This window comes from Ranitomeya imitator, chromosome 2 (assembly GCF_032444005.1).
Source record: "Ranitomeya imitator isolate aRanImi1 chromosome 2, aRanImi1.pri, whole genome shotgun sequence".
NCBI lineage: Eukaryota > Metazoa > Chordata > Amphibia > Anura > Dendrobatidae > Ranitomeya > Ranitomeya imitator.
This window is the reverse complement of record NC_091283.1, coordinates 586,740,465-586,884,643: the sequence shown is the minus strand read 5'-3', so window position 1 is coordinate 586,884,643 and position 144,179 is coordinate 586,740,465. Positions and strand designations below refer to the sequence as shown.

Sequence of the window (144,179 nt, the reverse complement as noted above, 5' to 3'; positions counted from 1 at the left end):
GCCCCTTCAGACCTTCTGACACTCTATGTCGGTTTGCTCTCTTCTGTGTCTCTCACTTTCTGAACTGAAACTGAAACTGAATTCCTTCCCTCCAGATCAGGATGTATTTATAGGGGAGTTCACCCTAAACTAGGCTTAGAGCTCCCCCTTCTGGTCTGGAGTGTGAACATGTTGTATGCATTGTGCTTACCTGATAAAAGATATTCCTTCATCGCCGGCAAGTGGGTAGAACCAGGGTGCACCTTGAGGGTGCCAACTATGTACAAATACAGTTTTTGGGTAATTCACTGTCCATTACCTTATTGTCCATTTTAAACCTGTAACAAATGGAAGCAAGCAATTTAAACAGGTAACAGCAATTATTGACAGTTTGAATCCCTGTAACGAGCTGGGATTTGACCTTTAGTACTGGGAGTATACCTGCGTAGTTCCTGATCTAACATGTCTGCTGTTACTGTAGTGGACCCACTAGTGTGTGTACTACTTGTAGGCCTGCATTGTATTGGCAAACTGGGCAAGCGTCTGCATCTTCTTAGATTCACCATAGGTCTGACAAATTCGCCAATAGTAGCGGGTGGATTCTCTGGTTCCACTGCTGGGATGACATTGGCTGCTTGAACCTCTTGGTGCGAAGTCTCTTCTGGTTCAGGATGGTTTGGAATCACATTTTGTTCTGGTATTTCCAGCTGGGGGAAAGTCAAGACAGGTATCACTATGGCCTGATGCACTTGAGTCCAAGACTGGGGAAAATCTCCAAAAACAGTGCAAATTTTCTTCTCTTCTTCCATGGGTGGAGATATTCCTAGGTCTATTTCTTTGTTCCTCAGTTTATCAGGGCATACTTTGAGATGGTCTCTGGATACTGCAGTTGAAGTTTCTCCTCCATCTTTACTCATAAGGCAGACTTTCATGTTGTCGAAGTTTGAAGGTAGGATAGTATACGGTTCTGCTTCCCACTGGTCGTCAAGTTTGTGCAATCTTTTTTTACGTTTTAGCACTTGTTCACCTGGTGACAAGGGAATTGCAGGGGCACGTTGGTTATAGTCTCTTTCTTGCTTTTGTCTCGCTTGTGATAGACTTCTTTCAACGCACTCTTGTACTTGGCGGTACCTTTGTTATCTCTCAGTATCCCAATCTGCATCAGATGAGGTATTTTCTGGGATTAGGACTCCCATGTCTAGATCAACAGGTAGTTTGCTGGATCTTCCTCTCATCAGGTATTTGGGCTTTAACAGATGGCATTTGGATTGTTTTACTCTTAGGCCAAAGTTGGACAGAGCTACGAACACCTCGGCTAGGTGCTTCAGGTGGTCCTCATAAGTCTTGGAGAAGACAATGACATCGTCCAGGTACAGCAAGACGGTCTCGAAGTTCTTGTGCCCGAGACAGCACTCCATCATTCTCTGAAACGTTCCTGGGGCGTTGCACAGTCCGAACGGCATGTAGTTGAATTTGCAGAGACCCATCGGTGTGGTGAAGGCTGTCTTTTTCTTATCCGCTTCTGCTACGGGAACCTGCCAGTACCCACTGGTGAGATCCAAGGTGGAAAAGTAGTTAGCAGATTTTAAAGCCTTCTATCTTAGGCAATGGGTTTGCATCTTTGTGTGTAATGCGGTTTATCTGCCTATAATCTACACACATTCTCATAGTGCCGTCCTTTTTCCTGACGAGGACTAATGGAGCTGCCCAGGGGCTACAACCTTCTCTGATTACCCCATCAGGTATGCTGGAGTACAGTTGGTGGAATTCACTGGAATGTGGTTGCACAAGTCTATTAAGTCTGGTTTACTTTTCTGGCCATAAGTTTCTTTCATGTAAAGGCAAGGTCTTCAGTAAGTCAATCACTACTTGGTTCATCTTTTCACAGATACCGTTGGTTTGTGGGTGGTACGGTGTGCTTCTGATCTTTTTACATCCGTAAAGGTTGCAGAATTCTTGAAACACTTCCGCTTCGAAGTCTGGTCCTTGATCAGTAAGTACCTTCTCAGGATATCCATGTGGTCTACAGAAGTGCTGTTCAAAGGCTCTGGCTGCCGTCTTTGCTGTCTGGTCCTTGACAGGTACGACTACCAGGAATCTGGAGTAGTGATCCACAATAGTCAAAGCATAGACATAGCCTGACCGGCTTGGAGTTAGCTTCACGTGGTCTAAGGCAACCAGTTCAAGTGGTTGTTTGGTGACTATGGGCTGTAGGGAAGCCCTCTGGCTGTCATGATCCTTTCTGCACAAGCTACATGGGCCACACTCTCGGCACCACTTTACGATGGTTTTCCTCATGCCAATCCAGTAGAACCTCCCACGAAGTAGGGTCTCTAACTTCTTCCATCCGAAGTGTCCTACTCCATCGTGGTACGCTTCCAGAACCATTGGCGCATCTTGTCTTGGGACCACTATCTGCCAGACCAGCTCGTGAGTGCGTAGGTCAATACTTCTCCGACACAGCTTACCATCAAATTGCGCATCCTGGACAAGGCATCGGCATTTGCATTCTTGTGCCCCACACGGTACTTGATGGTGAACTCGTAATTGGACAACGAGCCATCCATTTCTGCTCCAAAGCACCTATTTTTGCTGTCTCCAGGGGTGTCAGCGAATTGTTGTCCGTGAAGATGGTGAACCTTGCTGAGGCCAGATAGTGTTTGAACCTCTGTCACTGCCCAGACGATAGCGAGGAACTACAGCTTAAAGGAACTGTAGTTCTCGGGGTTCCTATCGGTGGAGTGAAGTTTCCTGCTGGCGTAGGTGATTACCCTTTCTTTGCCTTTCTGTACCTGGGACAACACGGCTCCCAGTCCCATGTTGCTGGCGTCCGTGTACAGCACAATCGGTTGGTCATATTCAGGGTAAGCCAGTGCTTCATCTCCTGTGAGAGCCAAATTCAATCGAGTGAAAGATCTCTCCAGCCCGTCGTCCCAGTCAAATGGGGTATTCTTACCCTTGGTCTTCTTGGATTGGCCCACTAACATGTCTTATAGTGGTGCAGCTATCTTGGTGAAGTCTTTGATAAATCTTCTGTAGTAGCCTACCAACCCGAGGAACTGCCGGACTTCATGGAGGTTGCTGTGCTTTGGCCAGTCTCTGATCACAGTGACCTTGTCAGGGTCTGGTGTCATTCATTCGGCGCTCACCACATGGCCCAGGTACTGCAGTTTGGGCTTTAACAGATGGCATTTGGATGGTTTTACCTTTAGGCCAAAGTTGGACAGAGCTACGAACACCTCGGCTAGGTGCTTCAGGTGGTCCTCATAAGTCTTGAAGAAGACAATGACATCATCCAGGTACAGCAAGCCGGTCTCGAAGTTCTTGTGCCCGAGACAGCACTCCATCATTCTCTGAAACGTTCCTGGGGCGTTGCACAGTCCAAACGGCATGTAGTTGAATTCGCAGAGACCCATCGGTGTGGTTAAGGCTGTCTTTTTCTTATCCGCTTCTGTTACGGGAACTTGCCAGTACCCACTGGTGAGATCCAAGGTGGAAAAGTAGTTAGCAGATTTTAAAGCCTTCTATCCTAGGCAATGGGTTTGCATATTTGTGTGAAATGCGGTTTATCTGCCTATAATCTACACACATTCTCATAGTGCCGTCCTTTTTCCTGACAAGGACTAATGGAGCTGCCCAGGGGCTACAACCTTCTCTGATTACCCCAGCCTCCTTCATCTCTCGTAACATGTCTTTGGCACACTGATAATAAGCTGGAGGTACAGGCCGGTATCTCTCCTTAATGGACAGATGATCTCCGGTGGGGATATGATGTTGAATCCCTTTCACCTAGTGGGTGTTTGCTGAATATTCGCTCATACTCATACTCAATATTCGCTCATACTCATGGACCACTCGGTAAGCCCCTTGTTTTTGGTGTGATGGTGTAGAGTCAGTGCCCCCGTGTAATTTCTGACACCAATCCTCCATTTGTCCTGCAGAGCCATTGTCCTTTGCCTGGTTAGACGGGACCAAGGGTTCTGTTGCCTGTGTTACATTATTATCAACAGTAAACAGTTTGGCAAGTGTGGCATATCTGGTTAGGTGGACCTCTTTCTCTCCACAGTTAAGGACACGTACTGGTACCCTCTCCTTGCGCACTTCAACCACCCCTCTGGCTGTCAGGATTGTGGGTCTACTATCTGAATACACAGGTTCTACCAGGACCTGGTAGTCTTTACCTCTGAGGCCTATTGCTGCCCGACACCATATTAACATTTCACTCCTGGGGGGTGTTGCGATGGGGATCGAATCACTCACTGTGGCACGCCCAATTTTTCACCGGATAGTTCTACCTGCTGTCTCTGCACCAGAGCTCTGATTTCTTTCTGCAGGACTCATTGTTCACTGGAACCAGCAGTTTTGGCCACCTGTTGTAATAGGACAATAACCTCTGCAAGACAATTTTCTATGACATTAGTACCAATGGTCATTATGGGGTTACGTTCACGTCGGTCAATATCAACAATCACCATTCCTTGGTTCTTCAATTCTACCTGCCCCACCTTAATGGTGACCTCTTTGTACCCCACCTGTGGCAATGGCTGACCGTTACTGGCTACTATTGTCAAATCATCACCTGGGCCACGATTAATGTCTGTGTCAGCCCAATAACGCTTATAAAGAATGTAAGGCATTTGTCACCTGAGAACCGGTGTCCAATAAAGCGTTCATTGGGACGCCGTCGATCACTATGGGAAGGACCGGTCATCCGTGACGTACTTTGCTCACCAGTTTTGTGGGCCTGGTTGTCCTATTCCTGGGGTTTGGCCCTCTGCCCCAGGGGTTGCTCATTTAAATGACAGTACCTTGCGATGTGTCCTGCCTGGTCGCAGTGGGGACAGATGGGTCGTCCATCCTGATGATAGCGATCGTCATCTCTTCCTCTGGTCAGCGGGATCCTCTTCTGTCGTCGCCAGGGGATGTCCTCCGATCTTGAAGCCAGCTTGATCTTTTCTTTCGGTGACTCCTGCAGGGACTGTACGGTTTTAGCTAGTGCAGCTACGCTTTTAGTCAGTTCCTGGACCTGGAGGCGTGGTCCTGTGGGAGAATCCTCATCCAGAATCTGTGCATCGGCCTCAACTGGGACCTGATGATATGATGCCACCTCCTGGTGGTACGTGAGAGCTGGACGCCTATGGGGCACAGTGCGGCTGGGCTGAGGTTCATGCAGCACCCAGATGGCTCTGTCCTTAAATTGCACAAAGTCCAGGTCAGGGTTTTGCAAGGCCAGAATGGGTAGCTGTGTCCTGTGGTTGCTGGACAGGAGACCCTCAATGAACTGTTCCTTTAAGTGTTTGTCTCCATCTTGCACGCTGTTAGGGTCAACCTGTCTGACAGCCCACAGTGCCTCCTGGAGATTAAGGGCATAGTCCCGTATGCTATCCTGTGCTCTCTGCTTGCACCCGAAGAACTTCATTTTGATTTCTGCAGCGGTGTGGGTGTCAAAGGTGGTTTTCAGTTTAGCAAATATCTGCTGCACAGTTCCCTTTTCCATATTTGGCCAGGATTTCACTTCTCTTAGGGCTGCGTCTGTCAATTGTTCAATTAAGATACTGACCTTTTGATGCTCGGTCAGGGGATATACCTCAAATAGGCTGCAGTATTCCCCGGAATACTGCGGAAGCCAGGCCGCTCCAGGAATATAGGGCATGGACAGCGGCATGATGGGCACTGTAGCTGTAGCAGGGTCTGGCCTGTTGGAAGAAGCTGTGGGGCCTGGGGGTGCAAGGAGTTCGGCGGCTGCGTCCACCCCGAGGTTTGGGGCATCACAGGGGCTGCGGCTGCATCCGCCGCCATTTCTTCCCCCTGATCTGACATAGCTTCTCCCACTTGCTAACCTTATAGGGGCCGGCGTGTCTCCTCCGGAGTTTATAGCGGCTCCTCCGATGCGTCGCTCGGCACTTTACAGCATCCTCACTTCTGGCTCTGCTGTATGGCATCTTTACTTCCAGCGTTCCTCTCGCAGTTAGGCACCCGTTTCCTTCTCCGCGCTCTTTCTGGCTGGCTCCACCCATGAAGGTATGGCTCCTCCTCCTCGCGGTCCACGCGGCACGGCAATGGCGGCAGTTTTGGCGGCAATTTACAATGCACATTCTCTCAATAAATCACAGTTTAGGCACTGTCTCTTAGGCGCACATGACTCGATTCTCAGGGTCGGTCCATTCTGTTCGTGACGCCAAGATGAGTTGCCCTGCCAGGGCCGTGAGGTACTCGGTACCGGGTCCTGTGTTCACAGGGGGATGTCACGGTGGCAACCCGATCCGTGGCCCTGGGTGCACATGTAAAAGGGAAAGGTCTTTAAAGGGAATAAAGTTTATGTTCATGACGCCACGTGTGGTATTTGGTCAGTGGGGACCGACGCTGCTTTAAGGGGTCCTCTGGGGTGATGTTATGGCAGCTAGATGGTATAACTTCCCACAGGTGAAGTGTGTCCCCAGGGCTCCCGGTGTGTAGATGGAAGATGGTGAATGACGCAGTAAAGAATAAAGGCACAGGTTTGCAGTCTATTTACCTCGTTTACTGAAGACTTCAGGCAGCCACAGTCCAGGGCACCAGATCACAGGGCAGGTAGGGTCTGGCCGGCTTGGAAGCGAATCCAGAGTCCCTTTTACCAAGTGGAGTTAAAAGCCTTCCTCTAGCACAGTGGTGTTGTAGTCCCTAACTGCCTATGGCTTCAGATAAGGTCCTCACAGATAACATAGTAACATAGTTATTAAAGTTGAAGGAAGACTTTAAGTCCATCTAGTTCAACCAATAGCCTAACCTAACATGCCCTAACATGTTGATCCAGAGGAAGGCAAAAAAAAACCATGTGGCAAAGAGTAAGCTCCACATTGGGGAAAAAAATTATTTCCCGACTCCACATATGGCAATCAGACTAGTTCCCTGGATCAACGCCCTATCACGGAATCTAGTATATATAACCTGTAATATTATACTTTTCAAGAAAGGCTTCCAGACCCCTCTTAAATTTAAGCAATGAATCACTCATTACAACATCATACGGCAGAGAGTTCCATAGTCTCGCTGCTCTAACAGTAAAGAATCCGCATCTGTTATTGCTCAAACCTTCTTTCCTCCAGACATAGATAATAACCTATCTTGGTATTGCAGACCCCCCAGTACTCTAATAACCTTGGTCGCTCTTCTCTGCACCCGCTCTAGTTCAGCTATGTCTTTCTTATACACCGGAGACCAGAAATGTAAACAGTATTCTAAGTGTGGTCACACAAGTGAATTGTATAGAGGTAAAATTATGTTCTCCTCATGAGCATCTATGCCTCTTTTAATGCATCCCATTATTTTATTTGCCTTTGTAGCAGCTGCCTGACACTGGCCACTAAATGAGTTTGTCACCCACCCATACTCCCAGGTCTTTTTCATTGATGGTTTTGCCCAGAGTTTTAGAATTAAGCACATAGTTATACAGTCTTATTACATCTATCCAAGTGCATGACCGTACATTTATCCCCATTAAAGCTCATTTGCCATTTATCAGCCCAAGCTTCTAGTTTAGATAAATCATCCTGTAATATAAAATTGTCTTCCTCTGTATTGATTACCCTGCAGAGTTTAGTGTTGTCTGCAAATATTGAAATTCTACTCTGTATGCCCCTACAAGGTCATTAATAAATATGTTAAAAAGAAGAGGGCCCAAGACAGACCCCTGTGGTACCCCACTGCCCACCACGACCCAGTTTGACTGTGCTCCATTAATAACCACCCTTTGTTTCCTATCCCTGAGCCAGCTCTTAATCCATTTACACATATTTTACCCTATCCCATTATTCTAATTTTATGTATCAACCTTTTGTGTGGCACCGTATCAAAAGTTTTTTAAAAGTCCATATACACTACGTCCACTGGATTCCCTTGGTCCAGTCCGGAACTCACCTCTTCATAGAAACTGATCACATTAGTAAACCCATGCTGACATTGGGTCATGAGGTTATTCCTCTTCAGATACTCCAGCACAGCACCTCTTATAATACCCTCCAGGATTTTACCCACAGTAGAGGTTAAGCTTACTGGTCTATAATTTCCAAGTTCAGTTTTTGTCCCCTTTTTGAATATTGGCACCACATTTGCTATACGCCAGTCCTGTGGTACAGACCCTGTTATTATGGAGTCTTTAAAGATTAAAAATAATGGTCTATCAATGACTGTACTTAATTCCTGCAGTACTTGGGGGTGTATCCCATCCGGGCCCGGAGATTTGTCAATTTTAGTGATTTCTAGACGCCGCCGCACTTCCTGCTGGGTTAAGCAGGTGACATTTAATGGGGAAATTTTGTTATCACTGATCATATTGTCTGCCATGGAATTTTCTTGTGTAAATACTGATAAAAAAAAAGGCATTTAGCATATTGGCTTTTTCCTCATCCTCATCCACCATTTCACCCAGACAATTTTTAAGGGGGCCAACACTATCATTTTTTAGTTTCTTACTATTTAGATGTTCTCTCTCTGTCCCCACGTATAGGATAGGACAATAACCCGTATGACTGGTGACTTGAGTCTATTTATAAGGACTCTAGCACGCCCCGGGCTCTATGGGTGTCACCGTGCCTTCAGATGTGTGTGGGGACAGATAACTTGCAATTCAGCTGTCCTGCCAGTTTTTGCTGTAAGTCATAGAGTCCTTACAACCTCGGTGGTCCGGCTACTAGGGTTGAGCGAAACGGATCGTTCATTTTGAAAAGTCGCCGACTTTTGGCACAGTCGGGTTTCACGAAACCCGACCCGATCCCTGTGTGGGGTCGGCCATGCGGTACGCGACTTTCGCGCCAAAGTCGCGTTTCAATGACGCAAAAAGCGCCATTTCTCAGCCAATGAAGGTGGACGCAGAGTGTGGGCAGCGTGATGACATAGGTCCTGGTCCCCACCATCTTAGAGAAGGGCATTGCAGTGATTGGCTTGCTGTCTGCGGCGTCACAGGGGCTATAAAGAGGCGTTCCCGCCGACCGCCATCTTACTGCTGCTGATCTGAGCATAGGGAGAGGTTGCTGCCGCTTCGTCAGAAGCAGGGATAGCGTTAGGCAGGGTCCATTAACCACCAAACCGCTTGTGCTGTAGCGATTTCCACTGTCCAACACCACCTTTTGTTTGCAGGGACAGTGGAAGCTACATTTTTTTCCCTCAGCGCTGTAGCTCATTGGGCTGCCCTAGAAGGCTCCCTGATAGCTGCATTGCTGTGTGTACGCCGCTGTGCAAACCAACTGCTTTTTCCAAAGCACAAATCCTGTTGTTCCTTCCTTTCTGCACAGCTATCTTTTTTGTTTGTCCACACATTTGATTTAATTTGTGCAGCAGTCCACTCCTTCTTATTGCTGCCTGCCATACCTGGCTGAGATTACTGCAGGGAGATAGTAATTGTAGGACAGTCCCTTTTTTTTTTTTTTTTTTTTTTTAATTCTCCCTAAAAAAATAAGTTGTGGGAGATTAAGATTGGCATTTCTGCTAGAGTGCCAGTCCTGTGCGTGCCATCTCTCTTAAATAGTGGGCCATAGAAAGCCTTTTATTTATTTATTTTTTTAATTTGGTATCTACATTCTCCCTGAAAAAATTAAAAAAGTGGGAGATTAATATTTGCCTTTCTGCTTGTCTGCCAGTCCTGAGTGTGCCATCTCTCTTAAATATGAAGACACAAAAGAGAATAGTAAAACCAAAAACACTCAGTTTGAAAAAATGTTGCAGTAATCCGCAAGTGCTAGTAAAAAATGTAAAAAACAGGGTATTTGGTTGATACGTTTTTTGCAAAAAATGTATACTAAGCTGCTCTACCAATCTTCACGGTATACCCTTATCAGAGCAGTCCTAACTAATGTATGCAATCCCTATCTGATGTATTTAAAAACCTGATCATCTGTATATAACCTGTGTGAACAGGGTTCAGAGAGGAAAAATCCATGTGTGCATACAGGGTAGAACAGCTTTTGTGCAGATAGCCCAAGAGGAGTGGTGGAACTCCCCAGTCTTGTAGACACAAGAGAACAATTATGGAAACAGGAACACATGGGCTACTTGCACAGTGAACAAGTCTGTATGATCATGTTCACACACCACCAAGAAACCTGAAGACACAAAAGAGAGTAGTAAAACCAAAAACACTCAGTTTGAAAAAATGTTGCAGTAATCTGCAAGTGCTAGTAAAAGATGTAAAAAACAGGGTATTTGGTTGATACGTTTTTTGCAAAAAATGTATACTAAGCTGCTCTACCAATCTTCACGGTATACCCTTATCAGAGCAGTCCTAACTAATGTATGCAATCCCTATCTGATGTATTTAAAAACCTGATCATCTGTATATAACCTGTGTGAACAGGGTTCAGAGAGGAAAAATCCATTTGTGCATACAGGGTAGAACAGCTTTTGTGCAGATAGCCCAAGAGGAGTGGTGGAACTCCCCAGTCTTGTAGACACAAGAGAACAATTATGGAAACAGGAACACATGGGCTACTTGCACAGTGAACAAGTCTGTATGATCATGTTCACACACCACCAAGAAACCTGAAGACACAAAAGAGAATAGTAAAACCAAAAACACTCAGTTTGAAAAAATGTTGCAGTAATCCGCAAGTGCTAGTAAAAAATGTAAAAAACAGGGTATTTGGTTGATACGTTTTTTGCAAAAAATGTATACTAAGCTGCTCTACCAATCTTCACGGTATACCCTTATCAGAGCAGTCCTAACTAATGTATGCAATCCCTATCTGATGTATTTAAAAACCTGATCATCTGTATATAACCTGTGTGAACAGGGTTCAGAGAGGAAAAATCCATGTGTGCATACAGGGTAGAACAGCTTTTGTGCAGATAGCCCAAGAGGAGTGGTGGAACTCCCCAGTCTTGTAGACACAAGAGAACAATTATGGAAACAGGAACACATGGGCTACTTGCACAGTGAACAAGTCTGTATGATCATGTTCACACACCACCAAGAAACCTGAAGACACAAAAGAGAGTAGTAAAACCAAAAACTCTCAGTTTGAAAAAATGTTGCAGTAATCCGCAAGTGCTAGTAAAAGATGTAAAAAACAGGGTATTTGGTTGATACGTTTTTTGCAAAAAATGTATACTAAGCTGCTCTACCAATCTTCACGGTATACCCTTATCAGAGCAGTCCTAACTAATGTATGCAATCCCTATCTGATGTATTTAAAAACCTGATCATCTGTATATAACCTGTGTGAACAGGGTTCAGAGAGGAAAAATCCATGTGTGCATACAGGGTAGAACAGCTTTTGTGCAGATAGCCCAAGAGGAGTGGTGGAACTCCCCAGTCTTGTAGACACAAGAGAACAATTATGGAAACAGGAACACATGGGCTACTTGCACAGTGAACAAGTCTGTATGATCATGTTCACACACCACCAAGAAACCTGAAGACACAAAAGAGAGTAGTAAAACCAAAAACACTCAGTTTGAAAAAATGTTGCAGTAATCCGCAAGTGCTAGTAAAAGATGTAAAAAACAGGGTATTTGGTTGATACGTTTTTTGCAAAAAATGTATACTAAGCTGCTCTACCAATCTTCACGGTATACCCTTATCAGAGCAGTCCTAACTAATGTATGCAATCCCTATCTGATGTATTTAAAAACCTGATCATCTGTATATAACCTGTGTGAACAGGGTTCAGAGAGGAAAAATCCATGTGTGCATACAGGGTAGAACAGCTTTTGTGCAGATAGCCCAAGAGGAGTGGTGGAACTCCCCAGTCTTGTAGACACAAGAGAACAATTATGGAAACAGGAACACATGGGCTACTTGCACAGTGAACAAGTCTGTATGATCATGTTCACACACCACCAAGAAACCTGAAGACACAAAAGAGAATAGTAAAACCAAAAACACTCAGTTTGAAAAAATGTTGCAGTAATCCGCAAGTGCTAGTAAAAAATGTAAAAAACAGGGTATTTGGTTGATACGTTTTTTGCAAAAAATGTATACTAAGCTGCTCTACCAATCTTCACGGTATACCCTTATCAGAGCAGTCCTAACTAATGTATGCAATCCCTATCTGATGTATTTAAAAACCTGATCATCTGTATATAACCTGTGTGAACAGGGTTCAGAGAGGAAAAATCCATGTGTGCATACAGGGTAGAACAGCTTTTGTGCAGATAGCCCAAGAGGAGTGGTGGAACTCCCCAGTCTTGTAGACACAAGAGAACAATTATGGAAACTGGAACACATGGGCTACTTGCACAGTGAACAAGTCTGTATGATCATGTTCACACACCACCAAGAAACCTGAAGACACAAAAGAGAATAGTAAAACCAAAAACACTCAGTTTGAAAAAATGTTGCAGTAATCCGCAAGTGCTAGTAAAAAATGTAAAAAACAGGGTATTTGGTTGATACGTTTTTTGCAAAAAATGTATACTAAGCTGCTCTACCAATCTTCACGGTATACCCTTATCAGAGCAGTCCTAACTAATGTATGCAATCCCTATCTGATGTATTTAAAAACCTGATCATCTGTATATAACCTGTGTGAACAGGGTTCAGAGAGGAAAAATCCATGTGTGCATACAGGGTAGAACAGCTTTTGTGCAGATAGCCCAAGAGGAGTGGTGGAACTCCCCAGTCTTGTAGACACAAGAGAACAATTATGGAAACAGGAACACATGGGCTACTTGCACAGTGAACAAGTCTGTATGATCATGTTCACACACCACCAAGAAACCTGAAGACACAAAAGACAATAGTAAAACCAAAAACACTCAGTTTGAAAAAATGTTGCAGTAATCCGCAAGTGCTAGTAAAAAATGTAAAAAACAGGGTATTTGGTTGATACGTTTTTTGCAAAAATGTATACTAAGCTGCTCTACCAATCTTCACGGTATACCCTTATCAGAGCAGTCCTAACTAATGTATGCAATCCCTATCTGATGTATTTAAAAACCTGATCATCTGTATATAACCTGTGTGAACAGGGTTCAGAGAGGAAAAATCCATGTGTGCATACAGGGTAGAACAGCTTTTGTGCAGATAGCCCAAGAGGAGTGGTGGAACTCCCCAGTCTTGTAGACACAAGAGAACAATTATGGAAACAGGAACACATGGGCTACTTGCACAGTGAACAAGTCTGTATGATCATGTTCACACACACCACCAAGAAACCTGAAGACACAAAAGAGAATAGTAAAACCAAAAACACTCAGTTTGAAAAAATGTTGCAGTAATCCGCAAGTGCTAGTAAAAAATGTAAAAAACAGGGTATTTGGTTGATACGTTTTTTGCAAAAAATGTATACTAAGCTGCTCTACCAATCTTCACGGTATACCCTTATCAGAGCAGTCCTAACTAATGTATGCAATCCCTATCTGATGTATTTAAAAACCTGATCATCTGTATATAACCTGTGTGAACAGGGTTCAGAGAGGAACATGATCATACAGACTTGTTCACTGTGCAAGTAGCCCATGTGTTCCTGTTTCCTATCTCTCTTAAATAGTGGGCCATAGAAAGCCTAGTTTTTTTTTTTTTTTTTAATTTGGTATCTAAATTCTCCCTGAAAAAAAAAAACAGTGGGAGATTAATATTGGCCTTTCTGCTTGTCTGTCAGTCCTGATTGTGCCATCTCTCTTAAATACTGGGCCATAGAAAGCCTAGTTTTTTTTTTTTTTTTTTAAATTTGGTATCTAAATTCTCCCTGAAAAAATAAAAAAAAACCTGTGGGAGATTAATATTGGCCTTTCTGCTTGTCTGCCAGTCCTGATTGTGCCATCTCTCTTAAATAGTGGGCCATAGAAAGCCTAGTTGTTTTTTTTTAATTTGGTATCTAAATTCTCCCTGAAAAAATAAAAAAAAACCTGTGGGAGATTAATATTGGCCTTTCTGCTTGTCTGCTGTTGTGAATTCTGTTGTCAAGCTCCCTCCTGTGGTCATGAATGGTACTTCGGCTGGTTCTGTCCATGGGCTTCCTCTGGTGGTTGTGAGTGGGGCTGCGGCTTCTGAGTTTCCTTCCACGGGTGACGAGGTTAATTCGTTAGCTGGCTGCTCTATTTAACTCCACTTAGATCATTGCTCCATGCCACCTGTCAATGTTCCAGTATTGGTCTAGTTCGCTCCTGGATCGTTCTTCTGACCTGTCTTCCCAGCAGAAGCTAAGTTCCTGCTTGTTTTTCTCTGGTTTGCTATTTTTCTGTCCAGCTTGCTATTTTGATTTTTTGTTTTGCTTGCTGGAAGATCTGGGACGCAGAGGGAGCACCTCCGCACCGTGAGTCGGTGCGGAGGGTCTTTTTGCGCCCTCTGCGTGGTCTTTTTGTAGTTTTTGTGCTGACTGCAAAGTTACCTTTCCTATCCTCTGTCTGTTCAGTAAGTCGGGCCTCACTTTGCTAAATCTATTTCATCTCTGTGTTTGTAATTTTCATCTTTACTCACAGTCATTATATGTGGGGGGCTGCCTTTTCCTTTGGGGAATTTTCTCTGAAGGGAGGTAGGCTTTATTTTTCTATCTTTAGGGCTAGCTAGTTCTTTAGGCTGTGATGAGTTGCATAGGGAGCGTTAGGAGCAATCCACGGCTATTTCTAGTGTGTGTGATAGGATTAGGGATTGCGGTCAGCAGAGTTCCCACGTCTCAGAGCTTGTTCTGTATTATTAGTAACTATCAGGTCATTCTGTGTGCTCTTAACCACCAGGTCCATTATTGTCCTAACCACCAGGTCATAACAGTACAGGTGGCCCAAAGTATTAATGCATCTCAATAGAGGGATAAGAGAAGTTCTGAGACCATTTTTTTTTCTTTGCAGTGTGTTTTGTCTCTCTTTTCCCCTTTACCTCTGGGTGGTTCAGGATACAGGTGTAGATATGGACATTCAAGGTCTTTCCTCTTGTATGAATAATCTCACTGCAAGGGTACAAAACATTCAAGATTTTGTGGTTCAGAATCCGATGTTAGAGCCTAGGATTTCAATTCCTGATTTGTTTTTTGGGGATAGATCTAAGTTTCTGAATTTCAAAAACAATTGTAAATTGTTTCTTGCTTTGAAACCTCGCTCCTCAGGTGACCCTGTTCAACAAGTGAAAATCATTATTTCTTTGTTACGTGGCGACCCTCAAGACTGGGCATTTTCCCTTGCGCCAGGAGATCCGGCATTGCGTGATGTTGATGCGTTTTCTCTGGCGCTTGGATTGCTTTATGATGAACCAAATTCAGTGGAACAGGCAGAGAAAATCTTGCTGGCTCTGTGTCAGGGTCAGGATGAGGTAGAGATATATTGTCAGAAGTTTAGGAAGTGGTCTGTACTCACTCAGTGGAATGAATGTGCCTTTGCAGCAATTTTCAGAAAGGGTCTCTCTGAAGCCCTTAAGGATGTCATGGTGGGATTTCCCATGCCTGCTGGTCTGAATGAGTCTATGTCTTTGGCCATTCAGATCGATCGACGCTTGCGAGAGCGTAAAGCTGTGCACCATTTGGCGGTATTATCTGAGCATAGACCTGAGCCTATGCAATGTGATAGGACTTTGACCAGAGCTGAACGGCAAGAACACAGACGTCGGAATGGGCTGTGTTTTTACTGTGGTGATTCCACTCATGCTATCTCCGATTGTCCTAAGCGCACTAAGCGTTAGAAAGCTTAGTGTTTTTTTTTTTAAATTTGGTATCTAAATTCTCCCTGAAAAAAAAAAAAACCTGTGGGAGATTAATATTGGCCTTTCTGCTTGTCTGCCAGTCCTGATTGTGCCATCTCTCTTAAATAGTGGGCCATAGAAAGCCTAGTTTTTTTTTTTTTTAATTTGGTATCTAAATTCTCCCTGAAAAAAAAAAAAAAACCTGTGGGAGATTAATATTGGCCTTTCTGCTTGTCTGCCAGTCCTGAGTGTGCCATCTCTCTTAAATAGTGGGCCATAGAAAGCCTAGTTTATTTGTTAAAAAAAATTTGGTATCTAAATTCTCCCTGAAAAAAAAAAAACAGTGGGAGATTAATATTGGCCTTTGTGCTTGAGTGACAGTCCTGCGTGTGTGGCATCTCTCTCATTTGGTGCCACAGAAAACAGTGTGTAACATCGTGCCTGATTTTCCTTGCGGTCTCACCCACCTATAAAGGGATATCTAAATCATACAGAAGTTAGAGTTCACCTTGTAAGTTGTTTGACAGTAACAAATACCGTTAGTTTGGTGACGTTTTTAAAACAATGAGGAAGTCTGGTGGAAGAGGTCGTGGTCGTGGGCGTTCATTGCCAGCTGGTAATGATGGTAGTGGTAGTGGAGCATCGGGTGGTCGTGGGAAAAACAATATAGCACCTAAGTCTCGAGCTGTGGAGCCAGTGTTATAAACTTAGTGCTAAGTGCAGTGGAGATCAGTATCACGGGTCAGAAAAGAGGCCGAGAGACAACAGGTAAGAGTTCAATAATATTTATGATGGTATGCAGGTAAACGGCTATGACACAGCAAGTTAGTAGCAGACAGAGCTGGATAAGCAGTAAGCACGTGTACAGACCGTGGAAGTCCACGTATGTCAGATCCAGAGACCTGGAGACCAGGCCAGGCCTCCTAGCAGGGAACAGTCCAGCAGCAGAGATCAGTGCAGAGCAGATCCAGGGAAACAAGTCTTACGATGAAGAGATGTAGATCCGGAGACAGATGGGGTATCCCAAGGTAACGAAGAAACCAGCAAGATAGCAGTTCTTCCAGCTTGATCACAAGTCCAGGAACAAGATACTCAAGCAATGAGTAATATACAGAGCTCCCTTATATACACCACAGACAGGAACAAGGAAAGTCTGACAGGAAGCAAGATGGCCCCCGTGAGGCCAGTGACTCCATCTTAGGTAAGGGCAAAAGTAACCGAACTGAGGGCAACAGCAGACAGGAACAGATGTACAGTCCAAATCCTTACAGCCAGGTTCGTCGTCTGGCTACACAAGGCCTCGAACGCTCCCTTTTCTGGGAGTAGGAAAACCGCTTTTAAAGCCGGAGCAGCAAGAGCAAGTTTTGGCTTACCTTGCTGACTCAGCCTCTAGCTCTTTTGCCTCCTCTTCTGAAACTGGTAAATGTAAAAGCAGCGCGTCGTTAGTGGATGTTCACGGTCAGGGACAAGTCGCTTCCTTGTCCTCTTCAGCAAAAACAGCAACAGAGAAGGATGCAGCAGGCGACACAACGGGTTACTCCATGGAGCCCTTTACACATACCGTCCCTGGCTTAGAAAGTGAAACAGTTAACAGGCCATGCCCATTACAAGTTGAATCTGACATGGAGTGCACTGATGCACAGCCACAGACAGACTACTATGCTGGTCCTTTGACTCAGACCACAACATTGCCCTCGCAGGGTACTGATCCAGAATCAGACCCTGATGAGACTATGTTGCCCCGTCACGAACGCTATACCACCGACTTACACGGTGACACAGACGAAGTTGCACAAGAGCTAGAAGAGGAGGTTATAGATGACCCAGTTGTTGACCCCGATTGGCAGCCATTGGGGGAACAGGGTGCAGGCGGCAGTAGTTCTGAAGTGGAGGAGGAGGGGCCGCAGCAGGCATCAACATCGCAACAGGTTCCATCTGCCAGGCCCGTAGATGGCACAAAACGCGTGGCAAAGCCAAAACCTGTTGGAGGACAGCGTGGCCATCCAGTTAAAGCTCAGTCTGCAATGCCTGAAAAGGGATCCGATGCTAGAAAGAGTGCAGTCTGGCATTTTTTAAAACAACATCCAATTGATCAGCGCAAAGTCATCTGTCAAAAATGTTCAACTATCTTAAGAAGAGGTCAGAATCTGAAAAGTCTAAATACAAGTTGCATGCATAGACATTTAACCACCATGCATTTGCAAGCCTGGACTAACTACCGAACGTCCCTTAAGGTTGTAGCACCCTCGGCCAATGAAGCTAGTCAGCATTGCTACATCCCTTCCGTCAGTGTAAGGCCACCATTTTCCGCACCACCTGCAGCATCTGTGCAGGTTTCTTTGCCAGGCCAAAGCAGTCAGGGTCAGGGAATCACCAGTTTCGTAGTAGGAAACACTGCATCTAGGGCACCGGCGGCAACAATACCGTCTCCAACCGTCTCTCAGTCTGCCATGTCCACCGGCACCCCCGCTAGTTCCACGATCTCCAGCTCTCCAGTCCAGCTCACCCTACATGAGACTCTGGTTAGAAAAAGGAAGTACGTAGCCTCGCATCCGCGTACACAGGGTTTGAACGCCCACATAGCTAGACTAATCTCGTTAGAGATTATGCCCTACCGGTTAGTTGAAAGCGAAGCTTTCAAAGCCCTGATGGACTACGCTGTACCACGCTACGAGCTACCCAGTCGACACTTCTTTTCGCGAAAAGCCATCCCAGCCCTCCACCAGCATGTTAAAGAGCGCATCGTCCATGCACTCAGGCAATCTGTGAGTACAAAGGTGCACCTGACAACAGATGCATGGACCAGTAGGCATGGCCAGGGACGTTACGTGTCCATCACGGCACACTGGGTGAATGTGGTGGATGCAGGGTCCACAGGGGACAGCAATTTTGGGACAGTTCTGCCTAGCCCACGGTCTAGGAAACAGTTGGCTGTAGGCGTTCGCACCCCCTCCTCCTCCTCCTCGTCCTCCTGCAGAAGCGAGAGCTCATCCACAGACCGCAGTCGCCCAACCACTCCATCCGCAGCTGCCACAGTTGCACACCAGTTGTCCCATTATGGGGCAGCTACTGGCAAGCGTCAGCAGGCTGTATTGGCTATGAAGTGTTTGGGCGACAACAGACACACCGCGGAAGTTCTGTCCGAGTTCTTGCAGAAAGAAACGCAGTCGTGGCTGGGCACTGTAGATCTTGAGGCAGGCAAGGTAGTGAGTGATAACGGAAGGAATTTCATGGCTGCCATCTCCCTTTCCCAACTGAAACACATTCCTTGCCTGGCTCACACCTTAAACCTGGTGGTGCAGTGCTTCCTGAAAAGTTATCCGGGGTTATCCGACCTGCTCCTCAAAGTGCGCGGACTTTGCTCGCATATCCGCCGTTCGCCCGTACACTCCAGCCGTATGCAGACCTATCAGCGTTCTTTGAACCTTCCCCAGCATCGCCTAATCATAGACGTTGCAACAAGGTGGAACTCAACACTGCACATGCTTCAGAGACTGCGCGAAAAGAGGCGTGCTGTTATGTATTTGTGGGAGGATACACATACACGGGCAGGCAGTAGGATGGCAGACATGGAGTTGTCAGGTGTGCAGTGGTCGAAGATACAAGACATGTGTCAAGTCCTTCAGTGTTTTGAGGAATGCACACGGCTGGTTAGTGCAGACAACGCCATGATAAGCATGAGCATCCCCCTAATGCGTCTGCTGATGCAAAGTTTGACGCACATAAAGGAGCAGGCGTCTGCAGCAGAGGAAGAGGAAAGCCTTGATGACAGTCAGCCATTGTCTGGTCAGGGCAGTGTACAGGACGAGGTAGCGGGCGAACAGGAGGAGGAGGACGAGGAGGATGATGGGGATGAGTATTTTTTTAATGAGGAAGCTTTTCCGGGGCCACGGGAAATTGGTGGCGTGGCAAGGCCGGGTTCTGGTTTTTTGAGGGACACAAGTGACGTAGATTTGCCTGAAACAGCCCCTCAACCCAGCACAACCGCAGATTTGACAACTGGAACTTTGGCCCACATGGCGGATTATGCCTTACGTATCCTCAAAAGGAACACACGCATTACTAAAATGATGAACGATGACGATTACTGGTTGGCCTGCCTCCTTGATCCTCGCTATAAAGGCAAATTGCAAAATATTATGCCACATGAGAACTTGGAACTAATATTAGCAACCAAACAATCAACTCTTGTTGACCGTTTGCTTCAGGCATTCCCAGCACACAGCGCCCGTGATCGTTCTCACACGAGCTGCAGGGGCCAGCAGACCAGAGGTGTTAGAGGTGCAGAAATCAGAAGTGGCGTTGGACAGAAGGGTTTTCTGACCAGGTTGTGGAGTGATTTTGCTATGACCGCAGACAGGACAGGTACTGCAGCATCAATTCAAAGTGACAGGAGACAACATTTGTCCAGTATGGTTACTAACTATTTTTCATCCCTTATCGATGTTCTCCCTCAACCGTCATTCCCATTTGATTACTGGGCATCCAAATTAGACACCTGGCCAGAATTGGCAGAATATGCATTGCAGGAGCTTGCTTGCCCGGCAGCTTGTGTCCTATCAGAAAGAGTATTCAGTGCTGCAGGTTCAATATTAACCGAAAAAAGGACTCGTCTGGCTACCCAAAATGTAGATGATCTAACCTTCATTAAAATGAACCACAACTGGATTTCGAATTCTTTTGCCCCACCTTGCCCGGCTGACACCTAGCTTTCCTATGAAAAGGTCTTGATTGTGGACTACTCTGACTGACTTTTCCAATCGCGTAATTTGCAGCAGCTGATTGTCCAGCATACGACATGTTTACACCTCCCTAAATGGCCAAAATCCCCCCCACGGGGCCGTGGTCTCGCCACTTGGCACAAGCACCCGTGAGAGTGCCGTTTGTCTGAAGAGGTGGGTGTGCCCGCTTTTGGTCGACGGCACTGCCACTGGGTCCCTCATAGTACAATAAAGTGTCTCTGGCGGTGGTGGTGCGCACCCAACGTCAGACACACTGTTGTAACATGAGGGGCCCTGGGTCTGTACCGCCGGCCACAAGAGAGTTCCCCCCCAGCTCAAACATTGCTCTACCACTTGCACAATTATCTCTCACAGTTCCACCGATGTTTAGGCTATGCGCTGACATCATTCAATGCCTGGCACTGACAATACCAATGTGTTGACATGTATGATGGTACTTAACATAGTCAGGGGCAGTGTCCTATATTTACACCAGTAAATAATTAGCGCCAAATTACTAGGTCTAAAACTCAGTAGAGGAGCCCACCCCTGTACCTAAGTATTCCACCCTTTTGTGTTTTGGTTTTGTTGTAATGCGAGACATTAACATCTATTTATTTTTTTGGAGTACTAACTGGCAGACACTCATTACAATCGGCCTCCGCTGACAACACCAATGCTGCCTGCGTACCCCTGCAAGTGAATTGCAAGTGCCTACAGCCAAATTTTGTTATGTTAGGCCTACTACGCCTGTCTGCGGTCCCTCCTGCCACTAGTCCTCAAGTGACCTGTCTACTGCTGCCCGTGTACCCCTGGAACCTATTTTAAATTGCATAGAGCATCCTTTTTTTAATAGTAGGCATACAAACTCTGTCTGTGGCCCATAATTGAAATTGTCCTCCACTGAACAGACCAATGCTGCCTGTGTACCCCTGTAACCTTTTTTAAACTGCATTGAGCCAAATGTTGTGTTTAAGGCCTACTACCTGTGTCTGTCTGCGCCCACTCAATACAGCTGTCCTCCTTTTAAAAAAGCTGAGCGTCAATAGTCTTGTTTTCAGCCTATAGGAATTTGAAAACTGCATTGGGGCTACTACTACTACTTCGGTAGGGCCTACTAACGGTGTCTGCCGCTCCAAGGTGTTCCCCAGGTTTCCTCTCCATAGCTTAGAGCTTCTAGCTCTCGTTTAGTAGTTGTTGAAAACAACACTGCATTCGGCCTACAAGTTGGGTCTGGGGTGTAGAGACGGTGTCTTCCGCTCCAAGGTGTTCCCCAGGTTGCCTCTCCATTGCTTCAATCTTAAAGCTCTTGTTTAGTAGTTGTTGAAAACAACACTGCATTCGGCCTACAAGTTGGGTCTGGGTTGGAGAGACGGTGTCTTCCGCTCCAAGGTGTTCTCCAGGTTTCCTCTCCATTGCTTCAATCTTAAAGCTCTTGTTTAGTAGTTGTTGAAAACAACACTGCATTCGGCCTACAAGTTGGGTCTGGGGTGTAGAGACGGTGTCTTCCGCTCCAAGGTGTTCCCCAGGTTGCCTCTCCATTGCTTCAATCTTAAAGCTCTTGTTTAGTAGTTGTTGAAAACAACACTGCATTCGGCCTACAAGTTGGGTCTGGGTTGTAGAGACGGTGTCTTCCGCTCCAAGGTGTTCTCCAGGTTTCTTCTCCATTGCTTCAATCTTAAAGCTCTTCTTAAGTAGTTGTTGAAAACAACACTGCATTCGGCCTACAAGTTGGGTCTGGGGTGTAGAGACGGTGTGTTCCACTCCAAGGTGTTCCCAGGTTGCCTCTCCATTGCTTCGATCTTCTGGCTCTTCTTAAGTAGTTGTTGAAAACAACACTGCATTTGGCCTACAAGTTGGGTCTGGGGTGTAGAGACGATGTCTTCCGCTCCAAGGTGTTCCCCAGGTTGCCTCTCCATTGCTTCAATCTTCTGGCTCTCGTTTAGTAGTTGTTGAAAACAACACTGCATTCGGCCTACAAGTTGGGTCTGGGGTGTAGAGACGGTGTCTTCCACTCCAAGGTGTTCCCCAGGTTTCCTCTCCATTGCTTCGATCTTCTGGCTCTCGTTTAGTAGTTGTTGAAAACAACACTGCATTAGGCCTACTAGTTGGGTTGGGGCCTTCTATCTGTGTTTGCCGCTCCTTGCTGTTCTCCTACAGTGAACAAAGCTGTGCCGCCGGTTTACTACTGTTGCCAATTTTGAACTGCATTTAGAATACTTACTGATTTGGGCCTACTCTCTGTGTCAGCCTCTCATTCCAGTTGTCCTCCACTGAACAAAACAATGCCCCCTGGTTAGTCCTGTTACCAATTTTGAACTGCATTTAGCCCACTTTATTCTTTGGGCCCATATCTGTTTCCCCCTCATCCTTCCCATTGCCCAGCCAGTGATAGATGAGTCTGCTGGTACATTGACCCATAATGCAACATTCCCCGTGCACACTACACTGCAAGATTGTGACCCTGCTGAAAGTCAGGTCCCCCTTCCCGCATACCATACCACCTTACACGGGGACAAAGAGGAAGGTGCAGATGAAGGTGCAGGTTCCTTCATCAGGTGGGGGGAGGAATACTCGTTGGCGACGTCACTGGCACAGGGCCCCTCATAGTACACAAAAGTGTTGCTGCCAGTGGGAGGCGCCCCCGCCGTGCAAACACACCGCTGTACTTTGAGGGGCCCTGTGCCAGTGCCAATGCCAACGAGTGGGCCCCCCCTGCTTGCTCAGGATCACAGCACTTGCAAAGTTGAAATACTTACCTCTCCCTGCTCCACTGCCGTGACGTGGTCCAGATTTACTGGGCACACTAATTACTTGAACCAGCCCTACCCCCAACAACTTTAGCCAAATGACCCCCAATTTCAAATGCCTTACAATTATTATAAGCTAAATTAAGATTGACAAGCTTCAGTAACAAGAATGGATGTTTTTGCCATTAACATGGGCTCTGTACATGTTTTCCTGGCCTCTACTCACTGCCGACTATGCTCCCCCATTGACTTGCATTGGGTTTCGTGTTTCGGTCGATCCCCGACTTTTCGCGATAATCGGCCGATTCCACTCGACTCGACTTTTGAGATAGTCGGGTTTCGCGAAACCCGACTCGACTCTAAAAAGGTCACTCAACCCTACCGGCTACCGGTTATCTGCGCTTCAGAGGGAGGCAGCCTGATCTTAGCTGGTTTCCCCTGATGTTATTCTCCTGTGCTTCGCTTTCCTGCACACTCACTGAACAATGTTTGGATTTCTGTCTGTCTCTTCCTCCAGGGGCTGCAGTACTTCAGACTACAGGCCCCTTCAGACCTTCTGACACTCTATGTCGGTTTGCTCTCCTCTGTGTCTCTCACTTTCTGAATTGAAACTGAGCTCCTTCCCTCCAGAACAGGATGTATTTATAGGGAGTTCACCCTAAACTAGGCTTAGAGCTCCCCCTTCTGGTCTGGAGTGTGAACATGTTGTATGCATTGTGGTTACCTGATAAAAGATATTCCTTCATCGCTTCCAAACGTAACATCACTCTCCCCATGAGGAAAGCAATGCTACTGTGACGACCAGGACCCTAGGGTGCCTCAGGAGCACTAAAAGTGCCTAGGGCAGCAGAAACTCTAAATATGGCACTGGGAAAATGGTCTGATCATACCACATCTCCTGGGCAGGGGAGGAAGCAAAAGGCTATACAGACAGGACAGCATGGGATCGCAGATGATTCTTTCTGTGAGGTGAAACATTTCCCTGCCTGTTTTTAAAATCACTGATAGCAGCATTTCAAAGTGCACAGCTTCCTTCAACCCTCTGCAGCACTATGGGGTCACCATGGCAAAAAGAAGCCCAGCCATAGGACCCTCAACAATGCAATACAGTGATACTGCAGAATATATAAACAAGTTATCAAAGGTTTACAGGTTGAAGTCACCAAAGCGGCCTAAAATTAAGTAGAACATCTGTGTATTTTCACATACTGTAAGATGCTCAAGCTTGATGCTGAATAAATCAAGATGTTTTTTAAAATCTTGTTTTTATTTTTTCATTATTTGCATATCATTGACATGTCTATCCAGCCTGTGATATCTGGAATTCCACAATGTTTTTTCCTCGGTGTTGCAATTTCATTGTTGAGGACTGTATATAATAAGGATCAACAACAAGTTATTTTAAATATATTTTATTTAAACCAGATTAAATTTAAAGGTCTTGTCCACAATTCTAAGTTAACTTTAATGTACCTGGGGAAGTGTAAGAAATAAAAAAAAACTATATTCACCCAACTGAGCTCCTCCACATTCAGTACAGGAAAAAAAATCTTAATTTCTTTTTCTGTTGGACATTATGTGAAGGCTGCAGGTGATGTGTGGTCGCTGATTGGCTGCAGTGGTCACATGATGACCCCTTCAAAGCCGGATATTGATGCCAGGAAGTGTGGAGGTGTTGCACTGTTCCAGCAGGTGAGTATACAACTGTTATTTCTTACACCACCCTAAACCCACTAAGGTTCATTTTTAAAGTAGGGGACAACCCCTCTAAGTACTGTATTTTTCATTTGAAGCAAATGTTTAGCTAAATTTTATGATAATGCAAAGTATAAGTATATCATCATCATTAAAAGATAAATCATCTTTCCTTATTTCCTGCTGTTCTACTTGATTTTGGGGTCTAACCATTCCTCTTCTATAAGGGATGTATCAGTATGCAAAGAGATTTTCTGATATGCTGTGTGTTATTAGCGTCTTCTAATCGGAAGTGCTTTAGTCATGACATTTAGTAGAAGTAATGACTACATTTAAAGAAATGCTCATCGCAAAGCTCCATTTTTGAGTTGGGTAGAGATGCTTTCTTGACTGGCTCCTGCAGACCTATTATGACCCTATGGAGCCATTCTCTTCTTCATGTCGTCGGACTAAGGCCCTCATTTTTAGTTCTTCAGGGCACACTGTTCATATGTTGCCTCCTACAGTTCCCTATTACATACAAAAAGTCACGTGATCACTTATTGCAATTGGGCTTCTGAAAAAGGTAAGGAGAGGGAGGATGTGTGGAGCGACACTACTCTTTTTTTTAGACAGCAATTCCATTAGAGGTTTAAGCATACCACCCAACTTTTGAAGAACAGAAAGAGGGACAGATCATGCGGCGCACATAGCTCACCTTGTCAAATTTTGGTCATGCTCACCTTGTCAAATTTTGGTCATACCCCTGGCTAGACCCCAATCCACACCCATTTACCATTTCTTTATACCTGGCAGGAGGAGATGTCAGAGGGGCGGTGGTAGTGAGGGAAATCCAGCAGATGCCCAAAATTGCATGGCACAGACACAAATCCGGGACTGTCCACTCTATTTGGGACTAGAGATGAGCAGATGGATTCACGGGACTCTGGTCCAGCATCCAGGTCAGTGGTACCTGGCAGCTTGACAGGAGGTTGTGAATCTCTAACTTTCCGGTGTCCCCTGGCAGCTTTTGACTAGTCCGGGCAACGTCATCTGTGTGTCCTGCTCATCCCTAGTTGGGACCTGTGGATTTAATTTTCGTTCCTTCACTCACAGTCAAAGCCGCCAGACCATTCTCATCTTTATGCAGCTTCATTATATGACATCTGTCTTATTTGTGTCTGTAAGGCCGTGTTTACACGTTGCAGAAATACTGTGTGTTTTGTTTTCTGCAGATGTCCACAGCAAACTACAGAATAACAATCTTCTCTCTCTTATTTGATGCATTTTTGGTACAGATGTGAAATCATGTTTTTAATGTGTTTTTTTTTTTTTTATGCTACAGAAATTCTATGATTCTGCACTTAATAAAATAACTGCAGTTTTTTACATGTGTTTTCTTTAGGCTCCACATAGAAGCATCTAGGAGAAAATAAAGCACCAAACTCATGCAGTTAAGCAGCGTTCTTGGGCGCACAGGGGGTACAGTATTCATGAAATCACATCCATTTTTCTTGGACAGTTGAATACAGCAGAATTTTTGTGCAAAAAATCAGCAAAAAATATGCAGCATTTACGCTACATGTGAACAAGGTTTACATTTTTAAGCAAAGTAGACGTGATTCTATGAAATCTCCGCCCTCGGTGTGACTAAAGACGCATTTAAAAAAAAATGCTGTTGCATTTCTAAGCGCAGAATCAAAGCTTTTCTGTTCTATTAAAAAAGAATTAAAACCTCGACTTCACTGTCTCTGATGCTATCAATCTTCTACTTGAAAAATGAGGCAAAGTCTTCGGCCAAGATGAGTGGAGAGGGAGGGGGTACTGGGGGATGGAGGAGAGAATTGAAAGTGTTGAATAACTGTTTAGGGTTGTGAGACAGGGAGGATATGAGAGATGAGAAGTATGTTTATTTTGCTGCAGTGAGTGTGGCCTTAAAACTAGGGAGGGACTGTTTGAATGCGAGCAAGTGCTCGTTGGAATGGGATCTTTTACATCTCCACTTAGTAACCCTGGTAGCCCATCTCAGTTCTTTGGTCAGGCTGGTGTGCCAGGGCTGTCTGTTGATTTTGCGAGCTTTGGTATGTATGAAAGGGGCAACCGATTCAAGAGCTACAACTATTGTGGCGATATAAAAAGCAGCAGTGGCATCCGCATTGTGTAGGGAACTTATGTCTGTAAGAGAGAGGAGGGATTCAGAGAGTGAGTATAGTTCAAGATGTTTAAGATTTCTGCGAGGGTGTGCAAGTTTGTGGAGTGGGGATTGTGGACAAGGAGTGGAGAGGGAAGAGAATGTGAGTAGGTTGTGGTCAGAAAGAGGGAGAGGTGAGTTAGATAGGGAGCAGAGGCGGGTGAAGATGAGGTCCAATGTGTGGCCATCTTTGTGAGTGGCTGCAGAAGACCAATGAGCGCGGCCGAAGGAGGAAGTGAGAGATAGAAGTTTAGCGGAAGCTGAGAGGGAAGTGTCAATAGGGATGTTGAAGTCACCCATGATGATAGTGGGGATGTCCACGGAAAGGAAATGAAGTAGCCAGGTGGTGAAGTGGTCAAAGAAGGTGGTGGCTGACCCTGGGGGGTGGTAAATAACAACCAGTTGGAGGTTGGAGGTAGATTAGACCTCAAAGGAAGGGAGGGTAACAGAAGGTGGTAGTGGGATTGGGGTGAAGGAGCAGTTATCTGACAGGAGAAAACCAACTCCTCCACCATGCTTGCTGCTGGGGCGGGGGGCTGGGCAAATGGGTATAAGGTTAGAGAGGTTACGGAAAGTTGTGATAGAGCATGGATGGGAGGCAGAAATGGCTGTGGAATGTGGTGAGGAGGACCAGGATTTGGAGCAATATCACAGCAGTGAGGAGAAGCAGAGAAAGTGTTAGCAGGTGGGAGCAGGAGAGAGCATGAGGAGATTGTCTATGTTTGGAGACAGAGGATTGTATGTTGAGGAACAGTTCAAAGGAGGACGTGAGATGGATGGGGAGGATTGAAGAAGAGATGACCAGTTCCTTACTAGGCGTAGGGATTAGGGGGGTTAATAGAAAGTGAAGAATTATAGGGGTGAGAGTGAAAACAAACAGAAACATTGTTTACAGTGACTGTATCCAGTTACCTTCTGTTCCTTTCTAGTTCAATTCTGTAATTAATTCTGGGCATCACACTTCTATGATACACTTATGTGATACACTGGGCAGACTGACGTCTTGGCAGACTTATACTATACAGTATATGTGCAACAAAGTGCATTCAGGTGTGAAATAGAGGGGAGTGGTCTGTGCTCATCTTGGTCAGATAATTAAGAGAGACAGATGTATGTGATCAAGGCAGAGTAAACAAAGTCATAAATAACATTGGGGGTATTGCATGGGTCAGTTGAAAAGCATACCAAGTTTTGCTAAAGGCTACTCAATTGAATATAGAGATTTCTGCTGTGATCTTACATTGATGGTCGGATCATAGTGACAATCACACGTAAACCCTGCTTAAGTTTGTGATTTTAGCAAACCCTTGAATTTATCAAGTATATCATTAGCCTCTGAATAGGGTCTTTGTGATAGCGTAGATTTATGGTGCATATTTGTGTCTGTAGCTACCAGGGTAACTGCACTACTCTGAGTTTTACTAGTTTACTAATCCATGGGTAAAATTCCAAAGATGTAAGTAATGACATTCCAGACAGATTTTTTTCTTTGCCTCTGTTAGCTGTCCTTCTGGCATCCATATCATTTCACCATCAGACATTACTAATTTGTACTTCCTAATAATAAATGTTTATTTCTCATAATAGCAGTAGTCTTTCCATGGGGAAGTGACACTTATATACTTCCCCTTCATTCACAGGGACTTTTCCAGCAGAGTTTTTAATTTTGGGAAAAATAATATAAGCAGACATTGTTTAATGACTTCCTCAGCAACTAGATTCCGGTAGTATCTAACTACCTCTTCGCTGTCAGAAAAAAACTTATAGGTAGGGTGTGATCAAAAACTATCGAAATGCAACTAGAAAAATGTGTATATTTTATGCATCAGCTATTGACCTTAAGGCCACGTTCCCAGGATGAGCTTTTATGGAGGTTTTTTTTATGTAAATTAGGTTACTTGCATTTTTGTCTGCATCTAATGCAAGTCTATGGGGAAAATCTGCACAGGAAACTGAGTGTAAACTAAGAAAATCTCTGAGTTGCTGTTTTTTGTTTATTCTGCCTCCCAAAAATCGGATTAGAAAGTGAACAAAAAATATTATGTGCCCAAAAATGGTACCAATAAAAACGTTAACTCATCCCGCAAAAAATAAGCCCTCACATGACTCTGTCGGCAGAAATATAGAAACATGTTAGTTCTAAAAATATGGCTATGAGAAACTTGTTTTTGCAAAAAAAAGGTTTGTTTAGTGTGTGATAGTAGCCAAACATAAAAACTCGATATAAATCTGGTATCGCTGTAATCACACTGACTCAAAGAATAAAGTAATCTAATCACTTATACTGCACTGTGAACAGCGTAAGAAATAAATAAAAGTAATTCTTCACATGCTGTTGATTTGTTCATTCTGCCTCCCAAAGATCGCAGTAAGGCTTGGCTCACATTTATCATGCGCTCTGCGCTAAGCGCTTACACCAGGGTTTCTATGAAAATCTCTGAAATATGTGATTCAGACAGAACCCCGGCGGAAGATTCCCTATAATGAGGCAGATGGAAATACTGTGGACTCTGGCCTATAATCTGGTGGTGTCCGTCTTTTTTAGCATGCGTAAAATGTGGAGTTTAGTGTTTGCTGTATGTTTTTTTTTTGCCTTCCTCTGGATCAACATGTTAGGGCATGTGCGGTCAGGATATGGGTTGAACTAGATGGACTTAAAGTCTTCTTTCAACCTGAAAAACTATGTTATGTTACTATAAAAGTGCAGTCGGCCACAGTTTTGTGCACCTCTTAAAAGCCGGACCCCGCCAAACAGAAGCCACACAGATTCCAGAGTATCTCTGCTGACTCATTAGTGAATGGATCACTTGGGGGTTTTATAGGAATCATGTATTTTGTAGATTTAGATAGAAACTCTGATGTCAGTGCTCACTGTTGAGTATAGGATAAAAGTGAACTGATCCAAAATGTTCTGCACTCCAAAATTCCAACAATAAAAGCTTCTAAACAACCCACAAAAAAAAATAAGTCCACACTTAGGTATGTCATCTGTTATCAGAAATATATGGAACTTCCATATTACTAGTAGCACATTGGCTCGGGAAAAGTGACATGGCTCTCACCAAAAGAAATCCAGCGAAGTCTGCGCACCCAAATACAAATGCCCGCTTGTCTTGAGCCCCACAGTGTGCCTAAGCCACAATTAGCCTCCACATGTTTGGCATTTCTGTAGCAAGGAGAGCCGAAATAATTTACGGAAGCTTGAGCTGGGAACAATGTATGGGCACTACAACGTACTGGGTACTACAGTTCTATAAATGCATTTTCACTTAGCAACATCCATTGTTGCTCGTTTCTGGAGTTAAAATCATCACTATATCTGTAGATAAATTCCCAGAGGGGTGTAATCTCCAAACTGGGTTCAATTGAGGGAGGTTACTGCTTTTCTGGCACTTCGGGACTCTGTAAATAGAGTTCTAAACTATTCTACGAAAATGTATTCTCCAAGAGTCAATTAGTATTGATGAGCGAACATGCTCGGATAAGGTGCTATCTGAGCATACTCGTGTGCTAACCGAGTGCCTTCGGCATGCTCGAAAGACAGTGACAACCAAAAGGGTAGCAACAAGGTTTTGAACTTTTGACTTTCAGGCTCCATATCTCACCAGACACTACTGCTTCCAATGTGAGACTTACCATCATTTTATAGACAATCATCTTGGCTATCTCATACATAAATTTGACTTCCAACTACCGTATATACTTGAGTATAAGCTGACCCGAGTATAAGCCGACCCCCCTAATTTTGCCACAAAAAACTGGGAAAACTTATTGACTCGAGTATAAGCCTAGGGTGGAAATGCAGCATTTACCGGTGAATTTCAAAAATAAAAATAGATCATTTTTGCCCCTTAGCTGTGCCATATAGTGCTCTGCACCGTTCATTATTGTCCCATAGCTGTGCCATATAGTGCTCTGCACCGTTCATATTTCCCCATAGCTGTGCCATATAGTGCTCTGCACTGTTCATATTTCCCCATAGCTATGCCATATAGTGCTGTGCACCGTTCATATTTCCCCATAGCTGTGCCATATAGTGCTCTGCACCATTCATATTGCCCCATAGCTGTGCCATATAGTGCTCTGCACCGTTCATATTTCCCCATAGCTGTGCCATATAGTGCTCTGCACCGTTCATATTGCCCCATAGCTCTGCCATATAGGGCTCTGCACCGTTCATATTTCCCCATAGCTGTGCCATATAGTGCTCTGCACCGTTCATATTTCCCCATAGCTGCCATATAGTGCTCTGCACTGTTCATATTTCCCCATAGCTGTGCCCCATATAGTGCTCTGCACCGTTCATATTTCCCCATAGCTGTGCCATATAGTGCTCTGCACCGTTCATATTTCCCCATAGCTGCCATATAGTGCTCTGCACTGTTCATATTTCCCCATAGCTGTGCCATATAGTGCTCTGCACCGTTCATATTTCCCCATAGCTGCCATATAGTGCTCTGCACCGTTCATATTTCCCCATAGCTGTGCCATATAGTGCTCTGCACCTTCATATTTCCCCATAGCTGTGCCATATAGTGCTCTGCACCGTTCATATTTCCCCATAGCTGTGCCATATAGTGCTCTGCACCGTTCATATTTCCCCATAGCTGTGCTACACAGTGCTCTGCACCGTTCATATTGCCCCATAGCTCTGCCATATAGTGCTCTGCACCGTTCATATTTCCCCATAGCTGTGCCATATAGTGCTCTGCACCGTTCATATTTCCCCATAGATGCTCCACATATATCTGTGCCATTGCTGCTGCTGCAATAAAAAAAAAAAAGACATACTCACCTCTCTTGCTTGTGTGACGCCCAAGAGACCGGGATACCCAGCACCGGACCAATGGGGTCTGTCTCTTGAGGGGGATGTCACGGGTGGCTTGACCCGGTGCTGTGGCCTCAGGCAATGCACAGTGTAAGGGGTATCATGAGGGGACAGGCACTTACTTGATCAGCAGCAGGTTCTCCCAGCGGTGACGATCCCGATCCTGGATAGATGGCTATTGTCCAAATGAAAGACTGAGGCACTGAAATGTTTAACCAGTTTACTTTAACATAAAAGGATTTACAACCAGTTCTGTCACCGGAGTCTGTATGGGAACTCTGAGTTACTTTGACCCTGCCGGGGTCTTCGCCTCTTATTGTACGCAATTTCTGTGTGGCCCTGCTGCTGTATGTGAACTGGCTGCCGGCCCAATCTGTCCCCTCCGGGTCCTGGTTCGACGGGCAACCCGAGTCCTTTTATCGGCTTACCCCCTCCAGGAGTACCGCTGAACTCTGTGTCTGTTGCTGCGTCCGACCCTAGTGAAGCTGATATCACCTCACGTTTTTCCGGTTGCTGTATTATATATAATGAATACAGCCACGGATCCGGTATCCGTCTTTGCGCCTGTTCTGGGTAGTGATTAATGCTACCCGGTTCTCACAATGTCCTTTTTCTCTATCCCTCTTCTCCTCAGGCCGGTGATTTAGGCCTGGTAACAGTCACAGGGCTGTTAGATATTCAACTGTATGACCTCTCACTTTCAGCTCCTTGGCCCAACTGCCATTTCTTCTCTCAGACCAGAATGGATCAAGGGGAGTCTCTGGAGCTCCCCCTTCTGGCCGGAGGTGGTAGTGCAGTCTTGCTATTTTAGTATTTGTATTTACTGTCAGTAACTATTTTTGTGGCAAATACCCCTAGGGGTGCCACATTCCCCCTTAGTTAAGAACAGTACTCCGGGACTGTGGGACGATAACATTTTGAAATAACAATTAATAGGTACAGAGTCTTAAAAATGAAAAGTTACAAAAACCACTCAAGGAAACAAAAATAGAGTTCTGTAAAAAGTCACTTCAAATAGCGTCCATTAATACAGTTCTATCCTTGAAGGTATTAGGAAAGGCACTGTACTTAGTGTCCAGGAATTTAGTTCCATTTTTCCAACGGAGTTATCAATATAAAGTCTAAAGAAAGTTCAAAAAGAGCAAAAAGCAAAGTTCAAAAAGCAGTCTTTCCGGAGCTTTGATTTAGTGCCTCCGGGCTGATAAAAAGTTCAAGAATATGCAAGAAGTTCATACAGACAAGTCTCTGTAGGCACTGGGCTTAAACGTTGCAGACTGATAACAATGACTATACTACATTTTCTGTTTAACTATATACGGCATAACATATATACAATTCACATTATGAGCTTTATAGTTGGTAATCTGCATACCTGGCCGGTAATTGACCCTGGGTACTACGCTGTGATCTACGTAATAGCGGTGTCTCTTCATGTGGTGTACTACTGTCTACTGCGGCTGTAGTATCTGCCCGCTCTGCTAAAGATAATTCCACGACTATGGAGTTGGCAAGTCCACCGTGAATGGGATTACTCTGACAAGGAATCTGTTCTTCCTGGCCTGGAACCTCCTGTAGTACGGGGTCAGCCTCTTCCTGTCTGGGGACTTCTGGTATTGGGTTCGGTGTTGGGTAAAAGGCCACCATGGGAACCACTACTGCACCATGGTATGTTAGTAGGGTTTTGGGAAAGTCTCCTATACAGGTGTGATACACTTCCTCTTCTTTTTCCTTTACTGGTTGAACCTGTATGGGTTGAATAACTTCTGGTTCTGGCTGGACAACATCTGGCTCTTTCAATGCTTCCAGACATAATTTAAGATTGTCTCTTGACACTAGTACAGATGTTAAGCCTCCGTTTTTGCTAATGAGACACATTTTAGGATTATCCACTCTTGTTGGTAAAACTGTGTAGGGTACGGCTTCCCACAGATTGTCCAGTTTATTGGTTCGACGATTTCTCTTGAGCACTTGGTCACCCGGTCTTAATGGGGTCGCTAGAGCATTCTGGTTGAAAGTTCGCTCTTGTCTTTCTCTAGTTTGCTGAAGGCTTCTTTCCACACTCTCTTGCACTTGGCGATACTGCTTTTGCCGTATGATATCCCAATTGGAGTCTTGAACTTCTGCGTCTGGTTTCAGAATTCCCATTTCTAGATCGATTGGTAATTGGCTGGGTCTTGCACGCATAAGGTAAGCTGGGGTGCAGTTGGTGGAGCTCACCGGGACATGATTATACAGATCCACCAAGTCAGGCAATTTCTCTGGCCATTGATTCCTTTCTGTCTCAGGTAAAGTCTTTATTAGGTCTATTACAATATGGTTCATCTTCTCGCATAAGCCGTTTGTTTGTGGATGATAGGCCGTCGTCCGGATCTTTTTGCAACCATACATATTACAGAATTCTCTGAAGATCTCTGATTCAAAGGCTGTACCTTGGTCGGTGAGAACCTGTTCCGGATATCCATGGGGTCTACAAAAGTACGTTTGGAACGCTTTGGCTGCTGTTTTTGCTGTCAGATCTTTTACGGGTACTACTACCAAGAAGCGTGAATAATGGTCCACGATGGTCAAGGCATAGACATAGCCGGACCGGCTTGGTATTAACTTCACGTGGTCTATGGCTACAAGTTCAAGTGGTTGTTTGGTGATTATGGGCTGCAGTGGTGCTCTTTGGTTCTTTTGATCGTTTCTTCTGAGGTTGCACGGGCCACAGTTTCTGCACCACTGTTCGATTGATTTTCTCATCCCGACCCAATAAAATCTTTCTCTTAGAAGTACTTCTAACTTTTTCCAACCGAAGTGACCAGCACCATTATGGTAAGCTTCGAGGACCATCTTGACATCTTGTTTAGGCACGATAATCTGCCAAACCAATTCATGTGTTTTCGGATTGGTGTACCTTCTACAGAGCTTCTCTTGATACAGGAACATTTTGCCTCTCTCTTTCCAGAGTTGATGCGTCTCTTCTGGGGCATCCTCATCGGGATATGCACTTTGGTCAGTTAACAGTTCCTTCACCAACTTCACAGCCGGATTGCTGTCTTGGGTGTCAGCCCATCTATGGTGTGCTAACGGATTAAAATTCACCTCTTGTTGTTTCTGATAGGTACTTGACTGATGATGTTTTGCCTTGGGATGATGGAAGGCTGGTAGTTCAATTTCTTCAAGCTCCCCCGTTTCTTCTTCTACATCTCTCAAGTGTGGCATCCGGGATAGGGCATCAGCATTTCCATTCTTGCGACCTGCTCGATACTTGATCTTGAAGTTGTAATTAGATAACCGGGCTATCCATCGCTGTTCTAACGCACCTAATTTGGCTGTGTCCAGGTGGGTCAACGGATTGTTGTCAGTATAGACAATAAATTCTGCAGCGGCCAGATAGTGTTTGAAACGTTCAGTCACAGCCCAAACTACTGCCAGTAGTTCCAATTTGAAGGAGCTATAATTTTCTGGATTTCTTTCAGTAGGCCGGAGCTTTCTACTTGCAAAGGCGATGACTTTCTCCCGACCTTCTTGCTTTTGTGACAGCACCGCTTCTAGTCCCACATTACTGGCATCGGTGTAGAGGATGAAAGGTTGATGGTAATCTGGGTATGCCAGAACCTCTTCTCCGGTTAGTGCCTTCTTTAGTTGTTCAAAGGAGTCTTCCCTTTCGTCGTTCCACTGGAAAGGAGGGTTTCGGTTTGAAGGTTTCTTCGTCTGCCCTACCAAGGCGTCTTGCAAGGGTGCTGCCAACTTGGTAAATCCTTTTATAAATCTGCGATAGTAACCCACCAATCCCAGGAATTGCCTCACTTCTTTTGCGCTGGTAGGTCTCGGCCAATCCCTTATGGCGGTTATTTTCTCGGGATCCGGTGCTACTCCCTCCGAACTCACGATGTGTCCCAGGTACTGTACCTTTGGCTTGAGAAGGTGACATTTGGATGGCTTGATTTTCATGCCATACCTGGATAAGGCTTCGAACACTTCTGCCAAGTCTTTTAAGTGTTGTTCGTAAGTCTTTGAGTAGATGATCACATCATCTAGGTACAGGAGGACGGTCTCGAAGTTCTTGTGTCCGAGGCAGCATTCCATCAGCCGCTGGAAGATACCGGATGCATTGCAGAGTCCGAACGGCATGCGATTAAATTCACTTAGACCCATTGGTGTGGTGAATGCCGTCTTTTCCTTATCTCTCTCAGCCACAGGGACTTGCCAATACCCGCTTGTTAAGTCTAAGGTGGAAAAATAATTAGCAGATTTCAAAGCAGTCAAGGACTCTTCTATCCTAGGCAAGGGGTAGGCGTCTTTATGGGTGATGTTATTAATCTGCCGGTAGTCTACGCACATTCTCATGGTTCCGTCTTTTTTTTTGACAATCACTAGAGGGGCCGCCCAGGGGCTACAGCTGTCTCTTGTTACCCCGGCCTGTTTCATCTCCCTCAGCATATCTTTTGCACATTGATAGTGAGCGGGCGGTATGGGTCTATATCTTTCTTTTATTGGGGGATGGTCACCGGTGGGGATTGTGTGTTCTACCCCTTCTATCCGTCCGAAGTCCAATGGGTGTTTACTGAAGACTTGTTCATATTCCATCACTAGCCTATACACCCCTTGTTTTTGATGGGTAGGTGTTGAATTTATGCCCACGTGTAGCTGTTGGCACCAATCCTCCATTTCTCCATCTGAGCCATTGCCTTCCACCTGACAGGTTGGTTCTAAGGGCTCAATGGTTGTGATGGCATTGTCGTCAACAGTATATAGCTTTGCCATTGTAGCATACCTTGGCAAAGTGACCTCTTCCTCTCCACAGTTCAAAAGTCGTACCGGCACTCGTCCCCGGTGTACCTCGACTATCCCTCGTGCTGTGAGTATAGTGGGCCTGCTGTCGGTGTACACTGGTTCTATTAAGGCTTGATAATCTTGTCCCTTAGTACCAATGGCTTCTCTACACCATACCAGCATTTCTGTTTTTGGTGGGATTACAATAGACGTTGGATCACTTACCCTCACACTGCCGATTTCTCCACCTGCAACTTCTACCTGTTGCCTTAACATCAATACTTTTATTTCCCTCCGGAGAACTCTCTGCTGGCAGGATTGGGCAGTTTCAGCAATTTGCTGTAAGACAGAAATGACTTCGGAAAAGCAGTTCTCTAACACATTCATTCCTATCAATACAGTTGGTTCACAGTTCCGCCGGTCAACATCAACAACAATTATACCCTGTTTCTTCAATTCTACTTTACCAATCTTTATGGTCATCTCCCTGAATCCTAGTTTCGGTACCAACTTACCATTACTGGCCCATATATCTAGTTCAACATCAGAGGGCCCTTTATCAATATCTGCATCAGCCCAGTACCTCTTATAAAGGATATATAGTATAGATGAAATCTGGGAACCTGTGTCCAGCAAAGCGTTGAGGGGCATTCCGTCCAGCACGATAGGGATAATGGGTCGTCCTCCGATGTACCTGTCGTGCCAGGGTGTTGGGCCTTGAAAGTTCATTCCTGTGAAGCGGCCCGCATTCCCAGGGGATTCCCGTTTAAATCACAATCTCGTGCAAAGTGGCCTGGCTGCTGGCAACGGCGGCAAATGGGCTGTCCATCTGGTTGGTAGCGGTCGCGGGGTCGTCCTCTCCATGTCGGGTATCTCCGGGGTCTCATCCATGGAACACCTTCTCTACGGTTTGACAACTCCATCTTGGGTCCTCTCATCTCCTGCATGGTTTTAGTCATTGAAGCAACAACATCAGTTAAAAAGTCAAGCTTTTGTTGAAGAGCCTCATTAGTACTGGGCCCCAGGGGCTTAGCAATGGCCCCGGACATAGCTGATGTCACTGGTACTCCATGTTGTTGAGGAGCCTCTGCCATGAGTTGCGCAGGCTCCTGATCCCGAGGTGCCTCTGCTAGCTGGAGACGTATAACGCTCTCCTTTAATTGGGCAAATGTCAATTCAGGGTTCTTAAAAACAAGCATGCTCACATGCCCCCGGTGAGAAGGGGTGTAGAGTCCCTCAATAAATTGATCTCTTAGCAGTTTATCCGCTCCGGTGTTAAAAATGGGTTCAGCCAGTGTAAGTGATTTAAGGGCTTCCTGCAGGTTTAAGGCAAAGTCTCTCATGCCCTCATTAACTTTTTGTTTGCAATTAAAGAATCGTACTTTAGCTTTGCTGCTGGCAGTGGTTTCAAATGTAGCTTTTAATCCAGCAAATATGCGTTCAACAGTGCCTTTTAGATCAGCTGCCCATGCTGTGACTTCTCGCTTAGCATGGCCACTTAACTGCATCATCAGGAGACTAACACGCTGAACTTCACCCATGGGGAACATGTCAAAATGGGCCAGCATCTTTTCTCTGAAATCGTCAAGGGTATTAGGCTCACCTTCATACATTGGAAGCCATGGGCCACCCGGGGTATATGGCATCAGCACCGGCATGATGGGCGCCACTCCTTGCACCGCTGCGCTACCGGACTCTCTATCGACACTCTGTCTTTCAGCTGCATTAGCGTCGCCGGGTGCTGCGGCGTCTCCGTGCTGCGACATACTGTGCCCCCTTAGTTAATCCGGACCCTTCCGGTCCTCCGCTTCCGTTGGGATAGTGTAGATTCGTTCCGCTGTGCAGCAGGATCGATTTTTCCCTTGCTCTGATGTCAGAGCGCTTAGCTTGGTGCCGCCCACAATGACACGCCCCTGCTGCTCCCACCCACCGCGCTCTGTAATGGCGGATTCTGAAGTTTTTCAGTTAAACTGGGGCTCAGGTGATGGCGTAGCTCAATTAACAGTCTCGTGCCTAACGGTTATGAAGTGATTATCTCAGGGGATGGCGGCCATCTTTACTCCATTATAACCAATGGGGAAAAGTCACTTTCAATAGTTTTCAATGGGAAATGGAATTTTCTTTAATAAAGTCAATTTTCAAGATTTTTCATCCAAGTTTTCACAATTTTGGGCTCCAATCATGGCACACAATACCCGGTATACGGGCTGGCTGAATCCTGTTCGTGACGCCAATTGTGACGCCCAAGAGACTGGGATACCCAGCACCGGACCAATGGGGTCTGTCTCTTGAGGGGGTTGTCACGGGTGGCTTGACCCGGTGCTGTGGCCTCAGGCAATGCACAGTGTAAGGGGTATCATGAGGGGACAGGCACTTACTTGATCAGCAGCAGGTTCTCCCAGCGGTGACAATCCCGATCCTGGATAGATGGCTATTGTCCAAATGAAAGACTGAGGCACTGAAATGTTTAACCAGTTTACTTTAACATAAAAGGATTTACAACCAGTCCTGTCACCGGAGTCTGTATGGGAACTCTGAGTTACTTTGACCCTGCCGGGGTCTTCGCCTCTTATTGTACGCAATTTCTGTGTGGCCCTGCTGCTGTATGTGAACTGGCTGCCGGCCCAATCTGTCCCCTCCGGGTCCTGGTTCGACGGGCAACCCGAGTCCTTTTATCGGCTTACCCCCTCCAGGAGTACCGCTGAACTCTGTGTCTGTTGCTGCGTCCGACCCTAGTGAAGCTGATATCACCTCACGTTTTTCCGGTTGCTGTATTATATATAATGAATAAAGCCACGGATCCGGTATCCGTCTTTGCGCCTGTTCTGGGTAGTGATTAATGCTACCCGGTTCTCACAATGTCCTTTTTCTCTATCCCTCTTCTCCTCAGGCCGGTGATTTAGGCCTGGTAACAGTCACAGGGCTGTTAGAGATTCAACTGTATGACCTCTCACTTTCAGCTCCTTGGCCCAACTGCCATTTCTTCTCTCAGACCAGAATGGATCAAGGGGAGTCTCTGGAGCTCCCCCTTCTGGCCGGGGGTGGTAGTGCAGTCTTGCTATTTTAGTATTTGTATTTACTGTCAGTAACTATTTTTGTGGCAAATACCCCTAGGGGTGCCACACTTGCAGCTCCCAGCGTCCGTCTGACTGATCAGGCAGAGGGCGCCGCACACACTATATGCGTCATCGCGCCCTCTGACCTGCACAGTCAGTGCAGATAGATGCCGGGAAGATGGAGCGGCGCCGGGAAGATGGAGCGGCGCCGGGAAGATGGAGCGGCACCCGGCGGCTGGAACGGGGATAGGTAAATATGCGATACTTACCTGCTCCCGGCGTCCCGCTCCTTCCCCCGGACAGCTGTCTTCGGTGCCGCAGCTTCTTCCTCTATCAGCGGTCACCGGCACCGCTGATTAGAGAAATGAATAGGCGGCTCCACCCCTATGGGAGGTGGAGCCGCTTATTCATTTCTCTAATGAGCGGTCCCACGTGACCGCTGAACAGTGGAAGAACTGCAGCACCAAAGACCATGGGATGGCAGGGGGAGCGTCAGGATCGCTGGAAGCAGGTAAGTATGCCTCAGCGCCCTCACCCGCCGACCCTGCCACCCACCTTGACTCGAGTATAAGCCGAGAGGGGCACTTTCAGCCCAAAAATTTGGGCTGAAAATCTCGGCTTATACTCGAGTATATACGGTATTTAGCGTATGATTAGTTATGCAGATTCTTCTCATGTCACTGCATTGCTACTGTTTTGCTCCTGGTCGTGTAAAAATCTTTTTCTTCCTGTATTCTACAAATTACAACCTGTTCTCATATTCCCTAATAGCTCTGTGTGTTATTAGGTTCATTCCCAAACGAAAGGTCTAGTTCGAATAGAGGAGCTGCCATGAAGAATATTTCTCAAGAAATTAGAATCAGCATCAGTCAGCTCATAGATAGTGGTCTCTCGGTATCCGTGCACATGCAGGGGTTGCTTAAGAAAAAATGTTTAATTTTATTTCTTCTTCACCGTTCAATGGAATACAGTTTTGTGAAACACATGTGGTATCAATATGATCACTGCACCCCTAGATGAAATAATTGAGAGGTGTAGTTTGTTATATGGGGGCAGATATTGGCACCTTTGGGGCTCTGCCAATATGACATGGCAATCACAAACCATTCCAGGCAAATCTGCACTCCGATATTGCGCTCCTTCCCTTCTGAGCTTTGCGCTGTGCCTAAAAAGTAGATTTTGACCACATGTGCGGTATTGGTGAACTCAGGAGATATTGAGTAACAACTTTTGTGGTCCATTTTCTCCTATTATCCCTCCTGAAAATGAAAAACTTATGGCTGAAACAACATTTCAGTGGAAAAAAATGTACCTTTTCATTTTCACAGCCCAATGTTATGCAATTCGGTGAAATTTCTACAGTGGGGGAATCAAGAAGTATCGTTTCTCCTTGCGGAGAGTGACATGATAAGCATGTCGAGGTCAGGAGACTTAAAGCCGCAATGCTCCTCTGGGAAATATGCAAATTGTCTCTTCAGAGAGGAAGAGGACTAGAACTCTAGTGCCACCTATTGGAAGTAGCAATCCTAACAGTCAATGTCGACCCTTTAACGAGCCTTGTCACATGACTTAGGCCAAACCAGATCTCCACTTTGCACTGACGAGGGGCAGTACCCCGAAACACAGTGTCTGCAAATTGAGATTCTGGTTTGGCTATTATCCTAAGTCATGTGACAAGGCTCGGTAAAGGGTCGACATTGACTGTTAGGATTGCTACTTCCAATAGGTGGCACTAGAGTTCTAGTCCTCTTCCTCTCTGAAGAGACAATTTGCATATTGTATTGAATACCCGATGCGTTAGGCTAAGTTCACACTTTGCGGATTCCACTGCGGATTTTTCCGCAGCAGAATTCCAAAATCCGCAGTGAAAACCCGTCGCGGTTTTTACTGCGGATTTGTCGCGGTTTTTACTGCGGTTTCTTCTGCGGATTTTCATCTGCAGTTTCCTATTGGAGCAGGTGAAAATCCACAGAAAAGTGACACGCTGCGGAATGTAATCCGCTGCGTTTCCGCGCGTTTTTTTCCGCAGCATGTGCACAGCGTTTTTTGTTTCCCATAGGTTTACATTGTACTGTAAACTCATGGGAAACTGCTGCAGATCCGCAGCGGTCAAATCCGCTGAAGATCCGCAGCAAAATCCGCAAAGTGTGAACATAGCCTTAGAATCGGGCCACAATCTAGTATATATATATATATATATATTGTAGCATGGCTAAAGGGTGTGTAGTCGATGGGAGGTATGTGCCACATAAGTGCCTTGTTGCTGTAATGTAGCCCGGAATATTGCGTTGTTTTATATAACCATATGTTTGTGTTTCAGGACCTGTGGTGATGTCAGACCACATGGCTAATCATGTGATAGATTACTGGGTGTGGTTAGTCCTATATAAGACTGGCTAATCCTTAAGGCTATGTTCACACCTTGCGTCGGGTCCCTGCGGGTTCTCCCGCAGCGGATTTGATAAATCTGCAGGGCAAAACAACTGCGGTTCTCCCTGCAGATTTATCGCGGTTTGTTCCGCGTTTTCCGCTGCGGGTTTCCGCCTATACTATTGATGCTGCATATGCAGCAATATGCAGCATCAATAGTAATGTTAAAAATAATAAAAATTGGTTATACTCACCCTCTGATGTCCGGATCTCCTGGGCGCTGCACCCGGCGGTCCGGTTCCTAAGATGCTGTGGGAGAAGGACCCTTCATGACGTCACGGTCATGTGACCGCGACGTCACCGCAGGTCCTGGTCGCACAGCAACTCTGACCGGACGGCCGCGTGCAGCACCCAGGAGCTCCGGACATCAGAGGGTGAGTATAACCAGATTTTTTATTTTTTAACCCCAAATATGGTTCCCAGGGCCTGGAGGAGAGTCTCCTCTCCTCCACCCCGGGTACCACCCGCACATTATCCGCTTACTTCCCGCAACGTGGGCACAGCCCCATGCGGGAAGTAAGCGGTTCAATGTATTCCTATGGGTGCAGAATCGCAGCGATTCTGCACAAAGAAGTGACATGCTGCGGGTTGTAAACCGCTGCGTTCCCGCGCGGTTTTTCCCGCAGCATGTGCACAGCGGTTTGCGGTTTCCATAGGGTTTACATGTTACTGTAAACGCTATGGAAACTGCTGCGGACCCGCAGCATCAAAATCGCGGCGGTTCCGCGGTAAAAACCGCTAAGTGTGAATATAGCCTTACACAGGAGATATGTGTGGAGGTGAAACCCTCCTGGGTGTGTTCGGCTTCAGGACTGAGCCGGATGAACTGGACACTTGTTTTCCTTTGCCTGAACCAAAGGCTATTTTGCTTTCTGTTGTTTTGCCACATGGTTTATGAAGCAATAAACCCAGTGAACTTTAAAGGAACACGTCTCCTGTGTGTCAGCCGTCGCAGCTGAGTGAGTGAAATCGCTACAATATATATATATATATATATATATATATATATATATATATATATATATATATATATATATAATAGTCATTTTTTACATTTTAAAAATTACAAAATGAAAATGTGCCAATGGAAACGTTTGTGCACGCTGCATGGTTAGTACTCTATTCAGTAGCACCCTCTTTTCAAGCATAACAGCTTCTAAACGCTTTTTATAGCCAGCCAAGAGTCATTCAATTCTTGTTTGAAAGATTTTCATTCATTCGGAAAATTCTTCCAGTTCTGTGAGATTCCTGGGTCGTCTTGCATTCACTGCTGTTTTGAGATCTAGCAACAGATTTCAATGATGTTCAGATCAGAGGACTGTGAGGGCCATTGGAAAACCTTCAGCTTGCAGCTTTTGAGGTAGTTTATTGTGAATTTTGATGTGTGTTTAGGATCATTATTTATTTGTAGAAGCCATCCTCCTTTCAACATCAGCTTTTTTACAGATGGTATTATGTTTGCATCAAGAATTTGTCGAAATTTTTGACACCATTCTTCCCTCTTACTCGAGAAATGTTCCCCATGCCATAGGCTGCAACACAACCCCGAAGCATGATTGATCCACCCCCATGCCTTATGATTTTTTTCTCCACATATACCTTTGATCATTGTGGACAAAGAGTTCTATTTTAACCTCATCAGTCTACAGGACTTTTCCAAAATGCATCAGGCTTGTTTAGATGTTCTTTTGCATACTTCTGATGCTGAATTTTATGGTGAAGACGCAGGAGAGGTTTTCTTCTGATGACTCTCCATGAAGGCCATATTTGTGCAGGTGTCTCTGAAAAGTAGAACAATGTAGCACAACTTCAGAGTCTGCTAAATCAGGGGTGTCAAACTGCATTCCTCGAGGGCTGCAAACAGGTCATGTTTTCAGGATTTCCTTGTACTGCACAGGTGATAATTTAATCACCTACACACATAATGATTGCAGCACCTTGTGCAATGCTAAGGATATCTTGAAAACACACATGGTTTGTGGCCCTCGAGGAATGCAGTTTGACACCCCTGTGCTAAATCTTTCTGAAGGTCTTTTGCATTCAAACAGGGGTTCTGATTTGTCTTTTTTTTTTGGGGGGGGGGGGCAAGCATTTAGATCAAGAAGGGGTTGTTCTAGCAGTGGACAACCCCTTTAAGGGAACCTAATCATTAGATCTAAGTTGTATGAAATGGCTATCGGCTTTTTAGGTGAAACGAATGGCCGTTTGTTTTGACCAACAATCGACCTACGAATATTTGTAATCATTCAAAAGTCTAGTTGGCTGTGTTGGATTCTTCGGACTGATAATCTGCAATGGCTGCATTATTAGCAACAAAAATCCAGCAAGTCCCGATGTGATCTGGAATGAGTTTGGGGCCAAACAATCGTTTATGGCCAATTTTCATCTACGGTGTATGAGGGTCTTAGAGGTGGTACTGTCTTTGTTACCCATAGCAACCAATCAGTAGCTGCTTTAATTTTACCAGCGTTATTTCAAAAAGGAAAGCTCCTTTATAATTGGTTGCTATGGGTAACACAGACAGTTTTTCTTTTAGACAGATTTGATAAATGAGGCCCATCGTCTGCAAAATATGACAATATAAGCAAGATGAATGTGAGCTAAATGTGGTCCGGGGAGTGGACTACCTACATGATTCTACCTCATGACTGCAATTCCTTTCTCTATGTCATGTGTCAGCGCTGCATGTTATGTGTAATGGCCATGTGTGCATCCATACTAGGCGGATATGTCACTATCAATGGATCATGCAAATTGCCTCTTCTGAGAAAAAGAGGACTTAAACTCTATAGCGCCACCTGTTGGAAGTAGCGATCCTACAAGTCACAATCAACCCTTTAAACGAGTCGATATGACTTAGGATAAAAGCCAAATTAGTATCTCAATTCGCAGACACGGTGTTTCGGGCTGTTGGCCCTCATCAGTGCGAAGCATGAGAACTAATTTGGCTAGGTGAGAGGCTCTGGACTGGGGTCTAAGGGGTATCGTTTCTCCTTATGGAGAGTGACATACCATCTCATATCAATGGATCAACACTCCTATTCATTAGGATAGAATGAGAAGAACAGGGAAGAGAGGCTGGGAGGGAGGAGGACAAGGAGGGCTGCACACCAGGGAGGAGGACAAGGAGGGCTGCACACCAGGGAGGAGGACAAGGAGGGCTGCACACCAGGGAGGAGGACAAGGAGGGCTGCACACCAGGGAGGAGGGCAAGGAGGGCTGCACACCAGGGAGGAGGGCAAGGAGGGCTGCACACCACGGAGGAGGTCTGCTCTCCAGGGAGGAAGAGTAGGAGAGCTGCACACCAGGGAGAAAGAGGAGGGCTGCCACCAGGGAGGAGGAGAAGGAGGATTGCCACCAGGGAGGAGGAGGAGGGCTGCACACCAGGGAGGAGGTCTGCACTCCAGGGAGGAAGAGTAGGAGAGCTGCACACCAGGGAGAAAGAGGAGGGCTGCCACCAGGGAGGAGGACTGCCACCAGGGAGGAGGAGGAAGGCTGCACACCAGGGAGAAAGAGGAGGGCTGCCACCAGGGAGGAGAAGGAGGACTGCCACCAGGGAGGAGGTCTGCACTCCAGGGAGGAGGAGAAGGAGGGCTGCACACCAGGAAGGACAAGGAGGGATGAACATTAGGGTGGAGGAGGAGGGCAAGCACAGCAGGGGGGAGAAGAAGGGCTGCAAGTACAAGTAGGAGGAGGGCTGCACACTAGGGAAGGAGAAGGAGTGCTGAACACTAGGGCGGAGGAGGGCGGCACACCAAGGAGGAGCAGAAGGAGGGCTGCATTATCAGGCAGGACGGGAAGGAGGAGGAAGGCTGCACACCAGGGAGGAGGTCTGCAATCCAGGGAGGAAGAGTAGGAGAGCTGCACACCAGGGAGAAAGAGGAGGGCTGCCACCAGGGAGGAGAAGGAGGACTGCCACCAGGGAGGAGGAGGAGGGCTGCACACCAGGGAGAAAGAGGAGGGCTGCAACCAGGGAGGAGGAGAAGGAGGACTGCCACCAGGGAGGAGGGCTGCACACCAGGGAGGAGGTCTGCACTCCAGGGAGGAAGAGTAGGAGAGCTGCACACCAGGGAGAAAGAGAAGGGCTGCACACCAGGGAGGAGGTCTGCACTCCAGGGAGGAGGAGAAGGAGAGCTGCACACCAGGGAGAAAGAGGAGGGCTGCACACCAGGGAGGAGGTCTGCACTCCAGGGAGGAGGAGAAGGAGAGCTGCACACCATGGAGAAAGAGGAGGGCTGCACACCAGGGAGGAGGTCTGCACTCCAGGGAGGAGGAGAAGGAGAGCTGCACACCAGGGAGAAAGAGGAGGTCTACACTCCAGGGAGGAGGAGAAGGAGGGCTGCACACCAGGAAGGACAAGGAGGGATGAACATTAGGGTGGAGGAGGAGGGCAAGCACAGCAGGGAGGAGAAGAAGGGCTGCAAGTACAAGTGGCTGCACACTAGGGAAGGAGAAGGAGTGCTGAACACTAGGGCGGAGGAGGGCGGCACACCAAGGAGGAGCAGAAGGAGGGCTGCATTATCAGGCAGGACGGGAAGGAGGAGGAAGGCTGCACAATAGGGAGGAACAGGCCAACATAAAGAAAGGACTGGATACGAGGAGAGGCGGGGACGAGTCTGAATGACACGCAGTGCAGGAGATGACCACCAGGGGGCGCAGGAGACACTGAGTCATGCACACACATGGAGGGACGGACTGGCTCATCTCCGCCTCCCGGGGGTGGCTTGAATGCAGTCGGTCGGTAGGAGGGAGTCATCACCGGCCGGGCGTGAACCTCAATCGAAGGAGAGGCACAAACTTCTCGGCCGGAGCATAAGGGGCTCAATGGGAAAGTGATAAGAACGCAGGCGCAGACTGAACCCGTGGAAGCTCCCCTCGCCCCCCTCTATTTGAGGGGGGTCCCCGGAGACTACCCCCTTGTGGGACACAACAAGGTGAGCACTGGGGGTCAGTGGTGGGCGGCTCTGGGTGGGGGCTGCGGTCTGTGCATCCTTGTGTGTGTGCTGTGTATTGTAGTCATTGATGAGGGGCTCAGCACAGGGCAGGGTGGGATTCTCATGTTCCGGTGTGCACTTAGTCACAGGGGCTACATGGATGGCCTCACCTGTACACATGGGCACAGGCGTGAGGACACTTGATGCCCATTGTATGGTGATGGCAGCCTGCAGCTCCCAGGCCGTGCCAGGAGCCCTATAGGTGTGAGCCATGTGCTTCTATAAGGCTAGGGACTCGCCGGCTTTGGCCACTATATATAAACACAATGGCAGTGAATGCTCCTTTCAAATCGATGGCGGTCACCAAAAACCCCAAAAGTGCTGGATCTCGCCCACATTTCCTACCATTGGTTGTGATGCCAGCAGCGTCATATTGAGACTGTCACGCGGCCATAGACTACTATGGGCAAAAACTGCAGAAAGCCCCTTTATAGGCCAAGCCATGTACCCACCTAATGTGTATGGGGGCCTGCGCTGTCTAGTGAGCGCTCGGGAAAATCGAGCGTCTATGTATGTGCAAAAAGTGGTCTCGCCCCAGTCTGCCCAGGGCTGAAAAACCAGTAAAGTGAGATTTTACCAAAATCCCCCACACATTGCCCCAAAGTATCCTCTTGGTAATTAGCGTGCTGTTTTTAGAGCTGCAGCTTGGCAACTCTATGTGCGGATCAATGCAAGGGTGAAATCTGCCCCAAAATCTGCATGAATTTACAGCAAAATCCGCAACAGACTTTTGCTTCTCGCCCCTTTTGCTTCTCCATAGAAGTGCAGAATTTGTGATTTATTATTATTGCACCTAAGTTGATGTCACTTGTCCCAGTGCGTGCGACTTCCTCACGTGAGACAGAAATGCGTGACCTGTTGCACCTAGAGACGCACAATATAGTGTCTTTCACAGCACTGGTGGGATACATAGGATAAATCATCCGCCATTCCTGATGTCAGCGCCATTTATCTCTGATGTACAGTCTTTCACGCTCCATCTCTGTAGAAGAGCTGACAATCCGCTTGTAGGCTTTCCCCCATTTCCGTGTGCTAACCTGCAGTTCACGTTTCTGCCAAACTTCTTAATCTTTAGGTCTATGGATATTATCTAGGCCAAAACATTCAGTGTACCACCTCCCCCTCCGCGCCGTGTTCCCGGCAGGTTGCGGCTTGTCTTCTCTCTGGAAGTATTGCACATAGCTCTCCTGTTCTCCTAGCTGCAGGGCACGGCGGGGGATGTCTGAGACTACCTCGAGATCTTAGACGTTCATATACCATGCCTGCGGACCAGTGACTACTGCGGTATGTGGTCTGTAAAGACCGTCCGATGTAAGGGGCTACTTATTTATTACTATATGCCATGTTTGTGTCATTCTCTATATCGCCATCAGCTTCTGTAGCGTATCACAATACTATGGTAGCACTTTGTAAGTTACAAAAGGCAAAGTGATGTACACGAGCAATGGGTTACGAGGTCTGTCTATATCCATACTGTCCTTGTGACCTTCTTATCTCATTGCACCAGGAAAACCACAAACCTTTCTTTTTTTTTTTTTTTTCTTTCAATAGGTTTTCCCGTAAATACAGTAAAAAATTCTGGACCAATTTCTTGGCAGGATGATGAACTCTGAATAAAATAGTATTTTTTTTTTTTTTATTAACATGATTTTTCCGTATTTATTTGAATAGGTGAAAAATGCTGAAATAATTGACACGCTCCAGATATGAAAGTGCTTCAAATATGCAAGGAAAAAAAATAAGCAGCGTGTGCACGAGCTTTCAGAGATCTCATTGGCTTTGCCGGACCAGGGCTGTGGAGTCGGTAAGCCAAACCTCCGACTCCTCAATTTCTCCGACTCCACAGCCCTGGCTGGGACAGTAAATTGCAGCAGTTTTCGTGCAGACATTTCTGCTGCAAATACTTAAAAGGGAACCTGTCACTTGAAAAAACACTTAACCTGCAGATATGGGGTTAATTTCCTCCCAGCAGTTGGGCTCTAACTTTATTCAACTCGGCAGTGTTCCGGTTTCAGTCCCGGGGACAGTGACGGCCAGGTTCAGTCGCTAGTCTGCGTATAGAGAGCGGTGGCTGTAACCACTCCTCCGGCCCTGACTGACGGCTCACTCATCATTAGAGCTGGCTGTCAGTCAGTGCCAGAGGCCAGTTCCAGCTGCCGCTCTCTCTACAGAGTGTTGGCTTGGCTATACCTGGGTCATTGCCACCCCCATGACTAAAACCTGAACGTTGCCAGTAGGAATAAAGTTAATTTCCTCCTGGTAGCTGGACATTCAGTGAGGCGGATGCGCAGCTCTAGAACGCTACCTGCAGATTAGTGTGTTTTTTCACCTGACCAGTTCCCTTTAACGTGTGGACATACAGATATTGTGCCAAGCACGGTCTAATAGGGGTAAGTGTATGATTGCTTTCAAATAGGGGTTTGAAGGTTCCATGTGGTTTAATCGCATTTTACATAAAAAATAGTGCAGTGTTATTTCTGGAGTCAAAATGATATAATCCTCTACTATAGGGTCAGTTGGTTGCCATTGCGATCTGTACATTGGATCTGCCACAGCATTACTACATCACATCGTGGCTCGGGAGATCTATTCCCCTTTTTTTTAAATTTAATAGTAATGTTTTATTTATCTCTTTTGTGGAGATCCAATTTTCCTTTTTGCATGAGTGACATTGGATCTCCTCATGAAGTGATTGGGGCCATCTGAGGATTTGTGGTGCCAATATTAGCCAGACGTGCCATGGCTTCCTGCATTCCACATTTAAAATGAAAAATGTCAAATGATAGCAGTAGTGGATGGAAGCTGGATTTTTCCATAACTTGAGGCATCAGTCTCGCTTCTTGGAACATAGTGGAGAGCAGTATATGAAACTACCTAAGGCTGGTTTCACACGTCAGTGTCTCCGGTACGTGAGGTGAGTTTCCTCACGTACCGGAGACACTGACACATGTAGACGAATTAAAATCAATGCATCTGTGCAGATGTCATTGATTTTTTTGCGGACCGTGTCTCCGTGTGCCAAACACGGAGACATGTCAGTGTTCGTGGGAGCGCACGTATTACACGGACTCATTAAAGTCAATGGGTCCGTGTAAAACACGTACCGCACACGGATGTAGTCCTTGTGCAGTCCGTGTGCCATGCAGGAGACAGCGCTCCAGTAAGCGCTGTCCCCTGCGTTTGCTGCAGAGAAGATATGAATAATCCATTTTTTTTTTAAGTTTATAGTGTATAAAATAAAGGTCCATGTCCCCCCCCGCCGTTCTGAAAATACACAGCTCCCTCGTTGGCTGTCGCAGCGTCCTGTCCTGGCCGCACCTTCTACTGTATGCGGTCACGTGGGGCCGCCGATTACAGTCATGAATATACGGCTCCACCTCCCATAGGGGTGGAGCCGCATATTCATTACTGTAAATGAGCGGGGGGGGGGGGGTGGGGACATGGACCTTTATTTTATACATGATAAACTTAAAAAAAAAAATGGATTATTCATATCTTCTCTGCAGCAAACGCTGCTGCACAGAAGATATGAATCGCGGTTTCAGCACGATGCAGGGGACAGCGCTAAATTTTAGCGCTGTCTCCTGCATGCTCCGTGTGGTACCCAGTGGGCACACGGGCGGTGCACGTGTGCCACACTGATGTGCCACATAAACGCAGGGGCACACGGACACGGATAATTCCGGTACCGGAAAAAAATCTGGACGTGTGGGACTGCCCTAAGATGGTGCTGAAGGCTAGGCTTTGTCTATAAGGCCTCCTTCACACATCCTAGTTTCCAGTACATTTGGTATCCGTTTTTTTACATACCACACGTACGCATTATAGCCTCTGGGACTGCTCACACGTCCATTTGTGTTTTTCCTGGCAGCACGGGTGACAAGGGCCAATACAAGTCTTTGGGTCAGTGAAAAACATGCACAGAACATTGATGGTGTCTGTGTACCGTTCGTGGTTAACATTACAAAATATGAGGAGCTTTGTAATTCTTATCAATGTACCAGTTTCTTCACGTATGTGTCTTATATGCCCGTGTGAAGGAGGCTTGGGCCACATTCACACACTGAGTATTTGAGGTTTTTTACCTCAGTATCTGTAAGCCAAAACATGGTGGAACAATCAGAGGAAAAGTCTAATAGAAACGCATCACCACTTCTGTATTTATCACCCACTCCTGGTTTTGGCTTACACATACTGAGGTAAAAAACTGAATATGTCCACAGGATAATAGAACAGAGCAGCCTAAAGACACGACTCCATAGAATCCACACTCCCTTGTAAAGACTGTACAGTTTGCACTGCACTCTGTCAGATCAGCGATCTGACTTACAGCACTGCAGGCTTACCAAGCGCCTGCTCTAAGCAGGCACTTGGTAAGCCACCTCCCTCCCTGCAGGACTCGGATGCCGCGGCCATTTTGGATCCGGGGCTGCTGCAGGGAGGAAGGTAAGAGACCCTTGCAGCAACGCGATCACATCGCGTTGCTGCGGGGGTCTCAGGGAAGCCCGCAAGGAGCCCCCTCCCTGCGCGATGCTTCCCTATATCGCCGGCACGCCGCGATCATGTTTGATCGCGGTGTGCCGGGGGTTAAAGTGCCGGGGGTGGTCCGTGACCGCTCCTGGCACATAGTGCCGGATGTCAGCTGCGATAGTCAGCTGACACTTGGCCGCGCTCACGGGGGATCGCTCTGGACGTACTATTCCGTCCTTGGGAAGTAATGCCCACCCCATATGGACGGAATAGTACGTCCAATGGCATAAAGGGGTTAATGTAGGTTGTCTGGATCTGCAGTAATTGGGAACAATCTGTGTATAGTTGTGGCCAAAAGTTTTGAGACTGACACAAATTTTGATTCTTGCAAAGTTTACTGACTCATTGTGTTTAGACTTTTTTACTTCAAATGTTTCTATGGTTACTGAAGTACATTTATAAGCATTTCAAACATATTTAAAGGGAACCTGTCAGCAGGATTGTACACTACCCTACAGAGAGTGTCAGGTTGGCACCGTTATACTCAGAGGCGTATCTAGGGTTTCTGGCACCCGGGGCAAGAATTCATTTTTGGCGCCCCAACTCTCGAGCCGTTCTCCTTTTCTTCATCTTTTCCAGACCCCATGATGAGTTTTCTCATCCACAGCCGTTTCTGCAGACTTCCATCTTCTCCGCTCTTTTGCAGAAAATCTCCACATGATGCCTTTAAAGATACAAGTGTCATGAAAATGCCCCTGTATAAAAAAAAAAAAAAAAAAAAAAAATGCCCCTCACTATTTGGCTGCACAAAATATGACCCCCACACTATCCCTCTTATGGTACATGCTCTTCACACTGACCTCCCCTTTCCATACCGGCACCCATGTTCACACTGTCCTTTCACACTATGTCCCCCCTATAGGGCCCAGTATTTATACTCTCTCATCACACTCCCCCCCCCCCCCCCCCTTCCTCCTTGGTATACTGTCTCCTCCTGGCTGTGCCCTTACACTGTCCCCCCCCATGCTACGCATGCACACATCCCAACACGCTCACTCCCCATACTCTGTCCACATACATTTTTCACATTGCTTCTCATACTGTGTCTGCATACATTCCCCCTGTTTGCTCCCCAAACTGTCTGCACCCATCCCCCATACTGTTTCCTCATATATGCCCCCCATTCCCCCTTTGCTCTTCATTTTGTGTCCTCAAATCTCCCCCACACATTAAATCCCCCATCCCCACTCCAAATATCACCCCACACATTAAACACCCCCCCATCCCCATGACAAATCTCCCCCCACACACATTCAATCCCCCATCTCCTCACATTCTCCCCACACACAATAAATCCCCCCATCTCCACTCACATTAAATCCCTTCCCCACAATAAATCCCCCCATCTCTACTCATATTAAATCTCCCCCATCCAATAATAAATCCCCCCCCATCCCCACTCACATTAAATCCCCCATCTCCACTCACATTAAATATCCCCCATCCAATAATAAATCCCCCCCCCCGTTCCCACTCACATTAAATTCCCTCCCCTGCACCTTCGGTGTCTTCAGCTCCACTGGAGCACTTACCACCGATCTGCGTCTCAGTTGCTCTGCAGCGCGGGTGAGTGACGTCAGCAGTGTGATCACATGACCTGATCACACTGCTGGCGTCACTCTGACCCGGCAGTCAGAGCTTCAGTTGTACTCGCATCTCGACTCAGATGCAGTACAATTGAACACTGGGAGCCGGCGCGCTGCAGCTTCTCTGTGCCGGCTGTCAGCTTGATAGTCGGCACAGAGAACAGCTGACTCCCAGTGCGAGGGGCGGCAGAATGCAGCCGCAGGGGGAGACACTGCGGACCGCCGCATTAAGCGGCCCGACTGCGAATGGGGAACATGCCTCGGGACCCCCCCCCCCCCAGATACGCCACTGGTTATACTGATTAAACAACAGCCACGGGATCATTTTAATCTTTATTTCCAGGTCATCCACCTGACAGCACCATGGAGCTTGTCTTCTTATCCACAGTGGGACAGGAAACCACGAGTATAAAAGGACCCTCCCCCTACCAACCGTCAGTGTTTTCCTGTCCCACTGTGGATAGGAACTACGAGACTCCCGACAGGCTCCATTTTGGGGGGTGTGGATCGGGGGGGTTTAGGCCCTTAGTACCCTTCCCACCGCAAGATCCCTGTGTGCTGAAACCCGACACAGGGTCCCTCAGCTTACCCAGTGCAGCGCTGCTCCTGGGATCGATGGTCGTTTCCTCCTGTGGGGGCTCTCGACTGCGCGTGCCGCCCAAGCCTGCTCCGGTCCGGGCCGCCTCCGTGAGTTGTTACATGCGGTCCCGGAGTACAGCCAGCGTCACTGGAATGCTGCACGCTGCAGCCCGGTGTATCACTTCCGGGTTGCGGTCAGCGGTGGGCGGGGTCGGCGTCTCCGTCGCTTCTGAAGGAGAGTCATTTCCGGGGCATGTTGGCGAGCGCAGAGTGCTCCAACGCCAGGATCAAGCAGAGGATTTAAGGTACAGGGGGTAGGGATGTCTCCAATCCTGGACATAGTCCGAAATGGAGGATGCCGCCAGGATGGAGACAGAAAGCCAGGCACATGTAAGTCCCCTAAAGAGGGCAACCCCCTAATCTCTACCACCTAGTAATAAATGCACCTTCTAAAATGGGGCTGGTTCTGTTTTTATAGGTAGCTCCTGCCTCCACGGATAAGGGTGGTAGCCTACCTAAGAAATTGAGATATCTTAGTCGTTCCGTATCTAGACGATTTTTTGGTGGTAGCGGACTCGGTAAATCAACTCAGAACCAACTGTGAGTTTTTAATTTCCACGCTGCAGAATTTGGGGTGGATCGTAAATTGGGCAAAATCCGATCTAGTACCCAAACAGAGAATAAAATTTCTCGGAGTCATACTAGACTCGTGTGAGAATGTCTTTTCTGCCGGAAGAAAAACTGTGCGGCATAGTAAACAGGATTCGTCAATTCACAAAGAACAGAGTTTCCATCAGAGAAGCCATGAAGATCCTGGGACTGATGACGGCCTGCGTAAATTGGCGTCAATTTAATTCCCGACGGCTTCAGCAGGCGATTCTCTCATCCTGGGACAGAAGACAGGGGTCGTTGGACAAAGTAATACGGCTGCCATCCCAGGTGAAGACTTCGTTACGTTGGTGGACAGATCCCAAGAATCTGAGGCAAGGAGTGGCCTGGAATCGTGTTCCCGAAGTTATAATCACCACGGACGCAAGTCAACAAGGCTGGGGAGGTCACATCCAGGGAAGGTATTACCAGGGTCAGTGGACCCGGGAAAATGGCAGACAATCCTCAAATTTCAGAGAACTGCTCGCAGTCTGGAAGGTTCTATCTTCAGCGCAGGCCTTGGTAAGGAACAAACATGTGAAAGTACTCTCGGACAACACAACAGCAGTTGCTTTCCTTCGACATCAAGGTGGTCCGAGACACATGGCTCTGCAGCAGTTGGCAGAACGAATCTTCAGATGGGCAGAAGGGACGGTACTCTCGGTCTCAGCGGTACATTTAGAAGGTTCCAGAAACCAAGTGGCGGATTTCCTGAGCAGGAGGACAGTTCTATCGACGGAATGGGAGCTAAACAACAAGGTTTTCAAAGACTTATGCCAGCGTTGGGGGAACCAAGAGGTGGACATCTTTGCGACCAGACGAAATGCAAAGGTCAGCGTATTTTACTCACTGAACCCTCAGGAGAATCCGGCTGGAGTCAATGCCTTCTCCCAATCATGGAACAGAGGCCTGTTGTATGCATTCCCTCCGCTTGCACTAATACCAAGAACTCTCAGGAAAATTGCAGAAGACAGAGCCAAAGTCCTACTTGTAGTACCGTTCTGGCCAAAGAGGAGTTGGTTTCCCTTATTGAAGAAGATGTCAAGGGAGGAACCAGTTATTCTTCCACGAAGAACAGATCTATTCTTCCAAGGTCCCATTCTCCACCAGAGTCCAGAAAGTCTTCAATTATCAGCTTGGATCCTGAACGGCAAGTTCTAAGAGCAAAGGGTTTATCGGATGAAGTAATTTTCACATTAAAAGCAAGCAGGAAGGCAGTAACCTCTTCCATCTATACCAAAATTTGGAAAAAATTCTGCAGCTATTGTGGAGAAACGACAGTCGATACTGACCATCCTAATGTACCTAAAATCCTTGATTTTTTTTTTTTTTTTTTTTTTACAAGCGGGGTTTAAAGCAGGTCTTAGGCCCAGTACTTTAAGGGTACAAGTAGCGGCCCTTAGTGTCTTTTATGACTGCACTTTATCGGCCCACCCCTAGATTAATCGGTTTTCCAGGGCAGTTGCAAGATTAAAACCGTTAATAAGGAAAACTGTCCCACCATGGGACTTAAATTTTAGTTCTTAATGAACTATGTAAACATCAGTTTGACTCGGGGGATAATTTAGACATAGGTAAATTGTCCCTAAAAACGGCCTTTCTTGTGGCCATCACTTCGGCGAAGAGACTGGGGGAGCTTCAGGCCCTCTCTATTCAGGATCCTTATTTACAGGTCTATAATGACAGACTGGTTTTGAAACTAGATCCAGCTTTTCTTCCGAAAGTGGTCTCTGATTCAAATATGAATCAGGAGGTCGTACTCCCTTCCTTTTTTCAGTCGCCAAAAAATCAAAAAGAGACTCTTTACCATAATCTAGATGTTAGAGAAGCGGTTCTTAAATATCTAGAGGTTACGGCACCCTGGAGGATAGATAATAATCTTTTTGTTCAGTTTAGAGGCCCAAATAAGGGTAAGAAGGCATCTAAATCCACGATCGCGAGATGAATTAGGTCCACAATAATTTCGGCCTATAAAGCGGGGAGGGGGGAAATCCTCCGGGATGTATCGAAGCACACTCGTCCAGATCAATGGCAGCCTCATGGGCAGAAAAAGGTGGGGCTTCAGCAGATCAAATTTGTAACGCTGCTTCCTGGACTAATCTTAATACTTTTTCCAAACATTATAAACTAGACGTAATGTCAATGCAATTAGGGTTTGGCAGGAAGGTACTCCAGGCAGTATTCCCACCCTAAGAAGTAGTCTACTTTGGTACTTCTCCATGGTGCTGTCAGGTGGATGACCTGGAAAACGGTAGTTAGTCTTACCGGTAATAGTATTTCCAGGAATGCAGCCTGACAGCACTGTTAGTTCCCTTCCCATGCTAAATTACTAAAAACTAATGTGATGTAAACATTTGTATCTTGTGTTGTGTTTAAATAAAATATTCCTTTTGGCATCCATCCAGATGTGGTACTTTGGAAAATCACTGACGGTTGGTAGGGGGAGGGTCCTTTTATACTTGTGGTTTCCTGTCCCACTGTGGATAAGAAGACAACATCCATGGTGCTGTCAGGATGGATTCCTGGAAATACTATTACCGGTAAGACTAACTACCGTTTTTCAGTTTTGAGCTGATATACCCGTGTCCCGGGGCGGCTTGTGGGGGGGTCTTCATGTGGTGCTCTGATTAGGTATTCATGTGTATGGCTTCTGACAGGTCACTGATCCCTCACTGACCTGCTCCCTAGTTTACATAATGAATATCTGTACAGACTATTAAAAAACCCTTCTTGGGGCAGGCACCAGCTGTGTCACCGGCGCTGCAGCATAATCACGTGTAATGTGTATATAATTATTATGGTTGAGGTTGTCCTGATATTTAAAAAAAAAAAAAAAATAAAAAATCTATTTGAAAATGGCGCCTGTCGTGCCTGCGCAGTAGCAGCTTTTTTTCTCTAGCAACCTTTTTTTGTTTTGGGGGGCCTTATATGACAGAAAATATCCAAAAGTGACACCATTCTAAAAACTACACTCCTTTAAAACCACATTGAAGAAGTTAACCCTTCAGGTGCTTCACAGGAATTAAGGCAAGGGAACTTGCTTTTTTTTTGGGGGGGAACATTTTACGCAACATTTTGGATCACAGTTATCCGGCACTCTATGCTGAGCACTTGGGATTTCCATCTAAATCTGCGGCTTTAAGTCTCCTCATCTCGACATGCTTAACATGTCACTCTCCGCAAGGAGAAACTATATTTCTTGGATCCCCATCTAAATCTCTGAATGACATGATTCAGATGAATCTCCTGAGATATCTATTCACTATAGTGAGGCAGCAGTATTACTCTGGACTCTTTCTGGCCTCTGTTCAGCAGTGTCCTTCTTTTCAGAGGTGCACAAAACTGTGGCCGACTGCACTTTTATGCAATCCTAAAAAGACAGACACCGCTGGATCACAGGTCCTACGGCATCCACAGTGCCTCATCTGCCTCACTATAGGAAATCTTTTGCTGTGTATTTCAGAGATTTACGTGGAAACCCTGGTGTAAGCACTCAGCGTAGTGCGCAGGATACATGTGAGCTGAGCCTGATCTTTAGGAGGCAGAAGGAACCAATCAACAGCAGGTGAAGAATTGTTTTTATTTCTTTACGCTGTTCCTTGTGCGGTATAAGTGATTAAACGGCTTTATTCTTTGGGTTGGTGTGATTGCAGCGATACCAGATTTATATTGGTTTTTATCTTTAGCTGCTGTCACACACTAAAAGACGCTTTTGCAGAAACATGTTTTTGAAATCCATAGAAGAAAGAAGGTAACAGCACTCACCGATCCTTGAAATTGGTAATCCTTTATTCAAGCACTTAAAAAACCTTCATGGCTCGGGGGTGAGCTATGAAGAGTGTGCAGGTACCGACGACGGCCATTTCACGCCCGATATGGCGCTTCCACGGGTCAGTGGAAGCGCCATATCGGGCGCGAAATGGCCATCGTATATTTTTTCCAAATTTCTGCTGAACATGTGAGGGCTTGTTTTTTGCAGGACAATTTGACGTTCTTATTGGTACCTTTTTTGGGTATATGACATTGATTGCTTTCTATTCCAGTTTTTTTAGAGGCAGAATAAACAAAAAACAGCAATTCAGGAGTACTTGGTCGGGGCTTTTTTTGCATCAATGCGGCATGCCATGGAGGCGATCAGCCGGTGGCACTGCTGAGGTGTTATGGAAGCCCAGGTTGCTTTGATAGCAGCCTTCAGCTTGTCTACATTGTTGGGTCTGGTGTCTCTCATCTTCCTCTTGACAATAACCCACAGATTCTCTATGGGGTTAAGGTCAGGTGAGTTTGCTGGCCAATCAAGCACAGTGATACTGTTGTTTTAAAACCAGGTATTGGTATGTTTGGCAGTGTGGACAGGTGCCAAGTCTTGCTGGAGAATTACATTTCCATCTTCAAAAAGCTTGTCGGCAGAGGGAAGCATGAAGTGCTCTAAAATTTCCTGGTAGACAGCTGCGCTGACTTTGGTCTTGATAAAACACATTGGGCCTACACCAGCAGATGACATGGCTTCTCAAACCATCACAGATTGTGGAAACTTCACACTAGACCTCAAGCAGCTTGGATTATGTCCTCTCCACTCTTCCTCCAGACTCTGGGACCTTGATTTCCAAATGAAATGCAAATTTACTTTCATCTGAAAACACCTTGCGCAACAGTCCAGTTCTTTTTCTCCTTGGCCTAGGTAAGACGCTTCTGGCGTTGTCTATTGGTCATGAGTGGCTTGACACAAGGAATGCGACACTTGTAGCCCATGCCCTGGATACGTCTGTGTGGTGGCTCTTGAGACAATAACTCCAGCATCAGGCCACTCCTTGTGAATCTCCCCCAATTTTTGAATGGCATTTTCTTAATCCTTTCAAGACTGCGGTTATCCTGGTTGCTTGTGCACCTTTTTCTACCTCAGTTTTTCCTTCCACTCCACTTTCCATTAATATGCTTGGATACAGCACTCTGTGAACAGCCAGCTTCTTTAGCAATGACCTTTTATGGCTTACCCTCCTTGTGGAGTGTGCCAGTGACTGCCTTCTGGACATCTGTCAAGTCAGCAGCAGTCTTTCCCATGATTGAGGAGCCTACTGAAACACACTAAGGGACCTTTTTAAACGTTTAGGAAGCCTTTGCAGTTATTTTGTTAATTCAAATTTACTGAGATAATGACTTTTAGGTTTTCATTGGCTGTAAGCCATAATCATCAACATTAACAGAAATAAACACCTGAAATAGATCACTGTTTGTAATGACTCTATATAATTTCACTTTTTTTTGTATTGAAGTACTGATATAAATTAACTTTTTGATGATGGTCTAATTTGTGAGAAGCACCTGTATATCATTTTTTTTCTTCTTTTGGTGCTTTACACAATAAAAACTATTTTATAGAAGAAAAAAAAGTTTTTGCATTGCTATATTCTGAGAGCTATTACTTTTTTTTTCCCACTGATGGAACTGTATGGTGGGGGATAATGTTGAGTTGTAGTCAGACCCCGTGGTCTACATAGTGTAGAATAAAATAAGGTGAATGTAATATTTTTTAACACCTAATCCCCCTGAAGCTATTGTCCCCTGTAAATAAGCAAAAAATAAACACCTGTCCGAAGTTGAAAGAATCCAGAGTGTCCCACGCCGTAATCCATCTGTGCGACATTTGCTGGAGAGAATGACTTGTTGCAGTGAGAGCGGACCCATGAACTGCGCTGACCTTCGTGATATCACAGTTCACCGTGAGATTGTTTTCGAGTTCACGGTGTAGTAAAATGAATGGTGTCATTCAAAATTCATTCAGTGCTGCACTGACACAAGCCCCTTAGAGCGTGTTCTGGGCATTGTCCAAGGGGCTTCCTGTAGTCACCGGATGTCGTCCGACCTCTGATAACCATGACAATGATCGGGCGCCTGCGATGACATCATGGGGGCGCTGATTGGAGGGGAGAAGGAGCCTCCCTCTCTCTCGCTGCCTTCTAAATATTGTGATCGATATAGCATGGTAATGGCTCACTAAGGCTACGTTCACATTTGCGTTCTGCCGGGCTGCATCGGGCACAGCCGCGGCGACGCATGCGCCCCTATATTGAACATGGGGGCGCATGGACATGCGTTTGCATGCGTTTTGCGATGCATGCGTCTTTTTTGCCGCAAGCGTTAGGGCACAGAGGACGCAGCAAGATGCATTTTTTTTGCGTCCAAAATCCGGCAAAAAAAGGACGCATGTGTCGCAAAACTATGCGTTTTGCATGCGTTCTTGTTTGCGTTGTGCGTTGCGTCACCGACGCAGCCCCGCACAACGCAAATGTGAACGTAGCCTAACACTGCTGTATAACAAGGCCAGGTGCTATGCAGTGTTTTATCGGATAGCATTCAGCCCAATGTTCTATGATGCAGAGGAGATCAGCGATTTCTCTCCCCCCTCCCCCCCCCATATGCTGAATCGGCATGAGAAAATAATTGCAGCATGCTGTGTGTGCATCCAATAATCGCATCACACTCTCCCATGCAAGTCTATGGGTGCGTGTGAAACATCGGACTGCGCTAAGATGTCATCCCAGTGCAGTCCAACATTTGTGGTTGTTGGCAATGGAAAAGATGGAGAAATTTCTGTCTCCATCTCCTCCGCACCAGTACTGCGATGCTCTCATGCGACAAATTCGAAGCCCAGTGCAATAAAACTCAGCTCAAACTCTGACAAAGTGTGATCTGAGTGTCATTAGCATAATAGGCCGGATTCACTTCCTTGAGAGGATATAACGCCATTCTGAGCGAGCCTTAAAACTGACACACTGACCAAACTCTGACACTGACTAAAAACAATGATGACACTCGGACCACTTAATTTTCTTTGCGTAAAAGAATAATCACTGACATTTGAATAAGCTCTTGCGCACTTCTTCAGCTTCCATCTCACAGGCAGCCCTTTATACACCTCTTGAGTGAATTTGAACTCCAATTGGGAGTCACATATTTTCATCCAACATCAACCTGACCTCACAAATGCTAAGAAGTTCACACTGACATTTTCCAAAGTCTAACCAGAAGAAGAAGTGGTGGAGGCTGTTATACCTGCAAATGGGGCTGAACTTAAATGGGTTATCCACTACTTTAACCCTTTCTTAAATGCTGTAGTCACCTCAAGTAAAATAAAACTCACATTTACCTTGGACAAAACTTGTACATGAGAGATATGAGCATAACAACAAAGTAGTGGCAGCTGATTAGCTCGTGTGCTCACGTGATATTGCCGTCAGTGGTCACGAATGGGCTGCTACGTTCATGCCTCTTCTGGAAGTTTAAGTTTTGTCCAACAATAGTGTTGTCTTGCCTCCAGAGCATATTTTAAATTAAAGGTGAGATGTAGTAACTGACTGTCTGCCCTTTCGATCGCGCTTCAAAGCTGTTTGTGATTCCAACAGTACAGCAGAGTTGTGCAGAGTCCCATTACAAACACATCTGCAGCTCTTCTCTCCTAATGCCGTTAGCTCTGCTGCAGAGCTGTGCATGATTACAAGTGCGGGCTCATTCAGACGTTGTTGTTTTTTTTTTTTTGTCATACAACGATCTCTGTTTATGGATGCTACTTGTACCTATGATAGTCTATGGGATAGCTCACATGTCTGATTCACCCTGCCCTCTTCGGACTGAGTGTTCCACACGAGCAGAAGCCTGTCTGTTTTTCATGGATTGTTTGATAAAGGCTTCAGAAACTGCCATCAATTTTTTTTTTCTCCCATCTGAAGAAAACTGATGATTCTTTGAGCATGCGCTCTAAAAACTGACACATTGACCAAACGCTGACATTTTGACAAAAAAAAACGGGTCAAACTCGGATTGTGTTATGCATATGAGAAAAATTACTGACATCTGAATGAGTCTTTCCACTTTTTCAGCTTCCTTATCACAGGCAGCCAGTGTGCATAAATGTGATCATGTGGCGACTAGACTTGTGCGACCTCACTCAATACAAGTAAATTGAGCAAGACTGACATATCTAGTTGGAATGTGTCAGAAAGTGTGCAAACAGCATAACTTGTGGTCACATGGCGGCACGCTCCAAGCACCAGACCATCCTGACAGCGCGCAGTGTGCATGCTGTGAGAATTCACAAGCCTGCAGTCATATAGTAACTGCAGACTTGAGCCCCAAGCCAGGACCACCCCTTTAACAGTCCATTTGCATACTATGTAAGACTTGGCTCTCTATAGAATAAGACATTGAATCTGTTCTCCTGACTGATTTCCCTTTAAAGCTAGGGATTATCAATGAACTGCTTCTTGATCACCCATGGACTATAAACGTCCGGGTTGAAAGTCTTTATACTCTGTAGTCAAGTTATTAAACGCCATTGCGGGAGCGGAGAGATAGCTGTCACACAGCCAGACTCCTCATAGAGAAGGCAGAGATGGTTTATTACCATCTGTCTTCCCGGTATATACAGTAATGGGAAGCGCTAACGATGCTTTCTCGTCTGGACCGAGTGATCTTCTGATTGCTGCTGTATGGAGGGAGTAGGTGCTGCTGGATCCTAGGTGACATAGCTTACTGACTGCGTAGCACAGCTGACTGAAGGAGTTAATCAGCCGCACTCAAGTGGATGCAAAGTGAAACATTTAATTCTTGTATGGAAAAATCACACCACAAATAAAGTAATGTCAAATTGGTGAATGACAATACGTTAAGCAGCGAGTAACGTTTCGACCTAGTCCTGGTCTTTTTCAAACATCGCCAAACTTAACCGTAGGCTGGAGAATATAATTGTTGCTCCTGGATTCTCAGGCAGGGGGAGAGCTGGGCTATGGGTCCCGGTTGCCAAACGAGGCTGTCCTGCAGTGTGTCCTAGCACACCTGACTAACATATCAGTCCCAGTTACTTTTTTTTTTATCTGATTTTTCCCTGTATTTAATTAAATGTAAGACCCCCCCCTCCCCCCCCCCCCCACAAAAGTTTTTATGACCTTGAGGAAGGAGCACAATATGTGAAATAAATGAAAAATAAAATAAAGAGCAAGAAACAATAAATACTTTTAAAAAGTTGCTGCTTCTCTAAATCAGTTACTAGTTCTACTTGTACTGAAAAAGTATATTTTAGTGGGCCTTTTGTGGTCATAAAGTGAAAGGAAAAAAAACATGTATCTCCTCTATTTTTCCACCAATACCACCTGAAATCGTAAAAAATAAAATAAAATAACATAAAAAATTAGGTCCTATGTATCCCGAAAAGATTAAAAGAAATTGTTTTGAATATCTGAGCGTGACAACGTTTTATATCCTTTCTACACCACGTGTAACATCCATGTCCCACCTGGTTGCCTTCATGTCATTTTGATCCACATTGGAACTTTCATAGCCGCCCGTTGGTTACGTAACGTTGGGTGGCCACACGGAATGTATACGGGCTTAGGCACGTCCCTTTAACGGCAGGTATTATTGGCCCAACCACGGGTCTCATGACCTGATCTCCATATTCATATGTAAGGCCTGTCACCTTTAGGGTCTGGGCGTGTGAATTGCAGACGGTGACTCTAGCCTTTATTGGGCAGTGTGCCGTTTATGGCAGGTTTGTATATGAATCGACGTCTGGGTTCTCTTCCTTTTTCCCGCAGACTTTTTTTATGTGTGGTTTACAGTTGCAGAAATGATACCGTTTTTTTTTTTCCTCTAATCTATACAACAAATTTCATGTTGTAAAATACTGTGACAATCTGGTTTATGACAGCCACAAAATGGACTTAAAATTCCCAAGGTTGCCTTCCACCAGCTACTTTTTCTTAGTGATTGCCAAATTAACCAAGTCTACGCAAGTTTGTGAGTTTTCGGACCCATGTTCCAGATGTGACTGCAGTCTGTGCACTGTACGGTGTACGCATGCTGTCAGCCATTTGGCATAGTTCTGACCATCAGGCTTGTTTCCGCGTGCTGCAGTTTTTTTCCACGCTCCTCGTAGACTTTCCTCAGACTTTTATCGGTCTATATGCTGTACACATATATAGATATGGAGAACAAGCTGATCATTGTTCAAGTCTCTAAGGCCTCTTTCACACTTCCGTCTTTCTTTTTCCGTCACAATCCGTTGTTTTATGGGAAAAAAAACAAAAAAAACGGATCCAGCAAATGTTTCTGCTGGATGCGTGTTTTTCTCATAGACTTGTATTAGTGACGGATTGCCTTCCGTTTCATCCATCGTGCACTGGATCCGTCGTAAAATTGCTGTCCATCGGGCGGGTACAACGCACAGAACGTTTTTTCTGTACGTCGGAAGCTCAGCGACGGATCCTGCGCTGTCCGTTGTTGGCTATAATGGAAGCCTGTGGACGCAGGATCCACCGCTGACTGTCAAAACACAGGAACCAGCGACGGATGCTGTCTTTTGAAACAGAGCATGTGCGGAAGAATTTTATACACAGCATACACAACGTGTGCACATAGCCTTGACTGATCTGTAAAAAAAACAAAAAAAAAACGGACCCAGTGCATCAGTTTTTTTACAATCTGCACAGGATCCGTCTTTTCAACATTTTGACAGATTGTGACTGTTTGTAAAAAAACAGAAGTGTGAAAGAGGCCTAAGTTCTTGACGCTCCATGCCTTATACACTGTATGCAGAATTATTAGGCAAGTTGTATTTTGATCACATGATACTTTTTATACATGTTGTCCTACTCCAAGCTGTTCAGGCTTGAGAGCCAACTACCAATTAAGTAAATCATGTGATGTGCATCTCTGCAATGAGGAGGGTGTTTTCTAATTACATCAAAACCCTATATAAGGTGTGCCTAATTAGTAGACCACTTCCTTTCTTTTGGCAAAATGGGTAAGAAGAGAGATTTGACGGGCTCTGAAAAGTCCAAAATTGTGAGATATCTTGCAGAGGGATGCAGCAGTCTTGAAATTGCCAAACTTTTGAAGTGTGATCACCGAACAACCAAGCGTTTCATGGCAAATAGCCGACAGGGTCGCAAGAAGCGTGTTGGGCAAAAAAGGCACAAAATAAATGCCCATGAATTGAGGAAAATCAAGTGTGCAGCTGCCGAGATGCCATTTGCCACCAGTTTTGTCATATTTCAGAGCTGCAACGTTACTGGAGTAACAAAAAGCACAAGGTGTGCAGTACTCAGGGACATGGCCAAGGTAGGGAAGGCTGAAAAACTACTACCTTTGAACAAGAAACATAAAACGTCAAGACTAGGCCAAGAAATATCTTAAGACTGACTTTTCAAAGGTTTCATGGACTGATGAAATGAGAGTGACTCTTGATGGGCCAAAGGTTGGATCAGTAAATGGCAGAGAGCTCCACTCCGACTCAGATGCCAGCAAGGTTGAGGTGGAGTACTGGTTTTGCTGGTATCATCAAAGATGAACTTGTGGGACCTTTTCGGGTTGAGGATGGAGTGAAGCTCAACTCCCAGACCTACTGCCAGTTTCTGGAAGACAACTTCTTCAAGCAGTGGTACAGGAAGAAGTTGGTATCGTTCAAGAAAAACATGATTTTCATGCAGGACAATGCTCCAACACATGCCTCCAACTACTCCACAGCGTGGCTGGCCAGTAAAGGTCTCAAAGAAGAAAAAGTAATGGCATGACCCCCTTGTTCACCTGATCTGAACCCCATAGAGAACCTGTGGTCCCTCATAAAAGGTGAGATCTACAGGGAGGGAAAACAGTACACCTCTCGGAACAGTGTCTGGGAGGCTGTGGTGGCTGCTGCACGCAATGTTGATCATAAACAGATCAAGCAACTGACAGAATCAATGGATGGAAGGCTGTTAGTGTCATCATAAAGAAAGGTGGCTATATTGGTCACTAATTTTGGTTTTTTTTTGCATGTCAGAAATGTTTATTTCTAAATTTTGTGCAGTCATTTTGGTTTAACCGGGGGAAAATAAACAAGTGAGATGGGAATATATTTGGTTTTTATTAAGTTGCCTAATAATTCTGCACAGTAATAGTTACCTACACAAACAGATATCCTCCTAAGATAGCCAAATCTAAAAAAAAAAACACTCCAACTTCCAAAAATATTAAGCTTTGATATTTAGATGTCTTTTGGATTGATTGAGAACATAGTTGTTGATCAATAATAAAAATAATCCTCTAAAATACAACTTGCCTAATAATTCTGCACACAGTGTACTTCTTAGGGTATGTGTCCACGTTCAGGATTGCATCAGGATTTGGTCAGTATTTTACCTCAGTATGTGTAAGCCAAAACCAGGAGTGGAACAATTAGAGGAAAAGTATAATAGAAACATATGCTCCACTTCTGTATTTATCACCCACTCCTGGTTTTGGCTTACAAATACTGACATAAAATCCTGACCAAATCCTGATGCAATCCTGAATGTGGACACATACCCTAATACGGTCGTTTTCTCTGCTTATGGAGTGTTGTGATCAGAAGGAAGCGGTATGGAAACTGATGACCATGTGCTGCTGAGGATCGTTTAGGGGAATTTACTCAACTGCGGTATATAAAAAGTCAGGTGATTTCTACTTCCTTGTATCATCAAAAAGCAGAATTCTTCAAGTTGTACGCACTAAATTCTAAGGGTATGTGTATATGATGTCTTTTAGTTGTCGGCATAGCTGTTGACTATGCAGAATATTGATAGTGTTTTCCTGAACTATTATTTTTTTTTTTTATACGGCTGTGTAGATGAACTATTGAACAGCATCGAAACTGACTCATGAATGGATTGGCCACTTGTTAGCTGCTTCAGAGCTTTCAATGCCTGAAGATGTTAAAAGAAGGACAAAAAAGACAGAACATGTCTTTAACTTTTTTCAAACTTTTTTGGGGGTGGATTTCGGGTGCAATCAGCCTGAAAAAGATGCCACGTGCACACACCCTAAGGGTACTTTCACACTAGCGTTTTTTTAAATCCGTCACAATGCGTCGTTTTGCAGAAAAAATGCATCCTGCAAAAGTGCTTGCAGGATGCGTTTTTTCCCCATAGACTTCTATTGACGACGCATTTGCGACGGATTGCCACACTTCGCATCCATCTTGCGACGGATGCGTCGTGCTTTGGCGGACCGTCGGGAGAAAAAAACGCTACATGTAACTTTTTTTTCTCCTGACGGACCGCGAACTCCGCCCCCACCTCCCCGCACCTTGCGTCGTTTTGCAGAAAAAATGCATCCTGCAAAAGTGCTTGCAGGATGCGTTTTTTCCCCATAGACTTCTATTGACGACGCATTTGCGACGGATTGCCACACTTCGCATCCGTCTTGCGACGGATGCGTCGTGCTTTGGCGGACCGTCGGGAGAAAAAAACGCTACATGTAACTTTTTTCTCCTGACGGACCGCGAACTCCGCCCCCACCTCCCCGCACCTTACAATGGGGCAGCGGATGCGGCGGAAAAATGCATCCGCTGCACCCATTGTGCAATGCAGCAAACGCTAGCGTCGGAATCTCTCCCCGACGCATTGCGACGGGGAGATTCCGACGCTACTGTGAAAGAAGCCTTAGGATGAAACTCTGTCCATGTGCGGCAGCCAGTAGCCATATGATTGTGTCTCATAACTCTGTGGCTTTTGGCTCCACACTGGCAATAATTTGTGAACAAGCATACATATGAATGCTCATTCTTGATCACTGATCCATGTAAACATGCCTCTGATTAGCTGACGTACAAACAAAATAATCCTGAGTGATCTTTTTAATGACAATGTCCCCATATACCGTAGTTTATTTTGACTTGTGTCAAAGGGCCTTAAACAAGCCCCCATCAACTTGTAGATGGCACAAATAGCATTGCATTATGGGCAGAAATCTGTCTATATACATGACTGTCATGTTCCTTGTCTGCACAGGTGGGACCACTTTTACATTGTTAGCCGGGTAGGAGTCTGTAATCGAAAGGAGTGATTTTTATAAAGAAACCTGCTCCGATTACCCCCTCTGTTTCTGTCTCCTAGTATTAATTGTGGGGCTGATGGAGGGAACTGGTCATACTGATGCAGAACAACACGTGTCGCATTCTATTCTAGTAGGGGCTCTGCTGTGTGCGAGCGTATCCTCACTGGTAGGGAGAAAATGTCCGATGCATCACCGCTCTTCGTAGTTCAGCCCCATAGATCCCAGTCTGGCAAATGCAGTAGTTTTAAGAGTTCTGTGATGATGCGCGAGGAGCTGATATTAGGGTTAATTTCAGCATTATGCATGTGACGGAAAGGGATTGTGTATTGACATGCCAACACCTCTGTGTGACAAAGAGTAGTGTCACTGGGTGAGGATGAATCACTGCTGCCTTTAGAAGGATTCCTTATATTGCTGAGGAAATGCACTTCTGTCCTGGGGAGTCCTCATGTACAGTGAGGCTGTCTATACACCGATCCACCTGCAGGGGGTTTGTATGTTATCGACACTTTTGTGAGGGTTTCCTCCAACACTGCAAAGGACATTCTGATGGGGGAATATAGATTGTGAGCCCCTATGGGAACAGCCGTGACGTCTGTAAAGCGCTGCCGAATATAATGCTGCTATATAAGCAAAGCATACTAAATAGTATGGCAGATAAGAGATGAAAATCTAAGGATAGGGGATAATTTACTGACTGCTAGAACCCACAGTGATTCTGAGTGGGGATGTGCAGAGCTTTGTCTGAATGGAAGGGTGGTTGATCATTCACACCTCGCTTCCTTCATGGTCTACAGCAGGGGTGTCAAACTGCATTCCTCGAGGGCCGCAAACCATGCGTGTTTTCAAGATTTCCTTAGCATTGCACAAGGTGCTGCAATCATTATGTGTGTAGGTGATTAAATTATCACCTGTGCAGTACAAGGAAATCCTGAAAACATGACCTGGTTGCAGCCCTCGAGGAATGCAGGTTTGACACCCCTGCACTACAGGACAACATGCTCACACACCTCACCTCATTCATGGTCTACAGCAGGGGTCCCCAACTCCAGTCCTCAAGGCCCACCAACATGTCATGTTTTCAGGATTTCCTTAGTCTTGCCCAGGTAATAATTGCATCACCTGTGCAATGCAAAGGAAATCCTGAAAACATGACCTGTTGGTGGGCCTTGAGGACTGGAGTTGGGGACCCCTGGTCTACAGGACATGCTCACACACCTCACCTCATTCATGGTCTACAGGACGACAACATGCTCACACACCTCACCTCATTCATGGTCTACAGGACGACAACATGCTCACACACCTCACCTCATTCATGGTCTACAGGAAGACAACATGCTCACACACCTCACCTCATTCATGGTCTACAGGACGACAACATGCTCACACACCTCACCTCATTCATGGTCTACAGGACGACAACATGCTCACACACCTCACCTCATTCATGGTCTACAGGAAGACAACATGCTCACACACCTCACCTCATTCATGGTCTACAGGACGACAACATGCTCACACACCTCACCTCATTCACGATCTACAGGACGGCAACATGCTCACACACCTCACTTCATTCATGGTCTACAGGACAAGTGGGTTGGGTATTTGTTTTCATGACATCGCATCCACTCTGTTTGACCTGTTATCAGAAAAATAAATAATAGTGGACAATCCTTTTTAAGAATAAGAAGAATAAGGTCATGAGCAGCTTCAGTATCCTGAGGGACTATTTAAAGAACCCCCATCAATCCATGTTTGACTTGTTGACCACCATCTAAGGCCCCATTCAAACATCCGTACGTGTGATCTGTATCTTTCACATTCATCTTAATACGTTACTATTATAGTCCCGTGAAGCTATTCCCCTCCGAGTTATGTCAGGTTTTGTTCTCTGGCCCGAATCACTTTCACACATTCAAGTATATGGGTCTGTGAAAAAGAAAAGAAAACGGACAGCATATATTATATTCTTGATTAGAGGCTGATGATAAATGCCGACATTTTGACCAAACATTGATCAAAAACATTATTAAACTTGGTGAGCTTTTCAAAACAAGCAGACATCTGAATGATGCAGAAGTAATGGCACCAGGTTACTGGGCTGATCAGCTGCCTGCTTCCAGCCATTATTTTCAGCCATTGATAGAGCCACAAGAGGTGAATATAGAAGACTTGCTGTATGACGTGTGCAAAAGAGTAGAGACCGGTAAATGTTTTTTGTATGGAGGGTCTCTAAGCCAGGCTCTAATATAAAAGTTACTCTATTGCCAAATACCCCGCGGAAAACTCTAGTCCAGTAGGGAACACACTGACCGATGCGTTCCTGTCGCCTCCCGTAGCAGAGGTGTTATTTCCCCATTTTTCAGCATTAAAGCTGCAGTGTGCTAATTCTGGAACTGTGCTGTCTGCTTCCTCGCTGCAGTTATCACATGTGTCAGGCTTTCCGACTGCTGCCAAATTTAGCAAGGTGGCTGGTGTACTAGTGGAATATTGGAAGGCTTCCATAGCGGCCGGTATGGATGGATGTTTGGATTGAAAACCGTTTGCCTCCAGTTTCAGTAACACCCATTACATGATGACTGAATTATGTGTGAGTACTGCACCCCACAGCGTCTCCTGGAGTCACGGAGGCAGCAGCGAGACCGTACCTGTTTGGAATGTTATTCATGTTGGTGTCATTCCTCAGACCCATATACCGTAACCTGTGCGAATGTGATATCTCGCGCTTGTACTTATTATGTCAGCCTATTTTATATGAAAATGTTTCTATTTTTGTAATCGTCAACTTCCCCATTTCTGTGGTTTTCTTAGTAACCGCTAAATAGTTTCTGATTGCCTGTGATCTAACAGACCAGTAATAGGAAGTTAGGTGTCCACGGCACTGCTGGGGCTTGTAGTGTTATTGGTCATCACTGATGCGGATGGATGATGGCATGGTTGATCAGGCACGACTAGCTGGTACAGTCGTCACATTAGATTTGCTTCAGTGTGTCTCCACAGGGACAGGAACTGATGTGATTGAATAAATCAATTCTTTAATTCTGTATAGTGGATTTCTTTATGCCCTCTGTGGTGTTACCCTTGATCTCTCCCAGACGTCTTCTTTCACTCTTGCCGTTCCTTCTTGCGTTAGTTATCAATCAATAACTCACTGTTCATCGCTATTCTGCTTGCTAATCACGTCCATTTTACCACCTGTTGTTCCTTCATTCCTCCTCTCACCCTTCTCCTTCCCATGCCAACCTCCCCCCCCCTTTTTTTTTTTTTTTTTCTTCTTTCTTCCTCTGGTTTTGCCTTCACAGCACATTCCAAGACTTTCAATTAACTCTCCCCCCACATCCACATTTCTGCTTTATGATGGGTGGGAGGGAGAGGATCACAGCATGTTCACCAGATGGGTCATGACCTCATTTAGGGGTATCATAGACACCCAACTACATTAATTGTATTTCAATCAAGAAAATTAACCTCCTGTCTCCTGGGCTGGCAGATCTCCTCTGCCTGCACCTGACGCATTCTTGGGTATTTTGTAGTACCTCGTCATAATACTTACATACTACTCTTTGTTCATGTAACAGATGGGCGGTACTAAAAGTAAACCACGAGAAGGTGGGCCACGGAGCCGCAGTCTGGATATTGCCGAAGGATCGCATACACCTTTCCCCTCTCTCTCAGCTTCTCAGACTCCCAGCAAGAGCCTTGACTCGCATCGTCCTTCGAACCAACCTTTTGGGGGCAACTGTGATCTTACACCATTTGGAGGGGTCAACTTTTCAGACTCCATTACTTCACCCCAAAGAACTGGACCATTATCAGGTGCGTACATGGGATTTATCATGAAATAATGGCAACACAAGGAGTACCATATCTGGAGATCCTCCATTATGTGATGACGCGTGTATGACTATTTCTGTCTACTGAGTAATATTCTGTGGCTTCCTTTTATATTGGGAATAAAGGGGGTTCTCTGTTTTGGTTGCCCCTACATGGAGTCTCTTCACAATAAATCAATGATAAAGTGTCATCGTACTGTGATGTCAAGTGAACAGTTTGATCCACAGAGAATCTTGACGATATGGGCCGACCTGGGGCACTAAGCTGATCAGCGGCTTGTTCATCAGCGGTCGTTAAGTGACCTGATTACACAGGCTGGCCAAGCTTCATATGCACACTGAGTGATCTGTAATAGGCTGCGATTGTTCTCGGCAGCTCTAGTCCTATTTACATAGGACAATGTGCTGCCAAGAATTATTATCTTTTGTGCAGCATAAAGGTCATTTCACCCGATGAATGAGCGTCTTGCTTATTCATTGGGTGTTTGGCTGTCTAGAACACTCATTCATGATAATCTTGCAGAGTAAAGCGCCTTAACGAGGACCTATCACCATTTCAAAAGTGCCCAGTTTCCCAGTTTATGCTATTATTTAAGTCTCCCTACTCTGTTAAAGGAGTTGTTCACTACTAGGACAACCCCTTCTTGATCAAAATGTTTGGCCCTGATAAAATAAGAGTATACTCCCCTCCCATGCCGGCGCCATTCCCTCAGTGTCAGCACTCGCTCTTCCCGGGACTCTCATGCGGTGTTGTGACACGTGACTGTCACACTGACTGCTGATTTGTGTGCAAATCGAACATGAAAAGCAAGCCAGCGATCAGCTGCAGCCCAGACTTCCGATTCATGATTGATTTGTCCAAAGTCGGGAATGTGACGCCGCTGCTGATTGGGAGCCAGTGTCACGTGTCAACACCGCACGAGAGCCCTGGAGAGAGCAACTATGGGAACAGCGTCAGCACGGGAGGGAAGTATAGGCTTTAGTATTTTATCGGGGCCAAGCGAGGGGTATGACAAGTTGTCCAAGTAGTGAACAGCTTCTTTAAGTATTTTTAATGAGGCTATAGACTGCAAACCTCTGAAATTTTAAAGGGGTTAGCTGGTTTCTAAAATGTAAAGCTTAATAGAGATGAGCGAATCCTTCTTGAATTTTACAAAGATCTACATTCTGGAGAATATGGATTTCTTGTAATTTGCTTCACGGGAATTCGGCGAAATGGAGACCTATTGTGTCCACAATTTTGCCAAACAGTACGAGCCGGCAAAAGGTTAAGAAGAAGAAAAAGCAACAAATAAAAAAAGCCATCCTCTCCTCACAGGTCACCTCTCTGTACGCCTCTGCTCCTTTCCCGGTCATCCATGCCTCTTGCATTGCATCTCTGACCCAGCGTTTACTCTAGGCCGGGGCTTCCGGCTGCGAGGAGTTGACTGCACATGCATCGGGGCCTACTTGTGGCAGGAAGCCCTGACCCAGAGTGAGCACTGAGCCGTAGATGAGGCGAGTGTAGGGGGGAGTATAAATTTTTGTTTATCATTTTGTTTTTATTATGCTCTGAGACTTGGAGAGACTCCAGAGGCACATTGCCTCTGTATTGTATAGAATAACTTCTCAGCTGATCGAATTTCATAGAAAAATCTGTGTGAACAAGTGACTTTGAATTTTGTCTTATCTGACTTGTCTCTACTTAATAGTACTAATAGAATTGTCCCCTACTTGATATTCCCTTTTTAACAGCTCAGGTCCAGGAGGTATGTTGTAGGTTTTATCTTGTAATGGACAGTGGAGGTGATAAAAGCTGTCGCCTTATAGTGGAAAACCCTTTTAATACAATTCATGAAAGGGAATCTGTCTGTAGGATGAACCCTCCTAAGCCGTCTCTGTGGACTTGTAGTTCATAGATAACAAGGTATCATTTTATCCAGCTTACTGTGATCTGATGTCTTATTGCAGAGAAATCTAGTTTTTCTTATATGTAAACTAGCTGTTCAGGGCTATGGGCCAAAACTGATCTATATGAGAATCTGCCGCAGAGATTATAAATAAAAGGGGGAGTTACCAGTGTGAGAGATGTAATGGTTACCAGTGTGAGAGATGTAATGGCCGCTCTCTGCTCTTCTGGTCTCAGTGCAGAGCTGTGTGTGATTATACCTGACACATTGGCAGGTTCCTCTCAGCTTCCATCTGACATGCACACAGGATTGCAGTATTGTTGCAATACAGCAGAGCTGCAGATGCTAACGTGTTTGTAAGAAGACCGTTCAGTTCTACTGTTCTCTATTAAATACATTGCACACTGTTGATGCCCCTTTTCATTTAAAGTGAACCTGTCCGCAGGATTTTGCTCAGTATACTACAGCCACTGTCAGGTTGGCAGTGTTACACTGATTAAAATGATACCTGGACTGACTAAGTCAGTCTTGTGGTTCTTGTGCAATCAGTGTTAGAAGTTTTCAGTTAATGAGATTCCCATGCCCTGGGGTGGAACTGTAGGCAGAGTCTTATCTTCCTGCTCTAAGCCAGAGAAACCAAGGAAAGACCTGCCCACAGGACACCCCGAAGCACAAACATTCTGTCTCTGATGAGGAGCATGTTTGTGCTTCGTGGTTGTCAGTGGGCTGGTCTTTCCTTGGTTTCTCTGACTTAGAGCAGGAACATAAGACTCTGCTTACAGTCCTGCTCCGAAGCACGGGCATATCATTAGCTGAAAACTTCTAACCCTGATTACACAAGAACCACACAACTGATTTCTTCACCTCTTCACCCCAGGTATCGTTTTGATCAGTGTAACATAAATCTGACTGACAGGTTCCCACTGATGGGACACTTCCTGTTTGGGCAGTAAAGGTCTTTGGGGAAAGCATATTTGATAAAGTACAACCCAAAAATGTAGTGTACTGTTTACAGTGCTTGAAACATATGAAATACCAGATGGATACAGAGGTTGTGAGGAGAAGGTAGTGTGTCCTGCTACTACATATCCTATAAGGCCTGTCTGCATGTCTGCACTACAGCCCTGGTCTGGTAATCAGCTGAGGGAAAGGGGAAACAAGTAGCCGATTATGGTGATTTAGTTGTAAATATGTACAAAGCGTCTATTAATGATTCACTGGTGTGTTATTTGCAATTCATTATGTCTCTAGGATAATCCCCTCCAAAACTGCCTGCATTACTGTTCAGGATCAGTACCACTATGAATAAGAGCAATTTTGTTAAATGTTTCAAATCACTAAAAGTTTGTTTATAAATATCCTCTTGCTTAAAGGGAACCTTTCCGTTTTTGGGGGTGTTTTTGTAAACTGTGGAGCTCCTCCAGTTAGTGCTGCTCCACTGATTCTGGAAGAGGTTTTCTTTTTTCTTCTGTGCCCCTCCATTCCAAAGTTTTGTCCACCCCTGAAAATACAAATGCATAATTTCCTTTCATCTGATTGGGCATATACCATACAATTCATACTGGCCAATCAAAACATTTCCACGCCCACATACTTTATGTGGTTTACACCCAGCTGGCACTTATTTTCAATGTTATAACGTTCACAACATGACACTTGGGGCTCCCTTTCACTTGCGAGATAAACGTCCGTGTCTTGCATGTGAAAACCAAGCTCTGGCGCCGGCACTTTGGCAGCTCCATGTATTACTATGCAGCCGCACTCTCCGCTCCCAAGTGCCGGCGCCATAGCTTGGTTTTCACATGCGGGACACGGATGTGTTTTTCGCAAATGGAAAGGAGCCCTTAAAAGGGTTGTCCACTGCTGACAGCCCCTTCTCAATTGGAGTGTTTGCTCAGTAAAATAAAAATACCTATGCTCCCCTCCCTTCCTGGCGCCGCTCCAGCGGTGTCTGCACTCGCGTCCCCAGGGCTCATTTACAGTCTCCCCTGGTGTAAGGAGGAGGTCTTTGATCACTGGGTGTTGACCATTACACCTAGGGACCCAGTTAGCTCTAAAACAATCTGACGCTGTCTCTGTTCAAAGATCGTCCAAACTGTGGCATGTCCCAGTATGAACACATCAATAATACAATACAATGAATAAGAAAGTATCCTTACTAAAACTAAGGAATGGTGGCTTGTGCGACTGTTGCGAATAGTGGGTTCACATCGTCTTACCCCCTTCCTGGATCCGCTCCCTTGGGGTCTTATAGCCTTGGCATCCATATTGAAGGTGTTTGTCTGTCTGCCTATCAATCCTTGTTGCTCCAGCAGTGACCCTCTAAATACAGAATACTTGGAAAGTAAATTTATTAGACCTATCAAAATACAATAAAAAGTCCTTGTAATGTATTTCGGGTTGATGGGGACTTAAATCTTCGCCAGGCATAGCGTGCATGCAAATATTAATAATTTAAATACAAATTTGGGGGGCTACAGTGTTCAGGGCACATACATCAGTGCTTTTCTAAATCTTGGTCGTGAAGGTGAGTACTGGATATTTTCATATATTTATTCTTCTCACGAAAACATCTAGCTGCAGCAGGAGCCTCCCCCCTCTATAGTGAGACACAAAAGTCACAAGACCGAACCCCCTTGGCTAAGCCCCCGCTCTTAGCTTATGTTGCTTAAAAATGAGACCAGTTAGTAGGAATAACTTCTGTATTCTCTGCAGATTTTCTAAGACTGTTGGGATTTTTTTGCTGTTTTCTTGTATCCTTTCTATTTTTTTTTTTCTTTTCAGTGTTCGTGTTCCTTTAACTGTATTTAAACCTGAATCTCCAGGTTTTTACTGGACTGAAGTTGGGCATAGGTGTAACAATAAAAGTTAGTGACCATCTTTAGAGAATCAATTGTATTATGTCCCAACCACTGGAATCTGCGCCATCGGTTGTATCTGGGTCATTTCTTGTACTAACGAGTTCTGTCGTTACTGACTTGTTTTGGTGGGGCTTATAAGCCAGGTATATTAAATTACTGTCTTTTCACACTCCATTCTCTTCTTCTCTCTGTAGGGGGCGTCACCACCTTTGTAGCCCTTTATGATTATGAGTCTCGGACAGAAACAGACTTATCTTTCAAGAAGGGGGACAGACTACAAATCGTCAACAACACGTGAGTGGATCATGTTTGGCCTCATTATTTAGAAGACCTCTAGACTACGCAGAGTGGCAGCATTAACATTTCTCTGGCTACTTTATATTTTTTCTTATATGCTTTTCATCCAGGTTCCAAAAATAATCAGCAACTTTCTTGTATTTTATCGTTAATAGTGTATTCTTCAGATAGTTCTGCCCTAATAATTGCTTGTCTGGCAATTCCCTAATATATTCGCTTCCCGTCCTCTTGCGGCAGGCTCGCTGATGCACTGATGAGCATGAGTTCTTATTTACCGCACAGCATATACTGCCTGTATGTTCCAAAAACTACAGATTGTTTCCAGCAGCACCACAATGGAAATAATATATATATATTTTTATTTCATATGCTTTAAAAATAGCATAGAAAAAAGTGTGAGTAGATCCTAGGAGCCCGGCCTTCGTGTTTTGGAACGTAAGGTTCTTAATCGGCAATTTCTCAAACCTGTTTGGTGGAGTTTTTTTTTTTTTTTCTTTGAGACATTGCTTTGATGAAATGGAATCTGTCAGTAAGTTTTTGAGTATTAATCTGAGTGCAGCATGATGTAGGGGCAGGGATGATACTTGCCCAGTAGCTTGCTGTAGTTTCAGTGCAATCAGTGATTTATCAGCAGGAGATTATCACTGCCAGCCCAGGTGTCTAGTGTAACCCTGCCACCACCACTGATACTGATTAGCAGCATGCTGACACTGTACACTGTATACAGTAAGGGTGCTTTCACACTGCGCTCAGGCACCTGTTCAGTGGCTCTGGGATTGTGTCCAAACCAACCCTTCCCCGCAAAACCGGATTCGGGAGTATGCGCCGGTGAGGCCATAACCCATAATGGTGCCGACAAACATGCGCTCTGTCATGCATCATTTTTGTGCTTGTACATCCACTGACACCCAGACGCAGTCTACTACGTCGGCACCATTATTGTCTATGGCGCTGTCGGCACATAGGCATGAATCCCATGTTACACAGGGTTCGCACTTGATCCCTGATGGAGCCACTGAACGAGTGCCTACAGCACCCTAAGCTGCCTTTCACGATGGGCGGGGTTACACCGAGCTCAACATTCTGAGCACTGCTACATCTACAGCAGAGAAAACGGGGATTCTATCAAAACTGCACCAGGCAGACCAGTAAGTGATACATTGCTGGAATCAGGCTCTCTGCCACTACATCATGCAGCTCTGAGATTTCATAGTAAAAACCTGCTGACAGATTCCCTCAAAGAATCTCATGGTTTGAATCCTTTTAAGTTTTTTTTTTTTTTTTTTTTTTTTTTTTTTTTTTATATATTGATGTGTTTCATACCATTTCTAATTTTTGGGAGTTCCTCTGCTTTCTCAGCATGGGAGTTTTTCTTCCTATGCAGCACCCTCAGATGAGAAGCCTACTGTTACTAATAAATATATACAGTGTATATATAATATTTTTCTTTATTATGAGCGGAATCGCACATCTTTGATTGCGAGCGGTGTGAATATGTTGCACATTATGGGCCCTGACAGAAATGTGATGCCCCCTGCTGCATTATGTTAGTGATACTGTTGCTAAAATAGTGTTTCCTAGAATAGCCCTATGGAAGTGGATTGTTATTTAAGACCATCTCTGGTATATTCCTGCCAGCACATGTAAGTAAGGTGCAGTGTTGACAGGAGTGCTCTTCTGCGCCATATGGTAATTCTACTGTATTCATGGAGGGGACACTCATCACTTCAGCCATTGACAAACCTATATGTAGCTATTGACTTGAGGGGGAAGAAGGATTGGACATGTTGGATATGAACATGCCCGACCATTTGTTCCTATGGCTTAGTCTCCTTTCTCAGTTAGAAATAAACATGGACACTTGACCAGGTTGAGCCTGCATGTTTATGGCAGAAAGGTGCCTCCTCCCCACCTGTCTCTGTACTTCCTGCCGCAGCGATGAGATCCTGGCGTGGACGTGTGACCACTGCAGACAATCACTGGCTGTATAGCAGGCCACATGTTATTGGTATATCATTTTGGGAGCGAATGTGTGGCGCGAGCTCAAAAGCTCCATACTGGGCAGTTGGCGGTTGTTACACATCTGGCTCCTGCTGCCAACTGCAAAGAGCAGGGCTTTACATGGCACTATTGCATCTAGAAACCGTTCTGGTGCTCCCCCCCTAAACTACCTCGACGCACTCGATAAGTTTTGCAATATGTAATAAAAATTGCTGAGGTGTTGCATTCTAAAACACAAAGCGATCGAGTGATTGGGAGACTAAAAAAAAAAAAAAAAAAGTATAATTTTAAAAATAGTTTACAAATTAAAGAAAAAAAAATATACCATATACATTCCTCTTGAAAAAAACATGTATATTGAATGCCGTCTGCCAATAAGTAAAAAATAAATTACCGGTAATTTAAAATTATCATATTTTGTATGGCCTTGTCCATACAAACCAAATTTATCAAAATATTTAAAAAAAAAAAAAAAGCAAAAAACTTGTAACATAGTCTCCATTAAAAGAAAAATGGAAACTCCAGCATTTCCAGTTTTCAGCGTCTGCATCCACCCCATAAAATTAAAAAGCAGTTGATTTTGTCGTATGTTCCACAAAATGGAATTGATAAATACTCCAGCGACATAAAAAATCTGTTGAATACAGACTATGGTGGCTGTTTTTTCTCTCACATAGTTCAGAATTTTTTTTCACCACTTGTATAACTGTTTTTTTCCCCTTAATTTGTTTGGTGGTGTTGTAATTGTAGAATGTTATCAGATAATTTTATTTCACAATTAACTCTGTGAAAACAAAACCCCCAAAAGTTTCTGAGTTTTTCACAATTTCACCCCACTTGAAATGTTATTTCCCCCCCGTTCTTCAGTACGGTTTATGTTAAAATGAATGGTGTCAATCAAGACTATAGATCGTGCCATGAACAGCCATGTCCAGCGGAGGGAAAAAGGCTGGAATGGGTTAATTATACTTAAGAAAATGTTTTTTTTAATTATCCATTTAAATGCCTTCATCAATGACGCCCTCAAAAAAATTATATATATATATATATATATATATATATATATATATATATATATATATATATATATATATATATATATATCTCTATTTCCAGCTTCACAATATTTTTCCGTAATATCACTCGAATTAGTGATCGTTAAAAAAAATAAATAAATAGAAAGCTTTAGCAGATAATCTTCAGCAAAAACCTAGAATTGTGTGTACATCTCCTATGTAGAACTGTCTCCATGGTTAACAGACTGCAAACAAGCTCTAAGTATTCTGATCCTTTAGTCTCATGTTCTCACTTTTCGTAACTTCCAAAGAGCATGTTCATGAGAATTGGGAAGTAGCATATAAATGCAGAATCTGGGTACTGAGGATTTCTTTGTGTGGTGTCTTCTTGGAAGCATACAGGTCTGCTATAGAAAATTCTCGATTACAATCTGGAAAGCTGCTTCTTTTTTTTTTTTTTTTTTTCAAAATAAATAAGAACAAATAATTGTTGCAAGGTTGACATTGCCTTTTAACATTTGCTTGAGGAATATTAGGGTATGTGCCCACTGTCAGGAATCGGCAGCACTTTGGACGCAGCAGATACACGCTCCGTCCAAAACGCTGCCGGCTTTTGAACGCAGGTGATTCCGTATGCTCATTGAACCATGCGGAATCTTTGCAGCCAGTACATTGTACGGGAAATCTATCTTGCGGAGACTGCTGAGCATCTCCGCAAGATAAATAGACATGCTGCAGTCTATAAAGACGCACCGCATGTGCGTCTCCGCAGGGAAGCCGGAGGTATCTGTGGACGCATGGTGGAGATGGGTTTTCATAAAATCCCATCCACTATGATGTAACATTTGGATGCTGCGCATGTACGGAGCTCCAACCCGCAGCGTTTACTGACCGTGGGAATAAACCCATACTTTTTTCTTTTTTTTTTCAATTGTTTTTTTTTTTTTTGCCTAAATTCCAGTCTTATCTGTTAGTGTTAGCTTTTCCTTTCTAATCATTTGGTCGTCTTTTTGGCTCATGCTGGGCGCTCTTTCACAATCTTGCGCTGCTTCTCTGTCACCATGTATGATCCCGTGTTTCTTTCTCTCACATGCTGCACCACAGGAGACCAGACATCAGGTATGTGGCTAGATGGCTACTGCATGATCCAGTCTGTTCATTATATGTCCTGTAAGCATTTTTGAAAGCCATGTATAGAACTAAAGTTTTCTGTCCTGCAGGGAAGGTGACTGGTGGCTGGCTCGTTCACTGAGCTCAGGACAGACGGGCTATATTCCCAGCAACTATGTGGCTCCTTCTGACTCCATCCAGGCCGAAGAGTGAGTAGTTGAGAGATGAATGGCAGTCCCTACTGTCTACCACCCTCCCTTACATGTATGCTCAGTGCTCTTATTTTTCTTTAGTTTGCCTTTTCAAGCTAAGTGTTGTCTTTTCAGGCCATTTAAATATGGTAATATTGTCATAAATTGCCTGGTTTTTTTTTTAAAGTGAATCTATCAGCAGTATTTTGCTATGTAATCTAAAGGCAGCAGGGGATCGAGGCTGAAACACAGAAATCGGATGGGTTACTTAATGTGAAGGATTTATCACTAACAGATTAACAGCGCTGGACTAGTCAGGCAACTAAGCACCCCGCTGTCTTTGGATTTTGAACACTGTGTAGGTGGCGTTGGCTCTAAATTTAAACGCTCAGATTGTCACAATGGCTGCACCCAGTAAGCTAAGTTGTACAATGTTGGATTCCGCTTCTTTGCCTACATCACGTCATTTTCTTATGTAGCAAAAACCTGCTGACAGATTCCCTTTTGCGCAGTAACCTACAGACAGTGTCAGGTTGGCGCCGTTATACTAATTACAATGACACCTTGGTTGATGACATCCGTCTTGTGGTTGTTGTTTAATCTTTATTTTCAGTTTTGTGTTAATGATATGCCCATGCTCCGGGCAGCCTGTGGGGGGTCTCCATGTGGTTTCTTATTAGGTATTCACCAGTATAGCTTCTGACAGGTCAGTGACACCTCAGTGACCTGCACCCTTTGTTACCTAATGAATATTATATGTACATGCTGGGGGAAAAAAAAAGAAAACCCTTCTGCGGGCAGGCACCAGCCATGTCACCAGCGCTGCAGCATAATCGCATGTGTAATGTGTATATAACTATTATGGTTGAGGTTATCCTGATATTAAGATAACATCCATTTGAAAATGTGCCTGCCACACCTCCATAATAGCAGCTATTGGTGTATATAGAGGTGATCCAATAGCTGCTATTGTGCAGGTGCTGGCAGTGCCATCTTGCTAGAGGGGAAAAAAAAATCCTCCAAGATGGTGTCGCCGGCACATGCACACACAGTAGCAGCTATCGGTGTGTATAGAGGTGATCCGATAGCTGCTACTGTGCAGGCGCCGGCGGCGCCATCTTGCTAGAGGAAAAAAAAATCCTCCAAGATGGCGGCGCATGCACAGTAGCAGCTATCGGCTCACCTCTATATACACAGATAGCTGCTACTGCGCAGGCACAGCGGGCACCATTTTTAAATGGATTTTTTTTTTTTAATATCAGGATAGCCTCAACCATAATAATTATATGCACAGTACACATCCGTTTATGCTGCAGAGCTGGTGACACGGCTGGCACCTGCCTGCAGAATTTTTTTTTTTTTTTTCAGTATGTAAATATAATATTTATGTAAACTAGGGGCAGGTCAGTTATGGATCAGTGACCTGTCAGAAGCCATACACATGAATAGTTAATCAGACCACCTCATGAAGACCCCCCCACAGGCCGCCCCGGAGCGCGAGCATATCATTAACTCAACACTGAAAATATACAGCAACCACAAGATGGATTTCATCAACCAAGGTGTCATTGTAATCAGTATAATGGCGCCGACCTGACACTGTCTGTAGGTTACTGTGCACAATCCTGCTGACAGGTTCCCTTTAATATGCTGTTATTGGAGACCTTCAGTTTATCAGTGGTGACATGTCATAGGGAGCATAACATTGTCCTTAGTTGTCTTCTTGTTGAACCCTCTTGAGATAGTTTTCTTACTATGGGTCATTATTTGTCGCTCTGTGGGTTATCCGTGCAGAAGGGAATTTATTTTTATGATTTTACAGTATATGTCATTTCAACCATTTAAAGGAGCACTCCAAGCAAAACTGATTCACTGTTGAGTTCGTGCAGGGCCTGAGGGTCCAGTATACGGTATAACAGTGTCAAGATTTGTTTCTTAATAGGAATTATCCTTCCAAAGACCGATAAGAGCTAAATGTATTCGATTAGATATTAGAAGAAACTTTTTTGACAGGGTGATCAATGAGTGGAACAGGCTGACACGAGAGGTGGTGAGTTCTCATTCAGTGGAAGTCTTCAAACAGAGGCTGGACAGACATCTGTCTGGGATGATTTAGTGACTCCTGCTTTGAGCAGGGGGTTGGACATGATGACCCAGGAGATTCCTTCCAACTCTAGCATTCTATGTATGACAATTAGTGTCTCACTATTTGAACCCAAAATAGGAGTCCAGTTCAAGCAGTTCTCACTCCAGAGAGATGATAGGACTGACAAGGGTGATGGAGACCTTTAGCTGTAGATATTGAATGGAGTGACAGGGTGTATTTTTGACCACTTCTTCTTAGTTCTAGTGGTTTATGGCGGTCGTTGGATCATCTGTACCAGTTTACTAGAACATTAAAGAGCTTCACTTTATCGTCTTGCTTCTCACTCTTTTATAGTCCTTTTCTGTCCACTATTATTCTCCTAGAATTTGGTATATGCTAACCTCTCTGGTTAAGTCCCACCAAATTTAGTGACATTAACTATACTCCCCTGCAGGTGGTACTTGGGCAAGATTACCCGTAGAGAGTCTGAACGACTGCTGCTGAACCAAGAGAATCCACGAGGAACGTTCCTGGTGCGAGAGAGTGAGACCACCAAAGGTAAAGTGCACCACTGTACATGTAGTAGGAACATAAATAAGGGCTACATTTTGGGGAGTGTATTCAAAAAGCTTCATAACTGCGAGTCATTATTTGTGCCAATGTTTAATAGGAAAGGTGAATGAGTGACACTTGCTGATCTGGACAGATGACGAGGGACTGCCAATGTGTGCGTTACATGGCCACTGATCGGTAAACTTCTACTAGCCAGTTCACGCAGACAGACCAAAGTAAACGCTCTGTAATAGCTCAGTGCACATCGGCTGCCATTGTTCTTGGCAGTGCGGAATCCTCTTTACACAGGACGTCTGCCGAGAACGATAATCTTTTGCACTGCGCAGACAATCTTTTCACACGTGGTTTGAAAGGTTATCGTGAAACGGGCATTCTTAAGAACGCCGTAGGCTCTTTCATATTCAGCTGTGAGGAGGACGATGACTGAACCCCAGTGCTGGATCTTGTATTATTTGAGACCTGGGAGGGAGGGGAGATTATTTTTTATTGCTAACTTTGAACAGTGGAGGTTGTGTGTGTGGGATTGGGGAAGAAAGGAGGCAGCTGTGGTAAATGCACGGAGAATCCTGGAAAACAAGTGGAGATGTGTAATCTCTGGTTCCTCCTTCACACATTTCATCCTCGGCTTCTCTTTCCTCACCACCCTTCTGTCAGGTCTGCCTCTGGCAGAACAGGGAGGGGGCACATTTCGTATAAGAGGGGGGATCAACAGTAAGTGGGTCAGTGAGATGAATATCCATGTTACCCGTAGCAACTAGAAGCGATGTGTTTGCTCGCGGCCTCAGGGCTCCTCTTTCCTGTTTCCCTCTTGTGCATGGAGCTAGGGGGAGACTATGTGCAGTTTCAGCCCGAATATATTCCTTTTCATGGTGCGGTAATGGGAGGCTGAGGCTGACATGAAGCCACCGGCTATTCCCTCTCATCCTCGTACAACAGTTTGCTTCGTCTGATTCTTCAGGAATCTCGACTCCGTCTCGTGCTGTTACCCTATTTTACTTTGATTTCTCCTCTTAGAAGGGGAGTAGATTTGACAGTGCCCACCGACTGCTCGGGCTCTCCTGTGTATCTATTTGTGGGCCGTTCTTCACCTCGCACCGGTTTACTGCATTTGTCACAATACATTTTTATTCTCCTTTTCCACGCACTATATCTTTCTGACGTTCCTGTTCTCACTGTGTGGGAAGATCACAGTAAGAGAAGAACTCCTAAATAACCAAAGTAATAACCCCAGTAACGGGCCGTATGAGCAATTAGTGATCACATTTTAGGTATTGATTCTTTAAGGCAATTAAGGAGCGAAAATGGCTGTAATAAATGAGATGCATGGAGACGCTGCTCTTGTGTTTTTTTTTTTTTTTTTTTTTTTCAGCTGCCATTAATATTGTTCAGAACCTAGTCTGGACTCTGCTATATCCACTGTATCATCCTACCATATATATGTGTGATTGAGTAGATGGAAATGCATCATTCAGAAGATAAGTAGTATTACGTTATCTTATATTCCAGCTTTATGGTCTTAAAGAAAACTCCAGAACTCTATTACAACTGGCTTCTGATGACACAAGCAATGTGCTCAAATAGTGCACCATGCCAAAAAATCCCCAAACTTGTGTTGTTCATGTACTCCTATAATATTGAGGAGAACAATATATGAACGAAAATATAAAATGCAGTATGTTTTGCTGTTTTTGGATATTCATATTTATAATATATTTTGGATTTTGTTTATTTTTTATACTTATGATGTCAGTATGACTCTTCAACTTTACCGTTTGAGGTTAATAGTTTCACACAAAAGAACCTGAACCCAGTCTAACATCCTTCAAATGTCCAGACATTGTTAAAGAGGTTGTCTCTTTTCCAAAATATAAGGGATATGTTAATTCCTGAGGTCCAACTGCTGGGATCCCCAGAGATCTCGTGAACAATGTGGTGGTAAAAAAAAAAAAAAAACTAATACGACAATGAAAAAAAAAAAGGAAAGTAGCACAAAATAGGTGGAGAAATGCTGCAACATCAAATTTCATTGTGGTAACCTAGCCTAAAAAAAATGTCACTAGGTTAAAAAAAAAAAAAAAAAAAAAGTGCTCTTATTTTATTCCTCTTGCCGCCCTGAGTATTCAGGTGTTTTCTTTTGTTCCAGAGACATGGAGCTTTTTATTTTGTTCTGATTTATCTGTTGTTGATCCATGAAGTCAATCAGTACTCCTTTAAAAGTCTTCTAAACAGGTGAATCATCCCATGTAAGGCCTCTTTCACACGTCCAGATAATTCCGGTACCGGAATTATCCGTGTCCGTGTGCTCACGTAGCACATCAGTGTGGCACACGTGCGGCAGCCGTGTGCCGACTGAGGACCACACGGGCCATGCAGGAGACAGCGCTACAGTTAAGCGCTGTCCCCTGCGTGCGGTGCTGAAGCCGGTATTTATCCCTTCTCCCCAGCAGCGTTCGCTGGAGAGAAGGAATGAACATTTTTTTTTTTTATTCTTTTCCCTTAAAAATAAAGTTTGTGCGTCCCCCCGCTTGCCAGGAAATACTCCCCGACACATATGCGCATATTCCTCACTGTAATGAGCGGGACCACGTGACCGCTCACACAGGGCCTGCTGCCAGCGCTGAGAGGAGACATCACTGGAGCTGGGTGTCGGTGAGTATTTCTTGGCAAGCGGGGGCGCACAGGGGATGGGAGGCGGGGGGGGACGCACAAACTTTTATTTTTAAGGGAAAAGAAAAAAAAAATTTTCATTCCTTCTCTCCAGCGAACGCTGCTGGGAAGAAGGGATGAATACCGGCTTCAGCACCATACGCGGGGGGGGGACAGTGCTTACTGTAGCACTGTCTCTCCTGTGGGCGGTACGTGCACATGAAGGAGACTGCACACTGTTCTCCGTGTGCACGTGTGCGGGACGCTTTGCGGACCGTGCTGCCGGAGAAAAACGGACATGTCTCCGTGTTTTCAACACGGACACACGGTCCGTGAAAACACGGAGACGTGCATAGACCCATTCATTTGAATGGGTCTACGTATGTCAGTGTCTCCGGTACGTGAGAAAACTGTCACTACACGTACCGGAGACACTGACGTGTGAAAGAGGCCTAACATGGCTTTTAGGATGGGTCTGCACAGGACATCTTTTCACACACACTTTTTCCATACATGATTATAGTGGTGTAATAATTTGTTCAAAGATCTTTCCTGGTATAGAAGTAAGACCAAGTAAAAGAGAAAACTGTTCCAGCTTCTTGATAAAATGTAAAACTTTAATCCATCATATAAAATAGTAGAAGACACACTCCTGGGACAATGACATATCACAAGTGAAGAAAGCTACGCGTTTCGACCATACGGTCTTTGTCAAAGACCGTATGGTCGAAACGCGTAGCTTTCTTCACTTGTGATATGGCATTGTCCCAGGAGTGTGTCTTCTACTATTTTATATGATGGATTAAAGTTTTACATTTTATCAAGAAGCTGGAACATTTTTCTCTTTTACTTGGATTTGCACTACGTTGAGTCAGGACGAAGTTCCGTGCTCCTTGCACATATCGGTGAGCTGGCTTTTTTCTTTCTTTGTACTTAATCATAGAAGTAAGACTCACTGGCCTGTAATTTCCTGTCTCCATCTTCTTTCCTATTTTGAGGATAGGGACAATATTTGACTTTCTACAATCTTCTGGGACTTCTCCTTTTCTACAGGATTTGTCAAAGATTCTGGCTAGTGGTTCTGCCATTTCCTCTAACTTTCAGTACCCTAGGATGTAATTCATCTGGGACAGGAAATTTAAATACATTTAAAGTAGCTAAGTATTCTCTCACCATCTCTCTGTTTATAGATAGTGTGGATTCTCTTATTCCTTCGATGACACCGCGAAGATCAGTTGATGTTACAATTGCTTTTTTAGAGAACACAGATGCCAAATAGTAATTTAAAAATTAAGCCTTCTCAGCATCATTTTTGATCCTGTAAAAAATCCTTTTGGTTTGTCAGTAAAACAAGAATATACATTATATTTTGCAACAGGAACTTTTGCCTGTTATCTGAGGATATGAGAGGCCATGTAATAAGTGACTCTAACCTGGATTGAAAACTTATTTTGAATAATGTAACTGTGGGTTTTCTTCCTGGCACCTCCCAATGTTGTCATTCTTCAGGTCCCAGTGCTCACTTATACTAGAACTGGGACCTCAGCCAAATATGTTCTGTTTGTCAGAGCTGCAGCAGTTTGTGATTGAAAGTCCTAAAACCAGTGGGATGGTTCTTCTGTGGCGTGAAGAGCCAGTGCTGAAGGCTAGAAGTATGCAGTGTGACATGGTTACATAGTGTGAATGGTGAAGATGAGGTGACAACCTAATGGTTAAAGTGTGATACTTGTGATGTGTTAAATGTTATGATTCACGTATCTTGTGTATTGACCTATCTTATTAACACTACTTGTATTCCTGTGTGGAATATTCTTGTATCTGCAGGTGCCTATTGTCTCTCTGTCTCCGACTATGATCCCAACCGTGGTCTAAACGTGAAACATTACAAGATCCGGAAATTGGACAGCGGTGGTTTCTATATTACGTCTCGAACTCAGTTTAGCAACCTTCAGCAACTGGTGGCTTATTACAGCAGTAAGACCAACATGGGAACATGGGGCGCATAGGTGGCAATAGAAGGTGGTCTAGCAGAATGCCTAATACATAGGCTAGAAAAACATATTGGGGGAGATGTACTAAATGGGCCCGAATTCTGGTGCAATTTGTAATCGTTGTGTCAAACTAATGAAATTGTCCTTTGCCAACTTTAAGATTTTAAAAAGGAAGAAAAACATTTGGTGTTAGTTTGCAGGAGGAACTTTAGTGAAGTTTGTTTTGAGCCTTGTCCTGGAGGTACCGAACATGGTTTATAAATTGTGTCTAGTCTTGTGGTCAGGAAGGTGACACTCTGGATGAAGATTTCTGGCGGGTTGTCTTGGTTCAGTGGAATAGTTTAGTTGCTTTCCCCTATTGTCTTTTATGTGAGCTCATTGCTAGTTCACATCTAAAGAGACGTTCTTCCACAGCACCCTTTGGTCTTCTGTTGCCTTTGAAGTGGATATAAAGAAATATTTGTTCCTCCATCCCGATATCTCCAGACACACTAAAAAAGAAATGCTGTAGGGTGGTAATTGCTTCACACTTGGATGGCATTTGTGTTTTTCCTCTGTGTTTTTGGAATAGGATATGTTGGTGTTTATTTCTCAACACCGTCATGAGCAGAAGAGAGGTCATCCAATGCTTACCACTTCCTTTTTGTACTTCTGTAGTTCGACAACCGGTGGTATTTCCAATGTGTAAATTATGACTATCTTCTGCCATAGATTAAGGGTATGTGCACACGTCCGGAAAGTATGCAGAAATTTCCTGAGAAAATCCTGAGGTTTTCCGCAGGAATTCTGCACGCGTTTTTTGTGTAGATTTTTCCCCGAGGTTCCCAATGCAATAATATAGTGGAAAATCCGCATAAAATCCGCAAAATGAATGAACACGTTTTTTTGCAGGAAAAAAAAACGCAACGTGCACAAAAATTGCGGAAACAATTTAAAATGATGGGATGCTTAATGTATGCGTTTTTAAGCGTTTTTGTGGCTGAAAGACGCCGAAAAAACGCGAAAAATAGGCGAATAATCCGGAATGTGTGCACATACCCTATTTGTGATAGATTATGGTGTAGCTTCCCCCCCCCTAAAAAAAAACAAAAAAAAAAAAAAACTGGTGACAACTGTACACGGGTCTTGTGGAGTTTAGCTTGTCTGACCTGCTACGTCAAAAAAGTGAAAATGAAGTTGTAACATTTCAAGCTCTGCATGTAAAATACAGGCAATTGTCAGCAGTGTCTTCGCGAAACCCTGGAGTGTCTGGTGTATTCTATAGTAAAACTACTCTAACCCCTCCATTGTGCCCTTACTTGCAGTGGCTAGGTGTGTGGGATCAGTGTGCCCTTTATTGCAGAGCCTGTGCCTGCATTGTTAGTCAACAAAGGAGGTTTAAAGGGAAGGTGCAACCATTTTTTTTTTTTCCCAACAATTTAAAAAAAATCTAAAGTATTAATGTTTTAATTTAACAAGTAAATAAAATATATTTTGTTTTAAAATTATTTTGGAGATTTTACTTAATTAAAAGGTTTGATACTGACCACTTTTAAACACTAGGAGTAGCTGCTGAGATTTGCCATGAAAACCTAGTGTACTGCTCGCTCACGTTACCACTGCAGTAAATGTGGGCTGGATCTGCTCACATGTTTGACATCGCTCCTCTCCTCCCCTTCTGGGTGTTTGCAAAAGGATGAAGTTTAGGATCACAGTGAGGAGCCATTTTGATGGTGACCGCTAAGTGATACTGACAAGTACAGTGTCACCGAGAACTGCCGGCAGCTCTGATTCTGTTAGAGCGAGCAGCACCAACTATCATAAGCTGGGGTTAGATACATGCAGTGTATCACGTGCTGCACTTAGATACGCGATCCAATGAAATTGGATCTAGGGATCATCGGTGTATATCACATAGGATGGTATAGATACACAGCATCTAATGTATGTTGTGTGATCCCACTTTATTCACTTCTATGGAAGCAGTGGTGTAATGTCCCTCGCTGTGTACATTACACTACTGCTCCCATAGAAGTAGATATAGCGATGTCATGCATTACACTACTACTCCTTCAGAAATGTGTGACCTCGCTCTGTCTATTTCTATGGGAGCGGTGGTGTAATTTAATGGGCATTAGATGCTCGGCTCTGGGAAGGGTGGGCATCTCTATGGCGGCAAGCAGTAGCCCTGCGGCGGCGCCATATGGCAGCCACCATTCTTCTTTCGGGGTCCAGCTTCTCACTTGGCGCAAATGGAGAAAAGCCGAGATCTCCATCCACGCCTGCCTCTATGCGATGTTTTCAGGAAAATGGCTGCAGATGGAGATCTCGGGAGATGAGATCTCAGCGCCAAAATCTCCATCTGCGCATGCGCCGCCTCAGCAGCCATTTTCCTGGAGTCCACCACATAGTAAACAGTGCGGGGGCTCTGGGCTTTCACAAAATGTCGGCAGAGCCCCCGCACCACCGAACATCCTGCTCCACTGCGGCCTGCACCACCAAACACCAGTAGGGACCCTGCTTCACCGCAGCCACCACCCCTAGTTTTATTAAAAGAGTTGTTTTTTTTCTTATTTTTCTCCTCAAAATTTGGGGTGCGTCTTATAATCTGGTTCGTCTTCTAAACCGCAAAATACGGTAATCTCCATATGGTAAAGTGGGCCCCATATAATGCACCATACAGTATAAGGGCCCCACATAGTGCTCTGTACAGCATAATGGGCCCACATGGTCACTATGATGGGCATTAAATACACAGCTCTGCAGAGCTGAATCGGTGTGTTCAGAGCACAGCAGTGTGATTTCTCTGCTGTGCTTTAAACACTCCGATTAGTGGTGATCTTCAGCCTTGTATTGTACTAGTGATGTCAGACTGTGATTACCACACCCCGCAACCGATAATCAACTCATCCTAACTAAACAGTGACAGGGGGATAGTATAGCAAGCAGCATACCCTTTATGCTTCACAAAAATTCAGCCGATCTCCTTCCACAGCTGTGACCTAGACAGCCCAGGAGGTGTGCCCATGCCACAGTGTAGGAGATGTAGTTGCACAGTGACTGAAGACCTCTATGTACAGGGCTTGTCGTATTTGAGGTGTGTAAGTGTCGTTGCACACCAGCAAATACAAATGGCTGTTCCATGTGGCTGCAAAAAAAAAAAGAAGAAGCTAAAACAGTGAATTTAATATTGTTTTAATAATCAATAATTAATACAAACATAAAATGGTGGCACCTTCCCCTTTAATAGCGACCTTAGAGCAGAATAGTGCCACTTGTAGGGCTTCCTGGAACACTCAGCGGGCATTAACCTGCTTATTAGCATGTGGCTCATGGGATATTTTGTTTTCTTTGAGTTCCTCTAGATACATTTTAAGCTGGGTGTGCATTCATTTTTTACTGTAATGTTTTGAAACCACAGCAAAAAACAGAGACCAAAATGTGTGAACCTAGCCTTGAAATAGACTTTAGAGGACCTAGATGGATCTATCACCTGTTCGGAGGCCTCTGACCTGTGGAAGATTCCATTAAGGCAGTGTTTCTTAACTCCAGTCCTCAAGACCACACAACAGGTCATGTTTTCAGGATATCCTTAGTATTGCACTGGTGATAATTTCATCACCTGCTCAAGCATGAATTCCATCGCCTATGCAATACTAAAGAAATCCTGAAAACATGACCTGTTGTGGGGTCTTGAGGACTGGAGTTGAGAAACACTGCATTAAGGCCTTAGTAGATCATTAGTCTTTTCTAACTAGTCCATTTGGGATGAGTTACTGAGTGGTTTAAAAGGACTATTGTGATATCCGGTAGATGGAAGGTAGAAGGTTTCTGCATGTTACTGAAGCATACAGAACATTTTTATAAATGCTCTCTCATTTTTTTATTGTGTTTAGAACATGCAGATGGCCTGTGTCACCGACTGACTAATGTGTGTCCCACATCCAAGCCCCAGACTCAGGGACTCGCCAAGGATGCATGGGAAATTCCAAGGGATTCTTTACGTCTGGAGCTAAAACTGGGACAGGGTTGCTTTGGAGAAGTATGGATGGGTGAGTACTGGATTTTATCCAGTTCTATATGGTATGTCATAAGTGTACTGCCAGGACCCTCAAGATCATGAGTATATTTCTCTGCATAGCACAATCCAGACCTGATGCTGAGCAGGAACGCTCTTGCTGTCGGTCATTGCACAATGGTTGATTGGGATCTTTAATATGCCTAAATAAAGCTGAAGAGGCTTTGGTCACTTCATTCTAGTGATTGGTTGGGGTTTATTGTTGGAGACCCCCTACTATTCAGTATGTAGTAACTATACATCATCTTTGGGAATATCCCCCTTTCACCCATGGCATTCAAAATCTTTGAATGTGCCGAAAGACTATTGTGTTTCTCTGTACTCAATGTGAGTAGATGTTGATCTAGTGCCATCATTTGACACTGTAGATTTGTCTTGCTGTTAGGTACTTGGAATGGAACCACACGGGTGGCCATAAAAACACTCAAGCCTGGAACTATGTCCCCTGAAGCGTTCCTCCAGGAAGCCCAAGTTATGAAGAAGCTACGGCATGAGAAGCTTGTCCAGCTGTATGCCGTAGTGTCAGAAGAGCCCATCTACATTGTTACAGAGTACATGAGTAAAGGTTGGTATTGCCCAACTACATAGGTATTGCTCCTTGTTGTATGGCAGAGCGTTTATCCAGTGTCTTACCACTTCCATGTCTGTGCTCTCAGGCAGCCTCTTGGACTTCTTGAAGAGTGATATGGGCAGCTACCTCAGGCTTCCTCAGCTTGTAGACATGTCTGCACAGGTATGTCTGGTAACTTCACATGAGCCAATCCATGTCTTCTGTTTGCATCTAACGCATACATTCCCCTCCCCCGTTTTGTAACAGATTGCATCTGGCATGGCCTATGTAGAACGGATGAACTACGTGCATCGTGACCTCCGAGCTGCCAACATCCTAGTAGGAGAAAACCTTGTGTGTAAAGTGGCTGACTTTGGACTGGCACGACTAATTGAAGATAATGAATACACAGCCCGGCAAGGTATCTCCACATACCCAGAATCACAATTCATTCCAGTCTACTTGTAATTATATACACACTCCGTGTAATTACATAGGACGGCTTGCTTATTGGCAGTGACTGGTTATTCTTTATTATGCCGAGCCCGCTGTGTTCTGTTTAATCAACATTCTCAGTAAGTGTAAGGCGGCGAACACAATGGATGCACGGTGCGGTCCGGTCAGCGGCTCATTGGCACAGGTCTTTCTCTGCGTTATCTTTAAGGTAGCCATATGCAAATTAATCAGCCTTTTTTAACCTTATATACGTCTATTTTCATAAATTCATACTACCAGTATTATGAGCTAGTTTTTGAAGGTCATTATTGAGATGGATCAAAATTTTCTGTCTGATCCATTTTGGTACCATTATTTCTAGTACAGATGTTCATAGTTGTATCGGAAATATTCACCAAACAGGTAAACTAGTTTAGAATCGCCTACCTTTCACTTGGTGTGGAAACTGGGCCTCAGGCCACATTCAAGCGGGTGTAGTACAGGTGATTATGGGCACGCCACTCAGATCTCGCCTGCCCCAATACACAAAACGAGGGTGCTCCATTAAAGTTTTTTTGTTTTAAATCTATACTTGCCTTCTGGACCAGCACTGCTGCTCTGTTCCCAGCCCTTTGCTATCCTGACAATCAAGGTCATGTGACTGATGCAGCCAATCAATAGATACTGATTGGTTCAGCCCTCATATCTATGTGCTTCTTCCAATTGGACAAAAATGTGAACATTGCCTCGGTCACGATACGGTCTACGTCACATGACCTGCTGGACACCGTGCTGAGAGCGGAGCAGGTTTTTTTTTTTTGTTCTTGTTAACGGTATGCTTCATTTTAAGGGGTTGTTCAGTAGTGTGGACAGCCCCATTATATTTATTGGTGAGAACGATTAAGCATGGACTTGATCACTATCAGTTATGCAAATCAAAGTTACTGTAAAGGAGAGTTAAGGTACCGTTACACTAAACGACTTACCAACGATCACGACCAGCGATACGACCTGGCCGTGATAGTTGGTAAGTCGTTGTGTGGTCGCTGGAGAGCTGTCACACAGACAGCTCTCCAGCGACCAACGATGCCGAAGTCCCCGGGTAACCAGGGTAAACATCGGGTTACTAAGCGCAGGGCCGCGCTTAGTAACCCGATGTTTACCCTGGTTACCATTGTAAATGTAAAAAAACCCACAACATACATTCCATTGTCTCTCACGTCCCTCGCCGTCAGCTTCCCGCACTAACTGTGTCAGCACCGGCCGTAAAGCAGAGCACAGCGGTGACGTCACCGCTGTGCTTTACGGCCGGCGCTCACAGTCAGTGCGGGAAGCTGATGGCGAGGGACGTGAGAGACACTGGAATGTGAGTATGTTGTGTTTTTTTTTTTTTTTTTTTTACTTTTACAATGGTAACCAGGGTAAATATCGGGTTACTAAGCGCGGCCCTGCGCTTAGTAACCCGATGTTTACCCTGGTTACAAGTGAACACATCGCTGGATCGGCGTCACACACGCCGATCCAGCGATGACAGCGGGTGATCCTGCGACGAAATAAAGTTCTGGCCTTCTAGCTCCGACCAGCGATGTCACAGCAGGATCCTGATCGCTGCTGCGTGTCAAACACAATGAGATCGCTATCCAGGACGCTGCAACGTCACAGATCACTATCGTTCAAAAGTTGCTCAGTGTGAAGGTACCTTTAGTGGTTGTTGTTAATTGAAATTTTGCATATCTGATACAATTTTGCATAGGCCTTGCACAATACCTCCTTGGCACACTAGAGCAATGTATTTGGTGCTTGTTATAACTTTTTGACATGTGGACTTGGCCTATATAATGTAAATTATATAGAATGTAAGTTTGCTTTTAACAATAGGCCCTTAACCCTTTAATGACGTATGATGTACAGTTATGTCATATGCTAACTCCCTGACTTTGATGCAGGCTCAGGACCTGAGCCCGCATCTTTGCCAGCAGATGAAGGTAAAAATCAATCCTTCACACAGCTCCATCAACCGAAAATTGGTAACCTGACGGGGTCTCGGAAAATGACACCAGTGACATTTTTTTCCACCACTTAAATATAACTGTACATGTTTGATATCGCCGTAATCGTACCAGCCTTGAGAATCATATTGTCAGGACATTTTTACTGTGCAATGAAAGCTGTAAATCCAACCTCCCAAAAACAAATTGCAGAATTCAATTTTTTTTTTTTTTTAACGCTATTTTGCTGCTTTTGGTATTTTTTTTTTCCTGCTTTTTAGTACTTTACTTGATTTTAAAATGGATGGTACAACTTGGCCCTCACACGGATATATTAATGGAAAATGTAAAATGTTATGGCTCATGGAAGAAGGGGTTGAATAAATGAATGCGCAAATATGGAAAGAGGTTAAATGCAGACTCCTTAAACAAAATTCACCAGAAATTTGGTGAATTTTGTCAGCTTTTATGCTATTCCCGGCAGCTGTTTGAAAAGTGAGTGGAGCTTCGTCAGGAGAGCGGTGTAAATTATGACAGAATGTACTTCTTTCCCTGACCGGAGTACATGGCAGCAGTAAAATGCGCTATATTCTTTAGGAGGTACACGCCATTCAATGAATTTGGTGCAAAACACAAGTCCTGAATAATTGGGGCCTTAAATTAGTCCTTAGAAATTCCCCCGCTCCTCCCACAGAATTGAAACAGAATGAATCATGTACCTTTTAGATGACTCAAGTGACATGAGTCAGTAATGTGCTTCTTCCATATGTATGACTGGGAATAGGCAGGTGTGCTGGTAATGCTGAGAGGGGGTGGGGATTACTTTGCTGTTTTTATTCTAGAACTCTTATCAGAAACAGGTAGATGAATGTCTTAGAACCATACATAAGTATTTGTACTGAAATGTCTGATAGGTGCCAAGTTTCCCATTAAGTGGACGGCCCCAGAAGCTGCATTATATGGACGATTCACCATTAAATCTGACGTCTGGTCCTTTGGAATCCTCCTGACTGAGCTCACCACAAAAGGAAGGGTCCCATACCCCGGTGAGTATGAACAGTGTTTGTTGTTTCCTTCCCTAATAGTTTCCCCTAATAGTTTCCCCTATCTAATCTTCTTATTCTGATGTCATCAGGAATGGTGAACCGAGAGGTACTAGATCAAGTAGAGCGTGGGTATCGAATGCCATGTCCTCCAGATTGCCCAGAGTCCCTCCATGATCTGATGTTGCAGTGCTGGAGGAAAGACCCAGAAGAGCGTCCAACATTTGAATACCTGCAAGCCTTCTTGGAAGACTATTTCACTGCCACGGAACCTCAGTACCAACCGGGGGACAACCTTTAGGAGAGATGGGAAATGATCATGACTTCAGGGCAAGCCCTATCAAGTTTTGGCAGACAAACCTCTACAAGACACAGATGCAATATTATCCAGGCCTGATGTTCATTTTCTTGTCAGGAATCTGATGACACTAAACGGACGTTACAGAAGATGGAGCGCTCTCTGCTCGGTTAATGTTCTACGTCCATCTTGTATCTGTGGCAGAGTGTCTTGTGTTCTCCATTGCTTGTCGGTCATGTATTGAGAACTCTGCTGCTTCTGACGTTGCCTACTGATACGTTTATCTATCTTCTATATAAGACAACGGTACTTGGGCAGATCTTGGGTAATTCACCCTACGTACATGGAAGTAATTGTTCCACTGCTCGTCTTGTCTCAGAAGACTTAGACACTGTAAATAATTTGCTCAGGAGGGCACACCATCTACTCATCCAAGAGCAAAGTGCAAGATTTTTGATCTTGATTACTAGAGTCAATGCTTTTTGTATTCAGTCGTGGGAAGGTTATGGGGTCTTCCAAAATACTAATCTCGAGGACCAAAGTCCCACTTCTGTCTTCCATCCTCAAGACGGGGGAGAGACTGTTGCGCTACGTTTTTGATAATAAAATGACTACACCACCTCCATAATTACTGTATCCGAATGAACCCTCAATAGGGTCCATCTCATAACATGCCCGGACTACTTTACTCTCTTGCAATGTCTAAAGAGCATTTCTATCATGGCAGCCTTTCCTCTTTTTTTTCCTTGTAGTTGTTTTTTAGTGAGAAACTCTGAAAGGAAATGGTGTGTAATAACCCAGTGGGCCTTTATGTAACTGTTACATTTGTAGATCGGCTATTACTCATCGTGTATATTTACTGCTTAGAGTGAACCTTCAGGCTCTTATACTCTCTATACCTTGTGCGGGGTCTGACAGACGTTCTTAGGTGGTCTGTGAACCCCCGCATCATGCACTGCCCCTCAGGCCCTGCACTAGGCATACGTGGATCGTATCTCTTCCTCGGAAGCAGATCCTTTTTATTTAATTTTATTTTTGGTTGTGATTGACTAGTTTGAATTCAAGCATAGCCTTTTATAATCATCCCACTCTAAAATAATCTGAGCAGGACTTTTATTCTGGTACGGATGCATTTTGGTATGGCTCTATGGGAGCTTCATGACTGACCCAGTGTTATAGCACTGGCAACACTGTGGGCAATGCCAGTATTTTATGGGTTCTCTCAATTTCTCAGGGATGGGAAAGGTATGGGATTTTTATTGCCAATCATGGAGGGAGATAGGCGACCGTGAAAGCATTACACGTACCTGTTCCGGCTTTTCCATAATCCTGGCTTGAGCAGCTGGTTCAGGTCAGAGGGTGGTATATGGTTCCCTCCTATAAGGTGCCAATCTTATAGCTCTGCCTACATTATTGATAAATGTGTGTGTATATACATGTTTTTAATGGTTATATACCACTTGAGTGTGAGGGGAGAGCTTTGTATTGTGAATACTAGCCTGGATACACTGTATGTAGATCTGTTTTGTAGTATTGGAGTGATTTCCTTATTTTAGTGTCATTTGATGAGAAAGTGAAGGGTTATTCTATATGGGGACCAGGCTTTTCCTTACATGCAGAATATGGTTAAACCTTGTTAAAGGATGCCATGGAATCACTCAAACTTCTATAATGGGGACGTCTACCTGGAACTTTCTCACTGCATCTCTTATGTTTCAGTTGTCGGCTCTGCTTTAGGTCAAACCAACTGGCAGCAAACTGTACCACACTGGCATGGCTTTGTCGGGGACAGAACCTGGTCTGTTTACTTTATTAACACTGGCACTACTGCTTTTTATGTCCATAGCAATAATATGCTTAATAATGGTACGGTAAATAAAGATGAAAGGAGGACACATGGCTTCTGGTTTTTATTTCTAGCCATGCAAACTCTTTTGAAATCAGGCAACACTATAAAATTCTACATCCATGAAGGGCCAGGGCTAGACTAAATTACTGGACGTCTGCTGTATACTATGCAAATTGCCTCTTCTGAGAAAAAGAGGACTTAAAACTCTATAGCGCCACCTGTAGCGATCCTACAAGTCACAATCAACCCTTTAACAAGTCGTCCAATATGACTTAGGATAACAGCCAAATGCTGTATACTATACATTGTATAGGCAGTGGCACCTCTGCAATAAGGCATTGGAAAACTGGTCTCTGTCCCCATCTACTGGCAGAAGGCGAAAGTACGCTTCTTTGGTTGTCTACGAGCACATTTGACACCGCTGTTTACATTTTTGCATACATGTAAAATAGATCTTGGACCAGATGAGCCTGGTACATATTAAACCGGAATGCCCGAGTAATCCTGATGGTAAAATAAGCACTGTGAGTGAGAGAGGCTTTCTTCTGATTATTAAGGCTTACCGGGGTGCCAAATTTAGGTCGTAGGTGGAAGGTATATGTACACTGCTTAAAAAAACACTAAATTACCATATTCTAGATATCCATGAAACATTCCAATTGCAAATATTTATTCATTACATAGTAGAATGCATTGAAAACAATGAAACATAAAATTATCAATGTAAATTGAAATGAATATCCCACGGAGGTCTGGATTTCGAGTGATACTCGAAACCAAAATGGAAAATCAAATTTCAGGCTGATCCAACTGCAGTGGAAGTGCCTCAAGATAAGGAAATGATGCTCTGTAGTGTGTGTGGCCTCCACGTGCCTGTATAACCTCTCTACAACGCCTGGGCATGCTCCTGATGAGACGGCGGATGGTCTCCTGAGGGATATCCTTCCAGACCTGGACTAAAGCATCCGCCAACTCCTGGACAGTCTGTGGTGCAATGTGGCATTGGTGGATGGTGTGTGACATGATGTCCCAGATGTGTTCAATCACATTCAGGTCTGGGGAACGGGCGGGCCAGTCCATAGCATCAATGCCGTCTTCATGCAGGAACTGTGGACACTTCAGCCACATGAGGCCTGGCATTGTCATACAGCAGAAGGAACTTAGTACACCTGCATATGGTCTCACAATTGGTCTGAGGATTTCATCCTGGGACCTCTGACTAGAACATGAAGGGCTGTGCGGCCCTTCAAAGAAATTCCAACACCATTACTGACTCACTGCCAAACCAAACCGGTCATGCTGGAGGATGGTGCAGGCAGCAGAACGTTCTCCATGGCGCCTCCAGACTGTCACATGTATTCATCCGTCAAGAGCACAGCGCACCAATGTTGAATCTGCCAATCTTAGTGTTCTCTGGCAAAATGCCAATCGCCCGTCAGTGTTGGGCTGTTAGTATAACCAGTATGTTTCTGAAAGTTTGAACAGACACATGGATGTTAGTGGCCTGCTACAGGTCATTTTGCAGGACTCTGGCACTGTTCCTCCTTGCACAAAGGAGGAGGTAGTGGTCCTGCTGCTGAATTGTTGCCCTGCTATGGCCCCATCTGGTATACAGGCCTGTCTCTTGGTATCTATTCCATATTCTGGACACTCTGCTGACAGACACAGCTACCCTTCTTTGCACAGCTCACATTGATGTGCCATCCTTTATGAGCTGCACTACCTGAGCAACTTTCGCCTCATGCTTCTGTACCTCTAGGGGTGAGAGCAATGACAAAATGTAAAAGTGGCCAAAAAGTATGAGAACAGAGAAATGGTCTGTGGTCACCCCCTGCAGAACCACTCATTTATAGGGGGTCTCTTGCTGTATACCTGTTGTCTGTGAATCAATTTCTCCTGCTGTTGTGCAAATGAAACAATCAGTGTTGCTTCATAACTGGACAGGTTGAGGTTGCAGAAGTGTGATTGACTTAGAGTTACATTGTGTTGTTTAGATGTTCCCTTTATTTTTTGAGCAGTGTATATGGAATTCGGGTGCAAATATTGCCCACAGTTCCCTAGGACTTGGGTCGTATAGGTGGGGTTTGGAACCACTTAAAAAAAAATCCTGTTAAGGTGTGGGATCACATTGTTTAAATGCAAGCTCGCTCTGTAGCTGCTAAATCGTGTTGTCATGCAACAAGTGGTGTCACATTCCAATGTCCAGTGTACTGCAACTCCACAGCCCCTTATACAGAATGAGGACCCCCCCTCCCCAGTTAGCCTATACATAATATGATCCGATCCAGTTGAAACCAGAAGTTTACATACACTAGATAAAGACACATATGCATGTTTTTCTCAATATCTGACATGAAATCAGAATAATCCTTTCCCGATTTAGGTCGGTTAGGATTACCACAATTATTTACTAAATGCCAGAATAAAGAGAATGTTTAAAGGAATTTTTATTATTTACTGCAAAGTCAAAAGTTTACATACACTAAGATTACTATGCCTTTAACCCCTTCCCGACCTTTGACGCACCATATGCGTCATGAAAACCTGTGCCATTCCGACCTGTGACGCAGCATATGCGTCATGGCCGGATTGGGCTCCTGCAGGCCGGGTGAAAGGGTTAACTGTAATTTCACCCGGCCTGCAGGGACAGGGGGAGTTGTACTTTATGCCCAGGGGGGGTGGCTTCACCCCCCCCCCCCCCCGTGGCTACGATTGCTCTGATTGGCTGTTGAAAGTGACGTTTCACTTTCAATCAGAGCGATAGTAATATTTCACCAATGAAAATTGGTGAAATATTACAATCCAGCCATGGCCGATGCCGCAATAGCATCAGCAATGGCTGGAGATCACGATCTACCGCCACCGATCACCTCCCCTCTGGTCCTCCGTCCGGTCAAAGTGTTCCCCGCTCCCCTCCGGTCTCCTGTCTGCTCCCCCCGCTGTCCGATCACCCCCCCCCCCCCTTCTCATACTTACCGACCTGGGTCCCTCCCGGTGTCCGTCCGTGTGTTTGATGGGCGCCGCCATCTTCCAAAATGGCGGGCGCATGCGCAATGCGCTCGCCGAATCGGCCGGCAGATTCGTTACAGGTACATTTTGATCGCTGTAATAGGTTCTATCACAGCGATCAAAATAAAAAAAACAATAAATAACCCCCCCTTTATCACCCCCCATGGATGGGGACAATAATGAAATAAAGAATTTTTTTTTTTCTTTGCCCCACTAGGGTTAGGGTTGGTTTACACTGCGTCTAAGCAGTCCGTTAGACGGACTACGTTACACTGCGGCATAAACGCGGTGTAACGTAGTCCGTTACGGCTGCCATTGACAGCAATGTCAGACGCATCACGCGTGCGCTAGGGATGTGCCGTCATTGAGTGACGGACCCAGAGACGCGGGCTGCAGTGTTTCCGCGTCCGTCACTGCTAGCGCAGACAGAGCTAGCAGATGCTCTATCTGCGCTAGCGCGATGCAAACGTCGGCACTTGCGCTAGCAGCAGCCCGTTAGCGTATGTGCTGAACGGGCTGCTGTTAGCGCAGTGTGAACCTGGCCTTAGGGTTAGGGTTACGGCTAGAATTAGGGTTAGAACTAGGGTTAGAATTAGGCTATGTGCACACGGTGCGGATTTGGCTGCGTATCTACAGCGGATTTGGCTGCAGATCCGCAGCGGATTGGCCGCTGCGGATTTGTAGCAGTTTTCCATCAGGTTTACAGTACCTATGGAAAACCAAATCCGCTGTGCCCATGGTGCGGAAAATACCGCGCGGAAACGCTGCGTTGTATTTTCCGCAGCATGTCAATTCTTTGTGCGGATTCCACAGCGTTTTACACCTATTCCTCAATAGGAATCCACAGGTGAAATCCGCACAAAAAACACTGGAAATCCGCGGTAAATCCGCAGGTAAAATGCAGTGCCTTTTACCTGCGGATTTTTCAAAAATGGTGCGGAAAAATCTCACGAATCCGCAACGTGGGCACATAGCCTTAGGGCTAGGGTTGGAATTAGGGCTAGGGTTGGAAATAAGGTTAAGATTAGGCTGTGGTTAGGGTTATGGTTAGGTTTAGGGGTGTGTTGTGGTTAGGGGTGTGTTGGGGTTAGGGTTGTGGTTAGGGGTGTGTTGGGATTAGGGTTAGGGGTGTGTCGGGGTTAGTGTTGGAGTTAGAATTGAGGGGTTTCCACTGTTACGGCACATCAGGGGTCTCCAAACGCAACATGGCGCCACCATTGATTCCAGTCAATCTTGCATTCAAAAAGTCAAATGGTGCTCCCTCCCTTCCGAGCCCCGATGTGCGCCTAAACAGTGGTTTACCCCCACATATGGGGTACCAGCATACTCAGGACAAACTGGGCAACAATTATTGGGGTCCAATTTCTCCTGTTACCCTTGTGAAAATAAAAAATTGCTTGCTAAAACAATTTTTGAGGACAGAAAAATGATTTTTTATTTTCATGGCTCTGCGTTGTAAACTTCTGTGAAGCACTTGGGGGTTCAAAGTGCTCACCACATATCTAGATAAGTTCCTTGGGGGTCTAGTTTCCAAAATGTGGTCACTTGTGGGGGGTTTCTACTGTTTAGGCACATCAGGGGCTCTGCAAACGCAACGTGACGCCCGCAGACCATTACATCAAGGCTGCATTTCAAAAGTCACTACTTCCTTTCCGAGCCCCGAAGTGTGCCCAAACAGTGGTTTACCCCCACATATGGGGTATCAGTGTACTCAGGACAAACTGGGCAACAACTATTGGCGTCCAATTTCTCCTGTTACCCTTGAGAAAATAAAAAATTGCTTGCTAAAACATTTTTGAGGAAAGAAACATGATTTTTTATTTTCACGGCTCTGCGTTATAAACTTCTGTGAAGCACTTTAAAGTGGTCACCGCACATCTAGATTAGTTTCTTAGGTCTAGTTTCCAAAATGGGATCACATGTGGGGAAGCTCCAATGTTTAGGCAAACAGGGGCTCTCCAAACGCGACATGGTGTCAGCTAACGATTAGAGCTAATTTTTCATTCAAAAAGTCAAATGGCACTCCTTCCATTCCGAGCCCTGCCGTGTGCCCAAACAGTGGTTTACCCCCACATGTGAGATATCAGTGTACTCAGGAGAAATTGCCCAACACATTTTAGGATCCATTTTATCCTGTTACCCATGTGAAAATTAAAAAATTGAGGCTAAAAGAAATTTTTTGTGAAAAAAAAGAAGTACTTTTTCATTTTTACGGATCAATTTGTGAAGCACCTGGGGGTTCAACGTGCTCACTATGCATCTAGATAAGCTCCTTGGGGGTCTAGTTTCCAAAATGGGGTCACTTGTGGGGGAGCTCCAATGTTTAGGCACACAGGGGCTCTCCAAACGCGACATGGTGTCCGCTAAAGATTGGAGCCAATTTTTCATTGAAAAACTCAAATGGCGCTCCTTCCCTTCCGAGCCCTGTCGTGCGCCCAAACAGTGGTTCCCCCCCCACATATGGGGTCTTGGTGTACTCAGGACAAATTGTACAATAACTTTTGGTGTCCAGTTTCTCTTTTTACTCTTGGGAAAATAAAAAAATTGTTGCTAAAACATCATTTTTGTGACTAAAAAGTTAAATGTTCATTTTTTCCTTCCATGTTGCTTCTGCTGCTGTGAAGCACCTGAAGGGTTAATAAACTTCTTGAATGTGGTTTTGAGCACCTTGAGGGGTACAGTTGGTTCCAAAATTGTGCTGATGTAAAGTAGACATGTGGGTAATGTTATTTATTAACTATTTTGTGTCACATAACTCTCGTTTAACAGAATAAAAATTCAAAATTTGAAAATTGCAAAATTTTAGCCAAATTTCCATTTTTTTCACAAAAACGCAAAAATGATCGACCTAAATTTACCACTAACATGAAGCCCAATATGTCACGAGAAAACAATCTCAGAACCGCTAGGATTCGTTGAAGCGTTCCTGAGTTATTACCTCATAAAGGGACACTGGTCAGAATTACAAAAAACGGCCAGGTCTTTAAGGTCAAAATAGGCTGGGTCATGAAGGGGTTAAGCAATTCTGGACTGCCCATTTGATGATGTCATGTATTTGGAAGCTTCTGATAGATGTTGCAAAAAAAAAAAAAAAAACTGAGTTAGAGACACACCTGCGGATGTATTTTAAATTTAGGTCGATATGTTTTGTTTATTAAAAATATCAGAAATTTTGTGAAAATGTAAAAAAATAGCAATTTTCAAACTTTCACAGGGGAACAATTTGAAAAAAAATTTCTGTTGAGTTAGGTTTTTGAGCTGATTTATACTAAAATTGGCATGCTGATTCCAAAAATGTAGTCAGTTTTTTTCTAGCACGTCAAGTTTTTCCTACACAACTTACCTGCCAGAGAAGCACAATTGCACTGATATCTGTAATAAGACTTGTTATCTGATTACAATTCGACTCATATAGAGCTACATGGCAACTTGTGAGAGTAGTCACAACTTTGTCATGCCTATTTCTTATATATTTCATTTTTTGTTCATATTTGTACTATTTAAAAAAAAAAACACTTTGGGTACAGTAGTTTATAGTTTTGAGAAGACAAAAATCCTATAGTTCAAAAACTTGACGTGATAGAGAAAAACTGAGATCATTTCTGGATTCAGCATCCAAAAATTAATTAAGAACAGTTGTCTGACCTAACTTAAAAAAATTGTGTTCCCCAGTGTTATCCATTTAATTCAGGCAGTCATATCAAAAACATAAATAAATAACACTTCCCTCATATCTGCTTTACATCAGCACCATCTGTAAAATGTTCTTTTATATTGGAAAACCCCCAAAAGTGATACAATTTTAAAAACACCCTCCCCCCCCCCCCATACTGAAAACTGCTGTCAGGTAGATTATTAACCCTTTAGGTGCTTTTCAGAAATTAATACAAAGTGGCATGACAGGAATGAAAAAATGTATTTTTACCACCTAAATGTCGCTATCTTTTGAACAAGTCACTGTAGCCTGCTCACTCTAAGGCCGGAGTCACGCTGGCGTTTTAAACGGCCGAGTGCAATGCGATAAAAAAAAAAAAAAAAAAAAAAAATCGCATTGCACGCGGACCAATGTTAAGCTATGAGGCAGCTCCCAGCAGACGACTTTTTGCCGGCCGTTTTGCTCTGTCCAAGACAATGGGAGCATGCTGCGATTGTCTCGGACCGAGGAAAACTCTCGGCTCACTCGCACCCATATAAGCCTATGGGTGCGAGTGAGACAGCACACACCACTCAGATATCATCCGAGTGATGTGCGTTATAAGCGGACCCCAGCAATGGAGGAGATGGAGAAATTCATTTCCTCCTCCGTAACTGTGCTCCGATCCTCCCTGTGCGAGAGAATCGGAGCACAGACGCATGACACCCGGCTCCTGCTCTGCTGCGAGCAGGAGCCGAGTGTCATTAGCATATCGCATCTGATGATCACGCATCAGATGCAATACGCCAGTGTGACGCCAGCCTAAGGCCGCTATTTGGCTGTGAATTTCCACGGCAAACATCAGGACCACACAATCATGATCTGGAGGTGCCAATGGGGATAAAGAGGAAGCCCCCACACTTTTAACCACTTATTAGTCATTATTGACAGCAGCATCTAAGGGGTTAAACAGATATGGATGGTGCCAACAGCCATGCAGCAAGTTGTCAGCTATAGTGTACAGCCGATAGCTGCTGGATTGTCACTTGTATGGGGAGGCTATTCTCTTATAGCGGTCATTAAGGGGTTAAACCAGGTATTGGCACTTTTGTCAGTGTGGACAGGTGTCAAGTCCTGCTGGAGAATGATATTTCCGTCTCCACAAAGCTTGTCGGCAGAGGGAAGCATGAAGTGCTCTACAATTTCCTGGCAGATGGCTGCGCTGACTTTGGTCTTGATAAAACACAGTTTGACCTACACCAGCAGATGACATGGCTCCCAAGCCATCACTGATTGTAGAAACTTCACACTAGACCTCAAGCAGCTTAGATTGTGGCCTCTCCACTCTTCCTCCAGACTCTGGGACCTTGATATCCAAATGAAATGCAAAATTTACTTTCGTCTGAAAACAACACCTTGGACCACTGAGCAACAGTCCAGTTATTTTTCTCCTTGGCCCAGGTAAGACGCTTCTGGCGTTTTCTATTGGTCATGAGTGGCCTGAGACAAGGAATGTGACACTTGTAGCCCATGTCCTGGATACATCTGTGTCGTGGCTCTTGAAGCAATGACTCCCAGCAGCACTCCACTCCTTGTGAATCTCACCCCCCAAAGTTTTGAATGGCCTTTTCTTAATAATTTCAAGGCTGCAGTTATCCCAGTTGCTTGTGCACCTTTTTCTACCACACTACTTTCCAGTAACCCCTGGAGCTTTTTTCAGTTTTGCGTTTTCGCTCCCCTCCTTCCCAGAGAGAGCCATAACTTTTTTATTTTTCCGTCAATATGGCCATGTGAGGGCTTATTTTTTGCGGGATGAGTTGTACTTTTGAATGACACCATTGGTTTTACCATATCATGTACTAGAAAACGAAAAATTCCAAATGCTGTGAAATTGCAAAAAAAAAAGTGCAATCCCACACTTGTTTTTTTTTGCTGCCTTTTTTGCTACGTTCACTAAATGCTAAAACTGACCTGCCATTATGATTCCCCAGGTCATTTCAAGTTCATGGACACCAAACAAGTGTAGGTTATTTTTTATCTTAGTTGTGAAAAAAAAAAATCCCAACTTTGCTTGGGTTGGGTGAGGGCTTATTTTTTGCACGCCGAGCTGATGTGTTCAACGATACCACTTTTGTGCAGATCGCCCCTATGTAGAAATACAGCACTGCTATGAGCGCCGAGCACTGAGTGGTGCTCACAGCAATCTGGCATCAACAACCCTAGGGGTCTCAAGGAGACATCTGGTTGTTATGCCAATGCACCGATGACCCCCAATCACGTGACGGGGTCACCGTTGCTCGCATTTCTGGCCAGATGGCCGGAAGCGCTTGTTAAATGGCGGTCAGTTTGACAGTAGCATTTAACTAGTTAATAGGAGCGGGCGGATCGCGATTCCGCCGACTCCTATTGTGGACACGTCAGCTGTTCAAAACAGCTGACATGTCCCAGCTTTGATGTGGGGCTCACCGCTAGAGCCCGCATCAAAGTGGGGGTTCTGCCATCGGACGTACTATTCCGTCCGATGGCAGAAAGGGGTTAATATGCTTGTATACAGCACTCTGAACAGCCAGCTTCTTTAGCAATGACCTTTTGTGGCTTACCCTCCTTGTAGAGTGTGTCGATGACTGCCTTCTGGACATCTGGCAAGTCAGCAGTCTTCCCCATGATTGTGGAGCCTACTGAAACAGACTGATGGAACTTTTTAAACACTTAGGAAGCCTTTGCAGGTGTTTTTTGTTAATTATTCTAATTTACTGAGATAACGACTTTTGGGTTTCCATTGGCTGTAAACCATAATCATCAACATTAACAGAAATAAACACATGGAATAGATCACTCTGTTTGTAATTACTCTAATATATGAGTTTCACTTTTTGTATTGAAGAACTACTGAAGTAAATTAACTTTGATGATATTCTAATTTTGTGAGAAGCACCTATAGTAGTTCTGTAGTCATTTGGCTTGAGATAAATCCATAATTTTTGTAGATTATAATCCATTTTAAATATGATAAGTGTTGGGCCATTTATACAGAAATTATATTGTATAACCATAGCTCATTCACATACAGTGTCTTGCGAAAGTATACTGACCCCTCCTCCCCCTTTCCTCTCCCACTCCTTTAGGGTTACTTTTGGTCTTTGTGCTCTCTCTCTGATTAGTGCCCCCCACCCGGGCTGAGAGTTTTGGTGGGTTGCCCTCTCTTGGCATGTTTGTGGTGATATCATGTTCTTTCCATATGATAATGGATTTGATGGTGCTCCAGGAGATCATCAGAGATTAAGATATTTTTTTTATAACCTAACCATGACTTGTACTTCTCAACAACTTTGTCCCTGACTTGCTTGGAGATGTCCTTGGTCTTCATGGTGTTTGGTTAGTGGTGCTTATTAATGGTGTTGCAGCCTCTGTGGCCTTTCAGAAAAGGTGTGTATATGTGACACTTAGGAAGTCCACCTGTGTGCGATCTATCACTAAGCTTGTGACTTATGAAGGTAATTGCTTGCACCAGGAATTTTTATGGGCTTCATAGCAAAAGGGGTGAATACAAATGCACGTACCAATTTTTAGTTATTTGATCCCATAAATTTAACATATGCCATTATTTTTCTCACTTCACCAACTTAGACTATTTAGTGCTGATGCATCACACACAAATCTGATTACAAAAATATTTAAACAGGATGAAATGTAACAAAATAGGTAAAAAGCCAAGGGGGTGAATACTTTTACAAGCCACTGTAAGTGAAATGTGTGCAGTCTGGTCTGCACAGCAGTCAGCCATATCCATCTACTGCAGCAGGGCCTGTTTCACCTACCGTATTTTTCAGACCATAAGACGCACTTTTTTCCCAAAAATCTTTTGGGGAAAATAGGGGTGCGTCTTATGGTCGCAATATACTTATTAATCCTGGCGGCGGTCCCGATGCAGCTGTGTCGGGGCTCCGCCAGCATTTTGTCAAAGCCCAGAAGCCCCCGCAGCTCTGTTGCTGCGACGCGGTGGCCTCCGGAAAGATGGCTGCCAGGGGTGGCACATGCTCAGATTTATATCTCATTGCCGTGTCGCAGCAGTGGAGCTGCGGGAGCTTCCGGGCTTTGACGAAATGCCGGCGGAGCCCCGCTGCCGCCACACCACGGAGCCCCAACACAGCTGGATCGGGACCACCGCCAGGATTAATAAGACCATAAGACGCACCTCCATTTTCCCCCAAAATTTTTTTCCTCCATGCAGCACAGAGAGCCGTTGCCGCCCCAGAACAGAGCCCCGCCGCAACCCAACAGAGCAGCAGCACCACCGCACCAGCATGGGATTTCCCGGAGGCCACCACACCAGCCTGGACCACCGAACAACCTCTGTGACTACTCCAGTGCCGAAACCCCTACCCAGTAAGCTGAATTCGGACTGTAAGACGGACCCCCATTTGACTTTTTTTTTCCTATTTTCCTTCTGAGAATTTGGGGTGCGTCTTATAGTCCGAAATAGACAGTACCTTCGTTTTTTTTTTACATGGCTTTTTTAAAAATGTCACAGATGAAAATACCCCTTTAATTTTTAGTGAGGCCCCTAGACTGTCCTACTTAATGAATGTGGCCCTTGGACCATAAAAAGTTGTGCACCCCTGGTCGACACAGACCCTTGCGTTTGATTTGGGGATTTTTGGTCCTGCAAATGCACTGTAGCTGGAAGAGTCTATAATATCACTAAAGGTTTTCTCTATCCCATTAGTTCCTACACCAAGAGTCAACCACATACATCCCTGCATTGCTACACCTCTGTTACCATTCACACACTGCAGGCAAGGTGGGGTCCACAGTCAGGTCATGGGAGTGTCTGGCCAAGGGGTGGCGTGCCTAGTAAATGGGTAACTCCATGCTTTCTCTTCACTTCTGGAAACCTGCTGTGTAATGCCGCCACAGGGGTGAACTTTGATAAGAGAGGGCAAGTCTTATCTACACTGTGAAAGTATATACAGAGTTTAGTAAGTGTAGTGATAACAGAAATGGCAAAACGCGCGGCGTATAATGGACCTCCAGAAGAGTTAGTTGTGGCGTCTCCCATCATATTTTCAGACTGCTAAACATTTGTTTTTATGTAAAGATCTTATGGCTTCTAGGGCTTTCCTTTTAAATCTTTAGGCAGTCAGAACTGATGGAAAAGTGGTGAATCTTGTGCACCATCTATAACCAGAGGGGAGGAAATGTCTAATATTATATCTGATGCCACTTGATGGAAAACCCAGTCCATAGGAAGTATCTGCCTTTCATCATTTCTCCTGCTCTAGAGCGTGCATTGTCCTCAGTCCAATCAAGGCACATTCAGACGACCGTACTTTAGTCTGAGCGCTGCCCCAGTCCAGAGCCCACCGCACACAGACCCAAACGGTCCAATTTATGTGAACGAGCGACAAGAGTTGGACGGATTGGGGCAAATGAAACACACAGAACTCCTACTTTATGAAAATAGCCAATCTTCAGTGTGACTATCACAATATACCCCAACTAATCCAAACTGGGCTTGTAAAAAAAATTAATCAGACACGTTGCAAAAACACTTATTAATGGAATCATTAAAGGGACCGTCAGCACAGAATGACTTTCCAAAGCTCGTACCGGCACTCGGTGCTGGGAGCGGATCCTCTCTCTCCATGGTGCGGTCGTGGGGAATGGGAAAACCTCTTTACTATGGCTTCGGCAGCGGTTTTGGGATGTGCAGGATGTGACACTTGCCATCTACCAGACATGGAACTTTAATACCAGAGCTGGTGATCCTGTGGTACAGAGCAGAAGTGGCCACAGATCTGTTCTTCCTCCAGTACAACCGCAGCATCACCTATATCACCATGTAAGCAGCCAAGGCAAGGACTTGGCCGGAGATCGGTGGGGTCTGGCAGCGGGACAGCAGTGCTAATGCTTGCCAAAGTTTCTAAATGTAGAGCAAACTCCAGGCCCTCTGCAGCCCCTTCTTATTCATTGGAAGAGGACACGAACGCCATACATACCTGTCGTTCTTGCACACGTCCAGACAGGCATCTGATGTCGCAATGTGGAGCTAAACAAACCCTTGAAGTTTTGTGGAGTGAGCAATAGGAAAAGAAGCAGAGGGGAAAATCATTATTTCAAGAGAATGCCATTTCTTTAAAGCATATCTGTCACAATACAAACTGCACACATTGTTAAATAGATCTAAGCCTGATGAGGCTGGTGTAGTTACTGTTAAAATCCATGTCTGAATGGTCATGTTGACATCCTGTGACTGCTGCAGCCAATCACTTGGCTTAGTGGTGTGGTGCAGTCTACACTGGCATCACCGTGGGGCCCAGTGATTGGCTGTAAAGAACATGTGATGACAGCATGACATCACGTCTGTTGCCATATCAAGCACCGGAGATCTGTCACTGATATTTTCACATACAGCAAGTCTATGGATCAAAGAAAAGTGAAGACGGACAGGCCCCATTTACACAAGCAAAAGGCTCATTACCTTTCATTGGAGGATCTGCCGCATTAATCTCCGACAGCCAGAAGCCACTGACGTACGCCTGTCATTATAATGATTAATAAAGCTTTATTCAGATTTGTTTCGCCCCAACACAAGAGGATAAAATCTCATGGTCCATACACACATCCACAGGACTACAGTACCCAGGACTACAGTGTACTGGGAGACCACCAACAGCGAAGAGTTCCCAGGATGCCAGATACACTGTGTCTGGTGGCAAACAAGTGTACATGTAGTCCGCCGACACTCGAAGCCGCCATGTTGTGGACTGAACCGATATACACAAGTGCAAATCTATCAATTCACTACGAAATGTGCAACATCACTGATGCAGGAGCCCACAAAAGGCCAACTCCAAGACGCCAGTCAATATATACACTGGTTATATACTGCAGTCTCATCAGATGGGATGAACAGGGCACACACTGTACCAAAGGGCAGTATCAGAAAATGACTGTCAGCAAAATGGACAGAAGAGACGTAAACATGACCAAGAGCTGGAGCAGCCCTCAAAATACAAGTAATTAAAAGTCTCCCCAGCAAGATAATACCGGGGGATGGCAATGCAAATGTCTCTGCCCACCTCCAAGTGCATGATAACAGGGAAAAGGGGATTCATTGCACAAAAACCTTCTTAATTTAACATGGAGTCCCTGTAGTCCCAGAATAGTCCTCAAGACACAATGGTGCAAGCTGTGTCATGTCCCTGGAAAAAAGCAGCAATCCGTGGGCAAAGGAACCGTAGTCTTCTTAGGTGCCCACTACAGCCGGGTCATGGGCCGATTCTGGGAGCTCGCTGTCACTGCAATGGTACAAGAAGCAATTGCCCCAACAGCTGTAGCAGATAAGGATGAGGGCTCCCAGGAAGACCAAGGCACAGATGGTGCATGGCTTCCTTTCCAGTAAGAAGCTCAGGAGGTAGAAGCCCATGAACATCGAGTGATTGAACCAAAGAGCTGGATTCAGAGGCTTGGGGATCAGGAGAACGGGGAGCAGCCATTGTAAACAGTACATGATGGCGGTGGAGTCCGAATTACAACCTGAGGAGACAGAAGAAAGGCATGTCACAGCCTGCAGATACCTGTAACCCTGGGCTGACAGAGGACTGACTGTGGCACCAGTAAGGACCCTATGTAGGAAGAGTATCTTACAGATAACATTCATGATCTGGCAAATTCTGGTCCCATCAAGACGTCAGTTATATCCTGGAGATCGCTGCTCCCTGCCACCTCATAATGTACGGCCCCTAGAAAATACAGTACAGATCCCTGTATATCCCTCCTTTAACCTACAGTACAGTCCGCTGTATATCCACACCCTATAATGTACAGCATGACTTCCATATATGGCTCCCCTATAACAAAGTACAGCTCCCTCGTATATCTGCCCCTATAGTGTACAGTAGGCCCCAGTATATCTGCCCCTATAACTTACAGTAAGGCCCCCATATATCTGCCCCTATAGTGTAAAGTACAGTCCGCTGTATATCCACACCCTATAATGTACAGCATGACCTCCATATATGGCTCCCCTATAACAAAGTACAGCTCCCTCGTATATCTGCCCCTATAGTGTACAGTAGGCCCCAGTATATCTGCCCCTATAACTTACAGTAAGGCCCCCATATATCTGCCCCTATAGTGTAAAGTACAGTCCGCTGTATATCCACACCCTATAATGTACAGCATGACCTCCATATATGGCTCCCCTATAACAAAGTACAGCTCCCTCGTATATCTGCCCCTATAGTGTACAGTAGGCCCCAGTATATCTGCCCCTATAACTTACAGTAAGGCCCCCATATATCTGCCCCTATAGTGTAAAGTACAGTCCGCTGTATATCCACACCCTATAATGTACAGCATGACCTCCATATATGGCTCCCCTATAACAAAGTACAGCTTCCTCGTATATCTGCCCCTATAGTGTACAGTAGGCCCGCATATATCTGCCCCTATAGTGTACAGTACAGTCCGCTGTATATCCACACCCTATAATGTACAGCATGACCTCCATATATGGCTCCCCTATAACAAAGTACAGCTTCCTCGTATATCTGCCCCTATAGTGTACAGTAGGCCCGCATATATCTGCCCCTATAGTGTACAGTACAGTCCGCTGTATATCCACACCCTATAATATACATGACCTCCATATAGGGCTCCCCTATAACTAAGTACAGCTTCCTCGTATATCTGCCCCTATAGTGTACAGTAGGCCCCCATATATCTGCCCCTATAGTGTACAGTACAGTCCGCTGTATATCCACACCCTATAATATACATGACCTCCATATAGGGCTCCCCTATAACAAAGTACAGCTTCCTCGTATATCTGCCCCTATAGTGTACAGTAGGCCCCCATATATCTGCCTCTATAGTGTACAGTACAGTCCGCTGTATATCCACACCCTATAATATACATGACCTCCATATAGGGCTCCCCTATAACAAAGTACAGCTCCCTCGTATATCTGCCCCTATAATGTACAGTAGGCCCCAGTATATCTGCCCCTATAACTTACAGTAAGGCCCCCATATCTCTGCCCCTATAATGTACAGTACAGCCTTGTATATCTGCCCCTATAGTGTACAGTACAGTCCGCTGTATATACACACCCTATAATGTACATGACCTCCATATAGGGCTCCCCTATAACAAAGTACAGCTTCCTCGTATATCTGCCCCCTATAACGTACTGCCCCGTGTGTATGTCCCCTATAACTTACAGCACAACTTTGTATATTTACCCCCTATAGTGTACAGTAGGCCCCTGCATATCTGCCTCTATAACTTACAGTACGGACCCCAAATATCCGCCCCTAAAGTGTACATGATGGCACCATATACCTGTCCCTATAGTGTACTATACGGCCCCCGTATATCTGCCCCTATAGGGTACATATATTAACAAAAATCCCAATCTCATAGCGCTAGTCTGAACCGGCACACAAAAGAAATTTTTCTGTGCCCCCAGACAGATCAAAGAAACTCCATAGAATACATGTATAAATCGGAGAACAAAAGGAGCATGAAGTAAGAATATTTTATAATAAACAAATGTCTTTATTGGTACAAAAAATAGCTAAAAAACAGTAATACAGTCCAATAGGAGGTGTGCCCAAACAAGCACAGGAAAGGGGACCACCCCCCCGTAACCCCCATACAGATACTCAATGAATACCAGAGGGAAAACAAGAGAAAAACCCCCACATCTCATCACATGATGAGTAAACCCAAATATCCCTCAGCTAATATAACAGGGTGACCAAGTAACAAGCTATGTAGGTAATAATGGCAAGACAGAGCTGAAGGGTAGGCTTACCAATGGAGGGCACAGGAGCGGCTTTCTAGCCGCGAAACGCGCGTCGGGGCGTTTTCTCTTGTCCGGTGGGACCCCCTCCTGTGCCCTCCATTGGTAAGCCTACCCTTCAGCTCTGTCTTGCCATTATTACCTACATAGCTTGTTACTTGGTCACCCTGTTATATTAGCTGAGGGATATTTGGGTTTACTCATCATGTGATGAGATGTGGGGGTTTTTCTCTTGTTTTCCCTCTGGTATTCATTGAGTATCTGTATGGGGGTTACGGGGGGGGGGGTCCCCTTTCCTGTGCTTGTTTGGGCACACCTCCTATTGGACTGTATTACTGTTTTTTAGCTATTTTTTGTACCAATAAAGACATTTGTTTATTATAAAATATTCTTACTTCATGCTCCTTTTGTTCTCCGATTTATACCCTATAGGGTACAGTACGGCCCCCGTATATCTGTCCCTATAGTGCACAGTACGGACCATTATATCTGTCCCTATAGTGCACAGTACGGCCCCGTATATCTGCCCCCTATAATGTACAGTACAGCGCCTGTACATCTACCCCCTATTACAAATAGTATAACCCCCATATATCTGCCCCTATTACAAACAGTAAGGCCCCCCATATATCTGCTCCTCTATAATGTACAGTACCCTTAAATCTACCCTCTATAGTGTACAGGACGGCCCCGTATATCTGCCCCCTATAGTGTACAATACGGCCCCGTATATGTGCCCCCACTATAGTGTACAGTACGTCCTCATGTATCTGCCCCTACAGTGTACAGTATGGTCCCAGAATAACTGCCCCTGACGTGTACAGTATGGACCCCACACATCTGCCCCCTATTACAGACAGTACAGCTCCCGTACATGTCTCCATATGAAGCAGAGTACAGCCCTCATATCTGCCCCTATAGTGCACAGTACAGTCCCCTGTATACCTGCAACCCTATAACATACAGTATCTGCCCATAGTGTACAGTACGGCCCCGTATCTCTGCCCCCCATAGTGTACAGGACAGCTCTGTATATCTGCCCCTATAGTGTACAGTATGGCCCCGTATATCTGCCCCTATAGTGTACAGTACAGCCCTGTATATCTGCCCCCCTATAGTGTACAGTATGGCCCTGCATATCTGCCCCCCTATAGTGCACAGTACGGCCCCGTATATCTGCCCCCTATAACGTACAGTACAGCGCCTGTACATCTACCCCCTATTACAAACAGTATAACCCCCATATATCTGCCCCTATTACAAACAGTAAGGCCTCCTGTATATCTTCTCCACTATAATGTACAGTACCCTTAAATCTACCCTCTATAGTGTACAGGACGGCCCCGTATATCTACCCCCTATAGTGTACAATACGGCCCCGTATATGTGGCCCCACTATAGTGTACAGTACGTCCCCATGTATCTGCCCCTACAGTGTACAGTATGGCCCCAGAATAACTGCCCCTGTAGTGTACAGTATGGACCCCGCACATCTGCCCCCTATTACAGACAGTACAGCTCCCGTACATGTCTCCCCATAAAGCAGAGTACAACCCTCATATATCTGCCCCTATAGAGCACAGTACAGTCCCATATATCTGCCCCTACAGTGCACAGTACAGCCCCTGTATACCTGCAACCCTATAACATACAGTATCTGCCCATATAGTGTACAGTACGGCCCCGTATATCTGCCCCCATAGTGTACAGTGCGGCCCCGTATATCTGCCCCCCATAGTGTACAGTACAGCACTGTATATCTGCCCCTATATTGTACAGTACGGCCCCGTATATCTGCCCCCAGTGTACAGTACGGCCCCATATATCTGCCCCCATAGTGTACAGTACGGCCCCATATATCTGCCCCCATAGTGTACAGTACGGCCCCGTATATATCTGCCCCCATAGTGTACAGTGCGGCCCCGTATATCTGCCCCATAGTGTACAGTACGGCCCCGTATATCTGCCCCTATAGTGTACAGTACAGCCCCAAATATCTGCCCCTATAGTGTACAGTACAGCCTTCTCATTTCTGCGTCTACAGTTCGGCCCGTATTTCTGCCCCTCTAGTGTACAGTACACCTCTGTATATCTGCCCCCCTATAGTGTACAGTACGGTCCCCATATATCTGCCCCCTATTACAGACAGTACGGCCCCCGTATATCGGCCCCCTATTACAGACAGTACGGCCCCCATATATCTGCTCCTATTACAGACAGTACGGCCCACTGGTATATTTGCCCCCTATTACAGACAGTATGGCCCCCGTATATCTGCCTCCTATTACAGACACTACGGCCCCCGTATATCTGCTCCTATTACAGACAGTGCGGCCCACTGGTATATTTGCCCCCTATTACAGACAGTATGGCCCCCTGGTATATCTGCCCCCTACTACAGACACTACGGCCCCCGTATATCTGCCCCCTATTACAGACACTACGGCCCCCGTATATCTGGCCCCTATTACAGGCAGTACGGCCCCCTGGTATATCTGACCCCCATTACAGACAGTATGGCCCCTGGTATATCTGCCTCCTATTACAGACAGTATGGCCCCCTGGTATATTTGCCCCCTATTACAGACAGTACGGCCCCTGGTATATCTGCCTCCTATTACAGACAGTACGGCCCCGTATATCTGCCCCTATTACAGACAGTACGCCCCCCGTATATCTGCCCCCTATTACAGACAGTACGGCCCCCGTATATCGGCCCCCTATTACAGACAGTACGGCCCCCGTATATCGGCCCCCTATTACAGACAGTACGGCCCCGTATATCTGCCCCTATTACAGACAGTACGACCCCCGAATATCTGCCCCCTATTACAGACAGTACGGCCCCCGCATATCTGCCCCCTATTACAGACAGTACGCCCCCCGTATATCTGCCCCCTATTACAGACAGTACGCCCCCCGTATATCGGCCCCCTATTACAGACAGTACGGCCCCGTATATCTGCCCCTATTACAGACAGTACGCCCCCCGTATATCTGCCCCCTATTACAGACAGTACGGCCCCGTATATCTGCCCCTATTACAGACAGTACGCCCCCGTATATCTGCCCCCTATTACAGACAGTACGGCCCCGTATATCTGCCCCCTATTACAGACAGTACGACCCCCGTATATCGGCCCCCAATTACAGACAGTACGGCCCCGTATATCTGCCCCTATTACAGACAGTACGGCCCCGTATATCTGCCCCTATTACAGACAGTACGCCCCCTGTATATCTGCCCCCTATTACAGACACTACGGCCCCCATATATCTGCCCCTATTACAGACACTACGGCCCCCGTATATCGGCCCCCTATTACAGACAGTACGGCCCCCATATATCTGCCCCTATTACAGACAGTACGCCCCCCGTATATCTGCCCCCTATTACAGACACTACGGCCCCCGTATATCGGCCCCCTATTACAGACAGTACGGCCCCCGTATATCGGCCCCCTATTACAGACAGTACGGCCCCGTATATCGGCCCCCTATTACAGACAGTACGGCCCCCTATTACAGACAGTACGGCCCCGTATATCTGCCCCTATTACAGACAGTACGCCCCCTGTATATCTGCCCCCTATTACAGACACTACGGCCCCCATATATCTGCCCCTATTACAGACACTACGGCCCCCGTATATCGGCCCCCTATTACAGACAGTACGGCCCCCATATATCTGCCCCTATTACAGACACTACGGCCCCCGTATATCGGCCCCCTATTACAGACAGTACGGCCCCGTATATCTGCCCCTATTACAGACAGTACGGCCCCGTATATCTTCCCCCTATTACAGACAGTACGGCCCCGTATATATCGGCCCCCTATTACAGACAGTACGCCCCCCGTATATCTGCCCCTATTACAGACAGTACGGCCCCGTATATATCGGCCCCCTATTACAGACAGTACGCCCCCCGTATATCTGCCCCTATTACAGACAGTACGGCCCCGTATATCGGCCCCCTATTACAGACAGTACGGATGCCGTATATCTGCCCCCTATTACAGATAGTACGGCCCCGTATATCTGCCCCCTATTACAGACAGTACGGCCCCCGTATATCGGCCCCCTATTACAGACACTACGGCCCCATATATCGGCCCCCTATTACAGACAGTACGGCCCCGTATATCTGCCCCTATTACAGACAGTACGGCCCCCGTATATCGGCCCCCTATTACAGACACTACGGCCCCATATATCGGCCCCCTATTACAGACAGTACGGCCCCGTATATCTGCCCCCTATTACAGACAGTACGGCCCCCGTATATCTGCCCCCTATTACAGACAGTACGGCCCCGTATATCTGCCCCTATTACAGACAGTACGCCCCCGTATATCTGCCCCTATTACAGACAGTACGGCCCCCGTATATCGGCCCCCTATTACAGACAGTACGGCCCCCGTATATCGGCCCCCTATTACAGACACTACGGCCCCCGTATATCGGCCCCCTATTACAGACAGTACGGCCCCGTATATCTGCCCCTATTACAGACAGTACGCCCCCCGTATATCTGCCCCCTATTACAGACACTACGGCCCCCGTATATCGGCCCCCTATTACAGACAGTACGGCCCCGTATATCTGCCCCCTATTACAGACAGTACGGCCCCGTATATCTGCCCCCTATTACAGACAGTACGGCCCCCGTATATCGGCCCCCAATTACAGACAGTACGGCCCCGTATATCTGCCCCTATTACAGACAGTACGGCCCCCGTATATCGGCCCCCTATTACAGACAGTACGGCCCCCGTATATCGGCCCCCTATTACAGACACTACGGCCCCGTATATCGGCCCCCTATTACAGACAGTACGGCCCCGTATATCTGCCCCCTATTACAGACAGTACGGCCCCGTATATCTGCCCCCTATTACAGACAGTACGGCCCCGTATATCTGCCCCCTATTACAGACACTACGGCCCCCGTATATCGGCCCCCTATTACAGACACTACGGCCCCGTATATCGGCCCCCTATTACAGACAGTACGCCCCCCCCCGTATATCTGCCCCTATTACAGACAGTACGGCCCCGTATATCTGCCCCCTATTACAGACAGTACGGCCCCGTATATCTGCCCCCTATTACAGACAGTACGGCCCCGTATATCTTCCCCCTATTACAGACAGTACGGCCCCGTATATCTGCCCCCTATTACAGACACTACGGCCCCCGTACATCGGCCCCCTATTACAGACACTACGGCCCCGTATATCGGCCCCCTATTACAGACAGTACGCCCCCCCCCGTATATCTGCCCCCTATTACAGACACTACGGCCCCCGTATATCGGCCCCCTATTACAGACACTACGGCCCCGTATATCGGCCCCCTATTACAGACAGTACGCCCCCCCCCGTATATCTGCCCCCTATTACAGACACTACGGCCCCCGTATATCGGCCCCCTATTACAGACACTACGGCCCCGTATATCTGCCCCCTATTACAGACAGTACGGCCCCGTATATCTGCCCCCTATTACAGACACTACGGCCCCCGTATATCGGCCCCCTATTACAGACACTACGGCCCCGTATATCGGCCCCCTATTACAGACAGTACGCCCCCCCCCGTATATCTGCCCCTATTACAGACAGTACGGCCCCGTATATCTGCCCCCTATTACAGACAGTACGGCCCCGTATATCTGCCCCCTATTACAGACAGTACGGCCCCGTATATCTGCCCCCTATTACAGACACTACGGCCCCCGTATATCGGCCCCCTATTACAGACACTACGGCCCCGTATATCGGCCCCCTATTACAGACAGTACGCCCCCCCCCGTATATCTGCCCCTATTACAGACAGTACGGCCCCGTATATCTGCCCCCTATTACAGACAGTACGGCCCCGTATATCTGCCCCCTATTACAGACAGTACGGCCCCGTATATCTGCCCCCTATTACAGACACTACGGCCCCCGTACATCGGCCCCCTATTACAGACACTACGGCCCCGTATATCGGCCCCCTATTACAGACAGTACGCCCCCCCCCGTATATCTGCCCCCTATTACAGACACTACGGCCCCCGTATATCGGCCCCCTATTACAGACACTACGGCCCCGTATATCGGCCCCCTATTACAGACAGTACGGCCCCGTATATCTGCCCCCTATTACAGACAGTACGGCCCCGTATATCTGCCCCCTATTACAGACAGTACGGCCCCGTATATCTGCCCCCTATTACAGACAGTACGGCCCCGTATATCTTCCCCCTATTACAGACAGTACGGCCCCGTATATCTTCCCCCTATTACAGACAGTACGGCCCCGTATATCTGCCCCCTATTACAGACACTACGGCCCCCGTATATCGGCCCCCTATTACAGACACTACGGCCCCGTATATCGGCCCCCTATTACAGACAGTACGCCCCCCCCCCGTATATCTGCCCCCTATTACAGACACTACGGCCCCCGTATATCGGCCCCCTATTACAGACAGTACGGCCCCGTATATCTGCCCCCCCTTACAGACACTACGGCCCCCGTATATCGGCCCCCTATTACAGACACTACGGCCCCGTATATCGGCCCCCTATTACAGACAGTACGCCCCCCCCCCCGTATATCTGCCCCCTATTACAGACACTACGGCCCCCGTATATCGGCCCCCTATTACAGACAGTACGGCCCCGTATATCTGCCCCCTATTACAGACACTACGGCCCCCGTATATCGGCCCCCTATTACAGACACTACGGCCCCGTATATCGGCCCCCTATTACAGACAGTACGGCCCCGTATATCTGCCCCCTATTACAGACAGTACGGCCCCGTATATCTGCCCCCTATTACAGACAGTACGGCCCCGTATATCTTCCCCCTATTACAGACAGTACGGCCCCGTATATCTGCCCCCTATTACAGACACTACGGCCCCCGTATATCGGCCCCCTATTACAGACAGTACGGCCCCCGTATATCTGCCCCTATTACAGACAGTACGGCCCCGTATATATCGGCCCCCTATTACAGACAGTACGCCCCCCCGTATATCTGCCCCTATTACAGACAGTACGGCCCCGTATATATCGGCCCCCTATTACAGACAGTACGGCCCCGTATATATCGGCCCCCTATTACAGACAGTACGCCCCCCCGTATATCTGCCCCTATTACAGACAGTACGGCCCCGTATATATCGGCCCCTATTACAGACAGTACGGCCCCGTATATCGGCCCCCTATTACAGACACTACGGCCCCGTATATCGGCCCCCTATTACAGACAGTACGCCCCCCCCCCCGTATATCTGCCCCCTATTACAGACACTACGGCCCCCGTATATCGGCCCCCTATTACAGACAGTACGGCCCCGTATATCTGCCCCCTATTACAGACACTACGGCCCCCGTATATCGGCCCCCTATTACAGACACTACGGCCCCGTATATCGGCCCCCTATTACAGACAGTACGGCCCCGTATATCTGCCCCCTATTACAGACAGTACGGCCCCGTATATCTGCCCCCTATTACAGACAGTACGGCCCCGTATATCTTCCCCCTATTACAGACAGTACGGCCCCGTATATCTGCCCCCTATTACAGACACTACGGCCCCCGTATATCGGCCCCCTATTACAGACAGTACGGCCCCGTATATCTGCCCCTATTACAGACAGTACGGCCCCGTATATATCGGCCCCCTATTACAGACAGTACGCCCCCCCGTATATCTGCCCCTATTACAGACAGTACGGCCCCGTATATATCGGCCCCCTATTACAGACAGTACGGCCCCGTATATATCGGCCCCCTATTACAGACAGTACGCCCCCCCGTATATCTGCCCCTATTACAGACAGTACGGCCCCCGTATATATCTGCCCCCTATTACAGACAGTACGGCCCCGTATATATCGGCCCCCTATTACAGACAGTACGCCCCCCCGTATATCTGCCCCTATTACAGACAGTACGGCCCCGTATATATCGGCCCCCTATTACAGACAGTACGGCCCCGTATATCTGCCCCCTATTACAGACAGTACGCCCCCCCGTATATCTGCCCCTATTACAGACAGTACGGCCCCGTATATATCGGCCCCCTATTACAGACAGTACGGCCCCGTATATATCGGCCCCCTATTACAGACAGTACGCCCCCCGTATATCTGCCCCTATTACAGACAGTACGGCCCCGTATATATCGGCCCCCTATTACAGACAGTACGGCCCCGTATATATCGGCCCCCTATTACAGACAGTACGCCCCCCCGTATATCTGCCCCTATTACAGACAGTACGGCCCCGTATATATCGGCCCCTATTACAGACAGTACGGCCCCGTATATCGGCCCCCTATTACAGACACTACGGCCCCGTATATCGGCCCCCTATTACAGACAGTACGCCCCCCCCCCCGTATATCTGCCCCCTATTACAGACACTACGGCCCCCGTATATCGGCCCCCTATTACAGACAGTACGGCCCCGTATATCTGCCCCCTATTACAGACACTACGGCCCCCGTATATCGGCCCCCTATTACAGACACTACGGCCCCGTATATCGGCCCCCTATTACAGACAGTACGGCCCCGTATATCTGCCCCCTATTACAGACAGTACGGCCCCGTATATCTGCCCCCTATTACAGACAGTACGGCCCCGTATATCTTCCCCCTATTACAGACAGTACGGCCCCGTATATCTGCCCCCTATTACAGACACTACGGCCCCCGTATATCGGCCCCCTATTACAGACAGTACGGCCCCGTATATCTGCCCCTATTACAGACAGTACGGCCCCGTATATATCGGCCCCCTATTACAGACAGTACGCCCCCCCGTATATCTGCCCCTATTACAGACAGTACGGCCCCGTATATATCGGCCCCCTATTACAGACAGTACGGCCCCGTATATATCGGCCCCCTATTACAGACAGTACGCCCCCCCGTATATCTGCCCCTATTACAGACAGTACGGCCCCCGTATATATCTGCCCCCTATTACAGACAGTACGGCCCCGTATATATCGGCCCCCTATTACAGACAGTACGCCCCCCCGTATATCTGCCCCTATTACAGACAGTACGGCCCCGTATATATCGGCCCCCTATTACAGACAGTACGGCCCCGTATATCTGCCCCCTATTACAGACAGTACGCCCCCCCGTATATCTGCCCCTATTACAGACAGTACGGCCCCGTATATATCGGCCCCCTATTACAGACAGTACGGCCCCGTATATATCGGCCCCCTATTACAGACAGTACGCCCCCCCGTATATCTGCCCCTATTACAGACAGTACGGCCCCGTATATCTGCCCCCATTACTGACATAACTTTACCTTCTCCCATCACAAGCCGCAGCTGCTGCCGCCTCCACGTCCTCCATCACTGTCGCATCCTGTCACTGCCTGTATGTCAGCGCCGGACACAACTTTCTATGGTATCACCTATACCTGTAGTCCGGCGCCGCTCCGCCCCCTGGAGCCCGGTCCCTGCTTTCAGCGCCCCCTATAACCACTAGCATTAACCCTGTACATACCGCTCACACTTACAGTACTCCAGGCCGAGGCTCCCACACGCAGCTGACGGAAGGCTCGAGTTCACGTCACGCGTCTTCCTACGTTACGACGTCACACACAGACCTCGCCGCTGCCTTACCATTGGCGACGTCGCCCCCTGGTGTTCAGACACAGGAACTTGTTAGAAGTCATTACTGAGTCACGGCGTAGTAACATTCCCATATCCCGCCACAAGGCGGCGAAGCTGCTACTGTGAGAACGGTGCACTTGTGATGAGCAACATGTCATGCTATGTAGGAGTAGGAACGGAAGCATCGCGCAGGAGGCTGCTATACATTTGGACTGGGGGCTGCCGCAGCCATCAGCTCTCTATGGCGGTCATCTACACTGCTCAAAAAATAAAGGGAACACTTAAACAGCAGAATATCACTCCAAGTAAATCAAACTGTCCACTTAGGAAGCAACACTGACAATCAATTTCACATGCTGTTGTGTAAATGGAATAGGCAACAGATGGAAATTATTTGCAATTATCAAGACACACTCAATAAAGGAGTGGTTCTGCAGGTGGGGACCACAGACCACATCGCAGTACCAATGCTTTCTGGCTGATGTTTTGGTCATTTTTGAATGTTGGTTCTGCTTTCACACTCGTGGTAGCATGAGACGGACTCTACAATCCACACAAGTGGCTCAGGTAGTGCAGCTCATCCAGGATGGCACATCAATGCGAGCTGTGGCAAGAAGGTTTGCTGTGTCTGTCAGTGTAGTGTCCAGAGGCTGGAGGCGCTACCAGGAGACAGGCAGGTACACCAGGAGACGTGGAAGGGGCAGTAGGAGGGCAACAACCCAGCAGCAGGACCACTACCTCAGGCTTTGTTCAAGGAGAAACAGGAGGAGCACTGCCAGAGCCCTGCAAAATGACATCCAGCAGGCCACCAATGTGCATGTGTCTGCACAGATGGTTAGAAACCGACTCCATAAGGATGGTCTGAGTGCCCGACGTCCACAGATAGGGGTTGTGCTCACAGTACAACACCGTGCAGGACACTTGGCATTTGCCACAGAACACCAGGATTGGCAAATTCGCCACTGGCGCCCTGTGCACTTCACAGATGAAAGCAGGTTCACACTGAGCACATGTGACAGACGTGACAGAGTCTGGAGACACCGTGGAGAGCGATCTGCTGCCTGCAACATCCTTCAGCATGACCGGTTTGGCAGTGGGGTGGCACTTCTTTGGAGGGCCACACAGCCCTCCATTTGCTCACCAGAGGTAGCCTGACTGCCATTAGGTACCAAGATGAGATCCTCAGACCCCTTGTGTGAGACCATATGCTGGTGCGGTTGGCCCTGGGTTCCTTCTAATGCAAGACAATGCCAGACCTCATGTGGCTGGAGTGTGTCAGCAGTTCCTGAAAGATGAAGGCATTGAAGCTATGGACTGGCCCTCCTGTTCCCCAGACCTAAATCCGATTTAACACATCTGGGACATCAAGTCTCGCACCATCCATCAACGTCATGTTGCACCACAGACTGTCCAGGAGTTGGATGCTTTAGTCTAGGTCTGGGAGGAGATCCCTCAGGAGACCATCCGCTGCCTCATTAGGAGCATGCCCAGGCATTGTATGGAGGTCATACAGGCACGTGGAGGTCACACACACACTACTGAGCATCATTTCCTTGTCTTGAGGCATTTCCACTGAAGTTGGATCAGTCTGTAACTTCATTTTCCACTTTGATTTTGAGCATCATTCCAACACCAGACCTCCGTGTGATATTAGTTGTGATGTACGTTGATAATTTTTAGGTTTTATTGCTCTCAACACATTCCACTATGTAATGGATAAAGATTTACAACTGGAATATTTCATTCAGTGATATCTAGGATGTGGGATTTTAGTGCTCCCTTTATTTTTTTGAGCAGTATATATATATATATATATATATATATATGTCAAAATTGGAACAGCATCACGTATTACCGCAGTTGTCGTGCAGCGCTTTCCCAACCAATGTTCAAATGGCTTCCAATAGTAGAGATAAAAAAAAGGACGGGCCCGTAACTTTGGTCAAGGTTTCAGACCATCTTTATCCCTAAAGATGGTCTGAAACCTTGACCAAAGTTACCTGAGCACACAAATCTCCAAGGGTGCTCAAAATTATGCATTGGCGCAGTTTCCATTTTGTAATTTGTTAAATGTAAAAGATGTGTATATATATAAATATATTTATAGTAGATGGTGGCCTGATTGCAATGCATCGGGCCAGGTGGTGCAAATTTCCCAGCTTTATAAAAACCCAGCCTCCAACCTTATGCCAAAAACAGCAGCCATGGGTTCTTCTAAGAAGCTGCCTAGCACTATGAAAATGAAAATGGTGGAGGCCCACAAATCAGGAGAAAGCAATAAGAAGATAGCAAAGCGTTGTCAAGATGCATTTTCCTCAGTTTGAAATGTAATTAAGAAATGTCAGTTAACAGGAACAGTGGAGGTCAAGATAAGGTCTGGAAGACCAAGCAAAATGTTGAAATTTGTAATATTGAGTTTCCCCATGGAACTTGGAAGCTGAATTGTTATATTTACTATATCTAGATATGTAACTAAGATACCCCAGCTATTTTCAGTACAAATTCTCCCCTTTTTAGGTGGTTTTTATATTATTGCATGAATATAAATTAATAATTTTTAATATACTTTCTGGGTAGTTCATTCTTCTTAGGTATCTCTAATTTGGTGTATTGAACTCCCAAGCTATGTACTGCCTTGATTTTGCGTTGCAGTACATGAATACATCAACTGACCCACCATCAGTCCTTCACTATGTCACCAGAACCATCATCGGTAAATTAATGTCACCAGAATCTATCAGCACATGAATACATCACCAGACCCACCATAAGTACATGAATATATCAACCAAAACCAAAAAGGGAAATAACTCAGAATCCTAGAAAAAATCCAAATACCTAAGCAACAGGGATCCCTAAAATATAACCTTCATTAAACCATAATTAAAAAACTCTCTAATCATGAAAAGAAGTAATAATATATTAAACAAGTTATGTACCAGTTAGGTCCTAGGGAGTCACTATGCTGGGTCCTACCTAGCAGTGGGGGTTGGCACCCTAATTTACTGCGGTAGGCGCGCCCGCTCCGCGTCGACTTGACCCTCACAAATCCCTAGAATTCCCTAAATAAGGAACCCTAGAAAAGTCTAACAATATCCCTATAGGAAAAATTCTACCTGACAGTTGGGGTAGGCACCCTAATGTGAAGCGGTAGGCGCCCCCACTCCGCGTCAACTGACCCTAGGAACCCTACAAAATCCCTAAATCGGGATAGAAAGATAAAGTAATGTGCCCAAAACTCCCAAACAACCCAAAAATAAAGAAAAACAAACAAAAAAGAAGAAAATCTCAAAAATACAAAAATTCAAAAACAGTGAGACATTGTCTCAACACTATAAAAGATGCACCCAGATATTCAGATGTAAAGCATCTATATAATGGAGCAAAAATATGCCCTTCCAAAAAAAAAAAAAAAAAAATATACAGGTGTAAATGCAACAGTCTCAATATGGGTGAATGAGATATAACAATATCAATAAGTATTGTCCATGTAGAATAAAAAGGAAAGCGCTCATATAATATTCAAAAATAATAAGTCGATGCTCAAGACATATATATCAAATGAAAACATGCCCTTACTGCATTATGGTGTGCACTATAACAAATTACCTCCAAAGATAGAAATCATAGGCAAATACTAAGACGTCTCAACAAACCAGTATATCATATTGAAAAAGCGCATATTGCAAAAATGGAGATAAAATAACGCCTCAGGGCATGTAGATATCACTGTGTGTCATACCCTTACTATTTAAAGTGCACATTGCAGTAAAATAAGCCAATCTAGTAGATAGAGCAATGTCTCATACTCTTATAATTTAAAGTGCATGCTGCAGTAATATGTCAGACCGGACCCACAAGCCTGGGGCCCCCAGAGAGGCAATGTTTTTAATATATATGTAGGGACACAATCATCCCCATAATCAAAATGCCATAACATTGATACTCATCTGCAGGCTTGTGGATTGCCTCTCTGGGGGCCCCAGGCTTGTGGGTCCGGTCTGACATATTACTGCAGCATGCACTTTAAATTAAGAGTATGAGACATTGCTCTATCTACTAGATTGGCTTATTTTACTGCAATGTGCACTTTAAATAGTAAGGGTATGACACACAGTGATATCTACATGCCCTGAGGCGTTATTTTATCTCCATTTTTGCAATATGCGCTTTTTCATGTATGTCCTTAACAATGGTAAGGAGATACTTAGAGTTATTATTACCGTAACAGCCATCATCAGACTGCGGACCAGTCAGGAACCACAGTACTGATGAGAATTAGTATCACAAATTTACATCCAGGCACCTTACAGATTACTTCTTACAGTCGTCTCTTTTTCATCTCTATCTTGTCTAAGTGATGACTTTTCACATCCACAGCTGTTCTCAGCAGACCTCCCTCTGAGAGCCCTTAAAAATAAGAGTGTTATTAAAATGCCGTCTGCATAAAAATATAATATATTTATAATAGACTATATTATGACCCTAAATAAACCTCCTATGGTATATGGCCTCCACACTGTGTACCATTATCAGCTATAACCGACACACCATCCGCCCCCTTATGAACCACACCCTATAACATGGCTGCCCCCTCTCCAATTTTCCATTACACTGGCGATATCTCCACACTGTCCCCCCACCATGTTATGCCCTCATACTGATCACCATGCTGCCCTGTTTAAACTGTAACCACTCCTCACACTGTCTCCCAAAACAGTATGATGGTCACCACAGCTGTCCATACGGTCTGATATCCACAACAACCACCCAATATATAGTATGGTCACCGCCACAGCTCCCATATGTAGTATTGTGAGGGACGAGGGAGACTCCATTTTGGATTTATTAATTCAGGCTCCATAGATTATCCAGAGATCTTCCTCCCTTCCCGTATCCCACCCTTGGGAAAAGTACACAAATCTCCAAAAGAACAGAACTTCGCCACTTGGCCAGAGAATTAGAGGCCACGTGTTATGGTAGGCACAGTACTGATTAAGGAATGTGCCTCTGACTGCAGAGCACATAGGGTTAAAGCTAGAAGTAAACTCTGTGCAGTGCCCAATTCCCCCCCCCCCCCCCACTACTCCCCAGGTGACGCTATAATTGGGACGCCCAACTGACCAACGGGAAGAAAGAGGAAGGAGTGTCCAGCCACACCCTCGGGGGTTAAATTCAGGTGCTGGGGTCAGTGCTTCCCTCTTTCTCCCCGGCTGACAATGAAAGCGGTTGTCCCACCCTCCCTCCCTTATATACTCATGAATCTACTGCGCTACTGTTAGTAAAACATTAAAAAAATTATAATAATAATTCTTGTTATTACGTCACAGCGGTAGTTTAGAGGGGGTAAAGGTTTGTAACCGCTCATCGGCTTGCTCGCCTGGCGGTCACTGACGAGGCTTTCGGCGATGAGTCCATTATGACTTGTAATTGCCCTTCTCTGCTTATCAAATTAATAAACTGTGACCAACCTGTTCAACCCATCCAGGCTTGTCTGTGTTTCATTACGGGATCGGTGGGAAGGGGGAAGGCACTGTTTATGACACACGTGTCTCTGCAGTCATGAAGGCAAAGAGGAGCAGAGCTGGTACCCCCTGCTGTCTTTTGTGCAAGGCTGCCCACAATCAAGGGAAAGCTCTAGACATTTGGGCACCGACACCGAGAGATGAATTATGAGAGTACCGTGCATCTCAGCGTTAAGTCCAATATACCACCGGAACCCTGGGAGCCCTCCACACGCACCCCTACATTTTACATTTCTCTAGCTGGCCTAGACACCGAGGTATCGATACACAGCGTGCCGATACAGTTACCTTCTGCGGCAGAGCAGGGAGAATTGATCTTCCTGCTCTGCGCTCGGCCACTATAGGGCCCATGAGCAGGCGGGGGGGCCCGGTGCCAGCAGTGGGCCCCCGCCGTCATCGGAAGATCAGCTGTACCAAAACTTAGTCGATACAGCTGATCGCAATGATGGGAGAAGGAGCGCTACGCTCCTTCTCCCATCATCCCCATCAGTGTCGGTGTCTGACATTGCCGACACTGACAGCGGGCGCGATGACGTCACTACCCGGCACTCCCTGTCAGGAGATCAGCGGGAGCAGCGCAGGAACCAGGATGAAGAGAGGTGAGTATTTATTTTTTTAATGGGTGCTGCTGCCTTATTACAGGGTCTGACTATGGGGGCTGCCTTATTACAGGGCCTGACTATAGGGGTGCTGTTACAGAAACCCCCAGCACCAAGAATGTTATGCAGTATTTGTATGTATAATAGTTTCCATGTGAAATGCATCAGTCCACAGGCTGCGCCCCTGGACAAGATATTCTCTTTCTGACCTCCCCCCACCTTTGTAATTCCCACAGTAAATAGCGGCAGGCTCCGGCCCCCTGCGGCTATTGTAATGTATGTCTGGCCAGCTGTTTTCCTATTGGCCTGCCCTGTGTATCTGTGTTATATATTCTGTGTGCTGAAAATAAAGGGTGTTCTTAGACTGGAAATACCTGGAGAAGCAGTCAGCTTTTATATGCTCTCATGTAATCAAGAAATCCCTGCCAGCGTCCTTCATTCAGAATCTAGCAAAAGCAGATTGGACCTCCTGAAACACGGGGTGGTACTGAAAGAGGTACCCCAGCTTGGTAGACCCCGTTACAGGTGCTGCCTCATTACAGAGTCTGACTATGGGGGTGCTGCCTTATTACAGGGTCTGACTATGGGGGTGTTGCCTTATTACAGGGTCTGACTATAGGGGTGCTGCCTTATTACAGGGCCTGACTATGGGGGTGCTGCCTCATTACAGGGTCTACCTATGGGGGTGCTGCCTTATTACAGGGTCTGACTATGGGGGTGCTACCTTATTACAGGGTCTGACTATGGGGGTGCTGCCTCATTACCAGGTCTGCCTATAGGGGTGCTGCCTTATTACAGGGTCTGCCTATGGGGGTGCTGCCTTATTACAGGGTCTGCCTATGGGGGTGCTGCCTTATTACAGGGTCTGCCTATAGGGGCGCTGCCTTATTACAGGGTCTGCCTATGGGGGTGCTGCCTTATTACAGGGTCTGAATATGGGGGCTGCCTCATTACAGAGTCTGACTATGGGGGTGCTGCCTTATTACAGGGCCTGACTATGGGGGTGCTGCCTCATTACAGGGTCTACCTATGGGGGTGTTGCCTTATTACAGGGTCTGACTATGGGGGTTCTGCCTTATTACAGGGTCTGACTATGGGGGCTGCCTTATTACAGGGTCTGACTATAGGGGTGCTGTCTCATTACAGGGTCTGACTATGGGGGTGCTGCCTTATTACAGGGTCTGCCTATAGGGGTGCTGCCTTATTGCAGGGTCTGCCTATAGGGGTGCTGCCTTATTACAGGGTCTGCCTATAGGGGTGCTGCCTTATTACAGGGTCTGACTATGGGGGTGCTGCCTTATTACAGGGTCTGAATATGGGGGTACTGCCTTATTACAGGGTCTGCCTATATGGGGGTGCTGCCTTATTACAGGGTCTGACTATGGGGGTACTGCCTTATTACAGGGTCTGACTATGGGGGCTGCCTTATGCTATAGAGTCTGCCTATGGGGAGTGTATTATACTATATTGTGGACTATTTGGTGCATTATGCTACTGTATATGGAGGCTATCTAGGGGGCCATCATACAGTATGGAGATTACAGTGTGGGGGTCATTATACATTGTTAGAGCCATCAAACAGTTTGCGGGCTACTAAGGAGTCAGTATACTGTGTGGGTGCATTATACTGTGTATAAGAGAGCATCATGTTGTGTATAGGGGAGCTGTACAGGTGCAGACTTGGGACTTTATTAAATGTAAAGTGGGCACTTATTGTTATAGGGGAACTCAGGTTACTGTGGCTATCAAAGGGGCACACAGGGCAATATTACTTTCTAGGGGGCAAAACATGGGCAGTGTTTTCTAGGACACTTGCACCTGGCATTACTATATTGTAGAGAGTGGCTTTGGAATTTAGAGGGCACAGAGAACCACACAGCAGGTGCAGTAATAGGGACACATACGGCAGTAGCGGCTCAGTATTGGGGTATCAGGGGCAGTGATAGGGACACATACGGCAGCAGTGGCTCAGTATTGGGGTATCAGGTGCAGTAATAGGGACACATACGGCAGCAGCGGCTCAGTATTGGGGTATCAGGGGCAGTAATAGGGACACATTCGGCAGCAGTGGCTCAGTATTAGGGTATCAGGTGCAGTAATAGGGACACATACGGCAGCAGCGGCTCAGTATTGGGGTATCAGGGGCAGTAATAGGGACACATACGGCAGCAGCAGCTCAGTATTGGGGTATCAGGTGCAGTAATAGGGACACATACGGCAGCAGCAGCTCAGTATTGGGGTATCAGGTGCAGTAATAGCGACACATATGGCAGCAGCGGCTAAGTATTGGGATATCAGCAGGATGGGGAGTTTGTGCAGGTTGGGAATAGATGGTGATGGGGCTAGAATATGAGAAGTGAAATGTGTTTTTGTTGTATTCTCTTCAGATGAGTTGTAGCTGGAAAAAGTTGTCGTGTCGGTATGGGCCAGATAGAAAAGACGGGAAAAATGAACCATTCCATCAGAAAGGACGTCAGCGGTAAGACATGATCTGTAACTGTGCAGTGATCTGTTATATGTTCTGTTGGGCTGGTATCTACCACTGACTATATAGCGGTAATATCCATGTTGGTCTTTATATAGAGATTATCTTCAGTAACAGCACGGTCATCTGCTGAGGTTCTCTTTCCCTATTAGGGCTCGTCACCGAGCTGTAATCAAGGTTACCTGGTTAGAGGCCCACTCAGAAGTTTCGCCCCCCGGAACCAAAACCCTAGCTACGCCTCTGTCTCTACACCTAGTAAGGAACTGGTCATCTCTTCTTCAATCCTCCCCATCCATCTCACCTCCTCCTCTGAACTGTTCCTCAACATACAATCCTCTGTCTCTAAACACAGACAGTCCCCTCATGCTCTCTCCTGCTCCCACCTGCTAACACTTTCTCTGCTCCTTCTCATTGCCGGTGATATTGCTCCTGGCCCTCCTCACCACATTCCCACAGTCATTTCTACCTTCCATCCATGCTCTATCACAACTTTCCATAACCTCTCTAACCTTATATCCATTCGCCCAGCCCCCGCTTCCCCAGTCCCACTAACAGGAGCACTATGGAACGCTCTCTCTGTCTGTTTCCTATATCCATGATCTTTTCATTACTCACAAACTTTCCTTCCTCGCCATCACCGAAACCTGGTCACCCCTTCTGACACAGCCTCTCCTGCTGCAGTCTCATATGGTGGATTCCACCTTTCCCACACAGCAGCAAGCATGGTGGAGGAGTTGGTTTTCTCCTGTCAGATAACTGCTCCTTCACCCCAATCCCACTGCCACCCTCTGTTACCCTCCCTTCCTCTGAGGTGCACTCTGTGCCCATCTATTCCCCCTCCAACCTCAAACTGGCTATTATTTACCGCCCCCCAGGGCCAGCCACCACCTTCTTTGACCATTTTACCACCTGGCTACTTAATTTCCTTTCCGCAGACATCCCCACTATCATCATGGGCGACTTCAACATGCCCATTGACACTTCCCTCTCAGCTGCCTCTAAGCTTCTATCTCTCACTTCCTCCTTCGGCCTCACTCAATGGTCTTCTGCAGTCACTCACAAAGATGGCCACCCATTGGACCTCATCTTCACCCACCTCTGCTCCCTATCTAACCTCTCTAACTCACCTCTCCCTTTTCTGACCACAACCTACTCACATTCTCTTCCCTCTCCACTCCTTGTCCACAGTCCCCACCCCAAAAAACTTGCATACCCTCGAAGAAATTTTAAACACCTCAATGTACACTCACTGTCTGAATCCCTTCTCCCTCTTACAAGCATAAGTTCGCTACACAATGGGGATGCCGCTGCCGCACTATATAACATCACAATAGCTGTAGCTTTGGAATCGTTTGCCCCTCTCACACATACCAAAGCTCGCAAAATCAACAGACAGCCCTGGCACACCAGCCTGACCAAAGAACTGAGGCGAGCTTCCAGGGCTGCTGAGAGGAGCTGGAAAAGATCCCACTCCAATGAGCCTTTCATCGCATTCAAACAGTCCCTCACTACTTTCAAGGCCTCATTCGCTGCAGCAAAACAAACCTACTTCTCAGCTCTCATATTCTCCCTGTCTCACAACCCTAAACAGTTATTCAACACTATCAATTCTTTCCTCCATCCCTCAGAACCCCTTCCTTCTCCACTCATCTCAGCCGAAGACTTTGCCTCATTTTTCAAGCAGAAGATTGATAACATCAGAGACAGTTTTGGCCTACAACCCCTAGAGCCCTTTCTCCTGACTGCGCAGCCCTCCTCCTCCAAAACCAACTTCTCCACCATTACAGAAGATCGACTCTCCACTCTACTCTCAAGATCTTATCTCACCACCTGTGCACTTGACCTGATCCCATCCCACTTCATTCCAAACCTCACCACACAGTCTTCATCCCAACCCTAACCCATCTCTTCAACCTATCATTAACAACTGATGTCTTCTCCTTAAGCTTTAAACATGCCTCAATCACACCTATCCTCAAAAAGCCCTCTCTTGACCCATCCTCTGTACCTAGCTATTGCCCTATATCACTTCTCCCTTATGCTTCAAAACTACTGGAACAACAGATACATCTTGAACTGTCCTCCCACCTCTCTTCTTGCTGCCTCTTTGACCGCTTACAATCTGGCTTCCGGTTACACCACTCCACTGAAACTGCCCTAACTAAGGTCACCAATGACCTATTAACCACCAAGGCCAAGCAACACTACTCTGTCCTCCTCCTCTTGGACCTGTCCTCTGCCTTTGACACAGTGGACCATTCCCTATTATTACAGACCCTCTCATCCCTTGGCATCACAGACTTGGCCCTATCCTGGATCTTGTCATACCTAACAGACAGTACATTCAGCATCTCCCACTCACATACCACCTCTTCACCTCGTCCTCTATCTGACGGAGTCATGCAAGGTTCAGTCCTAGGGCCCCTGCTCTTCTCCATTTACACTTTCGGCCTGGGACAGCTCATAGAATCTCACGGCCTTCAGTATCATCTCTAACACACAGATCTACATCTCTGGACCAGATATTCCCATCCTACTAACCAAAATCCCACTATGTCTGTCTGCTATTTCATCCTTCTTTTCCACTAGATTTCTAAAACTTAATATGGACAAAACAGAATTCATCATCTTTGCCCCATCTCACTTGACTCCCCCAACAGACCTATCTATTAAAGTAAATGGCTGCCCACTCTCTCCAGTCCCACAAGCTCGCTGCCTCGGTGTTATTCTTGACACTGATCTCTCCTTCAAACCACATCCAAGCCCTTTCCACTTCCTGCTGACTTCAACTCAAAAATATTTCCCGGATCCTTACATTCCTCAACCAAGAATCTGCAAAAACCCTATCCATGCCCTCATCATCTCCCGCCTTGACTACTGCAACCTCCTGCTCTGTGGCCTCCCCTCTAACACTCTCGCACCCCTCCAATCTATTCTAAACTCTGCTGCTCGACTAATCCATCTGTCCCCCCGCTATTCCCCAGCCTCTCACCTCTGTCAATCCCTGCACTGGCTCCCCATTACCCAAAGACTCCAGTTCAAAACCCTAACCATGGCATACAAAGCCATCCACATCCTGTCTCCTCCATACATCTGTGACCTCGTCTCCCGGTACTTACCTGCACGCAACCTCCGATCCTCACAAGATCTTCTTCTATATTCCCCTCTTATCTCCTCTTCCCACAATCGCATACAAGATTTCTCCCGCACATCCCCCATACTCTGGAACTCTCTACCCCAACATATCAGACTCTCGCCTACTGTGGAAATCTTCAAAAAGAACCTGAAGACCTACCTTTTCCGACAAGCCTACAACTTGCAGTAACCACCGATCCACCAAACCGCTGCATGATCAGCTCTACACTCACCTAGTGTATCCTCACCCATCCCTTGTAGATTGTGAACCCACTCAGACAGGGTCCTCTCTACTTATCTACCAGTCACGACTTGTATTGATTAAGATCATTGTACTTGTTTTTTATTATGTATACCCCTCCTCACATGTAAAGCACTATGGAATAAATGGCGCTATAATAATATATAATAATAATAATATATTTGTAGTATTCAGTGCGCCTTTCGGCAATTAAAATATCAATTAATTTTGGGCTGCTCTTTTATCTCGAAACCTGAGTTCCCACCTCCGTGAGTCTGGCTAGTATTTATACGCTACCTGGGGTTGGTTTCTGTCCCGATATAAGCCTGCTAATGTACCCGGCTTATATCTAACGAGTAACTGGTGGCAGCATACCATTCCGATGTTATTGAGGGATCCTGGCAGTGACGGATTGGAGGTATATATATATATATATATATATATATATATATATATATATATATATATATATTAGGGATTCCACTCACTCAGGTGCGACAGCTGACACTCAGGAGGCATGTTCCTTTAAAGTTCACTGGGTTTATTGCTTCATAAACCATATGGCAAAACAACAGAAAGCAAATAGCCTTTGGGTTCAGGCAAAGAAAAACAAGTGTCCAGTTCATCCGGCTCAGTCCTAAAGCTTTTACACACTCAGGAGGGTTTCACCTCCACACATATCTGCTGTTTAAAGCATTAGCCTGTCTTATATACAGCTAACCACACCCAGTAACCCATCACATGATTAGCCATGTGGTCTGACATCACCACAGGTCCTGAAACACATATATATACAAGGTTATGTGCAACAAAGAAATACTTCGGGCTACATTACAGCAACAAGGCACTTATGTGGCACATACCTCCCGTCGACTACACACCCTTTAGACATGCTACATACCTCCCCCCTCTGCCTAAAGCCGTGGGGCTTGGCACTTTCCCCCACTAAACAAGGGATTCTTGATAGGGCATCCGCATAACCGTGCAGCTTTCCAGCCCTATGTTCCACATGGAAACTGAAGTCCTGTAGGGCTAAGAACCAACGGGTGACCCTAGCATTTCTACCCTTTGTTTCCCTCATCCATCTAAGTGGGGCATGGTCAGATATTAGTCTGAATTTACGACCCAGCAGATAGTACTGTAACGTGTCCACCGCCCACTTTATGGCCAAACACTCTTTTTCCACAACTGAGTAGTTCTTCTCAGATGAGGACAGCTTTCTACTCAGATAGAGAACAGGATGCTCCTCCCCATGTAGCTCTTGGGAAAGGACTGCTCCTACCCCAACATCTGAGGCATCTGTCTGAAGAATAAATTCTTTCTTGAAGTCTGGGGCCATCAGAACGGGCTGCTTACATAGAGCCCCTTTCAACTCTTGGAAGGCTGACTCTGTCTCTTCGGACCATTTCACCATCACCGACTTTGTCCCCTTTAGCAGATCAGTCAGAGGCGCAGCCACTGTGGCAAAGTTCGGGATGAACCTCCTGTAATATCCCACGATTCCCAGAAAGGCTTTAACTTGCTTTTTAGAGAGTGGTTTCGGCCATGTTTGGATTGCCTCCACTTTCCTGATTTGGGGCTTTATTTCTCCACGACCCACTATATAGCCTAGGTATTTAGCTTCTTCCTTACCTAAGGCACACTTCTTTGGGTTTATTGTAAACCCCGCCTCTCTTAGAGCATCAAACACCACTTGGACTTTCTCCAGATGACTCTCCCAGTCCGGGCTAAAGATGACGATATCATCTAGGTACGCAGCAGCGTAGGCCTTATGGGGTGCAAGGACTCTATCCATAGCCCTCTGGAAGGTCGCCGGAGCTCCCTGTAGGCCAAACGGCATCCGGACATACTGGAAGCATCCATCAGGTGTCGAAAAGGCCGTCTTCTCCTTGGCTTCCTGTGCCATGGGGATCTGCCAATACCCCTTTGTCAAATCCAAGGTGGATATATATCTGGTGTGCCCAAGCCTTTCGATGAGCTCATCAACCCGGGGCATGGGATAAGCGTCAAACTTGGAGACCTCATTCAACTTCCGATAGTCGTTGCAAAACCTCCACTCTCCATCAGGTTTTGGGACCAGGACAATTGGGCTCGACCAACCGCTCTTGGATTCCTCAATGACTCCAAGCTTCAACATACGCTCCACTTCCTTGGAGATAACTTCTCGACGAGCCTCAGGAATACGATAGGGTTTCACATTCACCCGCACATGTGGCTCTGTTAGGACCTCGTGCTCTATGACCTTCGTGTATCCTGGCAACTCTGAAAACAGGTCCCTGTTTTTCTGGAGTAACTCCCTGCACTGATGTTTCTGGGTCTTCGATAGCGTCTCTGCTATAGTAACCGCTCCAACCTCACCTTCTGGGTTCCTTACCAACGATGGAGTTACTGTCGGCTCTCTATCTTGCCACGGCTTGATGAGGTTGACATGGTATACTTGGAATAGTTTCCGTCTTCCTGGTTGGTGAATTTTATAATTTACTTCACCAAGTTTCTCGAGAACCTCATATGGCCCTTGCCATTTGGCCAAGAACTTGCTTTCCACCGTCGGAACTAACACAAGAACTCGGTCTCCCGGATTGAACTGCCTCACTCTTGCAGACCGGTTGTAGACCCTGGCCTGAGCTTCTTGTGCTTGGAGAAGGTGTTCATTCACGATAGGCATCACCTTTGCAATCCTCTGCTGCATCAGGGCCACATGCTCAATGACGCTTCTGTGAGGCGTGACTTCGGCTTCCCAGGTTTCCTTGGCTATATCCAGGAGTCCTCGCGGATGTCGGCCATATAGAAGCTCAAACGGTGAGAGGCCTGTGGAACTTCATGAATGGAAAACATCAGATAGGGTAAGAGACAATCCCAGTCTCTACCGTCTTTCTCTATAGCTTTTCTCAGCATGCTCTTCAGTGTCTTGTTAAATCTCTCAACAAGGCCATCTGACTGGGGATGGTACACCGAGGTCCTCAACTGGGAGATTTTCAGGGCTTTGCATAATTCCCTCATCACCTTGCTCATGAAAGGTGTACCCTAGTCAGTCAGGATCTCCTTCGGCAGACCCGTCCGGGAAAAGACATGGACCAACTCGCGGGCTATACTCTTCGAGGAAGAATTTCTCAAGGGAATTGCCTCAGGATAGCGTGTGGCATAGTCCAGGATGACTAGTATATACTGATGGCCCCGGGCTGATTTAACTAAGGGACCAACCAAGTCCATGGCAATTCTCTCGAACGGCACCTCAATAATGGGCAGTGGCACAAGGGGGTTCCGGAAATGAGGAGCGGGAGCAGTTAGCTGACATGTAGGGCAGGACCTGCAATAGTTCACTATTTCCCGGTGACACCCAGGCCAATAGAACCTCTGCACAACCCGTTCCTGCGTTTTTTCCACCCCTAGGTGTCCACCCAAGATGTGTGAATGGGCCATGTCCAACACCTTCCATCTATATGGACCTGGCACTACCAACTGCGCTACCAACTCCTCCCTTATTTTCGTGACCCGGTACAACAACTCCCCACTCATCAGAAAATGGGGAAATCTTGTGTCTGCCCCCGGCTCCTGTACCACCCCGTCAATAACTGTGACATTATTAAAGGCTTCCCTCAGAGTGGGGTCCCTATGTTGGGCAGTCCCAAAATTTTCACCGGTTACCTCTAACTCCAGAATGTCAGATGCAGGGGACACTTCCTCCTCATCCCCAACCAGAACACAAAAAGGAAACCTGTCTGACTCCGGGTGTGGCGACACCCTTCCAGGGTTCATTGGTTCCCTACTCTTGCTAGGGAGCTCAGAACCTTTTCCCCACAAATCCCAAAACAAACAGAAATCCCGGCCAATAATTATAGGGTGCAACAAGTCCTGCATGACGCCGACTATGTGGGACTCAGTGCCACATGCCGTTTCAATGTCCACCCTGGCCATAGGGTAGTCCTTTGCATCACCATGTATGCACCGCACTCCGATCTTCTTTCCCGGGAGCAGGTGGAGAGGAAAAGTGGCCCTCACCAGGGTCACTAGGCTCCCCGAGTCTAACAGTGCCGTTACTGCTCGACCGTTCACCTTTACGGGACACGCTTGAGGTCCCTCGTTTGGCGGAGAGTTCACACTGCAGGCTGGATACGCATAGTATGAACAACGGCGTCCCATGCTGCAGTCCATCTGCTCAGTGGTCTGGTAACAACGGGCAGCTATATGTCCTGGCCCGTGGCACCTCCAACAAACAATATCACCCGTAGGGACCTTGGGCACCACCTCCCCCGCCCTTTGTGACCTTGGACGCGCCACCCCTTTTTGGGACTCAGCTCCCTTCTGGGACCTCCAGTACGGCATGGGTTGCCTCCCGGAGGAGACTTCCAACCCTTGGTATCTCTCAACTAGTCCGATCAGCTCGTCGGCATTCTGGGGATCACCCTGGGCAACCCAAGTCTGTATGGACCTTGGGAGGGAATGCACAAACCGATCCATCATCACTCGTTCCACCATCTGTGCAGGTGTACACAACTCTGGCTGCAGCCATTTCTGGACCAGGTGCAACAGGTCAAACATTTGAGAGCGAGGCGGTTTGTCCCGGTGATAGGTCCAGCAGTGAACTCGCTGTGCCCTGACAGTCAGTGTCACCCCCAAACGTGCGAGAATCTCGACTTTCAATTTGTGATACTCTTTGGCATCCTGCAAGGTCAAATCATAGTACGCCTTCTGGGGTTCTCCCGTCAGGTATGGCGCCAGTACCTCTGCCCACTGCTCTGGCGGAAGTTTTTCCCTCTCAGCGACCCTCTCAAACACCGTCAGGAAGGCCTCAACATCATCCCCGGGGGTAATTTTCTGCAACGCGCGTCTCACCGTCTTCCGGACATGGGTGTCATCAGCCAGACCTGGGGTTGGGGCGCTCGTCCTGCCCTGGATGGCGGTTGCCAGAAGCTGCATCTGCTGCCGTTGCTCCTGCTGGTTCTGTTGCATCTGCTGCCGTTGCTCCTGCTGGCTCTGCCGTTGCTCCTGCTGTCTCTGTTGTATCTGCTGCTGGCTTACAACAGACTTGACCCAAGACATTCAATAATAGACTTACGTCTTCCGCTGGGAACGCTGCTCGCACGTCTACCACCAATTGTAGGGATTCCACTCACTCAGGTGCGACGGCTGACACTCAGGAGGCATGTTCCTTTAAAGTTCACTGGGTTTATTGCTTCATAAACCATATGGCAAAACAACAGAAAGCAAATAGCCTTTGGGTTCAGGCAAAGAAAAACAAGTGCCCAGTTCATCTGGCTCAGTCCTAAAGCCTTAACACACTGAGGAGGGTTTCACCTCCACACATATCTGCTGTTTAAAGCATTAGCCTGTCTTATATACAGCTAACCACACCCAGTAACCCATCACATGATTAGCCATGTGGTCTGACATCACCACAGGTCTTGAAACACATATATATACAAGGTTATGTGCAACAAAGAAATACTCCGGGCTACATTACAGCAACAAGGCACTTATGTGGCACATACCTCCCGTCGACTACACACCCTTTAGACATGCTACAATATATATATATATTATTATTATTATTATTATTATTTATTATTATAGCGCCATTTATTCCATGGCGCTTTACATGTGAGGAGGGGTATACATAATAAAACAAGTACAATAATCTTGAAAAATACAAGTCACAACTGGTACAGGAGGAGAGAGGACCCTGCCCGCGAGGGCTCACAATCTACAAGGGATGGGTGAGGATACAGTAGGTGAGGGTAGAGCTGGCCGTGCAGCGGTTTGGTCAATCGGTGGTTACTGCAGGTTGTAGGCTTGTCGGAAGAGGTGGGTCTTCAGGTTCTTTTTGAAGGTTTCGATGGTAGGCGAGAGTCTGATATGTTGTGGTAGAGCATTCCAGAGTAGGGGGGATGCACGAGAGAAATCTTGTATGCGATTGTGGGAAGAGGAGATAATAGGGGAGTAGAGAAGGAGATCTTGTGAGGATCGGAGGTTGCGTGCAGGAAAGTACCGGGAGACGAGGTCACAGATGTATGGAGGAGACAGGTTGTGGATGGCTTTATATGTCATGGTTAGGCTTTTGTACTGGAGTCTCTGGGTGATGGGGAGCCAGTGCAGGGATTGACAGAGGGGAGAGGCCGGGGAATAGCGGGGGGACAGGTGGATTAGTCGGGCAGCAGAGTTTAGAATAGATTGGAGGGGTGCAAGAGTGTTAGAGGGGAGGCCACAGAGCAGGAGGTTACAGTAGTCAAGGCGGGAGATGATGAGGGCATGGACTAGGGTTTTTGCAGATTCTTGGTTTAGGAATGTGCGGATCCGTGAAATATTTTTGAGTTGGAGGCGGCAGGAAGTGGAAAGGGTTTGGATATGTGGTTTAAAGGAGAGATCAGTGTCAAGGATTACCCCAAGACAGCGGGCTTGTGGGACTGGGGAGAGTGGGCAGCCGTTTACTGTAATTGATAGGTTCGTTGGGGAGATCGCGTGAGATGGGGGAAAGATGATGAATTCTGTTTTGTCCATGTTAAGTTTTAGAAATCTAGTGGAGAAGAAGGATGAAATAGCAGACAGACATTGAGGGATTCTGGTTAGTAGGGAGGTGATATCTGGTCCAGAGATGTAGATCTGTGTGTCGTCAGCATAGAGATGATACTGAAAGCCGTGAGATTCTATGAGCTGTCCCAGGCCAAAGGTGTAGATGGAGAAGAGCAGGGGTCCTAGAACTGAACCTTGCGGGACTCCGACAGATAGGGGGCGAGGTGAGGAGGTGGTGTGTGAGTGGGAGACGCTGAATGTACGGTCAGTTAGGTATGATGAGATCCAGGATAGGGCCAATTCTGTGATGCCAAGGGATGAGAGGGTCTGCAGCAGCAGGGAATGGTCCACTGTGTCAAAGGCAGAGGACAGGTCCAGGAGGAGGAGGACAGAGTAGTGTCGCTTGCTCTTGGCGGTTAATAGGTCATTGGTGACCTTAGTTAGGGCAGTTTCAGTGGAGTGGTGTGACCGGAAGCCTGATTGAAAGCGGTCGAAGAAGGAGCAGGAAGATAGATGGGAGGACAGTTCAATATGGACATGTTGTTCCAGTAGTTTTGAGGCAAAGGGGAGAAGTGATATAGGGCGATAGCTAGATACAGAGGATGGGTCAAGAGAGGGCTTTTTGAGGATAGGTGTGATTGTGGCATGTTTAAAGCTTGAGGGGAAAATGCCAGTTGTTAGTGATATGTTAAAGAGATGGGTTAGGGTT

General features: G+C 45.9%; 2 protein-coding genes across 4 annotated transcripts; one reads left to right on the top strand and one right to left on the bottom strand.

Moving 5' to 3' along the window:
- The first annotated feature begins 46,297 nt into the window (after positions 1 to 46,297).
- On the top strand, positions 46,298 to 98,916 carry SRC (SRC proto-oncogene, non-receptor tyrosine kinase). Its single transcript, XM_069752285.1, has 12 exons — positions 46,298 to 46,904; positions 71,737 to 71,974; positions 76,936 to 77,035; positions 81,276 to 81,374; positions 83,897 to 84,000; positions 88,486 to 88,635; positions 92,528 to 92,683; positions 93,095 to 93,274; positions 93,366 to 93,442; positions 93,527 to 93,680; positions 96,597 to 96,728; positions 96,818 to 98,916. Exons 2-12 carry the CDS (start codon positions 71,737 to 71,739, stop codon positions 97,024 to 97,026), a joined length of 1,599 nt encoding a protein of 532 aa, XP_069608386.1. The 5' UTR covers positions 46,298 to 46,904; the 3' UTR covers positions 97,027 to 98,916.
- A 13,144-nt stretch (positions 98,917 to 112,060) lies between these two features.
- On the bottom strand, positions 112,061 to 124,971 carry BLCAP (BLCAP apoptosis inducing factor). 3 transcript variants are annotated; one of them, XM_069752284.1, is made up of 2 exons: positions 124,869 to 124,971; positions 112,061 to 113,054 (listed from the first exon to the last, which is right to left on the bottom strand). In XM_069752284.1, exon 2 carries the CDS (start codon positions 113,026 to 113,028, stop codon positions 112,765 to 112,767), a length of 264 nt encoding a protein of 87 aa, XP_069608385.1. In that variant the 5' UTR covers positions 113,029 to 113,054; positions 124,869 to 124,971; the 3' UTR covers positions 112,061 to 112,764. The 3 variants fall into 3 exon arrangements, with proteins under 3 accessions (XP_069608385.1, XP_069608384.1, XP_069608383.1); XM_069752283.1 differs by having other exon boundaries at positions 124,882 to 124,962; XM_069752282.1 differs by lacking the exon at positions 124,869 to 124,971 and adding an exon at positions 124,669 to 124,812.
- Between the last annotated feature and the right edge of the window lie 19,208 nt (positions 124,972 to 144,179).

Coding starts and splice junctions, on each gene's coding strand:
- SRC (XM_069752285.1), top strand. CDS start 71,737: ATGGGCGGTACTAAAAGTAAACCACGAGAAGGTGGGCCACGGAGCCGC. Junction 84,001..88,485: donor AGAGAGTGAGACCACCAAAG/GTAAAGTGCACC, acceptor TTGTATCTGCAG/GTGCCTATTGTCTCTCTGTC. Junction 88,636..92,527: donor ACTGGTGGCTTATTACAGCA/GTAAGACCAACA, acceptor TATTGTGTTTAG/AACATGCAGATGGCCTGTGT.